Source organism: Trichomycterus rosablanca, chromosome 6, assembly GCF_030014385.1.
Source record: "Trichomycterus rosablanca isolate fTriRos1 chromosome 6, fTriRos1.hap1, whole genome shotgun sequence".
Taxonomy (NCBI): domain Eukaryota; kingdom Metazoa; phylum Chordata; class Actinopteri; order Siluriformes; family Trichomycteridae; genus Trichomycterus; species Trichomycterus rosablanca.
Window position 1 is genome coordinate 29,566,399 of NC_085993.1, and position 138,845 is coordinate 29,705,243.

The 138,845-nt window shown below is 39.5% G+C and overlaps 5 protein-coding genes and 1 long non-coding RNA gene across 7 annotated transcripts; 1 reads left to right on the forward strand and 5 right to left on the reverse strand.

Annotated features, from left to right (window-relative positions):
• The first annotated feature begins 201 nt into the window (after positions 1-201).
• On the forward strand, positions 202-21,935 carry st6gal2b (ST6 beta-galactosamide alpha-2,6-sialyltranferase 2b). The gene is made up of 5 exons (XM_062996806.1): positions 202-781; positions 12,757-12,854; positions 20,007-20,108; positions 20,398-20,572; positions 21,203-21,935. Exons 1-5 carry the CDS (start codon positions 202-204, stop codon positions 21,442-21,444), a joined length of 1,197 nt encoding a protein of 398 aa, XP_062852876.1. The 3' UTR covers positions 21,445-21,935.
• On the reverse strand, positions 5,052-6,472 carry LOC134317019 (uncharacterized). The gene is made up of 3 exons (XR_010013160.1): positions 6,236-6,472; positions 5,497-5,630; positions 5,052-5,337 (listed from the first exon to the last, which is right to left on the reverse strand). It is a non-coding gene; the product is annotated as an uncharacterized LOC134317019 (long non-coding RNA).
• A 1,603-nt stretch (positions 21,936-23,538) lies between the features above and the next one.
• Positions 23,539-28,356, reverse strand: ecrg4b (ECRG4 augurin precursor b). Its single transcript, XM_062996807.1, has 4 exons — positions 28,287-28,356; positions 26,683-26,730; positions 26,384-26,541; positions 23,539-23,688 (listed from the first exon to the last, which is right to left on the reverse strand). The coding sequence occupies exons 1-4, from the start codon at positions 28,354-28,356 to the stop codon at positions 23,539-23,541; spliced, it is 426 nt and encodes a 141-aa protein (XP_062852877.1).
• Positions 28,357-34,572: 6,216 nt separating this feature from the next.
• otos2 (otospiralin 2) lies at positions 34,573-38,366 on the reverse strand. The gene is made up of 4 exons (XM_062996808.1): positions 38,324-38,366; positions 38,084-38,199; positions 36,598-36,615; positions 34,573-34,914 (listed from the first exon to the last, which is right to left on the reverse strand). The coding sequence occupies exons 2-4, from the start codon at positions 38,139-38,141 to the stop codon at positions 34,730-34,732; spliced, it is 261 nt and encodes an 86-aa protein (XP_062852878.1). The 5' UTR covers positions 38,142-38,199; positions 38,324-38,366; the 3' UTR covers positions 34,573-34,729.
• Positions 38,367-41,584: 3,218 nt separating this feature from the next.
• Positions 41,585-112,146, reverse strand: nck2b (NCK adaptor protein 2b). Of its 2 annotated transcripts, none has more exons than XM_062996810.1 (4): positions 111,995-112,146; positions 51,970-52,211; positions 44,699-45,387; positions 41,585-42,598 (listed from the first exon to the last, which is right to left on the reverse strand). In XM_062996810.1, exons 2-4 carry the CDS (start codon positions 52,193-52,195, stop codon positions 42,404-42,406), a joined length of 1,110 nt encoding a protein of 369 aa, XP_062852880.1. In that variant the 5' UTR covers positions 52,196-52,211; positions 111,995-112,146; the 3' UTR covers positions 41,585-42,403. The 2 variants fall into 2 exon arrangements, with proteins under 2 accessions (XP_062852880.1, XP_062852881.1); XM_062996811.1 differs by lacking the exon at positions 111,995-112,146 and adding an exon at positions 69,728-69,780.
• Positions 112,147-114,656: 2,510 nt separating this feature from the next.
• On the reverse strand, positions 114,657-118,779 carry dph3 (diphthamide biosynthesis 3). The gene is made up of 3 exons (XM_062996812.1): positions 118,627-118,779; positions 116,760-116,834; positions 114,657-114,934 (listed from the first exon to the last, which is right to left on the reverse strand). Exons 1-3 carry the CDS (start codon positions 118,732-118,734, stop codon positions 114,860-114,862), a joined length of 258 nt encoding a protein of 85 aa, XP_062852882.1. The 5' UTR covers positions 118,735-118,779; the 3' UTR covers positions 114,657-114,859.
• Positions 118,780-138,845: the final 20,066 nt, after the last annotated feature.

Genomic DNA, 138,845 nt, shown 5'->3' on the forward strand with positions numbered 1-138,845 from the left:
GACAAAGCATGAAATATCTCAGGTTCATCCTGTCTGCAATCAAATAAAAGTCAAAGTAAATTTAAGGATTTATTTGTATTTTCCATACTGTCCCAACTTTTTCTGATTTGGGGTTGTAAATGAGCATGTAACTAATATTTGCCTTTTTGTCTCTTTTAGAACTGACCAATCTATGAGATGTGCCGAGTGCAGTGTGGCATCATGGAACACCAACGACAGCATAAGCTGTTTCTAGTTGTTACAATAGTCTCTTTGCTATCATTTATTATTCTCTGTCAGAGCCAGTACTTAAATCTGGAGCTTGCCCTACCTTTCAAATTTACTACCTCCGTCCAGAAGAACAACAGGTTTATCCTATCCTCAAGAGTGAAGACCAGAGCTGAACATTTGTTAATGCTGAAGACATTAATTCAAAACCGTTTTATTGGGACTAGAGAGCAGAAACTTCTTTATGGACTATGGATGGGCGATGCTTTTTCAGACATGCTAGATGTAGAGCTGCAGAATTCCAAAAAGAGTTATATTGAGAGCAATCTTTACAGTGTGAACCTCACAGGGCAACAACAGAAAGATAGATCTAAAAGGAATATCCTATGTCAACTGAAGGAAGAGGCACTGCTTAGGACATTAACAGGGACTGAAAAACCCTTTGACAGTCTGAAATGGTACAAACATGTGCCTCGTCAACCCCTGGAACGGCTCCCCAATGTTCCCTACAACACATGTGCTGTGGTTTCCTCTGCTGGCTCCATTCTTAATTCCTTACTAGGAGAAGAAATTGGTGAGTCGTGGCACTTGGGAAATTAATGTTTGCTTAAATAGATTATAAAAAAATGATTGCTTAGATAGATTATTCATACATCAAAAATATAGCATTTTTGCCACTCAGGTGGCGCAGCAGTAAAAACACACGCTGTTCACCAGAGCTGGGATCTCGAATACATCTTATCGAAAACTGTTCTGCCTGCCGGCTGAGGCTGAGTGGCCAACGAGTGAACAACGATTGGCCTGTTGTTCAGATGGGGGGGATTAAGCCGGATGGGGACTCTCTCTCAGACTAGTGCGTTGGAGAAAAAGGGGACAAAGGGGAAAAATTTATATACACACACACACACACACACACACACACATATATATATATATATATATACGTATATATGTGTGTGTGTGTGTGAGAGAGAGAGTACAGAGCAGTGAGAGAGAGAGGTCATGCTTAAAATGAGCTCCTGAACTATTTCAGTTTTTTGTGTTTAAAATGAGCTAAACTTTTGCAAAAAATTTAACAAACAAATTTTTAAATTATAACAATTAGGAACTTTAAACAACAGCAAAATATAAAAAGCTAAAAAGGAAAGAAACAGAGGAACAAGAGGAACAACTGAAAAGAAAAAGTGAACTACAAGAGGAAGAAGATCATTATTCAACAAAGAGGAATAACAGGAGGAAACATCAAGTGGAATAAAACAAGGAAAAAGGACAAAACCTGAAGGAAATAACGAGGAATTAGGAGACAATTTGGATTAAATACAGAAATCTTCCTGCTTTGTGAACACTCAGGGTAAGAGAGCTTCATTGAAAATATTGATATATTGATTAAAATGGCTGGAGAAGCAGCAGTAGTAAAGCCACGCTCTTTTGATTACTCTAAAAAGTTTACCACCAAGATGGACAAACAGGAATACAAACTGAAAATTATGAAAGAAAACCCAGAAACCCTGTTTAAGGACTGAGAGCTAATTAATAGAGAGAACATCTCATATCTAACCTTCTACACTGAGGACAAGAAAACCTGACATCCAACGATCTGCTTCTACTTTAAAAACATCACCAAAAATGGCTTTGGTAAAGGACAGCAGATTCACATCTATGAAAACGATGAAGAACTTTTAATTGTTAACATCTACCATACTGGATCTGTGGTAATAAAAGGCAGTGAGGGGGCTCTGAAGAAATTTGAAGAGGTTTTTCCAGCTCTCAAAAATTTGTGCCATATGGACACACAGGCACCTCCCCCCTCCGCCAAAATACATAACAATAGGACCAGTACAAAGCCAGGTGTGAAGATCCCTTCCACATCTAACAGTGGGAATCACACCACAGACAGAGGAACAGAGCTAGGTGTGAAGTCCTGTACAACTCCACCACCAAGCCCACACCTCCAAACCACCATCACCCAGATCAAAGACTGTGGCTTTGTTAGAAGTGGAGATAACAGAGTTAAAAGAACAGTTTCTCAGCCACACAATCAACAATAACACATCAGAACCTCTCAGAGAACAAATTGGACAACTGGAAAGGACATTACAGGAACTGAGAAGGGACACCCAAAATTTAATAAAGGAGAGAGAAACACTACAGGCTGAACTGGTACACTACAGAGAGAACATGGAGAAAGAACATTCAATCCTCAAAACAGAACTAACAAAACTCATACCGGAGATGCACAAACGTGACAAGATCATTGACACGTTAACAACAAAGATACAAACATCTCCTGCACTTTTGGACATCACTTCTGGAAACCATGTACACACAACAACATGCGCCACCCAGCTGACCCCTGGACCACCATCACCCACCTCCTCAGAACAACCCACCCCTGGGCCCTCAGAACAACCCACACCAGACGGCACCACACAGGAAACACTCTGCACCACACAGCTGGATGATCAACCACAGCAAAGTGACCAACCAGCTGTGTCCCACACAGACACTGAGATCGCCATTCTCATAGACTCCAGTGGCAAATGTTTAAACCTGGATAAACTATTTCCGGGACAAAAAACATCCAAAATCTGGTGTCCAAGGACAAGTGATGTTCACAAACTTCTCCAAGATAATACCCTGGGTGAGCCCAGGTGTATAATAATCCATACGGGCACAAACGACCTGAGGGCAGAACAAGAGAGAGTCGGAGCGATGGTGTGCAGAGCTGCAAAGAGGACTGCTGAGACTTTCCCAAATGCTAAAATTATAATATCTACTCTCCTACCACGACGAGACTTTCACCCAGACACCATACAGAGAGTAAACATGGACATTACCAGAGGATGTGCCTACATCCCAAATATTCACATCGCCCACCACACCAACATCTCGCTCCATCACCTGTACGACCACGTACACCTGAATAAGTACAGCATCAGAGAATTCGCAAGAACTCTGAAAACTGCAGCACAGGGAATAAACAGATCCACACACACACCAGGACAGCGACCACATCAGAGCCACAGCACACCCATCAGGAGACCACCGACACACCCGCTTTCAACTGGACCTACACAGCACTCCAGACCAGGACCAGGCAGAACAGCACCCCGATGCCCTCCAATGCTGCCAACCCCACCGAACCACCCAACCAGACCAGGACCAGGTAAACCAGCACTCAGACGCCCTCCAGTTCCGCCAACACCAATAAACCACCAACAACAGAGAACTTCAACAAAAACCCCACGACGCCTCACCCACACCTCAGAAACGCAGCGAAGCTACGCTGAGGCTCTCAGAGGACCAGCGCAACACAACGACATGGGTGAGATCAGACAATTATTACAGTACATCTGCAATAAACTAAACTAAAGTAAAACACTGGACAGAATAAAAACTATTTTGGAAAAAAAAAATGTATGCACACATGTACAATTGTCTAATATGAGAGGCCGTGTAGGCCATAATTCTAAGATGAATTCTCTCACACACACTATCATACTCTCTCACACACACTATCATACTCTCTCACACACACCATCATACTCTCTCACACACACCATCATACTCTCTCACACACTATCATACTCTCTCACACACACCATCATACTCTCTCACACACACCATCATACTCTCTCACACACACTATCATACTCTCTCACACACACCATCATACTCTCTCACACACACCATCATACTCTCTCACACACACTATCATACTCTCTCACACACACCATCATACTCTCTCTCACACACACCATCATACTCTCTCACACACACCATCATACTCTCTCACACACCATCAAGGTGTTAAAAGGAGGCCAGGAAGGAGGACAGGAAGTCAGATTGGCTTACAGCTGTAAGAACAGAGCCTGCACATAAATTGGTCTACAAAAAACATTTAAATCTGGCAGCAGACCTTTTAACAATGACTACACTTTTGTTGAGCTTTGTTGAACTAGCCATGATATTTCTACTTTCTACCTTTTTTACAAGGTCACTTTGGTTTGTGGAAATAAATGGTAATGAGGAGGACATGTTTTACTATTTTTGTCCATCACAATGAGATGCATTTAGAACATTGAAAGGAAAACTGACAGCATGGGACATACCAGCATGATTCTGGAAATATTATTTTGTGAGCTTAATGGATAAACACGGACAACTTTTTACTTTCTTTTAATTAGCCCGCAGTTAGAAGGAGGTGACAGTCAATGAAGTTTGGGTGCACTGGAGGCACATTATGCATGTTTTTGTTCCCTAAAAAATTTATAGGAAAACTCAAGATCAGTAGAAATTAGACATAGGGATATATTTTCTCCAAGATTACCTCCAACAATCAGAACTGGTCATCCTACATAAACAAATTACCTTCGGTTTGTCTCTTGAAATTCGTTGCTAAAGAATAGCTGTATGCTTTGGAATCATCAGGAGGAAATTATACAGGCACAAATAGCAACTTCAAATTGGTTAACTGACGTGTGTGTGTGTGTGAGAGAGAGAGCATACAGCAATGTCTGCGACTTTGGCTGACATTGTTAATAAGATTCTTCAAATCACCCCAAATGCAGATGAAAGGTACGTGCTAGGAGGACAACAGTCTTGCAACATCAGAAAACAGCGCTGGCATGCGCTGCAGGTGCTGGACCCAAATGGACATGCCTTCCATCACGGGTGTGCAACTGGCCAAAGAATTTACAATGTTCAAATTCCAAATTAGTTATGGTTATTAGAGTTATTTGTGATAGTAATTAAAACGTCATAATGTATTTCTGATAAATGAAACAATGCAGTAATGTTAAAAAAAAAAAAAAAAAAAAAAAAAAAAACGAGGACACCCCATATAATATTTAGATATTTATTATCAAGTTATGGACAGGTCAGGAAATCACTATTATACTGGTTAACAAAGATCTTGTCCCAAGCAAACAAATGTTTCTTATTTATTGTTGCATGCAGAAACCAAATATTTCAGAACAGTCTCAACAGCAAATAATCTGTCACTCAGGTGGATTAAGGTATCCTTAGTCCTTGTAGTCATACAATGACTGGTGTGGTACTTCTGTGGTCACTAGATGCTGTTGTCGTGTCAACCTCCACACCACTGTCCTCTAAATCTGTGGTGACAAACTAAAAACAAACAAAACAAACACACACACACAATGCATTTAGAAAATGTTGGGGGTTAGCCTATTGCCAAACCATGAAATCTAAATGCTACAAATTACTTATTATTATTAATAATATGCAATATAAACATACTGCTTACATTATTTTTAAATAACTTACCGTAAATGTGTCATTGTCTAATGTACACTGCCTTTGATGTAAATGTATTGTCAATCATGAAGCCATTTAGTTTCTGGCCCTCGTGCAACTTTGGTGAAACCAGTTTGTTTCCTCATGCCATCAAAAGTTCAATACTGAAATCACAAAAATTGAATTTAGTTTCAAAACCAGTCTATAGCAATTCACCCAATACAATCAAATATTTAGAGAACAGTTACTCAAGAGAGCTTGGTCTCAATCTATAATGAATTACATTTTCTGTAATAAAAGAAAGATAACAAACTTTAATAGTACAAGTGACTAAGTTAGAATGAGCACTGAGACAGATTTTGAAATGTTAGACTGTAAGTCTGTAGCTTTCCATGTGCAGCAGCTTGTTTATGATTGTGTATACAAAATGAATCTATATTTTATTTTACTTATTAAGACCTACATAGGGAAGAGTCCAAAAGTTCCATGTAATTCGACTCGAATGTAGTGACACATTAATGTGGAGCAACTATAGCCATTAAAACGATAAAGTAATTTTATTTATTGTTCTTTAAGAAAGCTTCCAAAACAAAGTTTCTTATAAATTTGCTTTATGAGAACTCACTTACTTAGTTTGGCATTACTAGAACGTTTAAAACGTGTAATTTGCAGACGGTCCCTTACAAAGACGAATATTTATTAAATATCCCAATCTAAACCCGACTCTATCAGAAGCTAAATGAAGAGGTGAATGATGTAGTGAACTCACCTGTCCCCTGACTCTGGAGCCTCTGCTCTCTGTGGTTGAGGCTGATATGGAGCTCGCAGCACTCGGCTGATGGTTCGGATATAAAGCTTCACCGCATCTCTTCCTCCGTGGCCGCGTTTAGACTCCTGTCGGGCTGTCGGGTTTAAATCCACATTTCTGACATGGATGTGGCAGCGGTGGAAAAGTTTAAAATGTTAACAGGCCGATGCTCCATTGATTCTCTCTCGGTCCACTATCCTCTCCTATCAGTAATAATGAGGAAGGCGGGACATGTCTGTGAAATCCCGCGTCTTCCACCAATCAGGTACTGAGAATGTAATATTACTTCCGTTTCAATCAAACTCGTTTCCGTATCAATCAAACTCTCTCACACACACTATCATACTCTCACACACACACCATCAAACTCTCTCACACATACAACTATTCTTATTCACATGCACTATCATTCTGTCTTACATTCACTATCATTCTGTTCCATAAACATGATTATTTGCATTCACATACACTATTTATTACGCTTACATATAATAATATTCTCTTACACATACAGTAGATCTTTGTTTTACATAGCTATAGTTATATGTGCAAGAGAGAATAGTGCTGTGTGTATGAGAGTATAATAGTAAATAAAAGAAAGTGTGATTATAGTTGTAAGAGGGTATAGTAGTATATGTGAAAGAGTATAGTAAACCATGTATGAGAGTATGATGGTGTGTGTGTGAGAGTATGATGGTGTGTGTGAGAGAGTATGATGGTGTGTGTGTGAGAGTATGATGGTGTGTGTGTGAGAGTATGATGGTGTGTGTGAGAGAGTATGATGGTGTGTGTGTGAGAGTATGATGGTGTGTGTGTGAGAGTATGATGGTGTGTGTGAGAGAGTATGATGGTGTGTGTGTGTGTGTGAGAGAGTATGATGGTGTGTGTGTGAGAGTATGATGGTGTGTGTGAGAGAGTATGATGGTGTGTGTGTGAGAGTATGATGGTGTGTGTGTGAGAGTATGATGGTGTGTGTGAGAGAGTATGATGGTGTGTGTGAGAGAATTCAACTTAGAATTATGGCCTACACGGCCTCTCATAGTCTAAATGTGTATGTATATATATATATATATATATATATATATATATATATATATATATATATATTTATATATATATGTATGTATGTGTGTATGTATGGATGTATATGTGTATGTATATGTACAGTATATACAGTATATATATATATATATATATATATATATATATATATATATATATATATATATATATATATATATATAAAAACATGTATATATACTGTATATATATATATATATATATATTTGTATATATGTATATATATATATATATATATATATATATATATATATATATATAAAGATAAAAATACGTATATATGTATAAAAATACACAAATGCACAAAAATATCTGACATATATTTGCAAAGTTTATCTCATTTTAAACACTATACACTGCAATCTGCACAATGTCACTTACTGTTGCTAATTGGAACATCCAAGGCCTGAGCTCCTCAGCCTTCGGATTAAAAAGCGTACACACTGACTTCCACACACACATTAAAAACCTTGACATCATCATCCTACAGGAAACATGGTGCAAGGCCGACACGGTCACTCACTGTCCCCGTGATTACAGAGAAATCATACTACCCTCCCAAAAACTTAGCACAGTGCGCCAAGGCAGAGACTCAGGAGGTCTCATAATCTGGTACAAATCACACCTACACACGGTAATAAACACCATGAAAATTGGAAAATACCACATTTGGCTGAAAATAAACAAAACTATACTATCATCACAGAGGGATCTGTTTCTCTGTGCCATTTATATTCCTCCGTCAGAGTCTCCATACTACTCTGAAGACATGTTCTCAGAGCTGGAGAGAGAGACCTGCTATTTCCAAGCCCAGGGAAACGTGCTCGTCTGTGGAGACCTGAACGCCAGAACAGGAACCCAACCTGATATTATAAATGAACAGGGAAACAAATTCATCAATAACAACCAAATTCTTAATACCAATTCGAACCTAAACCACAGAAACAATTATGATCATGTTATTAACAAAAATGGTAAAGACCTCCTGCAGCTCTGTCGAAGTTTAGGTCTGTACATCGTCAACGGTAGAACTCGAGGGGACTCATTAGGAAGGTTCACGTTCTGCTCACCTCTTGGTAATAGTACAGTAGACTATGCAATAACAGATTTAGACCCTTTCTCTCTCAGTGCATTTACTGTTAAACCTCTAACCCCTCTGTCTGATCACAGCCAAATTACTGTGTTCATCAAAAAGACAGAAACTAACCCCACCACACACACACGGCCCAGTAAGCTGTACAGCATCTTCAGATCCTACAGATGGGTCGAGAACAGCGCAGAAGAGTTCCAGAAAGCAATTAGCAGCACAGAAATCCAAATTAGCTTAGATAACTTTCTGGACACTACGTACATTCACAGTAAAGAAGGAGTAAATCAGGCAGTTAAAAATATTAATCAGATCTTTAAAAATACAGCAAATAAAGCTCAATTAAAAATTAAATCTAAATCAAAACCTAAATCTACAAAAGATGACAGCTGGTTCGACAAAGACTGTCAAATCCTAAGAACAGAACTCCGTAAAATATCAAACCAAAAACACAGAGACCCAAACAACAGTAACACACGACTTCTTTACTGTGAAACTCTCAAACAATATAAACGTACACTCAGAACCAAAAAAGCTCAGTACACCCAAAAACAACTAACAATTATTGAACAATCAATCAACACACATCAATTCTGGGACAATTGGAACAAATTAAAACATAGAGAACAGGAAGAATTGGCCATTCAGGATGGGGATATCTGGACAACCCATTTCCAATCACTCTTTAAAAATGTAGAATTAGATTCAAATCCTGAACAAAATCAAATTATTAGTAAGTTAGAGGAACTGGAACGAGCTGTTAAAAACCACCAGAATCTTCTAGACTCTCTCGTTACTGAGCAGGAACTTAAAGACAACATTAAAAAACTAAAATCAAAGAAATCATCAGGACCTGATGGGATCCTGAATGAAATGATCAAACACAGCAGCTCCAAATTTCACCTGGCAATGTTAAAAGTCTTTAACCTGGTTCTGAGCGTCGGTTCCTTCCCTGAAATCTGGAATCAAGGTCTCATAACACCGATCCACAAAAGTGGAGATAAATTCGACCCTAATAATTACCGGGGCATCTGTGTGAACAGTAACCTGGGGAAGTTATTCTGTAGTATAATTAACTCACGATAATTACACTTCCTTACCGAACACAACGTCCTGAGTAAAAGTCAGATTGGTTTTCTACCAAATTACCGCACTACCGATCATATTTACACCCTACACACCCTGATCGAAAAATATGTAGTTCAAAATAACTCTAAAATATTTGCATGTTTTATTGATTTAAAAAAAGCTTTTGATTCCATTTGGCATGAAGGATTGTTTTATAAAATGTTAGAGAGCGGTGTAGGGGGTAAAACATACGATCTTATTAAATCCATGTACACAGAAAACCAGTGTGGAATAAGAATCGGCAGTAAGAGAACACATCTCATCTCTCAGGAGCGTGGAGTGAGACAGGGCTGCTGTTTAAGTCCAACTCTATTTAACATCTATATTAATGAATTGGCCTCCATGTTAGAGCACTCAGCCACGCCCGGTCTCACTCTACACGACTCTGAGATTAAACTCCTGCTGTATGCAGATGATCTGGTCCTGCTATCTCCCAGCGCTCAGGGTCTTCAGCACAAACTGGACCTGCTGCAGCAGTACTGTCAGACCTGGGCCCTGACCGTCAACCTCAAAAAGACTAAAATTATGACCTTCCAGAAAAGAGCCAGACCTCAGGGAACAAAACACACATATAAATTAGGACATCATGAAATTGAACACACTAAAGATTATACTTACCTCGGACTAAACATCAGCTCCACAGGAAACTTTAACCCGGCAGTAAATGAACTGAGAGAAAAAGCTCGCAGGGCCTTCTATGCCATAAAACGTCAAACATTCGTAGAAATTCCGATTAGAATTTGGCTTAAAATTTTTGAATCAATAATTGAACCGATTGCTCTATATGGCAGTGAAGTTTGGGGTTCGCTTACACACCATCAATTCCGTAATTGGGACAAACATCCATTAGAGACCCTGCACACAGAGTTCTGTAAAAGCATCCTAAAGGTGCATAGACACACAATGAACAATGCGTGCAGGGCAGAATTAGGCAGATTTCCTCTAATTATAAACATACAGAGAAGAGCAATCAACTTCTGGAACCATCTAAATGAGAGCGACCCCCAATCTTATCATTATAAAGCCCTGAAACACCAAGAGCTGAGCAAACATACCAGTCCCCTCATCCAACTGGTCCTAAGTCACTGCACCCATACACCACTAACACACACCAATACACTACTAACACACACCACTAACACACACAGACACACCACTAACACACACAGATACACCACTAACACACACCCACACACCACTAACACACACAGACACTCTAATAACACACACAGATACACCACTAACACACACCGATACACCACTAACACACACAGACACTGTAATAACACACGCCGACACACCACTAACACACACTAACACAATAAAGACTCAGGAACAGGATAAATCTGTAAACCCAATTAGAATAAACCAAATTACACAAAAACTCAGAACTAAATATCTGAATTATTGGGAAACTGAAACTAAATCTCAAAGTAAAATGCAGTGTTATTTGGCCCTAAACAGACACTACAGTGCAGCAGATTATCTGAGCACAGTATCCGACCCTAAATTAAGAAACACCCTGACGAGGTACAGACTGAGCACACACAACCTGGCCGTGGAGACGGGGCGACACACCCGGTCCTGGCTGCCCCAGGAGGAGAGGTTGTGTCAGCACTGCACTCTCAGTACAGTAGAGACGGAGCTACACTTCCTCACCCGGTGTACCAAGTACCACCACATCCGCTCCCAATTCTTCCCTAAATTCAACAACATCATCCCCAACTTCACCTCCCTCCCAGACCCCGACAAACTGCCCCACCTACTGGGGGAGCACAGAGAGAGCTGCACACTAGCAGCACTCTATACTCACACCTGCCACCAGGTGAGGGACAGTGGGTGACCATGTCTCATACACACATACACACACACATGCACACACACACACAAATTGATCGTTTTTCTACCTCATTAATGTAAATATTATAATTTTTATTGTTATTATTTTGCACTGTTTTTATTAATATTTTATTCTATTTTATAATATTTTTGCACATGTAACTGTTCTGTATATTTTTGTTCTCTCTTATTTTTATTTTTATATTTCCCTGTAACTTGCTTTGGCAATACAAATGTCCTTATTTGTCATGCCAATAAAGCTTCTTTTGAGTTTGAGTTTGAGTGTGTGTTAAATATGTTTCTGTTTTTTCTGTTGTTAAGTTTAGTTAAGTTTACTAAAACTCAACTGTGGATCTCATACAGTTTCTAGGACATTTATTTTGTTTTGCCTGTTCCATAGTGTATAAATGCATAAAACACTATAAAAAATAATAATAAATATAATACTAGAAATAATTACAAAGATTTTAGTAATGGCTTTTTGTAACTGCTGTTCCAATGTTCTTCAGACAGTTTTTGAAGTTAATGTGTTAAAATTATGGGCAAGCATTGGGACCTTAGCGACTTTGACAAGGACCAAATGGTAGGTCTTGTTGCCTACTAAAAGTGGTCTGGTTAACTGGTAAATGGGTCATAGAAACATAATAGAAGGGTATTTGATGCATGAGAGGAGTGAAGTCTAGCCTGTTCAGGTTGATAACCACATTTTTTTGGGATGGCCCAGTGTCTACACCATTTTTTCTGGGGAAGAGTATGCACCAGAATGCATTATGGAAAAAAGGCAAACCTGTAAAGGCAGTGTGATCCTGGGAAAGTACATCTCATCATGGCAATTGTATTCCATAATGGTAGTGGCCTAATGTTCTGAGAGTTGGTTTGAGAGTTGACTTGGCCTTTAACGTCCCTGAATCTTAGTCTAATTTAACATCTGTGGACAAACGAGTTTAATCCATGGAAGTCCCGAATTGCAACTTGCTGCTAAAATGTTGGTGCCAAATACCACAGGACACCTTCAGATCAGGCCATACCTCGATGAGTCAGAACTGTTTTGGTGCATAATAGGGTTAAACAGGCAGTTTTTATGTCGTGGCCAATCAGTGTATATTACCCATTTCAAGAATTAATTGCTCCTCCAAAATTAATTGGAAAATTAATTATTGTTTTTGTAGTAGTGTTTTAATATAACCACTTGGAAGGTATTTTAAGCATTTTCTGCATTATCTGCCTGCTCTCACAGGATCTGAGTTGGGTCCAAGTAAGTTGTAAGTCAAATTAGATAATCTATTAAAACATCCTAATACTGATTTAAAATCTAATCAATTGTTTTTCATTATTGTCTTATCAACAGATTCCCACGATGCAGTGCTTCGCTTTAATGCAGCTCCGACTGTAGGTTATGAAAAGGACGTGGGAAGCAAGACCGCCTTCCGCCTTATTAACTCACAAGTAGGCCTCAGTTGATCTCACACACAAACACACATACACACAACGTAACACATACAGGGGTTGGACAAAATAACTGAAACACCTGGTTTTAGACCACAATAATTTATTAGTATGGTGTAGGGCCTCCTTTTGCGGCCAATACAGCGTCAATTCGTCTTGGAAATGACATATACGAGTCCTGCACAGTGGTCAGAGGGATTTTAAGCCATTCTTCTTGCAGGATAGTGGCCAGGTCACTACGTGATGCTGGTGGAGGAAAACGTTTCCTGACTCGCTTCTCCAAAACACCCCAAAGTGGCTCAATAATATTTAGATCTGGTGACTGTGCAGGCCATGGGAGATGTTCAACTTCACTTTCATGTTCATCAAACCAATCTTTCACCAGTCTTGCTGTGAGTATTGGTGCATTGTCATCCTGATACACGGCACCGCCATTGGATGCACATGGTCCTCCAGAATGGTTCGGTAGTCCTTGGCAGTGACGCGCCCATCTAGCACAAGTATTGGGCCAAGGGAATGCCATGATATGGCAGCCCAAACCATCACTGATCCACCCCCATGCTTCACTCTGGGCATGCAACAGTCTGGGTGGTACGCTTCTTTGGGGCTTCTCCACACCGTAACTCTACCGGATGTGGGGAAAACAGTAAAGGTGGACTCATCGGAGAACAATACATGTTTCACATTGTCCACAGCCCAAGATTTGCGCTCCTTGCACCATTGAAACCGACGTTTGGCATTGGCACGAGTGACCAAAGGTTTGGCTATAGCAGCCCGGCCGTGTATATTGACCCTGTGGAGCTCCCGACGGACAGTTCTGGTGGAAACAGGAGAGTCGAGGTGCACATTTAATTCTGCCGTGATTTGGGCAGCCGTGGTTTTATGTTTTTTGGATACAATCCGGGTTAGCACCCGAACATCCCTTTCAGACAGCTTCCTCTTGCGTCCACACTTAATCCTGTTGGATGTGGTTTGTCCTTCTTGGTGGTTTGCTGACATTACCCTGGATACCGTGGCTCTTGATACATCACAAAGACTTGCTGTCTTGGTCACAGATGCGCCAGCAAGACGTGCACCAACAATTTGTCCTCTTTTGAACTCTGGTATGTCACCCATAATGTTGTGTGCATTGCAATATTTTGAGCAAAACTGTGCTCTTACCCTGCTAATTGAACCTTCACACTCTGCTCTTACTGGTGCAATGTGCAATTAATGAAGATTGGCCACCAGACTGGTCCAATTTAGCCATGAAACCTCCCACACTAAAATGACAGGTGTTTCAGTTATATTGTCCAACCCCTGTATATACTGTTATATATACGTATATGTGTAGGGCAGCTGTAGCCTAGTGGTTAAGGTACTGGTCCAGTAACCAGAAGGTTGCCGGTTCAAGCCCCACCACTGCCAGGTTTCCACTGTTGGGCCCTTGAGCAAGGCCCTTAACCCTCAATTGCTTAGACAGTATACTGTCACAGTCGTTTTGGATAAAAGTGTCTGCTAAATGCTGAAAATATATATATACAACAACAATTCCAATGAAGTTGGGACGTTGTGTAAAACAGAATACGATTTTTTGCAAATCCTTTTCAACCCATATTCAATTGTATACACTACAAAGACAAGTTATTTAATGTTAAAACAGATAAACTTTATTGTTTTTTTGCAAATATTTACTCATTTTGAATTTGATGCCTGCAACACGTTCCAAAGAAGTTGGGACAGGGACAACAAAAGACTGGGAAAGTTGAGGAATGCTCAAAAAACACCTGTTTGGAACATTCCACAGATGAACAGGTTAATTGGAAACAGGTAAATGTCATGATTGGGTATAAAGGGAGCATCTCCGAAAGGCTCAGTCGTTCACAAGCAAGGTTCACCACTTTGTGAACAACTGCGTGAGCAAATAGTCCAACAGTTTAAGAACAACGTTTCTCAACGTGCAATTGCAAGGAATTTAGGGATTTTATCATCTACACTCCATAATATCATCAAAAGATTCAGAGAACCTGGAGAAATCTGTGCAAGTAAGCGGTAAGGCCGAAAACCAACATTGAATGCCTGTGACCTTCGATCCCTCAGGCGGCACTGCATTAAAAACCGACATCATTCTGTAACGGAAATTACCATATGGGCTCAGGAACACTTCAGAAAACCATTGTCAGTGAACACAGTTCGTCGCTCCATCTACAAGTGCAAGTTAAAACTCTACCATGCAAAGCGAAAGCCATATATCAACAACACCCAGAAACGCCGCCGGCTTCTCTGGGCCCGAGCTCATCTGAGATGGACTGATGCAAAGTGGAAAAGTGTCCTGTAGTCTGACGAGTCCACATTTCAAATAGTTTTTGGAAATCATGGACGTCGTGTCCTCCGGGCCAAAGAGGAAAAGGACTGTCCGGGTTGTTATCAGCACTATCCGGGTTGTTATCTGTGAAGGCACCATTAATGCTGAAAGGTACATACAGGTTTTGGAGCAACATATGCTGCCATCCAAGCAACGTCTTTTTCAGGGACGTCCCTGCTTATTTCAGCAAGACAATGCCAAGCCACATTCTGCACGTGTTACAACAGCGTGGCTTCGTAGTAAAAGAGTGCGGGTACTAGACTGGCCTGTCTGCAGTCCAGACCTGTCTTCCATTGAAAATGTGTGGCGCATTATGAAGCGCAAAATACAACAACGGAGACCCTGGACTGTTGAGCAACTTAAGTTGTACATCAAGCAAGAATGGGAAAGAATTCCACCTACAAAGCTTCAACAATTAGTGTCCTCAATTCCCAAATGCTTATTGAGTGTTGTTAAAAGGAAAGGTGATGTAACACAGTGGTAAACATGCCCCTGTCCCAACTTCTTTGGAATGTGTTGCAGGCAGCAAATTCAAAATGAGTGAATATTTGCAAAACACAATAAAGTTTATCCGTTTGAACATTAAATATCTTGTCTTTGTAGTGTATTCAATTGAATATGGATTGAAAAGGATTTGCAAATCATCGTATTCTGTTTTTATTTATGTTTTACACAATGTCCAAACTTCATTGGAATTGGGGTTGTATATATGTGTGTGTATATATTGTTTGTTTATTAGGATTTTAACGTCATGTTTTACACTTTTGGTTACATTCATGACAGGAACGGTTACTTATTACACAAGATCATCAGTTCACACAAGGTTAAATTGGAACACAGTCCTGGACAATTTAGTATCTCCAATTTACCTCACTTACATGTCTTTGGACTGTGGGAGGAAACCGGAGCACCCGGAGTAAACCCACGCAGACACGGGGAGAACATGCAAACTCAGAAAGGACCCGGACCGCCACACCTGGGGATCGAACCCAGGACCTTGTTGCTGTGAGGTGACAGTGCTACCCACTTATATACACACTGCCTGGCCAAAAAAAAGGTCACACACTCTAATATTTCGTTGGAGCGCCTTTAGCTTTGATTACGGCACGCAGTCGCTGTGGCATCGTTTCCACAAGCTTCTGCAATGTCACAAAATTTATTTCTGTCCAGAGTTACATTAATTTTCCCCAAGATCTTGTAGTGATGATGGGAGATTTAGACCATTGTGCAAAGTCTTCTCCAGCACATCCCAAAGATCCTCAATGGGATTCAGGTCTGGACACTGTGGTGGCCAATCCATGTGTGAAAATGATGTCTCATGCTCCCTGAACCACTCTTTCACAATTTGAGCCCGATGAATCCTGGCAGTGTCATCTTGGAATATGCCCGTGCCATCAGGGAAGAAAAAATCCATTGATGGAATAACCTGATCATCAGTATATGTTGCCAGCTGAAACATAATCACCTATGCAGTAATTATCCAATGGGAGGCTCTTACCTATTTGCTTAGTTAAATCCAGGTGGTGACTTTTTTTGGCCAGGCAGTGTATATACAGTGTATCACAAAAGTGAGTACACCCCTCACATTTCTGCAGATATTTAAGTATATCTTTTCATGGGACAACACTGACAAAATGACACTTTGACACAATGAAAAGTAGTCTGTGTGCAGCTTATATAACAGTGTAAATTTATTCTTCCCTCAAAATAACTCAATATACAGCCATTAATGTCTAAACCACCGGCAACAAAAGTGAGTACACCCCTAAGAGACTACACCCCTAAATGTCCAAATTGAGCACTGCTTGTCATTTTCCCTCCAAAATGTCATGTGATTTGTTAGTGTTACTAGGTCTCAGGTGTGCATAGGGAGCAGGTGTGTTCAATTTAGTAGTACAGCTCTCACACTCTCTCATACTGGTCACTGAAAGTTCCAACATGGCACCTCATGGCAAAGAACTCTCTGAGGATCTTAAAAGACGAATTGTTGCGCTACATGAAGATGGCCAAGGCTACAAGAAGATGCCAACACCCTGAAACTGAGCTGCAGCACAGTGGCCAAGATCATCCAGCGTTTTAAAAGAGCAGGGTCCACTCAGAACAGACCTCGCGTCGGTCGTCCAAAGAAGCTGAGTGCCCGTGCTCAGCGTCACATCCAACTGCTGTCTTTGAAAGATAGGCGCAGGAGTGCTGTCAGCATTGCTGCAGAGATTGAAAAGGTGGGGGGTCAGCCTGTCAGTGCTCAGACCATACGCCGCACACTACATCAAATTGGTCTGCATGGCTGTCACCCCAGAAGGAAGCCTCTTCTGAAGTCTCTACACAAGAAAGCCTGCAAACAGTTTGCTGAAGACATGTCAACAAAGGACATGGATTACTGGAACCATGTCCTATGGTCTGATGAGACCAAGATTAATTTGTTTGGTTCAGATGGTCTCGAGCATGTGTGGCGGCAATCAGGTGAGGAGTACAAAGATAAGTGTGTCATGCCTACAGTCAAGCATGGTGGTGGGAATGCCATGGTCTGGGGCTGCATGAGTGCAGCAGGTGTTGGGGAGTTACATTTCATTGAGGGACACATGAACTCCAATATGTACTGTGAAATACTGAAGCAGAGCATGATCCCCTCCCTCCGGAAACTGGGTCGCAGGGCAGTGTTCCAGCATGATAATGACCCCAAACACACCTCTAAGACGACCACTGCTTTATTGAAGAGGCTGAGGGTAAAGGTGATGGACTGGCCAAGCATGTCTCCAGACCTAAACCCAATAGAACATCTTTGGGGCATCCTCAAGCGGAAGGTGGAGGAGCGCAAAGTCTCGAATATCCGCCAGCTCCGTGATGTCGTCATGGAGGAGTGGAAAAGCATTCCAGTGGCAACCTGTGAAGCTCTGGTAAACTCCATGCCCAGGAGAGTTAAGGCAGTTCTGGGAAATAATGGTGGCCACACAAAATATTGACACTTCAGGAACTTTCACTAAGGGGTGTACTCACTTTTGTTGCCGGTGGTTTAGACATTAATGGCTGTATATTGAGTTATTTTGAGGGAAGAATAAATTTACACTGTTATATAAGCTGCACACAGACTACTTTTCATTGTGTCAAAGTGTCATTTTGTCAGTGTTGTCCCATGAAAAGATATACTTAAATATCTGCAGAAATGTGAGGGGTGTACTCACTTTTGTGATACACTGTATATATCAAGTTGTCCAAAGAGGGGAACTGTTAGGTATAAATATCAAGGTGTCAGGGCAGTTGTAGCCTAGTGGTTAAGGTACTGGACTAGTAATCAAAAGGTTGCTGGTTCAAGCCTCACCTCTGCCATGTTGCAGCTGTTGGGCCCTTGAGCAAGGCCCTTAACCCTCAATTGCTTAGATTGTATACTGTCACAACTGTAAGTCGCTTTGGATGAAAGCATCTGCTAAATGCCGAAAATGTAAATCTAAAGGTGTCCATAAACCTCCTCTGACCTCTGACCTCTGTGTTACAACAGAGGTGCTCACTTTAGTAATAGTGTGAATTAGGGATGTCCCGATCACGTTTTTTTTTTCCCGGTACGATCCCGATTATTAATTTTGATCCCGATCCGATACCGAGTCTCAGACCGATACTTGTATTTTCTAGATATTGTCTAGATAAGAACTGGATAATGCTGTTCACACAATTCACACAAAATGCTGCATCCAAGCTATTGGCTTAATGTTTTGTATTTTTACAAAATCAATCAAAATGAGTGAGATAATTACAGTTTTACTTTAAACTTTACATTCGAAGAAAAAAAATCTGTTTAATGCAGTGATACACTAAAAATGAACAGAAATCTGTGTAGCAGCTTAACTTGAATATAAGAAAAAAAGTTACTTAAAAGCATTACAGTAAAACCTGAATACCAAAATAAAATGGAAAGGCTCTTTTGTTATGAAGGAAAGCCAGTTTTTAAAGTGCTTGTATTTTGACTGTGGTTTGATGGACGTTTCTATGCGAAGTGAGTGTGTTTTGACCCTTTGGGGCTTCCATAGTGCATGGAATAGCGTGCTTGACTCTAGCTGTCTGCTATTCGGTACCGTAACAGAAGAAGTTAATAACGTGTTTTTCTCCCGACAATATGTGAATATACTGTGTATTTATTTCTTTATTAAACGAGTGCATCACTATGTTGTTTTGTAAACCGGAGATCCTTGACTCACACACCATATAAATGGTAAAATTCTACAGTAATGAATGCAGCTCTGCTCCTACCGCCTCGTGAAACGCTCGCATTGCAGACATTACACGTCGCTGCTGGACTTGTTTCACTTTCCAATTTAAAGTATTTCCACACAGCGGACATGCTGATGTAAAACAAAAGATCGGGATTACGATCGGGTTTAGTAAAGCCGATTCCGATCAGTTAAAAAGTAAAAAAGATCTTTGAGATCGGATCGGGACATCCCTAGTGTGAATGTTAAACAACCCCAACACCTCTAACCATTAATTTGGTTCTGCTTGTAAATAATTATCTTTGGTTGCAGCAACTAAGCTTGGACATAGGCTCACATTCTCACATACACATGTTATGTCCTCTATATAAACTCAATCTTCCCTGTAATAAACTGGAAGCTTACTCTGAGTTTCTGTTTTACTAAGTTTCTTTCCATGCGCTCTCAGCTTTTGCAGGATTCTTTCTCTTAGACTCATAGTCGCAAATGATGCTGGAGTAAAGGATCAAAGCACCAAGATTTCTTGATGTTCTAACACATACTTTCTCTTTATCTGAGGATAGAAGCAAACAAGTTTAAATATAATTGTTATTTTTCCTCTATAAACAGATACTGGCTCAGCCAGAGTTTAATTTCACCCTCAGTCCTCTCTATAAAAATGTTACACTGGTGGCGTGGGACCCCGCCCCATATTCAGGCAACCTGGAAAAGGTGAGTCTGACTTTTTTCCTTTAGTTTATTGTCAGCTTCATTTGCAGACTCATAATGTATGATTATGAAAATACTTACAATACTAAAAGAAATACAAGAAGGATAGATGAAAGGATACAATGAAGAAAGAAAAGAAATGAAAGCAGTCAAGCAAGGAAAAAAAAGGGGCTGGAATGGGATGTCCAACAAGTTCACGGTTGTGTGTCCTCATAATTGCCATACTGTGCATTACAACTAGTCAGTTTAAATGTGCCCAAATTAATAAAAAGTTATTTTGGGTTTTCCACAGTGGTATAAAAAGCCAGACTTTGACCTGTTTGGACCATACGTTAAACATAGAAAGCACTTTCCAGCCCAGCCGTTCTACATCCTGCACCCAGATTTTCTCTGGAACCTGTGGAAGATTATTCAAAGCAACACAGAGGAGAACATTCAACCCAACCCACCATCGTCAGGGTTTACAGGTCATATTAATATAATCTATACAAAAATAGAAACAAACAGGCTGCTCCAACAAGACTTATGTACAACCCCAAATCAGAAACAGTTGGGACAGCATGGACAATGCAAATAATAAAAAAAAACACTTCTTACATTTACTTTGACTTTGATTTGATTGCAGACAGGATGAACCTGAGATATTTCATGTTTTGTCTGCTCAACTTCATTTCATTTATTAATTAACATCCATTCCTTCATTTCAGGCCTGCAACACATTCCAAATAAAGTTGGGACAGTAAAGCATTTACCACTTTGTTGCCATTCTTTTTCACCACACTTAAAAGACGTTTTGGCACAGAGGATACCAAGTGATTTATTGTGACCATTGGGGACAGGTCAGGACTGCAGGCAGGCCAGTCCAGTACCAAAGGAATGGCAGCATGTCATTACTGTCCCACCTTTTCTGATATGTGTTGCAGGCCTGAAATGCAGGAATGGATGTTTATTAATAAATGAAATGAAGTTGAGCAGAACAAAACATGAAATATCTCAGGTTCATCCTGTCTGCAATCAAATAAAAGTCAAAGTAAATGTAAGAAACTTTTTTATGTATGTTTTATGTATTTTATTCACAGTGTTTTGTGTTGTTTTAGGTATCATACTGATGATGAGCCTTTGCCATCACGTTCACGCCTACGAGTTCATTCCATCTCACAGACATGCAAATCTGTGCCATTATTTTGAAAAAACAAGGAACCTGGGCTGCACATTTGGACAATACCACCCACTGCTTTATGAGAAGCTTTTGATTAGGAGGATAACCAATTCCTCTGTAGAAGATCTTGCAACAAAGGGCAGGGTCAGCCTGTCAGGGTTTAGCCAGATCACCTGCTAGGTTAAAACTTCAGACTTACAGCAACAGTTTGGTAATCTTGGGACACTGGGTCAAGAACAGATGAGCTAGCAAATATCTATTGATAGATAGATACATGGATACAGAGCTAAGGATAGCAGATCAGAATGCTACATGGTAAATGATATCCATTTTACTATTATTATTTAACAATTGCTTTATTTATAGAGGGTGGAAGTGGGCTTCTAAGTAGAATAGTGCTCCTGAATACAGTGCAATCAGTTGAGGGTTAAGGGCCTTGCTGATAAGGAGCCTTAATCAGCAACCTTCTGATTATTAGTCCAGTACCCAAACCACTATGTTATTACTGCTCTATAAGCTAAACCTTTCTGCCGGTCCTTTACTGTCATATGGAAATGTCTATTCTGATTCTGTTATTATATAGCAATTTGCTTTTGCCAGCATATGAGCAGTTCTACTTGTTTTCTTGCTTTTCCAAATTTTGCCCTGACTTTAACAATTCCCCCTAAATGCTTTTACTGAAATACATTTCAGATATTTTTATTATGACAGAACTTTTAAATTCAACCAGTAAAGCAAGCAATAAAATCTTGAATGATTTTAAAAGCATTCATATTCAGTTAACCATGCCACAGTTTTTTTTTTTGATCTACATTTAATTATATAGTGCACTGCTTTTTGTAAATTGATAGTTTCTGTTGTATGTATGTAAAAATGTAAAAAAAAATGCTGTATGTAAAAATCTAACTTTTAAGGGAAGTAAATTTATTTCAAGAAAACATAATTATTTGCACTTAATACTTTTAAAACATGGAAGATGTTTGATTTTGTGTTCAATAAACCATGTTATGTTGATCTGAACTTATGTTTTGGCTGATGACCCATTATCAGTTTCACAGAGCCTCCATCATATTTAACAGTGGTTCTTCAGGTTCTTTTCAGTTTAGTCATTCTCTTTTACGTTTACATTTTCGACATTTAGCAGATGCTTTTATCCAAAGCTATACAGTCTAAGCAACTGAGGGTTAAGGGCCTTGCTCAAGAGCCCAACAGCAGCAACCTGGCAGTTATGGGGCTTGAACCAGCGACTTTCTGGTTTCTAGTCCAGTACCTTAAATGCTAAACCACAACATCCCTCTTTTTCTGAAAAAACCCACATTGAATGTTTGTTGCCAAAAAATAGACCACATATGACTACAGAACATGGCTTTAGGCACTTCTCAGGCACTTGTGTTTGTGGTTAAATGACAAAAGATGCTTTTTCTTGGCAAACCTTTAAAAATACGTTGTCATGAAGGTGTCATCTTACTGTAGTTTTGATGACCCCAAAATGCAACAGTAATCCTCCTTTATTTTTTATTATTGCCTTAACTGGTTCTTGTCTCGTAAATCAATTCACTGAGGTCAACACAATTTCCCCTAGTTTATTGTGTGTTGTCTTGTCTTTCCCATGATGAAAAACAACTACGGGAATTTTACCTCAGTGTCACCTCATACATACCACAGTAAAACAGGAAGTCATAGACATTCAATTTAACTATGTAAAAAAAATCCAGTTGCTTATTGTTACTAAGAATTTCTAGGGGTTCCAAATAATTTGAATGAAAACAAAATAATATAAATATTAACTTAAGTTAATTTATTTTACTTAAATAAACTAGTTAATTTAATTTACTTATTAGTTTTTTTTTAGTTTGGATTTTCTCTTTTTTATATTATGATTAAGCTAATTAACAAAAAGGTAAATTTCTTATAAGCTCTTTTACTCCCTACCAAGGGAGCCAATGATTATGGAGGCACTTGTATTATTTTATTATATATTCTAATACTTGAACATGCTTGGACAATGCTTGAACAGAAATCTTTATTCATAATTTTTAGATTGAGAGTGTTTGTGTGTGTTCAGGTACACAGCTGTTGTTAATTCCATGTACAAAAGATTTAGAGACTTATTTATAGGACACCAGGGAAGTAAAATGATTTTATTTGTTTGTTCAATAACCTGAGAGGGGGAGGTAAATATCCAGCTAATATACATGGTCATTTACCACAGAAGAAAATACAAGTTTATTTGCCATATCTATTATCCACTCATTCAACAATCTGAATACTAACTTAATAGTAATCATAATTGACATTGGCACCATGTCTGAAAGCTGTGGCATCCCGCGATCCCATTGCAGCATTCTCGTCATAATGATGCTGCTGACCCTGATCGTTTGCTCTTGCATGGTCCATCCAGTAAGCAAGGTCTGTCTCAAGCCTCTGCATGTACAAAGTACAAGAAGATACAGGAGAACATGTGGTTAACTGGCTACAGTGAGGCATTTATTTTGTTATCCAAAGAATGATTTAAAAAAACCTTGACTATGCTAATGAAATGTACAGATGGCCTGAAAACAGGGGTGGCCTGAAAACTGCAGTAAAACATGCTAGCCCACCAGTGATGACATTTTGAACTTTTGAGTTCACCTTCCATTTCATCCAGCTGGGCGCCTATACAGACAATAATTGGCTTGTCCAGAGGATTATGACCTCAATCATGACCTCTGCTGGCTGTCTGTGCACAATACAGATTTAGGACAGTGGTAGACTAGAGGGTAGAGTTTTGGGCAATTCATCGAAAGGTTGAGAGTTCGAATCCTGGCTCTGCCATGCATACACTGTTGGGCCCTTGAGCGAGGCCTTTAACCCTCTTGTCTACAATGGCTAACCTGCTCTCTGACGCCAGCTTCCAAATGAGCTGATATATGCGAAAGAAAAGAATTTTGTTGTACTGTACACTTTTAAATGTATATGTACTTACACCGATCAGCCATAACATTAAAACCACCTCCTTGTTTTTCACTCACTGTCCATTTTATCAGCTCCACCTACCATATAGAATCATTTTGTAGTTAGCCCCCTTCATGCTGTTCTTTAATGGTCAGGACTCTCACAGGACCACTACAGAGAAGGTATTATTTGGGTGCAATAGATGCAATAGATGAGTGATTGTCTCTGACTTTACATCTACAAGGTGGACCAACTAGGTAGGAGTGTCTAATAGAGTGGACAGTGAGTGGACACAGTATTTAAAAACTCCAGCAGCACTGCTGTATCTAATCCACTCATACCAGCACAACACACACTAACGCACCACCACCATGTCATTGTCACTGCAGTGCTGTGAATCATACACCATCTAAATAATACTTACTCTGTGGTGGTCCTGTGGGGGTCCTGACCATCGAAGAACATGGTGGAAGGAGGGTAAAAAAAAGTATGTAGAGAAACAGATGGACTACAGTAAGTGGAGCTGATAAAATGGACAGTGATTGTAGAAACAAGGAGGTGGTTTTAATGTTATGGTTGATCAGTGTATATATGTATATGTACTTATATATGTACAGGGGTTGGACAAAATAACTGAAACACCTGTCATTTTAGTGTGGGAGGATTCATGGCTAAATTGGACCAGTCTGGTGGCCAATCTTCATTAATTGCACATTGCACCAGTAAGAGCAGAGTGTGAAGGTTCAATTAGCAGGGTTAGCACAGTTTTGCTCAAAATATTGCAATGCACACAACATTATGGGTGACATACCAGAGTTCAAAAGAGGACAAATTGTTGGTGCACGGCTTGCTGGCGCATCTGTGACCAAGACAGCAAGTCTTTGTGATGTATCAAGAGCCACGGTATCCAGGGTAATGTCAGCATACCACCAAGAAGGACAAACCACATCCAACAGGATTAAGTGTGGACGCAAGAGGAAGCTGTCTGAAAGGGATGTTCGGGTGCTAACCCGGATTGTATCCAAAAAACATAAAACCACGGCTGCCCAAATCACGGCAGAATTAAATGTGCACCTCAACTCTCCTGTTTCCACCAGAACTGTCCGTCGGGAGCTCCACAGGGTCAATATACACGGCCGGGCTGCTATAGCCAAACCTTTGGTCACTCGTGCCAATGCCAAACGTCGGTTTCAATGGTGCAAGGAGCGCAAATCTTGGGCTGTGGACAATGTGAAACATGTATTGTTCTCCGATGAGTCCACCTTTACTGTTTTCCCCACATCCGGGAGAGTTACGGTGTGGAGAAGCCCCAAAGAAGCGTACCACCCAGACTGTTGCATGCCCAGAGTGAAGCATGGGGGGTGGATCAGTGATGGTTTGGGCTGCCATATCATGGCATTCCCTTGGCCCAATACTTGTGCTAGATGGGCGCGTCACTGCCAAGGACTACCGAACCATTCTGGAGGACCATGTGCATCCAATGGCGGTGCCGTGTATCAGGATGACAATGCACCAATACACACAGCAAGACTGGTGAAACATTGGTTTGATGAACATGAAAGTGAAGTTGAACATCTCCCATGGCCTGCACAGTCACCAGATCTAAATATTATTGAGCCACTTTGGGGTGTTTTGGAGAAGCGAGTCAGGAAACTTTTTCCTCCACCAGCATCACGTAGTGACCTGGCCACTATCCTGCAAGAAGAATGGCTGAAGAAGCGTCATTTCCAAGACGAATTGACGCTGTATTGGCCGCAAAAGGAGGCCCTACACCATACTAATAAATTATTGTGGTCTAAAACCAGGTGTTTCAGTTATTTTGTCCAACCCCTGTATATGTATAAATGACAAAGATGTTCTATTCTGTGAAAAGAAGCGTTTGACCACTGCACGTGTCAGAGTGGGCAACCAAAGTGGAGGTTTGCAGCAGTAGAGGTAAAATACAGTCAGGTAATTTGATAAGATTAGATTAGGACAAGGACAGGATAAGGACAGCTCTTTTTTATCCATAGAAAATCCTTTGGTCCATTGTAATAAATACAGAAACAAACATGAATGCACTTGACTTTATATAAGAATCTCAATATAAGAAGTTTAATAAACACGTCAAAGTTGCTCACAAATTGTTTAGCCATTTATTTATACTTATGCTATTAATACGTAAAGCACAGTGCATTTGACTCACTGCCTCATCATAGCCCATATGCATGAACTGCTGGATCCACTGCTGCACATCTGGACGACTGCGGTCCCACAGGTTCCTCCTGGGCCTCTGGGGAGCTGAGAGAAATTCCTTTGCTTTCATCTGAGAGAGCATCAGCTCGGCTGCGGGCTTGCTCTCAACTGCTGCTGTTGGGGGGAGGAGGGGTCGTGTGTACATCAGCATTACAACTGCGAGCTCGTAATTCAGGCCATTACATAACAGACATGAGTGTTTGTATGCATACAAGTGGCTGGATTAATTAAAATCAATAAATAACCTACCATCTCTTTTCTTGAGTATCTTGCTCAGTGTGCTTTCACCAGATCCTCCTAAAACTCGCAAAAACAATAAATTACTTTTTACATAGTACTCTCACTCACATTTACTGTACCGATTAGGCATAACATTATTACCACCTTCCTAATATTGTGTTGATCCCCTTTTTTTTTTAACTGTCGAGGCATGAAGTCTGACACCTTTCTATCAGAACCAGCATTAACTTCTTCAGCAATTTGAGCTACAGTAGCTCAACTGTTGGATCGGACCACACGGGCCAGCTTTTACTCCCCACGTGCATCAATGAGCCTTGGCCACCCATGACCCTGTCATAGGTTTACCACTGTTCCTTTCTTGGACCACTTTTGATAGATACTGACCACTGCAGACAGGGAACACCCCACAGGAGCTGCAGTTTTGGAGATGCTCTGACCCAGTCATCTAGCCATCACAATTTTGCCCTTGTCAAACTCGCTCAAATCCCATTGCCCATTTTTCCTGCTTCTAACACATCAACTTTGAGGATAAAATGTTCACTTGCAGCCTAATATATCCCACCCACTAACAGGTGCCGTGATGAAGAGATAATCAGTGTTATTCACTTCACCTCTCAGTGGTCATAATGTCATACCTCATCGGTGTATATTCAATCATGTCTGTGTCTCTGAACTGAGCAACAGCACAGCAGAGGTTTGAATCTGGATCAGCAGTAGTGGGCTAGCTTAATATACTGCTGAGCCACTCAAGCACCTACAATACTTTTTGTCTTAAAAGTAAATGAATGGTGGAATATACAGTAGATATTACATTTTATACCATAGCTAGAATAGCCCAGGATTACAAAAAACTGACTTTTCAGTACAGAGGGTGTTGTTTTGAACCTATATGATTTACCACTATTGTTAAAATATGCATACAATTGTTAAAATGTGCACAAGCTTTAGTAAGAGTTAAGTAAACTGATATTTTAGCATCAAACAACAGAATACCTATGTAGCCGAGAGTATGTGGACACATGGCCATGAGTTTACAGGACATTCCTTTTCCAACACCCACTTCCACCTCTTCCTTTACCCCACTGCATCTAGAAAAGCTTCCAACATTCTGGGAAAGCTTTTCATTCTTGATAATTCTAGACGTTTCCTAATGATTAGCGGGACATTGAAAGCATACAATTTGTTTATTAATGTATTTGCAGTATACAAGTGTGACTAAAAGGCCTAAAGTCAATAATTAGCGGTTAACTGTGACTGTATACTTCTGGCCATATCGTGTACCATAATTCTTTAATCATTTATATGATCCTGAATTATTGCAACTGGCATGAAAAACATTGTGCAGCCAGAGGTTTAACACAGAAGTCTGCAAAACAAAATGACCTATACAATATGACCTGTGTTTGTATGCTCACCCAATATTTGGGGTGGAGGGGGTATAGACATTGAAAGAAACCAGTATTTAAATGCTCTACTCAGCCTGACAACCTCGGATGTGCACATTATATTCCAGTAGGTTTTTGTACAACATTCTGGTATTTAGTTTTGTTTTTGAACAATAGAAAATAGCCTTACCAAGAAATGATTTAAGAAAAGCAGACTTATGGACTTACCTGAGGGGTGGCAGAGGATAAGAAAGATGGTAAAGAGTAGAGCATGTATACAGAGGCCGTAGAACTTCATGGCTATTTGTCTTTAAGCTTAGCTGTAACTGTGAAAGATGAAGTGGACTAGGCTAATTTGATAAAAGTCTAGCCCTCAGGATGACATTCCTGCTAAAAACCTGCCAGTGCCTGTAAAGGAATGCTACTGAAATGTAAATCTCTGTAGCCCCTCAACCTAGATTGTGATAACATACAAGTAAAACAGTATAGATATTTTCAATCTATAGTTAATGATTATATTACATTACAATTATATATTTCAACTGCCCCACTGATAAGCAAATCTGATGAGTCTAAATCATGAGTCTATTAATTTGTCTGTGAGTCTATGACTTGAGTCTTGTCACTTTTTACAGCCTGAAATCAAACCCTAATAAAAATATCTTAAAAAAGTAAAACAAAAATGTTCTTACTGATCAACTTGACTCTCATTTGTAACTGTAAGCACATTTAGTATTTGATTTGATACCTGCTACAGTTGGGCACTTTTTCAGAAGAGCTTATATTTTGCCACCCAGCCATACAGTCCAATGTAAAGCTTGTAAAACAGATAAACCAATCCCAGCCATAAATACTTGTACTCCCTTCTGATTTGCCATTGGCCTCCTGGCTCGATCATCCAGGCTAAGACGGTGGACTAATCTAAGGCTAAGTGTGAATGGTGCCATACTCTTTCCTAATTTTAGAAATGCTCAGAGTTAATCAGATGAATAGTTAAAGACTTTGTATTATTTAGTGCTTTTTTGTTACACAGCTTTTTCCACAGATTTCCAATGTTTTACTGACCAACCAATTGTATTTTGTAAATGAATAAACAAATTTAGATGCTACAAGACTGCTCAACAGTCCGTATTGTCTGATTCCTTTGTCCTAATGTGCCATAAATGCTTAACAGGAGACAGATTTGGAATGCAGGCAGGTCAGGCAAGCAAAACCACTCTGTGTCTATGTTGTTCTAGTGGGTGTGGACTGAGGCCTATCATTATATTGCTGAAATAACCATGGACTTCCCATGAAAAAAGATATACATATATATACACCAATCAGCCATATCATTAAAACCACCTCCTTGTTTCTACACTCACTGTCCATTTTATCAGCTCCATTTTCCATACAGAAGCACTTTGTAGTTATACAATTACTGACTGTAGTCCATATGTTACTCTACCTACCTTTTTAGCCTGCTTTCACCCTGTTCTTCAATGGTCAGGACCACCACAGAGCAGGTATTATTCAGGTGGTGGATCATTCTCAGCACTGCAGTGACAATGACGTGGTGGTGGTGTGTTAGTGTGTTGTGCTGGTATGAGTGGATCAGACACAGCAGCGCTGCTGGAGTTTTTAAATACCGTGTCCACTCACTGTCCACTCTATTAGACACTCCTACCTAGTTGGTCCACCTTGTAGATGTAAAGTTAGAGACGATCGCTCATCTATTGCTGCTGTCTGAGTTGGTCATCTTCTAGACCAGGGGTGCACAACATACGGCCCGCGGGCCAGACACGGCCCAGCAAAACTCTCGATCCGGCCCGCCAAATGAAGTACTGATGCATTTTTAAATAAATGATGCTGTCACTTTAAATTCACCGGGTAATTCCATGAAATTGCGACTGAAAAGTAAATTATGTAAATACAAGTTACTTCAGCGGTACCATGTGTTTGTCCAAACCGAGTACGAGTAAAAAAAGAAAAGTGGATCGGGAGCATATGAAATTTAACCCTGCACAAGCTAAGCAAACCCCTTCTAATGCACAACATGGGTCAAAAATGAACCATATTCATCCATTCAAGAATATTTTCATATGCACGTTTGTCAGTTATTCATGTATTTGCTGTCTTAGCTAATAAAAGCTATCTATACTAGAATATGTAAACAGCTAGCAAGCAAATAGTATTGGACATATTCAAGATTCAAGAGCCTAATCTTTGGTTGTCTTTTAAAAGATCAGTAAATATGTTTTTGACTACAAACATTTACAAATGTCAGTAGTTTCTGTCAAATTCCATAGTAAATACATAAGGGTCATTTTTGACCCATGTTGTGCATTAGAAGGGTAGTGATACAAAAATGCTTTTTATTAAAAAAGCAAAAATTTAAAACTGAAATAAGGATTTGTGATGATCAAAAACAAGTTCATTGAAAAATTCATGGAAGCTTGAATGACGAAATTAATTAATTGCAAAGATATAGAAAATAAAAACTCAGTTGGGTCACTTTTGACCCATGTTGTGCATCAAAGGGTTAAACGGGCCATGGGCTGCGTCCGGAATCGCATACTTCCATACTTAATAGTACGCGAAATGAGGACGCGAGAGCGGTTAGTATGTCCGAATACATAGTATACACAAAGAGGTACGCGAGAAGTACCCGGATGACCTACTTATTGGGCAGCCATGTTTGAGTATGCAAGCGATGCACACTTGTGGTCCGTTAATGTATCCCATAATGCAACTGGAGCATAATAAGAAACAAGAAAGATAGCGGTCCTCTGTTTACAAGTGTAAGTAAGATAAATAAAATAAAACATTTTAAAGACGAATTAATAACAAAAACATGATAAATATCCAAAAATTTGGCAAGTGGGGTTTGTAATGAGTCTGTAACCATGGTGATATTACGTCATCACGTCCCACGTCATCACTTGGCGTTGGAAAGATGGCGGATGTAGTGCGTAGCAGTGTTGTGTGCATACTGCATACTTCTGTACTGGAAGTATGTACTTTTTTACCGGCAGGGTAGTGCATACTTCCTCCAATCTAGTACATACTCTCTAAGTATGCGATTCCGGACGCAGCTATGGTGTTTTCTCATGTCTGGTGTGCTTGCGACCACATTAATCAGTTGGTGTCAGAAAGACACTGCAGTATCTCCCACTGACCAAGACATTTCTTATAAGTACCTGATTTATGTAACTGTCATTTAGGGCTGGGCGATTTTCACGATTAATTCGGGTTAATTCGCGTGAACGTTTTCACACGATGTTAGAAATGTGACAATCGCGATTGTTCACATACTTTATATTTTAATTAAAATACCAACATGCCACGAGGCAGACACTGATCAGACGCTCGTGGAATATAAATCAGGGAAAGTTTAATATCAAAAGGGCAAAAACAGTGTACAAAATCAGGCAGAGTCCAAAACCAGAGGATAAACAGACAGGCAGCAAACGGAAGACAACAAGGATCATACACGGTAATGGTTAGATTCAGAAATAAGGAGCGCAAACACGATTGGCAAAACTTTACAACGAGACTCAAACAGAAGAGTTTTATAAGATGCGAATGGAACCAAACACAGCTGAACTGAATCAAAACTCCGGAGACGGTGAGCGCGATTAGGATTGGCTGACCTGGGACATGTGATAGTCACGTGAGAATCCGGGGGAGCATGGGAATTGTAGTTTATATTGGTAGAAGCAGAACTTGCCACCTCCATCCACCCCCCAGTCACAAGAGGACAAAACCAAAGCTGAGCTGAGTGATTACTTGATGTCCCCTGGTGTAGATACTGGTACAGACTCGTTTATATGGTGGAAACAGTACACAGGCTCGTGTTCCTTTTAAAAAACCTGTAAAGAACTATTTGTGGTTTTGCACTTTTCTTATGCTGCACATTATTTAAAGTGAGTTGTTTGTGAGCTATTTATATAAAGAATATAGCTAATTAAGATTAAGTTTAATAAAGATTAAATTATTGTTAATTATTGTTATATTGTTATTGTTATAAAGTTTGAGTTCCTTGAAAGGATAATTATAGGTGGTGCTGTTACTATTTTGCACTTCTGCAGTCTTTTAAATAGAAAAATTTCAATTGCATTATACAAAAACAAAATAAATCATAATCGAGAATCGATAATGCATCTGAAAATAATCAAGATTTTTTTTTTTTTTTTTTTTTTTTGCAATATCACCCAGCCTTAACTGTATTACAAATGTATGTGGACAGGTCTGTAAAAATTTAATTTGTGGCTCTCTGGTTTAGGTGTTTATGTGAAATCGGCCCTTGGTAAAAAGAAGTTGTGCACCCCTATTCTAGACCTTCATCAGTGGTCACAGGACGCTGCCCATGGGGCGCTGTTGGCTGGACATTTTTGGTTGGTGGACTATGCTCAGTCCAGCAGTGACAGTGAGGTGTTTAAAAACTCCAGCAGTGATTCACTTATACCAGCACAACACACACTAACACACCACCCTCATGTCAGTGTTACTGCAGTGCTGAGAATGATCCACCACCTAAATAACACCTGCTCTGTAGTGGTCCTGTGGGGGTCCTGACCATTGAAGAACAGGGTGAAAGCAGGCTAAAAAAGTATGCAGACTAACATATGGACTACAGTCAGAAATTGTAGAACTACAAAGTGCTTCTATATGGTAAGTGGAGCTGATAAAATGGACAGTGCGTGTAGAAACAAGGAGGTGGTTTTAATTTTATGTTATACAGTGGTGTTCAAAAAAATAGCAGTGATTTTAAAAAAGTGAATAAAGCACAAAATCATTATAATAACTTTTATTTCCATAAATGCAAACGCACTGAAAATACTAGACTTTCAATTCTAAATCAAAACATTAACAACATTTAGCCAGTTTATGTTCATCCTTTACAGAAAGTTAAGAAAAATGAATATTAGGCTGTTCAAAAAAATAGCAGTGCCAGCATTTTTCTTTAAAAACTCAAAAAATGTATCTATAACATAAAAAATGTTTGAGGTTTCACTTTACTTTAAATTACTGAACTAATATTTAGTGGTATAACAATTGTTTCTGAGATCTGTTGCATGGTGTCGACCAACTTCTGGCACCTCTGAACAGGTATTCCAGTCCAGGGTGATTAGACTACATTCCACAGTTCTTCTGCAGTTTTTGGGTTTTGCCTCAAAGAAACGCGTTTCAGATATCAGAACTCTATGGGATTGAAGTCAGGGGATTGGGCTGGTCACTCTTATTACCTCAATTTTGGTAAAGAAGGGACATTTCTTCTTCGACATAGGGCAACATGATCTCCTCAAGTATTCTGATATATTTAAACTGATCCATGATCCCTCGTATGTGATAAATAGACCACGGTATGAAAAACATCCCCATATCATCATTTAGTGCCACCATGCTTTACTGTCTTCACAGTGAACTTTGGCTTGAATTCAGTGCTCAGGGGTCGTCTGACATACTGTCTACGGCCACTAGACCCAAAAAGAACAATTTTGCTCTTACCAGTCCACAAAATGTTGAGCCATTTCTCTTTGGACCAGTCAATGTGTTCCTTTAACCCATCAATTTTAATCCATTCAGGACACGTCTTTTTCTTAACAACGGAACTTTGCAAGGAGTTCTCACTTAATCATCTTCTGTACTCTTACTGGTAACTTCATTGGCTGAGCCTTTGCCATTTTGGCTAATCTTCAATCCAAACGAACAGTAGTTCCTCGCTTCCTTTCTTTCAGGTTTTGGTTTTCACTTCAAGGCATTTGACATCATTTTAGCTGAGCAGCCAATAATTCGCTGCACTTCTCTGTATGTTTTTCCCTCTACAATCAACGTTTTAATCAAAGTACGCTGTTCATCAGAACAATGTCTGGAACAACCTATTTTACCCAGTATTTCAGAAGGAAATGCACTATGACCAACCTGTGCAACATTTGCCACCCTCCTACCTTAAATAAGGGCCAAAATTGACACCCGTTCTTCTGCAGAATGAATGACTTCACCAACTGAACTCCTCACTGCTATTATTTTGAACAAGCCCCTTTCAATCAATGCTTTGATTACTCAGAATGAGTGGGATGCATGTCCTAATTGTTGGGTTTGTTTTGTTTTTAATACTCTACTACACTTTCAAGTAAATTTTTTGCTATGTAGAAATATCACTTCTACTAAAAACAGTGATTTAATGTTGGACTGCTAATTTTTTTGAACACCACTGTATATACATCAAGCGCTGCCAAGTCAATTCCGAACAAAGATCTTTTCTGTCTGCTGTTTTATCTTCTATTAGGGTCTTTCATGGCAGAAAGGTCTTAGCAGAGGTGCCAGAGTAAACCTTCCACCTACATTTGGCAGCCGCAATATAGGACAACGTTAGAGGCAGATAATTACAAAGATGACACTGACATTTATTTTGCTGAGCAGAGGAAGGCAATGGTAAACCATGTCTTTACCACAAAAACAAAATTAATAGAAAAACATCTATAATCAAGTGCAAAAACAAAAGCAATGAGCACATGTTTATTGACAGCATTTATTATAAGATAAACAATGAAGCTTTCACAATACATTTTCATTTTCATCCATGTTTACCAGCAAACATCTTCAAACAGTGAGATCATATTTATACAATACTAGCTAGTATGACTTAAACCTTGATCAGTACTCTGAACGTCAATGTGGCCACGTCTTTATTCTTCAGGATCAGCGTGATCATAGCCCAAATGACTAGCTGAGGGAAAATGAGCCCAGAAGGTACGGGCCAGCTCATCAATCTTTTCGTATCCAGCATGTTTACGTAGCTCCTCAACCCAGCCAAAAAAGTCTGAGGAGGTCAGCGCCCAGTTAGGCATGTCCCGCTTCTCCCTTGATTCAGCTGTAAACCAACCAGAGTGTAAAAAACATGTAAGGAAGCAAATAAAAGACTTTGGAAAATGAGAATGAACATGATGGCATGCACTGATTATTTTTTACAATTGCATAACCTTTATGATAATACAATATAATAGATATAATACAATAATACAATAAATAGAGAGTGAAACTTAACACCCCCCCCCCCCCCCCCCCCCCTCCAATCGGCACAGGATGAAACGGGTAGTCATTAATGCTAGTTGAGAAATGCTGAATTCTTTATATCACAAGAGCTGCAATTATCTTTTATTTATTGTACATGGTAAGGCCAAAAGTATGTGGACACCTGACTTTGAGTTTGTTGGACATTCCATTCTAAAGCCATGGGCATTTTTATGAAGATGTCCCTTTACTCTTTTTTTTACAGCTAAGGTGTGTCTGTGAGAATTTCTGCCTGTTATTAAAAAAAAACACAGATGTTACTCGAGAAGGCCAGGCTTAAAATTACTCATCCCAACGTTATAAAATGGGGTTCAATAAGGGATTAGTTTGGCCACTGGAGTTCCTCCACACCTACAATAAATGGATTGTCCACATCCATTTAGACAGAATGCCAGTCCATCACAGGTCATCTTACATTTACAGATCTATTTACACACTCATTCACACTTAGGGGCAATTTAGGCCACAGAGAACTAGGTGCTTGGGGAGTGTACCTGAGAACCCCAGTGACGACATGATGTTTGTGTGGTGGACCATTCTCAGCGCTACAACAGAACTAACATTGTAATAACATGGAAGTGTGTGCTGTTACAGTAGTGTTGTTGGAATTTTTAAACACTTTAGAACGTCTTGGCCTCTTTATTAGGAACACCTACCCTGTTAATGTACTGTATATTATAGGTGTATACTAGTTAGATACTAGAGCTATTTTCTTTAAGTGTCTTCTATCAGTGGACACTTTCTGATCACATGATGCTTTTGGCTTTATATTTTTGGCTGAAGTACTTACCCCTGCCCAGCATCATCACTGAGGTGTTTAAAATCCCAATATTAACTGCTATACCTGCTACACTCAGAACACATGCTACTATGTTACTACCATATTAGTGTCATTAAAGCACTGATAATGATCCACCACCCAAATAACATTTGTGACAGAGCAAGGTGGGCTTCAGTCAGCAACTGTATACCCACAAAGTTCATCTGTATGGCAGGTGTAGCTTAACAAAATAATCAACATAGGTGTACCCAATTATGCACTTAGTGAGTGTATGTGATTAATTGGAGACTTAATAATGCATGTGTATTTTTAAACACGCCAGCGTGGTAGCACAGCCCCTGGAATTTTGGGACCTGGGATTGACCCACATCTGGTCACTGTCTGTGTTCTCTGGTACCTCACAGTCATGTATTATAAAACAAACAAAGCTTTCACAAAAAGACTACCCCATAGTGTGAGTGAGTGAGTCAGTGGATATGTGTGTTGCCCCACAATTGACTGCCACCTGTCCAGAGTGGCGCACCACCCACCACGACCCTGCCCAAGATGAAGTGGTTATTAAAAATGAATGAATAAATATTACATAATATGTGGTTTATTGTGAACAGTTATGTCTGCATACTTTAAAGCATTTAAACTAATTGTCCAAGGTATTTTATTATATGTATTACACTGGTAAATTATATGAACATTGCTACTCACCTTGGCTCTCTTCTGCAGCTAAAAAGACATAAAAAGAGAAAATAAAAAAAAACTGATTACAACTGTGACTGCGAAGCACGGTATGGCTCCCAAATTCACTACTGCAAAACCTACATAACATCACAATCTTCTATGAGGGATCTTCAAAAAGTTTCTGCACCTTTATAATTTTGTTGAAATCGGTGAGGGTGGGAGGAGTAGTAATTGGTCATGTCTGAGAGACAGAGAGAGCTTATAGTCCGGATTTCCACCTTTTTTGGCCGCTCAGAGCTTTAGGGGAAGAAGATTTTCATGCGATTGATGATGATGTGAAAGCAGCAGTGCATCAGTGGCTACGCGCTCAACCAAAAACCAAAGGGTTATGGCTCCCAAATTCACTACTGCAAAACCTACATAACATCACAATCTTCTACGAGGTATCTTCAAAAAGTTTCTGCACTTTTATATTTTGGTTGGAAACAGTGAGGGCGGGAGGAGCAGTAATTAGTAAGGTATGAGAAACTGAGAGAGAGCCTATAGTCCGGATTTAGTGCCATCTAATTTCCACTTTTTTGGACCGCTCAAAGAAGCTTTAAGGGGAAAAAGATTCTCATGTGATGATGATATGAAAGCAGCGGTGCATCAGTGGCTACGTGCTCAACCAAAAATGCTCAGCCATTTTTTGCTGATACCATTAAAAAGTTGGTACGACGCTGGGAAAAATGCATTGGAAGGTAATTATGTAGAAAAGTGAATTCGTTTTGAAATTCCAAATAATTAGAGTTAAAAAAAAGTGTGGAAACTTTTTGAAGAACCCTCGTATAATAAGTCTTTCAAATTGCAGATAAAACTCTACCTTTTCACACAGTCCTATCCTTTATATGTATGTTCTAACTAATGTAGTGTCCATGAGGTTGGGAAATTCCCTATTTAAATTAAATATATTATTATTATTATTACAGTATTATTAGTATTATTACAATCCAAGCTCAAACAGTAAGAGAATTAGGAATGAAGGATAAAATAATAAATAGTAATAATAATAACAATAATAATAATAATGAAACTCATGGAATGGATTTATTTGTCATATATGGATATAGAGGTAAACACTACAACGTTTGTTCTGCATATCCCAGCTTGTTTGGAAGCTGTAGTCAGAGCACAGGGTCAGTCACTGTCAAGTGCCCCTGGAGCCGAAAGTGTTAAGGGCCTTGCTCAAGGGCCCAACAGAGGCTGCACAGCACAGCCAAGCACCAAACCCACAACCTTCTATTCAAAAGACCAAAGCTCTACTCCACCACTGTCCCTAACAAGTTAACAAACAAATAAGATCAAGACAATGGAGGAAAGGGTTGGTGAGAATTTTTTGACATTGTTTCCTATTGGTGACAGACAAATGAGCCGCACCAGAATGAAGCAGTTAGTAAAAATTAAGGAACAAATTATATAAATGTTTTTTTTAGTCACTGCAGGTGAAGCTGTGAGTTATTTACAAGTTTCTTACCTGTCAGACAGAGAAGTCCAATTACAATCACAAACAGGAGAAGTGAAAGACGAGGCATGGTCACTTTGAAAACGATAAGTAGCTTTTGGGTTTCCTTTACTTTGACGTATTTTGATCTGCATTAAAGAAAATAAACCATAAACACCTGGCAACCTACAGAAGTACTAATCAATGAAAGCTTAAAATAAATGTATATTAAGGCATTTATGATCATATATATGAAGCATTAGTTTATTTTACCTGCAGAGCCTTAACTCACTCTTGCTGCTGTTGGAGATCTGCCCTTCACACTGAGACCCTGTAGAAGACCAGAGCGAGGGCTGGAATGCTCAGTTTGCATTTCACATGACCTCTCTGTATGTTCTACCTCCATAGTTCCAGGATATACAATCTAGGTACTGTTTGTTGGATTCTCTCACACATCAGTGTTCGATCTGCCTCAAAGAACTCTTTGTAAAATCTGACATTATACAGTCCAGATCGGAGTCCTGAGAAAGCAGGCAGGACCTTCTTGCTGTGAGGCGACAGTGCTACCAACTGAACCACCGTGCCACCCTGATCTCATTCTACAACCATGGGTATTAATATAGTCACCCAGACACCTTTGCAGCAACAGGCTCCACTCTCCTGAAAAGGCTTTTCACAAGATTTTAGAGTGTGTCTGTGGAAATTCTTGCCCATTCAGTCAAAAGAACGTTTGTGAGGTTGTCCATTAATTTTGGACATGAAGGCCTGGTTTGCAATCCACATTCAGTTACCCCAAATACGTTTACTGGGACTGAAGTTAAGGCTGTGCAGGTACTACACATTAATTACTTATTACTTATGGGCAACAGTCAAAAACGTCCCCAAACTGTTGCTACAAATTTGAAAGCATATCATTTTATACACTTGTTAGTAATGAGTGTGGCTAACACACCTAAATTTAATAAAAAGAAGGGTTGTCCACACTACTTTGGTCATATACAAAGTTTCATAATTCAGACTGCCTGATTTTTAGCACACTTTGTGTTATGGACTGATTTTGAATGCATGTAATTGCCTTGTATTGCCTTGAATCGCACGTATTACTTAATCTACACTTACTTATTCATAATAATAAACTGAAAACGTGTTTTAGTTCAAATGAATTTACAAAAGTATTCGGTCATCTTGCTGTAGCACTCCAAACTGCGGTCGGGTGCATCCTATTTGCTGATCATTTTCTTTCTTTCTCTCTCCTGTGCCCCCCACTGACATTTTTAGCACGCACGCATTGGAGACTCAATAGAGAGTTGGATCACGTTAGGAGACACGCCAAGCTTTCCAGATCATCCATTGCTAATGCAATACCCCAACCAGACAGCAGAGGCCGCTATTATACTGCAGTACAGTGGTACCTTGAAACTCGAGTCGATTGGTTCTGGGAGTAGCGATGAGTTTAAAAAGCGTGGAGTTTCAATGTATTTTTTCCTATAAGGATGTATGGGAAACCTGTTAATGCGTTCCATGGTTCCGTGGGGCTGCATATATTTTAAGCTAATGTAAAATAATGGGGGTGGCACACTTAAACTGATCAGCCATAACAAAAAAACCACCTATTTGTTTCTACATTCATTGCCCATTTTATCAGCTCCACTTACCATATAGAAGCACTTTGTAGTTCTACAATTACTGACTGTTTCTCACAGGACCACTACAGAGTAGGTATTATTTGCGTGGTGGATCATTCTCAGCACTGCAGAGACACTGACATGGTGGTGGTGTGTTAGTGTGTGTTGTGCTGGTAAGAGTGGATAAGACACAGCAATACTGCTGGAGTTTTTAAAAACCTCACTGTCACTGCTGGACTAAGAATAGTCCACCACCCTAAAAAATTTCCAGTCAACAGCACCCTGTGGGCAGCATCCTGTGACCACTGATTAAGGTCTAGAAGATGACCAACTCAAACAGCAGCAATAGATGAGTGATCGTCTCTGACTTTACATCTACAAGGTGGACCAACTAGGTATGAGTTTCTAATAGAGTGGACAGTGAGTGGACACAGTATTTAAAAACTCCAGCAGCTCTGCTGTGTCTGATCCACTTATACCAGCACAACACACACTAGCACACCACCACTATGTCACTGCAGTGCTGAAAATGATCCTCCACCTAAATAATACCTGCTCTGTGGTGGTTCTGTGGGGGTCCTGACCATTGAAGAACAGGGTAAAAGTACGCAAAAAAAAAAGTATATAGAGAAACAGATGGACTACAGTATGAGTGCTTCTATATGGTATGTGGAGCTGATAATATGGACAGTGAGTGTAAAAACAAGGTGGTTTTAATGTTATGGCTGATCAGTGCATACACTGACAGTAACACATTTTGTGAACTGAAAACAGTTAAAAATCAATCAAAAATACAATAAAAGCTGCACTTTACTTTTACCTCTTCATTGTTTCCTTCTTAATCATGGAGATGCTTGATCTTCGAATACTGTATTCCTTAGCGAGTTCAGTAAGTGCTCATTTACATGAGCGCTTTTGCGCTGGCTGTGTCTTAAAACAACAAGCTTGTGTGTTAAAACAACGATTGAGGAATTTCATTAGTGAAGAGAACTTATGAGCAGTAATAATCAAGAGAGGTTTCGTGTTCCTTTGTCGTTCTTTTAGTACATTAAGTCACATTAAGCTTTAATGATAAGCGTTTTAGACTCACTCGGAAAAACTGATCCTTATAATTTCTCAGCACCCTGAGCCATAACACAAGTTTAGAAGTGAAGCAGGATGAAAATTCAGCTAAACACAGATACATGTGGACGCTTTCAGAGTGAATCTGATGGTTATTCCACACAGAGATTCGTCTCATATTCGCACTTTGATGTCAAGCCAAGTGCTGAACAAAGCAGCCCTCGCACACACACACACATTGTTTATGCATTTTCTCCCCTATTTCTCCCCTTTAGCGTGTCCAATTGCCTGATTGCGTCATGCTTCCTCTCCACCAATGCCGATCCCCACTCTGATTCAGGAGAACGAGCTAACCCACGCCCCCTCCGACACGTGGGCAGCATGCCATATGCATATCATCACCTACACTTTGACGAATGCAGTGCAGCTCAGCACTGTGTACGGAGAGACACACCCTGACAGCACTCTTTTCTCATCTCTGTGCAGGCGCCATCAATCAGCCAGCAGTGAGAGAGACCCTATCCGGCTTAATCCCACCCATATCTGAACAAAAGGCAGATCGTTGTTCATGTGGCCGCTCAGCCTAGCTGGCAGGCAGAGCTGAGATTCGATACGATGTATTCGAGATCCCAGCTCTGGTTCCAGCGTGTGTTTTTACCGCTGTTCCCTTAATTTTTTTGAGCTGTGTATTTTCTACAATTAATTTAATACACTTGTTAGCTATGGTTGTGGCTACTAGCTCACTAATTGATCATTCATTTTACCTTTTAGATTTTAACCAAGATCCATCAGCCAGCGATGAGGCATTTTGCTATTATGCAAAACGTTTATTTTAACAAAAGATATTTCAACTCCCAACACAATGATCACCGGTACAGTGCTTAGTAAATTCCTCATATACATACCTGACACACTGGTTTAAATAGACATAGCGCTGAAAAGTAAATTTAAATAAAAATGTGCTAACACTTAGACAAATACTTTTAAAAGGCGGTAAAAATAAAAGGTACAGTATGTGGACGTAAACAGAATAAGCTCGCATATCTAGTTTATCAGTGTCCATAATAATCTGGATAGTAGTGATCGTGGGTTATATCTGCGTTGATGTACTTGAGCGTGGCACATTTGGTTGAGCATCTGACATTCACCTCATAAACAGCCTCCCGTGTGCTTGTCCATGTGTGCATCCAGCAGAGAGCAGCCAGTACCTGTGCATCACCAGTTTGTTTCTGTTTGGAAACACAGGGCGTCCCACCACTACACCTGTGCCACACAGGTGGGGAACCAAGGCTCAGATATATTCAGATTGTACCGTCAAATTGCATTGCAATACTTAAAAAAATGAAATTAAAATTCTGCAATGTCTCTCTGATAAAATCTGTCTAGATCAAGTAAGCACAAGCTCCTTTCTCTCATCTAAATAAAAATATTCATATTCCCATACAGTACAGAGAGAACAAACACAAGAACAGAAAAGAACAACAAATCTAAAAAAAAAAGTAAAACTGTCGCTATCCGTCTGCTTTGTACTGGCACTCTGCTGTTGGCATGCCGCTACTGGTGAGAAACCACCAGGCAAGAAACGGAAAAAAAACAAAAAAAAAACAAAGGCTTGGCTCAGTATGAGGTCTGTTTGGGTTCTAAAGGCAGATTTTTGGCTGAAAAGTCACTGGAGGGGTTTGACCAGGTAGAGCCTGTCTCCGTGCTCGCTGGTGAAGATGGGTGCTTTCTTGTAGTGCTCGACGAGCTCGTCCATAGTGTTGAAGCGCCGCTGTCCGATGCAGTAGACGCCCTCACAGGACTGCACCTTGAAGTGCTTGTTCTTTCCTGATGCCTTTAGGGAGATTGAAAAATCGCTCGGCTGAAAATAGAAAAGAACACGAGATGCAGTTGAGTAGCTGAACAACCAAAAATATATAATGTAAACATTTAATTTTTTAGTTAATAAATAAATTATATCTAAAATATACTATGTTGTCAAAAGTACATGGATATGTAGCCTAGCGGTACTGAACTAGTAATCAGAAGATCACCGGTTTAAGTCTCACCACTGCTGTTAGGCACTTTAGCAAGTCCCTTTACTTTCAATTGCTAAGACTGTACACTATCAATAATCACTAATCTATAAATCGCTTTGGATTGAGGCGTCTGCTAAATGCCGAAAACATAATTCTAAAACATCTGACCAGTAGCGTGTCTGACAAACCACTGGGAGCACTTTTCTGCAGAGCCTTCATTCTTATTGGAAAGCATTTCAAAAATATTTTGGAGTGGGTCTGTGAAGAATTTGTTACAATTCAATAAAAAGAACCTTTGAGATGCAATTGACTCGCAGCTGACATAACATGCAATTAACTTGCCAAACTATCCTGAGAGTGTTAATCTGAGTTAAGGTCAGGGCTCTGTGCAGGACACTAGTTCCTCAATACCAAACTTTATGGACCTCGCTTTGTGCACAGAGGCATGGTCATATGCCATATCGGGCACAGTCATATTGATTATTTTATATAATAATTATACATATGTAGGCAATCAGTGTGCAAAATGTACAAAAGTTTGGGACGCTTGATAGAAAGCAATGAATGAGAATGTGTGATTTTTTTTAAATTTTTTTTTTATTCTCTTGAACCTTTAACTGACCAAAAAAAAGTTCAAAAGATCTTCAATGTTGTGGCTGACAATTATATTTTGCAACAATGAAAACATGAATGCAATGCCTGCAACAATCTAAAGTTGGGACAGGGGAAAATAAGAGTAACAGTTGAATACTCAAGATTTGAAATTATTTACTGTTTTGAAACATTCCACAATAATCAGGTGAATTACTAACAGTTGAGGGTGTCATGATTGGGTATGGAATTAGCAGCCACCTGAAGCTCATTCTTTGCAGTTTGGCACAAAGTGAAGAGCCATGACCCACCTTTGCTTGCAACGAATTAGAACATTAGAACATTTCTCGACGCAAATAATTCATAATAATTTAGGTATTTTACCATATACAGTACATAATATTGTAAAAAAAAATGTACATGATGTTCGAGCCCTCAGACGACACTGCTGAAAAACAATCGCGCTGCTGTGATAAACATAGTCACTTAGCCCATGAGAAAACTATTGTTACTCAACACAGTTCTTCAATGCAACAATTTCTTTTGGGATGAATAAAGTATCTATCTAACTATCTATGAGGGTTCTTCAAAAGTTTACTCTAATGACATCACTTTTCTACATAGTCACCTTCTGATGCATTTTTCCCAGCGTCTTTTTAGCAAAAAATACTGTTTCAGAGTGTAGCCACTGATGCATCACTGCTTTCACATCATCATCACATGAAAATCTTCTTCCCCTTAAAGCTTCTTTGAGCAGTCCAAAAAGGTGGAAATCAGGTCACGCTAAATCCGGACTATAAGCTCTCTCTCAATTATTACTCCTCCCGCCCTCACCGTTTCCAACAAAAATATAAAAGTGCGGAAACTTTTTTAAGATCCCTTGTATCTATCTAAAAATGCAACATAAATCTATATTACGCAAAGCAGAATTCATCAATCAATTTAATGCAAAAACAAAGCCAAGTTCTTTAAGCCTGACCTCTTCTCTGTTGACTGGAAACATGCTATGATTAGATTAGTGTACATTACAGCTTGTTTTAGACAAAGACAGACATTGGTACCATTGACGCAGTGGTGTATATGGGGATTTTAGAGAGTCATGTGCTGCTATTAAAGCAACATCTTCTCCTAGGAATACGATTAAAGTAGTCAGTAAAAAATCTTTTCTTTATATCTTTGTCAGTTCTATTAAGGTTCAGCAAATCAGATTCTTGATTTTTTTTTTCTCATTTTACAAAATGTCTCAACTTTGTAAATACAAACCTGATTGGTTGAATGCTTGCTAACCTTTACTGTACATGTAGGTTAAAAAAATTACACATGGTGCCCTCCACCAACCCACATTTACTCACAGAGGACTCGCTGTCTCGCACCAGGAAGTCTCCCTCAGCCCCTCTCTCGTTTAGTGCACCTTCAGCCTGGTGTCGTGTCACGCTGCCATAGTACCATTCCCTTCCAGCAAACATGCCTGTATGGGCGGGGCCGGTGTGCTGTAATGTATACATGCCAGCAGTGGCTCCGCTCTCTCGTGCTGCACCATCATTCAGCAGAGTCACATAGTTTTTCGGCACGAGGCCCACTTGACCTCGACTGTTCTTACACTTCCACCATTCGGGATCGTTCTCGGGCTTTTCAATCACATCCATGATTTCTCCTTTATCGAAATTCAGCTCCTCCTCTGTGGCCGAACTGAACGGGTAGAGTGTCTGTACCTTGTGCAGTGCCCGTGGGCACTGACCCTCACCGATACCAGCCTCATCTTCCTCCTCCTCATAATCTTCCTCCTCCTGAACGTAGTTGGAGGGGAACCAGCCGACACGACCGTCGTTGCAGCGCCCCCGCCACCAGCCGTCGCTGCACTTCTCCAGCACCACCAAGCGCGCACCCTTGGCCAGGCTCAGCTCATCGTCACGCTCTGCCGTGTACGCAAACTTGGCGACCGCGGCCACGTGGAGTTCGTAGATACGTTCGGCACCTGCACCCACACCGTTCGACGAGCACTCTGCATCGCTGCTCGGCTTTCTCTTCGTCTTTCCCAGACCTGCAACGTTAACAAGCACTTCGATTAAAAATACTGCACACCTTTACACAGGTTAGATTTCACAATTTTCTATATCTCTATATTTCTATTTAAACCTCCCTACAATGACAAATATTTTGCTATTCAGGTTTATTTCTTTAGTTTGCACTGGAACAACACAAGCAAAAGCTGAGAACAAAAAAATCTAACCTGTGTCATTTCACTCTTCAGATTGGCACCCTTAACTTACTGACTTCTTTAACCTCTTTTTTGTGTTTGTCATCAATCTTAGCATGCTTTAAGACACACCTAGGCATTGTACGGCCTGCAAACCACACCCGGCCCTTTGGCTGTCCCCAACTGGCCTGCATGAGGTCAGTGACAATTATTAGTTTTTATTTATTTTATTTACGTGTGCGCGAGTGTATCCAGCTTCACCGTAATGTGTTGACAAACAGAACTGGGTGCGATTAATAAAGACAGTCGAGTTTTAACAAGACATGAACTTCAAAGTCTTTACTGAAGTCAGATGTAAAGCTGATTAAGGATCACAATTTAAATCTAGGGTTCAAATCGCCATTACAGTACTAAACAGAGAAATACAAGAACTTGAAAGATTCAGAGCATCACGTCTGAAGCTTTAATAGCTAAATTGCAAAAGCAACAAGGTACTTTTTTATTAAGTTTTACACATACAGAACCAGAGCAGTCAAGACCAGCTTTGTGATATCCAAAAAGAATATCCAACAATAACTGAAAGGACTGAAAAACAGCAAATTAGGTAATTAGACTCCAAACTAAATAGCAATAGCACTTTATGTAAAGTTAATTTAAAAACCAGCTTCTTTAGTTCACATCTTTTCGTGAAAGTTGATTAAATAGTGAAATAACAATGTTTTACTCTGCCTGCTTCTCATTTTCATTGCCTGATAGTAACATCTACTCTTAACAGCAACAGCTTATCAGAACTGTGCAATCTACTACTTTTTATAAAGTGATACAAATAATATTGAGCAGAATTAAGTTCCTATAGTCCGGCCTTCCACAACATTCCTAGTGTCTTATGTGGCCCCTTGGTTGATTGATTGATTAGTTTTTAGCGCCGTACCGACACACTGGGGTCATTTATACAGCGATACTCAAGTTGCTTCTTCACTTTGTGTCATTTAAAACGAATTATTAAAGATGTTTTAGATTTAAATATGTTTAAAAATTAATTATTTTCCCTGGTGCTGTAGATTTAAGCACATTTCGTGTCTTGTTTTTAAATTAAAAAACCTTAGTCTTTCTGAGTGTTTTGCAGTCTATCAGTATGTGTTTGATTGTTAGTCTCTCTTTACACATCGATGGCAGGTTGGAGCATCTTCCCTAGTGAGGAGATGTGGCCCCTTGGAATATTGAATTGCTCACCTCTGCTTTAAGAGGACCACCATAGTATCTGTTCCCAAGATACCTGATGTCTTCAGCCTAAATGAATTCTGCCCAGTCACACTGCCAACTAGTCACTCGAAGGGCAGTTGTAGCCTAGCGGTTAGAGTACTGGACTAGTAAGCAGAAAGTTGCTGGTTCAAACCCCACTACTGCCAGGTTGCCACTGTTGGGCTCTTGAGTAACACCCTTAACCCTCAATTGCTTAGAAAGTACAGTATACTGTCACAGTACTGTAAGTCGCTTTGGATAAAAGCATCTGCTAAATGCTGAAAATGTAAATGTAAATGAAGCACATCATTCAGCACTGCCATCCACCATGGACCTTTGCCAATCTGCACCAACCACTCTATAGACGATGTAACTGCACTGACTATATACAGTCTTCTCATCCATTTGTACAATAAGTACACTTCATCTTTATATCAATAATTACCAAGTACAATTCTTGACAAAGCATTGACTATTGACTAAGCATTGTGATATGGGTTTAAACACCTGTCTGTGCAACTGAATACTGCACTTCCTATTCAACAAGTGGTAAAAAAATGCCTTTATTTGTCATATATACAAATACACGAGTACAGTACAACAAAATTCTTTTTCCACATATCCCAGCTTGTTTGGAAGGTGGGGTCAGAGCGCAGGGTCAGCTATTGCAGACTTGCTCAACGGCTCAACAGTGGCTGCACTGCAGAGCCTGGATTGGAACCAACAATCTTTTAATTTATAGTTCTACCCACTAGGCTGCCACTGCACCTAAAATGCTCTCTATGCTGAGTTTGAACACACTTGGCCCTCTTTTGTACTCTCTGTGCAAAACACAGCTTCACCTTGCTGATAGCACGACTATTCAGGGTCTTATCTCTTTAAAGCCTGAAGAGAGAAGATCAAAGTAACTTCACTCTTAACAAAGGGGAGCATGGCCTACAGGAAGCTACATGATAAAGAGCATTCTTCTGTGCACATCAATGGAGCTGCAGTGGAAAAAATAAGTACCTTCAAGTTTCGCAATGTACGCAGCACTGACACTCTCACCAAGTCTGGACTATGCTATCCTCACAAACTTTTACGGCTGAACCATAAAGAGCAGCAGTGACTGGCTGTGTCACTGTATGGTACGGCAGTTGTTTGCACATGGTTGCAGGTCAGAAAAGAACTAGGAGGAAAGAGTGTTTCCTAGTTATGTAGGGCATTTAACAATCACAGTGCCTGAGGAAGACTCACAGAAACATTTCACTTTGGACATCCAGGACATAGAGCACACAAGCCTTTCACCAAGCTGCCATCAAGCTGAGGACAGCACAAGAGATTACAATCAGACTGAACCAGTGTGAAGAGATACTAAATTGCCTCTGGTTCACTACTGGTTGCACAAATCAACACCATTTGCACATCACCTTAAAATGCTGCTACTACATTTGCAATGCATATATACAGACCCATTCCAAAAAATTAGAATATCATGGAAAAGTTGATTTATTTCCATAATTTCATTCCAAGAGTTAAACTTTCATAGATTATAGATTCAGGGCCCACAATTTAAACGATTTCAAGTATTTATTTGTTTATTTTTACATAATTTGGGCTTCCAGCTCATAAAACCCACGAAAACAGGATTTCAAAAAATTAGAATACTGTGGAGAAATCAGCCCAAACTACTTCTCAGTTTTTGCAGAAAAAAAAGAAATTAGGATCACATCAAATCAATCAAAATATGGTACTTTCAAAACGATATGTCAATCTTCAATACTTGGTTGGAAATCCCTTTGCTTTAATCACTGCCTCGATGCGACGTGGCATTGAGGCAATCAGCCTGTGGCATTGTCTGGGAGTTATGGAAGCCCAGATTTCCTTGATGCTTGCTGTCAGCTCTTCTTTGTTGTTGGGTCTGGTGTCCCTCATTTTCCTCTTGAGAATACCCCATAGATTCTCAATGGGGTTTAGGTCCAGCGAGTTGGCTGGCCAGTCAAGCACTGTGATGGCATGGGCATCAAACCAGGCAACCATTCCACTCTTTCTGGATCTGTGCCAGATTCTTAAATCTTCTCTTTTTGATAATCCGCTGAAGCCCACGGTCATCTCTTTTGCTGGTGCATCTTCCCCTGCCACATTTTGTCCTTCCACTAGCCTTTCCATTGATATGCTTGGACACAGCACTCTGTGAACAGCCAGCCTCCTTAGCTATGAACTTTTGTGGCTTACCCATCCTATGGAGGGTATCAATGATGGTCTTCTGGCCAGTTGTTAGGTCTGCAGTCTTCCCCATATTGAACCGAACTGAGACAATTAAACCAAACTGAAGCAATTTAATGACACCTAAGGAAACCTGTGCAGGTGCTTTGAGTTTAGTAGGTGATTAGTGTGTCACACTCAGTTTAAAACATTCATGCCCTGCAAAATTTGGGCTGATTTCTCCATAGTATTCTAATTTTTTGAAATCCTGTTTTCGTGGGTTTTATGAGCTGGAAGCCCAAATTATGTAAAAATAAACAAATAAATACTTGAAATCATTTAAATTGTGGGCCCTGAATCTAGAATCTATGAAAGTTTAACTCTTGGAATGGAATTATGGAAATAAATAAACTTTTCCATGATATTCAAATTTTTTGGAATGGGTCTGTAGTGTATAAAAAGTGCATTTATTAAATAAATACAAAATCTGCCTTAAAGCAAGACACAATATGAGAAAACCTATGTGGACACCTCACCATTAACTTGTTGCACATCCCATTCCAAAACCAATGGCTTCAATATAGAGCTGTTGTGTCTATAAAGAATTACTTTATGGTTTATAAATCTGATAAACCATGTTACCGCAGTCCCTGACAGCTTGGCTCTCTTTGTCTTTATATGCCCCCATTACATACTTAATAGGGTTAATCCAGTAACTGTCGAGGAAAGTCTAGAATAATCAACAATCCTTAATCTTTTCTGGCCTTTTCAAATAGTTGTAGGAAAGCTTTAAAACTGATTGGCTCATTATACCGCTGCAGTATAAATTCTTCTACACAAAGATCCAAACCAAATAGTGTAGCATGTCACGTCTCTGAACATTAAAAGTGGTACCTCTCCTTTTTCATGGTGTAAATGATTCTGTGCACATGCCCAATTCCAAATTACAGAATAGGCAAAATACCCTCAGACTTGAATATTCCCTCCACCATGCTTTACTGTTATTTTTGATATTTTTGACCTTTAATAGGATAAAGGGTGGTAAAACAGACAATGAATAAATGAATAAATGAAGATGACAGGCCAACTACAGATATATCTAACAAATTACAGGAATAAACCACACTGTACAGCAAAAACTAGCTCATTTCTAGATTTTTAAATCACATATTTAATACAATACATCCAATTTACATCACAACTTGCATTATTGTTTCATATATAAAAAAGAAAATGGGAAGATCTGCTGTTTCTTAGATGCCGTGGCTTTGCTTTCTCCCTGCTAACAAAACTCTATTAACTAAGATCTGACCTTGAAGCTTGAACCCATCAAAATCCCAAAAGGTCAGGGGAAAAAAATCAGAACGCTATTATTTTTAATGTGAGGCTTGAATCTAGGACACTGTAGTTAATCCCTAGTTTTTATCCAGTTTTGGAATACCCAAACCCACTCTATTATTCTGCATGAAGAGTTTCTCGTTAAGCTTAATGACATGGTCGATCAGTTGGGCATTTAAAGTTGAGTGATTAAACAGCCCAGAAAGTCATTTGGCTTTACAACTAAACTCTCAATTAGTTCAGCCTCCCACACACCCTTGATCTAAAAGGTTCAAGGCCAGTACCATCACACTTCAAAGAAACGTTACTTGGAAATACTTGGCAAGAAATGTTGGAGCGATTTATCAAAATGGTATTAAATAATAGCAAACTGGCTAAATATTTCTAGTTACTATGCAGCAGGATCACCACAAAACCAAAGTGTGGAGACTATGATACTAGCCAGGACATCATGACACAATAAAATGTACCATGACCAAAAGTAAGTGGACAGACCATCTAATTATTATGTCACACTGCTAATAATTGCCCTTCTTGTGCACAAAGTGAGATCTATAAAAAAAATGGTTGGTCAAGTTTAGTTTAGAGTCCTGATTTGCAAACTCAATAACCGCCACCAAAAGTATGTGGAAATCTGACCACAAGCTTATTAAACATCCGATTCCAAATCTATATGTAGTACTACGCAGCTATAATGGCTTCTAGCTTTCTGGGAAGGTTCTACACAAGACTTTGAAGTGTGTTTATGGGACTTTGCCTATTCGAATGAAAGAGTATTTGTAAGGTCAGGAACTTTTGTTGGATAAGAAGGCCTGGCTCACAATCAATTCATCCCAAAGCCGTTTAGCAGGGTTGAGGTCAGGGCTTTGGGTAGGCCACTGGAGTTCTTCAACACAAAGCTTAATAATCCATGTTTTAATGTTTTAAATGCTTCCTCTCTACTGATGCTGATCCCCACCCTGAGTGAGAGGAGCACGTCCCCATCTTTTCACCTGCAAGAGGTGGGTTCATCTGTGAATCAGCTTTGTATACGGAGAGCCACACCCTGATCAACAAATTCTCCCTCATCTCCCTCGTGTAGGTGCCATCAATCAGCCAGCAGAGGTCGTAATTGCATCAATTATAAGGTCCCTATCCAGCTCCCACTCTGTATAAACAACAGCCAATCGTTGTTCATGTAGCCACCCAGCCCAGCCTGATGGCAGAGCTGAGTTTCAAACTGACGAGTTGTCAGCTCTGGTGTGCTAGCATGTGACAAACATTCAAATGGGGTGCACATACTTTTGGCAATATAAAACATGCTTGTTTTGTGTCCTATTATTTATGTAAAACAAATAAATGTATACAACTGAGGTAAAGTAGCGATACTGTGCTCTGTGTGACCTCGGCCCTGGTAGGTGAAAAGAAACAATTAGCTGCACGCATGTCAGACGGACCGTGTGACAGCCTCGCCCCCCTCAATCAGGGGTAGGGCTGGCGTAAGTGACAAGAGAGAGATGAGTTTAAATTGGCGATGACTAGATTAGGGTGCAAAAAAGGGAAAAAAACACGATGATTGGGAAGTTGTGACATCACAAGTAAATCTGAAACTAAACAGTAAAACCATAATGTGAGAGGAACTGACGAATGCATCCCTTTAAGAAAAAAATTTAAGTTGCTTACCTAGAGTATCTTTGAGGTTTTTTACCAGAGAGCCCTTTTTCAGACTGTTCTTGCGCTCAACATAGTTTGAGGGAACGTAGCCTGTCTGGTTGGCTGCATTACGAACCCGCCACCATGTTTTCGAGTCATCCAGGAGCCAAAGGCGCTCGTTCTTGCGGATGTCAAGTTCCTGGTCCTGCTGTGCCGAGTAGTCCCACTTGGCGATCACAATCACCTCCTCTGACATCTTTCATGGAGTCAGTCTGAAATGAAAACAGTTGATCAGAAATGACCTTTTAAGCTTGATTCAGATGGGATTAAATTTATATACGAGTGCTACAACAAGTCAAGATCATCATTTGTGATTTAAGGGGCCCCACAGTGGCAAGTGCATTGTGAGACTTGACCATCTGACCAGTGACCATCTGAAAATTGTACACTGATAAGCCAAAACATTATGACCACCTTCTGAAAATGTGCATGACAATGCCTATGACATGCTTAAGTGCACTTAGCTTATGAAGCAAATATCTATCTATCTATCTATCTATCTATCTATCTATCTATCTATCTATCTATCTATCTATCAACACCATGTTTACTCTTGTGAGTTACATTCACGGCAGGAAAGGTTTAGCTTATGAAGCAAGACAACAATCCAAATCGCAAGAGCAAGTCCACATTTGCATAGCTCAAAAGAAAATGATATAAGGTTTTTGGGGTAATGATGTGGTTACATGAAATATGCAGTTTGTGCTAAAATGCCTTGCATTAAGGTTTAATTATTTATTTATTTGGATTTTAACGTCATGTTTTACACACTTTGGTTACATTCATGACAGGACATGTAATTACTGGTTACACAAGATTCATCAATTCAAGTTTAAAGTCAAACACAGTCATGGACAATTTTGTATCTCCAATTCACCTCAATTGCATGTCTTTGGACTGTGGGAGGAAACCGCAGCTCCTGCAGGAAACCCCCCGCAGGGAAAACATGCAAACTCCACACAGAAAGGATCCGAACCCTCCACCTGGGAATTAAACCCAGGAACGTCTTGCTGTAAAGTGACAGTGCTACCCAGCGAGCCACTGTGCCGCCTACGGCAGAGTTAAAGCAAATCTGAAAAGAGTGGACCAAAATAATTCCATAGCTATCATGTAAATAACTGATTTCAGGTCAGTTGTTGCTACTAATGCCTAGTTCACACTACACGGTTTTTGCCCTGATTTTCGCTCACTAACTAATTTGCCGGCTCGAAGGCAACTCGGCGTTTGCTCGGCGATCAAAACTCGGCTCTCGATCGCTACTCAACAACTTGATCTGAGCGGCTCGCCGCCTGAAAAGAGATATATAGCATAATACAGTTTATATCAGTGTACATTGGTACACACACGTTTTACAGTATTACTGACCTTATCGTTCTTGACAAAACATAATACCAACACTGCATTGCAAAAATTGCTCGCTACTTGTTGACGTGCATTTTAAAACGTGGAATCATTAAACCCCTCGTCACTTTTGTTTTCGTGACAAAACGCAGTTTGGGAGACCAGACAGACTCATCTGCGATTCCTCCTGATGGTAGATCGTGTAGTGTGAAACCCCCTATCACCCATCAGTCATGTGTAAAAACCACAATGACTGAAAAGACTCCCGAGAGCAGGAGATCCAGTTGTGTAGTGTGAACTGTACAGCAATCTGAACAACTTGGCATAAAGTTAGTTAGTATGATTTTGGTTTAGTAAGGTTTGGGGAGGGGGGTGCAATAGGGACAGTGGTAGGATAGTGGGTAGAGCTTTGGGCTATCAATCGAAAGGTTGTGCGTTAGAATCCTGGCTCTGCCATGCAGCTACAGACTGAACTGTTAATCCTCTTGGCTCCAGGGGTGCCGTACAATGGCTGACCCTGCGCTCTGACCCCAGCTTCCCAACAAGCTGGGATTTGCGGAAAATTAATGTCATTGTTCCGTAAAGATGTATATGTACATATGACAAATGAAGGCATTCTACATATCTATCAATCCATATATCTATCCATAACTGTTTATCTAAAATTGTTTCACATGGGTGATGTTCCATGACCTTTTTCCATCTATATATTATCATTTAAGATCATGTTGTCCTTGTAGAGTGCCAAATATCCGAATATATGAGGTAACAAGCAGCAGATGCCCTTGACAAGAGCAGGCTGAAGGAGATGAGCTACAGTGTTCTGTGGAGCAGAGTCAGTCCTCTTCCTGCCTCAGGGATCCTCATCCTCACTGATGCCCAATCGCACTGACAGCAGCCATACACACGCCAATCACTGCAGAGCAGCGGATACAGCAGGCACCGCAGGCTCTCCCGGGAGAACACTGTGCCAACAATGATACTGCACACAAATCAAAGCCATTTTGCAACCTGACTACACCATCACCCATCATCCCTCTCTTTCTGTTCCAGCACAACAGAAGAAACAAAAAGTTAACTCTAGTCTCATAGGGCCAGGCTAACAATATATGGCCAAAAGTTTTGCTTAAAAGACGTAATAAATAAAATTATATGCTTCCCACTTTTGTGGCAAGAGATTGGTGTGAGTTTTGTGGCCTGTACAGAACCCTGACCTAAACTCCACTGAGCACTGTTTAAATGATTTAGAATGTCAATTACAATCTAGGCCATTTTGTTTAATATCACTGTCTGCCCAAATTCATTTAGATAATCTCCCTCACACTAAAGCCCTTCCAGAAGAGTGAAGGATGTTATAGCCACACAGAGGGGTGAACTCCATATGAACTCCATATGTTTTTGGAAAAGGATGTCTGACAAGCTCATACTTATGTGTTCATACACATCAATCAGCCATAACATTAAAACCAACTCCTGGTTTCTACACACACTGTCTATTTTATCAGCTCCTTTTACCATATAGAAGCACTTTGTAGTTCTACAATTACTGACTGTAGTCCATCTATTTCTCTACATAACTTTTTAGCCTGCTTTCACCCTGTTTTTCAATGGTCAGGACCCCCACAGAGCAGGTATTATTTAGGTGGTGGATCATTCTCAGCACTGCAGTGTCGCTGACATGGTGGTGGTGTGTTAGTGAGTGTTGTGCTGGTATGAGTGGATCAGACACAGCAGCGCTGCTGGAGTTTTTACATACCGTGTCCACTCACTGTCCACTCTATTAGACACTCCTACCTAGTTGGTCCACCTTGTAGATGTAAAGTCAGAGACGATCGCTCATCTATTGCTGCTGTTTGAGTTGGTCATCTTCTAGACCATGTCAGTGTCACTGCAGTGCTGAGAATGATCCACCACCTAAACAATACCTGCTCTGTGGTGGTCCTGTGGGGGTCCTGACCATTGAAGAACAGGGTGAAAGCAAACTAAAAAAGTATGTAGAGAAACAGATAGACTACATTCAGTAATTGTAGAACTACAAAGTGCTTCTATATGGTAAGTGGAGCTGATCAAATGGACAGTGAGTGTTGAAACAAGGAGGTGGTTTTAATGTTATGGCTTATCGGTGTATATGCTTCCCACTTTTGTGGCAAGAGATTGGTGTGGTGAGTTTAGTGGCCTGTACAGAACCCTGACCTAAACTCCACTGAGCACTGTTTAGTAAGGTGTTCATAGTATGGTGTTCATATACATCTGAGCATTAAGTGTATATTGTAGTTATGTTATAACGTCACAATCAGAATCAGAATCAGAATCAGCTTTATTCGCCAAGTATGTTTACACACACAAGGAATTTGTTTCCGGCTGTTGTTAGCTCTCTACAATTTACAACAATACAATATACAGACAAGACTATGTAGACAATGTACAATTTTACATGTTCAGCAGAATTTGCATATGTACAGAAAATATAAAAATAGTGTAAGATAAATAGTTGAGTAAGGTAAGATGCAGTTACGGTATTATACAGCATGTATAAAGTGCAGTGTGGCATGTAAACAACAGTAAACAGTAGTTCAGTTTTTGTTATTAATGAGTTTGATGGCATTTGGAAAGAAACTGTTACAGTGTCTGTTTGATTTAGTGTTCAGGGCTCTGTAGCGCCTGCCAGAGGGTAGGAGGTTAAAGAGTTCGTGTCCAGGGTGTGCAGAGTCTGTGATAATTTTTTCTGCCCGGTTTCTGGTCCTTGTTGTGTATAAGTCCTGGAGGGTAGGCAAAGGAGCACCGATGATTTTTGCTGCTCTATCCACCACTCTTTGCAATCTGCATCTGTCCTGTTTTGTGGCTGAACCGAACCACACTGTGATGGATGTGCACAGGACAGATTCAATGACTGCGGTGTAGATCCTAGCATTAGTTCCATAAGCATAAGTAAAGTTAACAACAGAGTAAAGTTGGAACTTCGGCTTAATATTAAAAAAGACGCTTAGGTGGTGCAGCGGTAAAAACACACGCTGGAACCAGAGCTGGGATCTCGAATACATCGTATTGAGTCTCAGCTCTGCCTGCCGGCTGGGCTGTGCAGCCGCATGAACAGCTATTGGCCTGTTGTTTAGATAGCGGTGGGATATTAAAAAGCCGGATAGGGACTCACTCATAACTAATGCAATTACGGCCTCTGCTGGCTGATTGATGGCGCCTGCACAGAGATGGGAAAAGAGTGCTGTCAGGGTGTGTCTCTCCGTACACAGTGCTGATCCACATTGCACTCATCAAAATGTACAGGTAGGTGACAAGATGCATACGGCTGCTGCCCACGTGTCAAAAATCTTTACCAGCGATGGAGAGGGAGTCAAAATGTGGACAGCTTTTACCTACTTGGATCAATATATAACAGCAAAGGAAACAGCATTCAGAACAAGATTAAAGGAGCTGGAACAGATTTTCAGATGTAACAATCTGTCTCTCTAAACAAAGATCAGAATTGTCCAGACTATGCTTCTCTCTGTGGTTCTTTATGGATTACCTGTGTAATATGTAATTTGCTGTGAAATTTAAAACGTAAGGTTTGTGTTTAGCGATTTAACATTTTTCATTTGTGTAGCGTTTAAGTGCCTCACGTTTACTTTTTGGTTCATTTGCCCCATGAGGCGGTCCTAGCAACCCTACGGCAATTCAGTTAGCAATCGGTTAGTCAAAATGTCCAAGATGTTGAAGTGTAAAGCAGCTAAAAACACCACTTGGGTAACTGAGTTTGAAAAACTCCCAACCAATTCAGTAGGTCAAAACACTACCGAGAACATAAAGCCTTGTACTGTTGCTGGATGTTCTAGGTTTACATTCAACCATCAAGAGGCTATGCTGTGTACTGAAGCTTCCATTTATGCTTTCATTTAATGTACGAATGTAACTTAATGACTGACATGAAATGTGGCACCTTTCTTTAAAAATCTGTGATTTTTAAAAAGTAGTGTCTGTAAAATTAAGCACATTTTCCCATGAATTTAGTAGGGCCCTAATTATGGATGTAAAAGCTGGACAGTGGAAAAAGCAGGACACAAAGAATATCCATGCGTTTGAACTTTGGTGCTGGCAAAGAATTTTAAGAGTAAATTAGACGGCAAAGTAGACAAATAAATAAATAACATATGCTTAACAAATTATAGTTGCCGCTCAGGGTCGCAGTGGTAAAAACACACACTGTTCACCAGAGCTGAGATCTCGAATACATCGAATCGAATCTCGGCTCTGCCTGCCGGCTGAGGCTGAGCGGCCACATGAACAACGATTGGCCTGTTGTTCAGATAGGGGCGGGATTAAGCCAGATGGGGACTCTCTCTCAGACTAGTGCGATTACGACCTCTGCTGGCTGGTTGGTGGCGCCTGCACGGAGATGGGAAAGGAGTGCGGTAGAGGGTGTGGCTCTCCCTACACAGCGTTGTACTGCACCGCACTGCACTCGTCAAGTGTAGGTGATAAGATGTTCGATTGCTGTGTACGTGTCGGAGGGGACGTGGAGCAGCCTCGTCCTCCCCAATCAGGAGCAGGGACCAGCAGTAGTGAGAGGATGATTGACGGGCAGAAATTGGATGCGCTAAAGTGGGGAAAAAAGGGGGGGGGATTATAGTTGATAGAGGAAGAGGACGACCAGCAACATGGTCGATGAAAACAATTAGAGAAACAATGAACGAGTCATTGCGAAGCTTGAGGACCCAAACAGTAGGCAAGATATTCTGGAGAAACACTATCTATATGGTCGCCAGGAGTCAGAATCGAATTGGTGGCTCTTAATAATAATCTGTAAAGCCACACTGGCAAACCCACTAACAAAATCGAAGCTGATGGCTTCCCACTTCTAACTGCATCTTTTCTAGCATTAAAGATCTGACTGCAGTTAAGATAAACCTGTCCTTCCAGCAGTGCTAAGTGACCAGTTTATAACGGCTGTCTGAGGAAAAGCATAGTAGACAGCACTGAGTAATGTCCTCCCAAATGAGCATTCAAGAATCAATTTAGACAACTGCTTCCATTAGAGAATTGTACAACGTGAAATTACCCCGAACCTTTCTTCTAACAGAGTTCATTAGGGCTGATGTAGATCTGTCAGACTAAAATGTTGCCTATTTATAAAGGAGCTACTACTCCTTGTCCGTGCATAAAAACTGCATTGCAACAACAGCTACATATACATATAAAAAAGACACTACATTTTAGGAGTTTTTCTAAACTCTGATTGCCCGATGTAGGCACAAAATGATGATGAGAGTATAAGCCAGTATGTTACCAGTAAAAGTCCTAAATAAACCAAAACAAGTCCCTGAGAATCAGAGGTTCTCAAACTGTGAACCCTGTCAGGCATTAACAAGATTTAGATTCAGGTCAGATTTAGATTTAGGTTAACGCAGGTACGATGTTTTGGAGACAAAGTTAGGGAGGAGAGATTGAGATGGTTTGGGCATGTGCAAAGAAGGGATGAGAGTTATATCAGGAGAAGGATGAGGTTTATTGTTGCGGTGAGAGAGGAAATGCAGGCGGTTTGGATGACAAAGGAGGATGTTTAGGACAGGGCAAGATAGAGACAAACAATCTGCTGTGGCAGCTGAAAGAAGAAGATTAATCAAAATCAGTAACAACTGAACATGTAATTTCCAAACTTCCGTACGCCTACAACAAATGTAACACTGTGTAATAAATGAAAGGTTATGTATAACAGAACAAAAGCTAGAGTTTAAACAAATAAAAAAAGATGATATCCACAATGCTAAACAGACATGTTTCTATTAGTAAAATAATAAGTGTGCTATTGTGCGAGTTCTATCTGCCCTGTATGCATGCCATTTATGACTGTGGTAAATCATAACGCAAATACACAGCACCAAGCTATGCTTTAGAGCACCTACTGAAGCTGAACTTACTAGATATGCTGCAAAACATTCACCAAAATTCACCTCTTTGCCACTATGTTTTTACTGCTTGCCGCTGTGTTTAGATTCAATATACACAGAAACATTTGAGCACCTAAATGCCAGTATGTGTCCACTCCCCTGATAAACATGTCAACGCAGCCAAAAATCGTTTCCATCAAATTCAACAGTATAAAAGAAAGATGACAATGTTGCAGCACATAAATAATAGAAGAGTCAGCAAAGGGTGGCTAATATGCATGGGTTTTTAAATGCCAGTACAGTCACGACCAGTCTGATTCCTACATTCCTGTTTCGTCTGTCTGACTCAACCCTGCAGTGCACACGAGGCCTATGGGAACCATCTGCAGCTTTATCCCTTCAGGCAGATGTCCTGGTTCAGACCACAGTCACCCGCAATCATGCTTACAGCTGGAAAACATGATCGGGTCGAGGACACAAGAGAGCAATTCAGCTTCTGCAAACAAGGATCCCACGGTATCTGTCCAGCTTTTCACTCTGGGTTCATTATGAAAAATACATATTTTGATAGGCTAAAGAATTCATAAACCAAAATAGGGAGTGGTAGCCCAGCAGTTAAAGTACACAACTAGTCATTCTGCAGATCGCTGTTTAAAGCCGCTACTGCTGGAAAACTGAGAAAGGCTTTTAACCTCCAATTGCTTGGACTATATTTGGTTACAGTTGTACGTTACTTAGAGAATAAAGTGGCGGCCAAATGTAGTAAATGTACAAATGTAAAGTGTAGAACAAAGTTAAAACAAAGAAAACTGTAACTCACTGATAGTTGACTGTATATTGGTGGAAAAAACAAGTTATGGTTATAAATATACAGGGGTTGGACAAAATAACTGAAACACCTGTCATTTTAGTGTGGGAGGTTTCATGGCTAAATTGGACCAGTCTGGTGGCCAATCTTCATTAATTGCACATTGCACCAGTAAGAGCAGAGTGTGAAGGTTCAATTAGCAGAGTAAGAGCACAGTTTTGCTCAAAATATTGCAATGCACACAACATTATGGGTGACATACCAGAGTTCAAAAGAGGACAAATTGTTGGTGCACGTCTTGCTGGCGCATCTGTGACCAAGACAGCAAGTCTTTGTGATGTATCAAGAGCCACGGTATCCAGGGTAATGTCAGCATACCACCAAGAAGGACAAACAACATCCAACAGGATTAACTGTGGACGCAAGAGGAAGCTGTCTAAAAGGGATGTTCGGGTGCTAACCCGGATTGTATCCAAAAAACATAAAACCACGGCTGCCCAAATCACGGCAGAATTAAATGTGCACCTCAACTCTCCTGTTTCCACCAGAACTGTCCGTCGGGAGCTCCACAGGGTCAATATACACGGCCGGGCTGCTATAGTCAAACCTTTGGTCACTCGTGCCGATGCCAAACGTCGGTTTCAATGGTGCAAGGAGCGCAAATCTTGGGCTGTGGACAATGTGAAACATGTATTGTTCTCTGATGAGTCCACCTTTACTGTTTTCCCCACATCCGGGAGAGTTACGGTGTGGAGAAGCCCCAAACAAGCGTACCACCCAGACTGTTGCATGCCCAGAGTGAAGCATGGGGGTGGATCAGTGATGGTTTGGGCTGCCATATCATGGCATTCCCTTGGCCCAATACTTGTGCTAGATGGGCGCGTCACTGCCAAGGACTACCGAACCATTCTGGAGGACCATGTGCATCCAATGGCGGTGCCGTGTATCAGGATGACAATGCACCAATACACACAGCAAGACTGGTGAAAGATTGGTTTGATGAACATGAAAGTGAAGTTGAACATCTCCCATGGCCTGCACAGTCACCAGATCTAAATATTATTGAGCCACTTTGGGGTGTTTTGGAGAAGCGAGTCAGGAAACGTTTTCCTCCACCAGCATCACGTAGTGACCTGGCCACTATCCTGCAAGAAGAATGGCTTAAAATCCCTCTGACCACTGTGCAGGACTTGTATATGTCATTTCCAAGACGAATTGACGCTGTATTGGCCGCAAAAGGAGGCCCTACACCATACTAATAAATTATTGTGGTCTAAAACCAGGTGTTTCAGTTATTTTGTCCAACCCCTGTATATATATATATATACAACCCCTGGCAAAAATTATGGAATCACCACTCTTGGAAGATGTTCTTTCAATTGTTTAATTTTGTAGAAAAAAAATAAATCACAGACATGCCACAAAACTATCATTTCTCAAACTGTCAACCCTCTGGCATTAAGAAACAATAAAAAAAGAAACAAATATAATAGTTGTGGTCAGTCACAATTGCTTTTTTTAGATCAAGTAGAGGAAAAAAATATGGAATCACTCAAATCTGAGGAAAAAATTATGGAATCATTAGAAAACACTGCACCATTACTACTTTGTTGCACCACCTCTGGCTTTTATAATGGTTTAAACTCTCTGAGGCATGGAGTTAACTAATGACAAACAGTATTTTTCATCAATCTGCCTTCAACTGTCTCTTATTGCTGTTGCCAGATCAGCTTTGCAGGTTGGAACCTTGTCATTGACCATTTTCTTCAATTTCCACCAGAGATTTTCAAATGGATTGAGATCCGGACTATTTGCAGGCCATGCCATTGACATTATATGTTTTCTTGAAGGAAAGTTTTCATGTCCTTTGCCCTATGGCAAGATGCATTATCATCTTGAAAAATGAAGTCATCATCACCAAACATCCTTTCAACTGATGGAATAAGAAAAGCGTCCAAAATTTCAATGTGGACTTTGGCATTTATTGAAGACCATCTCCCCTGTGCCTTTACCCGACATGCAGGCCCATATCATCAACAACTGTGGAAATTAACATGTTTTCTTTAGGCAGTTATCTTCATAAATTTCATTGGACAGACACCAAACAAAAGTTCCAGCATCATCACCTTGCCCAATGCAGATTCGCGATTCATCACTGAAGATCACTTTTATCCAGTCACCCACAGTCCACGATTGCTTTTCTTTAGCCTACTTTAACCTTGTTCTTTTCTTTTTAGGTGTTAATGATGGCTTTTGTTTGGCTTTTCTGTATGTAAATCCCATTTCTTTTAGGTGATTTCTTACAGTTCAGTCAGACATTGACTCCACTTTCCGGCCACTTGTTTCTCGTTTGTTTTGTTGTGCATTTTCTGTTTTCAAGACATATTGCTTTAAGTTTTCTATCTTGATGCTTTGATGTGTTACTTGGTCTACCAGTATGCTTCCCTTTTACAACCTTCCCATTTTGTTTGTACTTGGTCCAGATTTTAAACACAGCTTACTGGGAACAACCAACATCTTTTGCGACATTCCACAATGATTTATCTTCTTGAAGGAGTTTTATAATCCTCTCATTTGTTTCAACTGACATATCTTGTGTTGGAACCATGATTCATGACAATCTGCTTTGTGCAACAGCTCTCCGAGGTGTAAGCACTCTTTTTAAACTGAAGAATAATTAGCAAATCTAATCTGCTGCAGATGTTTTGTTTTTAAACTGCAAATTACAGAGTGATTCCATAATTTTTTCCTCAGATTTCAGTGATTCCATATTTTTTTCCTCTACTTGATCTAAAAAAAGCAATTGTGACTGACCACAACTATTATATTTGTTTCTTTTTTTATTGTTTCTTAATGCCAGAGGGTTGACAGTTTGAGAAATGATAGTTTTGTGGCATGTCTGTGATTTATTTTTTTTCTACAAAATTAAACAATTGAAAGAACATCTTCCAAGAGTGGTGATTCCATAATTTTTGCCAGGGGTTGTATATATATATATACAGGGGTTGGACAAAATAACTGAAACACCTGGTTTTAGACCACAATAATTTATTAGTATGGTGTAGGGCCTCCTTTTGCGGCCAATACAGCGTCAATTCGTCTTGGAAATGACATATACAAGTCCTGCACAGTGGTCAGAGGGATTTTAAGCCATTCTTCTTGCAGGATAGTGGCCAGGTCACTACGTGATGCTGGTGGAGGAAAACGTTTCCTGACTCGCTTCTCCAAAACACCCCAAAGTGGCTCAATAATATTTAGATCTGGTGACTGTGCAGGCCATGGGAGATGTTCAACTTCACTTTCATGTTCATCAAACCAATCTTTCACCAGTCTTGCTGTGTGTATTGGTGCATTGTCATCCTGATACACGGCACCGCCATTGGATGCACATGGTCCTCCAGAATGGTTCGGTAGTCCTTGGCAGTGACGCGCCCATCTAGCACAAGTATTGGGCCAAGGGAATGCCATGATATGGCAGCCCAAACCATCACTGATCCACCCCCATGCTTCACTCTGGGCATGCAACAGTCTGGGTGGTACGCTTCTTTGGGGCTTCTCCACACCGTAACTCTCCCGGATGTGGGGAAAACAGTAAAGGTGGACTCATCAGAGAACAATACATGTTTCACATTGTCCACAGCCCAAGATTTGCGCTCCTTGCACCATTGAAACCGACGTTTGGCATTGGCACGAGTGACCAAAGGTTTGGCTATAGCAGCCCGGCTGTGTATATTGACCCTGTGGAGCTCCCGACGGACAGTTCTGGTGGAAACAGGAGAGTCGAGGTGCACATTTAATTCTGCCGTGATTTGCGCAGCCGTGGTTTTATGTTTTTTGGATACAATCCGGGTTAGCACCCGAACATCCCTTTCAGATAGCTTCCTCTTGCGTCCACAGTTAATCCTGTTGGATGTGGTTTGTCCTTCTTGGTGGTATGCTGACATTACCCTGGATACCGTGGCTCTTGATACATCACAAAGACTTGCTGTCTTGGTCACAGATGCGCCAGCAAGACGTGCACCAACAATTTGTCCTCTTTTGAACTCTGGTATGTCACCCATAATGTTGTGTGCATTGCAATATTTTGAGCAAAACTGTGCTCTTACCCTGCTAATTGAACCTTCACACTCTGCTCTTACTGGTGCAATGTGCAATTAATGAAGATTGGCCACCAGACTGGTCCAATTTAGCCATGAAACCTCCCACACTAAAATGACAGGTGTTTCAGTTATTTTGTCCAACCCCTGTATATATATATTAGGGCTGTCGTTAATCACGTTAATTAACGCGATTAACGCGTTAAAATTTTAATCGCGATTAAAAAAATTTATCAAGACTAACATTTTTAACCTAACTATTTTTATTTGGCTGTTTGTGCCACATACATGTGTGTCTCTGTGGTAATTAACTGTGTTTCAGATGAATTAGGATGTAAAGCGCATGAACTGTCCGATGATAAACCACTTTTAGCGGTTTTCACTTTTTTTACGTGTTGATGAAAAGATGAATGAAACCATGCAAGCTTTGTAATGAGTATTTCCATTGGCTGCTAGAGCTGTCCATCAAAACCGTGTAGCTCCGCCTCCTCCCCCTCCGGTAAAAAGTGAAACTCTGTGTGATGTTTCATCTCTACAGTTTATTCAGCTTATTCTATCTCATAGTTATAAACATGATTTATATTTGTGATGTTTGTAGTTTTCTAAAAACACATTCGTATCTGATATTTATATGGACTAAGCGTTTACATGGACTGTTTTAATTAACACTTTTTTTTATAGCTACAGTCAATTACTTACAGATAATGTCTGCTAACTTGACTGTTTCAGGTATTTATAGATGTTTAAATGGTAATTTAGAACAGTATTTCCCAGTATTCTTTCTGCACAAACACAGTATTAAAGGGTTTTTCTTAATAGATCTATGAAATAATCATATCTGTGTTTTGATGCTTTATTGATGCCTTATATTAGATCAAAACATTATGGTTGGTGCACCTGTTTTCAGTGTCAGGGTCATGAACAGGAAAAGATCCTCACTTTTGTCAGATAATGTGCATTCTACAATGAATTTAGATTTAATAATTTTATCATATTTTATGAATGTTTTATTGGTAAACACGTTCTTGCAATAACAATGTGCATAACTGTTCAAATTTTGCTTAATTATTAGTTTGCGATTAATTGAGATGAATACATATATATTAGGGCTGTCACACGATTAAAAATGCTAATCGAGATTAATCGAGATTAATTTTGTTCTTTAATCGCGATTAATCTCGATTAAAATTTTTAATCGTGTGACAGCCCTAATACTATATATATATATATATTGATATTTTGTTGCATATGTGTGCAACCCACCCATGGCTGAAAACAGTTATAAGTGTTGACATGGGATTAATAATTAAATTGTTTTAGAAGCCTTTGTGTAGAGTAAGATGTGTTGGAGTGATGTAGCGAATAGCACATTTTGTGTTCTAGTTGTAATGATCGTTCTGCTTTTAATTACACGTGTTGCTCCTAATGACCTCTGTGTTCATTCTCACTGGTTCGTTAGGTGGAAAGGATCTGCCATATATCTGATCTTGCTTCTTTTTCCACACCCTTGTAATTCACACACGAGCTATTTTCTCTAATAAAAGGGCTAATCTCCTACAGTAAGAGAGTGTAATGTGTGTGTTTTTGCTAAATTATATAAAACAAGTAATATGCTTCCGTCAGTGTTAGCTTTGTTGCAACATTTCATAGCATTCCATCTATTCCATGCACTAAGTATTGTGATTGGCTAGAATGTTATTTCTTTTACATTATTTTGTTCAAGGAAACTTTGGCGAAGTATCTAAAGACGGAGAAGTTATTTTTAGAGCTGTAGAGAAGGAGCAGAGTGATGTACTCTTGGGGATGGGTCTGAATCTTGACTGACAGAATAAACATAAACAAGGCGTTCTGATTCTGATTTCATGTGTGTGTGTGTGTGTGTGTGTATGTTTGGAGTTGGGTTCTGAAAACTTGTTCTCAGTTTTCAGTTCACAGTCTGTCAGATTAAACCATGTGACTCGAGCCACTTGTGCCCCAGTTGCTGGGAAAGGCTTGACCTGAAGGCACAGAGAAGTGAGAGCAGGAACGATGGAATGAGAATGAGAATGAGAATGAGAGAGAGAGAGAGAGAGAGAGAGAGAGAGAGAGAGAGAGAGAGAGAGAGAGAGAGAGAGAGAGAGAAAGAGAGAATACACCAGAGAGAATGTAGTAGAGTGCAGAAGAGCTCAGGGAGCAAGAGATGTGAGACCAATACACAGGAAGTCCAAGACATGACCCCTGTAACCCTCTGTCAGAGAAAAAAAAGGACGTGTGAAGAAACAAGTCACTACCAACATCTGGACTTTGTCAAAGATTTAAATCTTAAATACATTATTTGGCCAAAAATTTGTGGACACCAAACCATATGCTTGTCTTATTTCAAAATTAGACTTTAATATCTAAAACACTGTGACGAGTCTGAATATAATATATTTTTTACATTAACAAAATATAAAAAAATAATATAAAAGTTGAATGGCATGGGGGGGGGTTCATGAAGTGAAGCGTGGCTCTCAGTATGCAATAACGCTCTGTGTGGGAACATAATACTGGCAGGTGATAAGAAATACCCACAGATTGGACCCATGGTGGAATGGGTGCGTGGAGATCCAACTTTTTTTTAATGCATTTTTTCCCTTTTTCTCCCGATTTTCAGCGTGTCCAATTTTTACCCAATTGCATTACGCTTCCTCTCTACTGGTGCTGACCCCCGCCCCTGATTGAGGAGAGCGAACTGACACACGTCCCCTCCGACACGTGTGCAGTAGCCGACTGCATTTTTTCACCTGCACGAGGCGAGTTTATATGCGAATCAGCCCTGTGCACGGAGAGCCACACCCTGATCGCATTATTCCTCGACTCTGTGCAGACACCATCAATCAGCCAGCAGAGGTCCTAATTGCATCAGTTATGAGGTCCCTATCCGGCTCCCTACCCTGTATAAACAACAACCAAACGTTGTTCATATAGCCGCATCATATAGATGTATTCAAAATTCCAGCTCTGGTGTGCTAGTGTATTTTACCGTTGCGCCACCTGAGCAGCAGAGGTCCGACTTTTGAACTTGATCAGATCAGAGGTTGTGCAAACAGCAGCAGGTTCATGATCGGGAATAGGAAATAACTAGATCATAAGGAGGTTAGGTTGAGAAACTCTACAAGAGTCGCTATAAAAATGACAGTCATTGTAAAGTAAAAGGCCGATTGCAGCCTGCTATGGGGTTTGCTATGATGTGCTTCTAAGTAGCAAGGACAGGGAGATTGCTAAGGGAACATGTTGCCAAATAGTGCAAGGCAATTTTGAACCTTTCAACATGTCAATAACCCAAAGCATACAGCCAAAACAAGTCTCTGAATGTCTATGAGTGGTTCACCATAACAATCTGAACATGAAGAATGGGATAAACTGGAATGCTTGGGTGGCACAGCAGTAAAACATGCTGCTGAGATCTCGAGCTCTGGAGTTTCAATCTCAGCTTTACTATCAGCCAGTTGGGTTCCTACACAGACACATGATTGGGCGTGTGTCTGTAAAGGAGGGATACTGTCTAAAACAGGATTCCTTGATAATTGCAACCTCTGCTGACCAATCTAGGCAATATACTTGCATATGTACTACTATGGCGCTTGGACAGAGAGCAGCTGATCACAGATGTTATACTCATACTCGGCTCTCCTTAATTGGTGACAAGAGAGAGATAAGTTCCAACTAGCCAGTACTAAATTGGGAAAAATTGGAAAAAATTAATGGGTTAAGCGGCCCAAATCCAGGTGTGTGAACGTGGTACAGACATATTCACGAAGACAGAACAGCTTAGCCATTGGGAGGTGCACTTGTCAGAGTGCTCTCAGTGCTGGTCCCAGGCCTAGATAAAAATAAAGGGTTGTGTCAAGAAGGGCATCCAGCATATAAACTAACCTAAGTCTGGTATGCAGCCACACCAATCTACTGTGCCGACCCCTAAATACGAGAGCAGCTAAAAGAAAAATCAAACAGTATGAATTCTGAGTGTATTCTATGTGTAGCCAATGATGAGTAAAGCGAAATAATACAAATGTGATTAACAACAGGTACTTCATTAGCTTTTAATTACAACAGTGCTAATTACACTACATTCTGCCAGTTTGATCTAGCCAAGCACACAGACACTCACACAGCATGCTAAACCACATCACAAACCACACACCACCCTCACAAATATCTATCCTACACACTATCCTACTGTGGTGCAAAAATTCTAGGTCACAATATGAAATCTGTGTATCGTTATATCTGTGTTTCCTTCTGCTGACAGACATTGATTTAAAACTCGGGCACATCCTTAGTGTAAAAATACAAGATAGATCATTACTGTCAGCAAGATCTCTATCTTTAATACACTCACGCTTAGAACTATCACACACACACACACACACACACACACACACACACACACACACACACACACACACACACACACACACACACACCAATGATAACATACTTGTGTGGAATGCAAGGCAGGCTGGCACTTGTCTGTAAAGATAAACTTCATTACACATATTGTCGACTATGAAAAGGCATTTCGGAAAAAAAAAATCCAAGAACATAATTTGACTTCTGGACAAATACTTAGAACAACTGAACATGTTTAGCATTTTGAGCATTCATTTTCCAGTGTTCTGCTCCTACTGGGCTTTCACACCCTGTAAAAAATCCCATCTTACCTTTGTATCTGCATACATGCATAGTCAGACACTCAGTAAATAACTTCAAATAAAAAATGTAAAGACTGTCCACAGACATGCACCAAAGTGCAGCTTTCATGGACAACTATAACATCCGTGACTCTCCTACATGTTTTGCATTTAAATAAATGTCTCAGATGGAGATTGGTGGACGAGTGATGATGTTATCCATGCAAAAGGCATAAATTGCAGGTGCCAACAGCTAATGACAGTATAGTGTCTCTGCACGTCCGCACAGTCTCTGCAATTGTCTCTTGATTTCAGAATGTGTACCCTTAAACTTGGCATTTACCTAAAACTGGACGTGTTCAGCTTTTTTTTTTAATGAATTTATTTCAAATTAACAATGAACAGTCACTTTGTTCAGTGCTTGGCTTGGGCAGTGCAGTAAAACATCATTAAAGTGCGTGGAATAACCATCAATTCCAGTCTGAAAGCATCCACATGTATATGCGTTTAGCTGGATTTTCCTCCTGTTTCACTTTAAAACTTGTGTTATAGCACTGGGTTCTGAGAAATTCTGAGAATCAGCTTTTCAGAGAGTCTAAAACACTTATCGTTTAAACAAAAAGCTTAATGTGACAATGTATTAAAAGAACGACATAGGGCAACCAGGTGGCGCAGCGGGATATTCCACTAGTGCACCAGCGCCGAAATTCAGAACTCCTTGATTCGAAACTTGACGTTGCCACCGGCCAGCTGGGCGCCATGTAGCGGGCATAATTGGCAGTGCCTGCCGGGAGGAATGACCAGAATATGTGGGTGGGGTCTTCAAACGCTGTGTAAGGATTCTGATTGGCGGATAGAGGCGCATGTGCAGAGTGCATGGATGAAAAAGGGTTTCATTAAGGGCTGCATGCAGGTTGGAGGAGGCGTGAGCAGCAATATACCCACCTCGACTGCAAAAAATCGGGGATCCCCAGCAGTGGAAGACAAATTGACTATGCTAAAAATGGAAAGAAAATGGGATTTTTAATAATAATAAAAAAGAACGACACAGAAACATTAAACCTCCACTAATGAAATTCCTCACTCGTTGTTTTAGTACAATAAGTCACGTTAAGCTTTGTGCACCGCCACACTCCATAGAAAATAACGGCACAGCCAGTGCAAAAGCGATTGTGCCGCTTCTCATGTGAATGCGCCCTTACTGAACAGAATACGGTATTCCAAGATCAAGCATCTCTACGATTAAGATAGTTTGTTTGTTTGTTAGGATTTTAACGTCATGTTTTACACTTTGGTTACATTCATGACAGGACAGGTGATTACTGGTTACACAAGATTCATCAGTTCACAAGTTTTAATGTCAAACAGTCATGGACAATTTTGTATCTCCAATTCACCTCACTTGCATGTCTTTGGACTGTGGGAGGAAACCCATGCAGACACGGGGAAAACTTGCAAACTCCACACAGAAAGGACCTGGACCGCCCCACCTGGGGATCAAACTCAGGACCTTCTTGCTGTGCTTGTATTTTTTATAGATTTTTAACTGTTTTCAATTGTATTTCAGTGTTTATTATATTATATTTGTGTTATCTTCAGTGTATAAGTGTCAAAAACAACCCCATTATTTTACATTAGCCTAAAATATATGCAGTTTTACGGAACCATGAAACACATTAACAGGTTTCTCACACATCCTTATTTGAAAAATACCTTGAAACTCAACACCTTTTAAACTCATCGCCACTCCCAGAACCAATTAAGTTTTAAGGTACCACTGTATATGTACTATTATGGCAAGACAAACATTTCTATTGTCAATGTAATTTTGAAAACAGAAAATATACAAGCCGTGAAATAGGTTCTGTCTTGGGTATTCTGCATTTTTGTTACAAGTATTATTACTGACCTTGTGAGATTTTGCATCCGTTTACTAGAGCTGTGTAATCCAAATTAGTTATTGTACACCAGGGACCAAACATTCACTTCCTCAAAAGAACATGCTGTTCGCTCTCACACACGGTCTGAACCACAAATCCCAGAAGCCACAGCAGAAGTATCAAACCAGATTTAAGTTTTCCTGTGGCTACAGATCGTGAGGTACACACTATTGCTTTGCTGCTGCTAATTCTGATAATCTGATAACATAAAGGAACACTTTTGGTTCTATTAGGAGTGGTCTTCAGAATAATAATGCCCACATTCACAGGGCATGAGGGTATTAACCCAGTTAATGCAACTGAACACCAATAAGAGATTTTCAAATGTTAGACTTCTCCACCATAATTAAAACACTAAGGCAAGAACTTTTGGTGTCCCATTGATCCAAAACATCTGGGCCAAGTTGTTCTAAAGCTGTTGTGGGTGCTTGTGGGGGATCAACATTGCATGATGGTGTTTTTCCTTTGATTTGTCACCAGTCTAAACCTAAATCATTCAGGCCATGCTGAAAACAATGCTGTTCTTAAATACACAATGAGTGATTGTAATTATCTTAGCAATAGGTGTGGTTAAACACCAGCAACCATTAATCAGGAGAGGTGTCCACAAACAGATTGATTATGTAGATTGATATTGTTAATTATTTAATTTAATTCATTAATGAATTGATTGATTTACCTTTAGAAATCTACCTATCACAGAGGATCACATGGATGTATTTTTGGGGGACCACCTAGAGGGTGCACGCATGAACATATGGCAAATTTCTTCCAGACAATAACTAAAGGTAGATTAATACAAATGGTTTGTATAGACCTTGTATTATCTTTAGGCTAATTATTTATGAATCATTTAATTATTAAGACATTTTATAACATTTATAATCACTTTATCAATTATTTTTAAAAGCTGCCAATCATATTGATATTTTCTCAAGCTCACTTCCCTCCATCCACATCTTTACACTAAACAGCTAGCATCTTTAGCAAAAAACACAATCTGCAGGCGCTCAGGTGATACAGCAGTAAAATTTGCTAGCACCACAGAGCACCACATCTCAGTTCAAATCGCAGCTCTGCTACCGGCAGGCTGGGAGCCCACATGAACAATGATTGGCTCGTCCATCAGGGTTGGACGACAGAGGGAATTACTCATAGCTAATGCAATCCCGATCTCTGCTGGCTGATTTATGGCGCCTACACAGAGAAAAAGGATAATGGAGATCAGTATGTGACTCTCTGTACGCAAGACTGAGCCCCATATGAACTCGCCTCGTGCAGGTGAAACTGCACACGTGTCGGAGGGGGCGTGTGTTAGTCCCGGCTCTCCTCAGTCAGGAGTGGAGATTAGCATCAATAGTGAGGTAGCAAAATGTAATCGGGTAATTGGACATGAAAAAATAAAAAAATTTAAAAAACACGCACAAAAAAGAAAGTAAAACAAATAAAGCAGTAGAAGGTAAAAGTAAATGTGTAAGCTGCTTTTTCAAAACAGAGAAAACCTACTTAAACAGAAGCAGTTCTTAAACAGAAAATAAATAGACACAGTATAGGTAATATTTAGGCATGTCAATGATTAATCGACTGCATTTCTATTCTAGTCTTTACGTACAATGTTTATGTCCATTTTACTGTTTTATAAAAGCATGAAGACTTGTTAATATAAAACGCTGTGATGGGTTTTATATTTTAATAAGACGGTACGAGCTTGTCATTTATCGGTTAACCATCAACTAATGACGGTCTGTTATAAATTTAAAAAAAAAAAGGCAAACATTTCATCCCTAAAAATATTACAGTTTTGCGGTGGATTACCTTCTTGTAACCTATAGAAAGGAAGAAATGTGAATCTTGATGCTCTGCATTAAGCATTCTAGTCACACACAGCTGTCAGCCAAATCAATTTCCATTTGCCTTTAACAGCAACCTACTCTTTTCCCTTTTGTTTACAGATATAAATAACACAGTCTCCTCTACGCCTCTGTTAGCTTCTCTCTCGCCTATCGTTGAAGAAATGTGTCCTATAAAAGCAGGGCTGCAACAAATAAGCAATAAAATTTCAGTCAGTTCCTCTACATGTGAAGCTGGAACCTTTATTGTTTGAAGATGTGCTGTGCCTCTAAATAAGAGCTTACACCACACGGTTGAAGATGAAACAAGGCTAATTCTCCTCTACTGATCTCTTACAGATACACTTCAGACTAAATGAGTCTGTTAGCTTCAAAAGTTTCTCCAGCACATACTTACACTTTCAATTTTAAATGGTCCTGTCTGGGTTTTTTTTAACTTTACTGCTTATCCTACAATTTCACTGTCTGAACATGCAAAACAGAAAGACTAAAGGAACTGCCTGGCCTGAGTACCTGACCTCACATACCACGTTTGAATATTCCACAATAAGCAGGTGAACTGGTGATGGGTCATGGCTCACCACTTTGCACCATGGCTCACCACTTTGCACCAAATTTTGTAAGAGAATTGGCAATCAGTTCAAAAAGAACATCTCTCAATGCAACATTACAAATAATTTAGATCCTTCACCATCTACCATACATAATATTGTAAAAAGAAAAAAGAAGGAATTGTAGAGCACGTGTCAAACTCAAGGCCTGTGGGCCAAATCCGGCCCGCCACGTCATTTTATGTGGCCTGCGAAAGCTTAAAAGACGTATGATTGTCTTAAAATACACTGTAAAATCGTACATAAAATGCATCTCCCACAATGCATGCCGATTTTGTGACCCGCAAAGTGACCGCATCCCGCTACTAGATGGCAGTGTTTCCACATCAGCTTTACCTGAGGCAGATTTTCAACAAGGGATGTTACAAGTAATCCCAAAATGTACAGAAGAGAAAACTGAAGCAGAAGGAAGGTAATTTAATGAAAGATGGGAAAGTGAATACAAGTTTGTGCTTCAAGAAGAAAAGTCTCTTGTTTTATGAGGTCGTGTCTGTGGTAAAGGAGTACAATATAAATGTAGATATACATTATAAATATACAGTATAACATAGTATGACATCAAACACAGAATTTAGCCTCCAAGAATAACAACAAATTGTCCAAAACCTAAAAGTCAGACTGCGATCACAGCAGGATACGTTACAATTGGCCCTTTGAGGGCCACCATAATGTAGATGTGGCACTTAAAATGAGTTTGACACCCCTGATGTAGAGCAAAGCCACTTTATATTATATATATCAATCAGGATTGAATATCTGTGATGTTCAAACCCTCACACTATACTGCATGAGAAACTTTTATAATACAGTACTGTGATAAAACTATTGCCACTTAACAAGGTACTCAGCTGCACCACAAAATGTAACCTCAAAATTTATTATGGAAACAAAAAGTCATTAATAAATGTTATGCAGAAATGCATTTTCTGAGTTTTCTGGGCCTGATCTCATCTCAGATGGACCCAAAACAGAGGAAATGTGTGCTGTGGTCAGATGAGTCCACGTTTCAACTTGTTTTGGGATAAAGGTAAGTCAAGTTTTCCATGCAAAGTTGATAAAGACCATCCAGACTGTTATCATCGAAATGTGCAACAGCCAACATTTGTCATGATATGGGGGGAGCATCAGCGAAGACAGCATGGTTGAAGTTCTTATCTGTGAAGGTATTGATGCAGATATTGGGATTTTAGAGAGACACATGCTGCCATCAAGACAATGTCTATTCAGGGGAAATATACACCGATCAGCCATAACATTAAAACCGCCTCCTTGTTCCTACACTCACTGTCCATTTTATCAGCTCCACTTACCATATAGAAGCACTTTGTACTTCTACAATTACTGACTGTAGTCCATCTGTTTCTCTGCATGCTTTGTTATCCCCATTTCATGCTGTTCTTCAATGATCAGGACTCTCCCAGGACCACTACAGAGTAGATATTATTAGGGTGGTGGATGATTCTCAGCACTGCAGTGACACTGACATGGTGGTGGTGGTGTGTTAGTGTGTGTTGTGCTGGTATGAGTGGATAAGACACAGCAGTGCTGATGGAGTTTTTAAACACCTCACTGTCACTGCTGGACTGAGAATAGTCCACCAACCAAAAATATCCAGCCAACAGCGCCCTGTGAGTCCTATGACCACTGATGAACGTCTAGAAGATGACCAACTCAAACAGCAGCAATAGATGAGTGATCGTCTCTGACTTTACATCTACAAGGTGGACCAACTGGGTAGGAGTGTCTAATAGAGTGGACAGTGAGTGGACACAGTATTTAAAAACTCCAGCAGCACTGCTGTGTCTGATCCACTCATACCAGCACAACACACACTAACATACCACCACCATGTCAGTGTCAGTGCAGTGCTGAGGATGATCCACCACCTAAATAATACCTGCTCTGTGGTGGTCCTGTGGGGGTCCTGGCCATTGAAGAACAGTGTAAAAGCAGGCTAAAAAAAAAGCATGCAGAGAAACAGATGGACTACAGTCAGTAATTGTAGAACCACAAAGTGCTTGTATATGGTAAATGGAGCAGATAAAATGAACAGTGAGTGTAGAAACAACGAGGTGGTTTTAATGTTATGGCTGATCAGTGTATATAGTGATTTAAGCAAGACAATGCCAAGCATTATTCTGCACACACTGCAACAGCGTGGCTTAGTAGACAGAATGCATGTGCTTGACAGGCCTTCCTGGCACATCATGTACAGGAGAATCAGACAACGGTAACCATGGACAGTTGAGTAACTGAGGTCTTGTAGCAAGCAAGAATGGGCAAAAATTCCACTTGCAAAACTACAACAATTAGTGCCCTCAGTTCCCAAATAGCTAAAAAGTGTGCTTAAAATGAGAGATGTTTTGAGTATGTTGCAAACATCAAATTCTAAATGTTTATACTTACAATTAAGATGGTCAGTAAATCTTTACTTTGTACTTTTGAGAATGAACAAATAAATTGCATGTTATAAAATGTCCCAATGTTTCTAGAAATATGGTTTGTATATCAACAAATATTGAGTTTTGTATTATTCAGAGAGGTTAAGCCATGCTGCAAGTTTACGTTGACGTCAAGGCACTGGACTTTTAGTTAAAATTAGGGCTGGGCGGTATATCCAAAAATATCGATATATTCGATCTTTTTACACGATGTTGAAAATGACCATATCGTTATATAGAGTATGCCAAGGATACACAGGTTACCATGCTCTCTTTCGCGCATGAGTGGATGGCCGCATGCACGCACACACATACACCACATGGGCCCACCATTATCAGTGTGCGCCGCTATATTAATTTTTCCCACGTTCATTAAGCTCATTCAGGTCTACCTCATTCATAACTAATAAGTCCGGCAACTATGGAGAAAACAAAATAAAAAAAGACAGCACATGGTTCAGTTGTCTAGAAATGGTTCGGCTTCCATAGGGATGATGCACAACAGAGTTTCTGGAAATATTCTGGAAACATAAAAGAAAAATAAAGAAAAACATTTTCAAATAAATGGATTACATCCCTAATGGAACAACACGCAGATCTCAATTACAATAAGAGAAGCTCAGGTAAGCAGCGGTTATGATTTTATGCTGCTGTGTGATTGATCTGGGTCGTCGTGCTGCTGTTTACCGTGCGCTTTCATTTTGCGACGATAGTAAAGCATTATCAAATACTGAACTTTTTCGGGATTTTTTTGATACTCATTTATTTGAAATAAAATGGCAGAAAAAGCAGAAACGTAATTGTGCGTTTCTGCTGGTTTGTTATAATAAAACAAAATATAAACACTCAGAATACAGGCAGTGGTCTGTCATTGCACTTTGTTAAATTTACATTAAATCGTATCGTATATCGCCACTTCTCAAAAGCATATCGAGATATACATTTTTTAGTCATATCGCTCAGCCCTAGTTAAAGTACCTAAAATTAAAAACTAATCTAAAAGGAATCTAATCTTATCAAACAGCTAAATGGTTCAAATCTAGTATTGCCCAAGTGTTTAAAATTCTTCATGTTATTGATGTAGAACCCTGATATCACCATAGGGATGATGCGCAACCGAGTTTTGTGCAGTAAATATTCTGGAAATATTCTGGAAACATAAAAGAAAAATAAAGAAAAACATTTTCAAATAAATGGATTACATCCCTAATGGAACAACACGCAGATCTCAATTACAATAAGAGAAGCTCAGGTAAGCAGCGGTTATGATTTTATGCTGCTGTGTGATTGATCTGGGTCGTCGTGCTGCTGTTTACCGTGCGCTTTCATTTTGCGACGATAGTAAAGCATTATCAAATACTGAACTTTTTTGGGATTTTTTTGATACTCATTTATTTGAAATAAAATGGCAGAAAAAGCAGAAACGTAATTGTGAGTTTCTGCTGGTTTGTTATAATAAAACAAAATATAAACACTCAGAATACAGGCAGTGGTCTGTCATTGCACTTTGTTAAATTTACATTAAATCGTATCGTATATCGCCACTTCTCAAAAGCATATCGAGATATACATTTTTTAGTCATATCGCTCAGCCCTAGTTAAAGTACCTAAAATTAAAAACTAATCTAAAAGGAATCTAATCTTATCAAACAGCTAAATGGTTCAAATCTAGTATTGCCCAAGTGTTTAAAATTCTTCATGTTATTGATGTAGAACCCTGATATCACCATAGGGATGATGCGCAACCGAGTTTTGTGCAGTAAATATTCTGGAAATATTCTGGAAACATAAAAGAAAAATAAAGGAAAACATTTTCAAATAAATGGATTACATCCCTAATGGAACAACACACAGATCTCAATTACAATAAGAGAAGCTCAGGTAAGCAGCGGTTATGATTTTATGCTGCTGTGTGATTGATCTGAGTCGTCGTGCTGCTGTTTACCGTGCGCTTTCATTTTGCGATGATAGTAAAGCATTATCAAATATTGAACTTTTTCGGGATTTTTTTTATACTCATTTATTTGAAGTAAAATGGACAGCAGAAATGTAATTGTGAGTTTCTGCTGGTTTGTTATAATAACACGTCTGTCATTGAACTTTGTGAAGTTTACATTAAATCGTATCGTATATCGCCACTTCTCAAAAGCATATAGAGATATGTGTTTTTTAGTCATATCGCCCAAACCTAGTTAAAGTACCTAAAATTAAAAATTTATCTAAAAGGAATCTAATCTTATCAAACAGCTAAATGGTTCAAATCTAGTATTGCCCAAGTGTTTAAAATTATTTATATGTTATTAATGTAGAACCCTGATATCACTTTAAAAGTGCCAAATTTCAGAGCACACAAAAACACATCATACAGGAAGAAGGTTTCAGCTGTGGAAAATAAATCTGTCAAGACTTACTCATGTTAGAAACTTTATCTTCCCAGGTAGACTATAAAGCCCTGAAGCAATCAAGTGCAAGTAAGCGTTCATAACACATCCGATGTAGACGTGTTCACAACACATCCGTTAACTGTGCTTGTATGCAAATGGGAAAAAGAACAAGCAATCAGAAAGTTGTTCCAGCGTACAGAAGTGAATCATGGGCGCTGGCCTGAAAAAAATTGTTAAAAAAGACCTAAGAAGCAGTAATGGAATGGCACTATACAGTGCCTTGCAAAAGTATTCAGCCCCCTTGAACTTTTCAACCTTTTGCCACATTTCAGGCTTTAAACATAAAGATATGAAATTGTAATTTTTTGTGAAGAATCAATAACAAGTGCGACACAATTGTGAAGTGGAACGAAATTTATTGGATATTTTAAACTTTTTTTAGAAATAAAAACCTGAAAAGTGGGGCGTGCAATATTATTCAGCCCCTTTACTTTCAGTGCAGCAAACTCACTCCAGAAGTTCAGTGAGGATCTCTGAATGATCCAATGTTGACCTAAATGACTGATGGTGATAAATAGAATCCACCTGTGTGTAATCAAGTCTCCGTATAAATGCACCTGCTCTGTGATAGTCTCAGAGTTCTGTTTAAAGCGCAGAGAGCATCATGAAGACCAAGAAACACACCAGGCAGGTCCGAGATACTGTTGTGGAGAAGTTTAAAGCCGGATTTGGATACAAAAAGATTTCCCAAGCTTTAAACATCTCAAGGAGCACTGTGCAAGCGATCATATTGAAATGAAGGGAGTATCAGACCACTGCAAATCTACCAAGACCCGGCCGTCCCTCTAAACTTTCAGCTCAAACAAGGAGAAGACTGATCAGGGATGCAGCCAAGAGGCCCATGATCACTCTGAATGAACTGCAGAGATCTACAGCTGAGGTGGGAGACTCTGTCCATAGGACAACAATCAGTCGTACACTGCACAAATCTGGCCTTTATGGAAGAGTGGCAAGAAGAAAGCCATTTCTCAAAGATATCTATAAAAAGTCACCTGGGAGACACACCAAGCATGTGGAAGAAGGTGCTCTGGTCAGATGAAACCAAAATCGAACTTTTTGGCCACAACGCAAAACGTTATGTTTGGCATAAAAGCAACACAGCTCATCACCCTGAACACACCATCCCCACTGTCAAACATGGTGGTGGCAGCATCATGGTTTGGGCCTGCTTTTCTTCAGCAGGGACAGGGAAGATGGTTAAAATGGATGGGAAGATGGATGGAGCCAAATACAGGACCATTCTGGAAGAAAACCTGTTGCAGTCTGCAAAAGACCTGAGACTGGGACGGAGATTTATCTTCCAACAAGACAATGAACCAAAACATAAAGCAAAATCTACAATGGAATGGTTCACAAATAAACTTATCCAGGTGTTAAAATGGCCAAGTCAAAGTCCAGACCTGAATCCCATCGAGAATCTGTGGAAAGAGCTGAAAACTGCTGTTCACAAACGCTCTCCATCCAACCTCACTGAGCTCGAGCTGTTTTGCAAGGAAGAATGGGCAAAAATTTCTGTCTCTCGATGTGCAAAACTAATAGAGACATACCCCAAGCGACTTGCAGCTGTAATCGCAGCAAAAGGTGGCGCTAGAAAGTATTAACGCAAGGGGGCTGAATAATATTGCACGCCCCACTTTTCAGTTTTTTATTTCTAAAAAAAGTTTAAAATATCCAATAAATTTCGTTCCACTTCACGATTGTGTCCCACTTGTTGTTGATTCTTCACAAAAAATTACAATTTCATATCGTTATGTTTGAAGCCTGAAATGTGGCAAAAGGTTGAAAAGTTCAAGGGGGCTGAATACTTTTGCAAGGCACTGTATATACACTGCATGGATTCCTAAACTACAGTATTAATCAAACTTTGTTTTTGTTAAACAATTTAAATTTAGTGCATATATCCACTTCCTCCTCATAACTCACAAACACAAATGACCATTGCTGCCAAGAACCATTGCTGCCAAGTACTAAAAATTTGTTCAGACAAAATAGCTGATAGCAGGGTTTGTGGTTGCTAATAGATTGAAAAATATTTCACACTGTCTGTACACCAGTGGGTGTGAGACACCACAGTGTTGGGCTTAGTACTAATCCTCAATTTACCTAGAAGAGTGATTCTAAAACCTTGCTGTGAGCTGCGCAACTTTGTAACATCTAGTTGTCAGGTAGCTATGCCAATTTTGCCATTTTTAACCAATAATGGATGATCATTGGTTGAAGGTTAACTGATAACCACCAAACATTAGTAATATACAGTCATGTGAAAAAGTTAGGACACCCCATGAAAACCTTTGTCTTTTTGAACATATTTAAACATATGAACATTTGAGCTTCATTTGAACAGTACTGAGAGATGGAGCTTATATAACTAAACCAATTACTTTTAAACACAAACTGTAAAATGTAATGAACAAAAATGAAAATTTAATGTGAGGAAAAAGTTAGGACACCCCCACATTTATGACTACTTAAAATGTCTAAAATTAGAATCCGGTGCACCACATCAGCTGCAATGATTAGACCATCGCTAGAGAACATTGGAGTTTTATTTAAACCTCAGACAATAGCTCGGTTTGCTCTTGATTGCTGAAGTGAGTGTTATCACCATGGTGAGATCTAAAGAGCTCTCTGAGGCCTTCAGAAAGAAAGTTGTAGATGCATATGAGTTTGAGAAGGGATTTAAAACAATTTCAAAACAATTAGAAATCAGCCATTCTACTGTCCAGAAAATCATTTACAAGTGGAGAACATTTAAAACAACTGCCAACATGGTCAGGTCAGGAAGTCCTAGCTAGTTCAGCCCAAGAGCAGACCGCAAGATGGGTAAAGAAGTCTCCAATAATCCTACAATGTCATCACAGGACCTACAGGTAGCTCTTGCCATCAGGTACATGCATCTACCATCAGAAAGAGACTGCACAAGTTTGATTTTCATGGGAGGTGTACAAGGAGGAAACCTCAGGGCAAGACTAAAGTTTACCAGAGAACACCTAGACAAAGACCAGGACTTCTGGAACAGTGTGCTTTGGGCAGATGAATCCAAAGTTAAATTATTTGGGCACAGTAACAGAAGACATGTCTGGTGCAAACCAAACACAGGATTTGAGCACAAGAACCTCATACCAACTGTAAAGCATGGAGGTGGAAATGTCATGGTTTGGGGCTGATTTGCAGCAGCAGGGCCTGGCAAGTTCTTTATTATAGAATCCACGATACATTCTTCACTGTATCAGAGGGTGCTTGAGGAAAATGTAAGACCATCTGTCCAAAAACTGAAGCTGAAGCGGAGGTGGACCATGCAGCATGACAACGACTCAAAACATTCCAGTACATCCACCAAGGAATGACTCAAAAGAAAGAAATGGAGAATTCTGGAATGGCCAAGTCAAAGCCCGGATCTTAATTCTACTGAGATACTGTGAGGTGATTTGAAACAGGCTGTGCATGCAAGAAACCCCTCAAACCTCACACAGCTGAAGAAATTATGCATGGAGGAGAGGAAAAAACTTCCTCCCAGTCGATGTAAGAGACTGGTAGATGGTTATAGGAAAATTGAGGTCTAATTGAGGTTATTTCAGCCAAAGGGGAAAATACCAGCTATTAGAACATCGGGTGTCCTAACTTTTTCCTCACAATCAATTCCCGTTTTTGTTCATTACATTTTACAACTTGTGTTTAAAAGTAATTTTTTCTGTTTTATTTGTTCAAATGATATAAGCTCCATTTCTCAGTACTGTTCATATAAAGATCAAATGTTCATATGTTTTAATATTTTCCAAAAGACAAAGGTTCTAATGGGGTGTCCTAACTTTTTCACATGACTGTAGATAAAGATAAATCATATGCTTTCAATTTTGTGATAACAGTGTGGAGAGGTGCGAGGTCCACGTAGACATGGTTGGAAGAATTTCAGTGGCGTACACAGAGCCCTGACATTACCAAATTCGCCTGCTGCTCTCACCACGCCACACCAAACAGGTTGGTCAAAACCGCCATGCCCCCTCTGGCAAGCGCAAAGTAGCTGGCCACATCTTTTTACAAGTAGAGGCACGCCATGCACCATGCTGATAATGCTGATGCCCCAAGCAGCCAACAGAGGTTGTAATTCCACAGTCGCAATTAAACACTAATCAACCATTCCCCCAACTTAAACAACCAATTGTGCCCGTGTGGATGCCTGACAAGGTTAATAGCATCTCCTAGGAGAGAGCTCAAGATCTCGATAAAGTTTCTCCCTTTTTGTAACTTAAACAGTGTCTATTCTTTCTGTCAAAAAACAAACATTTAGGAGGTCAGCCACTGATGCTGGAGAAGACCTGGCTTAAATTATCTATTTTAATTCCTCCCAAAGGTGTGAGCATGAGGTCAGGGCTCTGTGCATGCCACTGAAATCCTTTAAACCACGTCTACATGGACCTCACACCTCTCCATACTGTTATTACAAATTTAGAACACCTCCTTGTTTTTACACACACTGTCCATTTTATCAGCTCCACTTACCATATAGAAACACTTTGTAGTTCTACAATTACTGACTGTAGTCCATCTGTTTCTCTGCATGCTTTGTTAGCCCCTTTTCATGCTGTTCTTCAATGGTCAGGACCCCCACATGACCACTACAGAGCAGGTATTGTTTGGGTGGTGGATCATTCTCAGCACTGCAGTGACACTGACATGGTGGTGGTGTGTTAGTGTGTGTTGTGCTGGTATGAGTGGATCAGACACAGCAATGCTGATGGAGTTTTTGAACACCTCACCGTCACTGCTGGACTGAGAATAGTCCACCAACCAAGCTGTGGGCAGCGTCCTGTGACCACTGATGAAGGTCTAGAAGATGACCAACTCAAACAGCAGCAATAGATGAGCGATCGTCACTGACTTTACATCTGCAAGGTGGACCAACTAGGTAGGAGTGTCTAATAGAGTGGACAGTGAGTGGACACGGTATTTAAAAACTACAGCAGCACTGCTGTGTCTAATCCACACATACCAGCACAACACACACTAACACACCACCATGTGTTTTATTGATATAGGTGTTTGGCAGGTTTCACAAGTTGGGGAGTTTCTCCTTTTATCAGGTGTTGCTTCTATATGGTAAGCTGATGAAATGGACAGTGAGTGTAAAAACAAGGAGGTGGTTTTAATGTTATGGCTGATCAGTGTATTATATTATCTTATATTAAAACTAGATAATTAGGAGGTGTCCACATACTTTTCGCCATACTGTTTAAGTAAGAAACTGCATTACAAGAGGTAACAGGCAAAAAAAATTAATTGCTTCAGGAAATTGATTTTTTGAAATTAGACACAAGAAAGTATGGCACAGACAGCATTTTTATTTGGTTCTGTGAAGGGTTGAAGAGTTTTGCTCGATTGAATGACAGCTCGCTTCAAAATGTCAGAGTCCAGACTAATTGCTGACCTTTTTCTTCAAATAATAAACACAGTGAGAAACCCTCAGATGGTAATAAGGTGCAGAACGGGGGGTACATTAAAGAACAGACAACAACAACACAGATTTACTCTCAGAGAGAAAGTGCCACAAAGCAGGTGAGTGGAGTCCATGAAATATTAATGACTGAGCCGAAACCTGGACGAGCTTAAACAGATGCGAAAGCACAAAGTGAAAATCCAATTTGCACCATGGACACCAACCACCAACCGCACAAACATCCAAAAAAATGAATAAATTAGATACCAGATACACTATAGGGCCTAAAGAATGTGGACACTAGGGTTGGGCGGTATGCCGGTATTACGGTATACCGCGGTATTTAAAAATGGTGACGGTATTTTTAAAAAATGTGAAGCGCCAAATTTCTGCTTCGGGTTTACCTTAAAAACGGAGACTTTAGGACATTCGCGCATCCACAGTAAGGGAGGGGTGGGAGGGGTAGGCGGTTGGTGATAACACAAAAACTAGTACGGAGAAACGGAAGTATTTTCAAACGTAAATAAATGATTATTGATGATTATTGAACTTGTATAAACTTGCACATGTGTTTTTATTTGCAAAATCGAGCTTGTGAGTTGACATGCTTGCGCACTGTGCTATCCCATCCCATTGGTTTGAAAGGCAAAATGCTAACTGTTAGCTTAGTATAAGACAGCCCTGATATTAATATCAATGATGAACGATCATGAACATTTTGCTACCTTGCCTTAAATGTAGGCATAATTCAAACAACACTTCAATGAGAAAAAAGATTTATTTTAAAAGGAAACTACAGGAAAGAGACAGACTGGTTGCATTGCATTAAGTTTCATAAAAATCCTCTCTTGTGCAGAGATGTGTTTGTTTCTGCTTTAAAACATACACGCCATGAACCAATCAGATTTAACAAAATTAAACGAGTTTTTTCTCAATTATTTGTCATAATACTACTAGCGCTCTCTTTACCTCTGTGTGTGTGTGTGTCGCTCGCTCCCCGTGATAACTGCGCAGTTCTAATCGGCTGTATTTCACCGACTCCGCTTCGCATCAGTAGACGGAATTAATCAGTCATTATAAAATAAAAATATATGTAGAGAGCTCCCTAGCTTTTCGAACACACCCTATATAACAGCCTCCAGAGGCGCGACTCGGGTTCCTTTAGTTCATTTCAAAGAGCTGTTCAATAGAATCGGATCGTTCGCGAATGACCCATCACTAACAGACAGACACGTCCCCTCCCCCTACGCGCCTACGCGGTAATACCGTATACCGTGGTATTTTTTTAAGACGGTATGACGGTATGAAAATCGGCAATATCGCCCAACCCTAGTGGACACCCCTCCTAATTAGTGTCGGTGCTGCCACACTTACTATTAATGGTGTATAAAATATAGTAAGGAAATGATATGCTTCCAAAATGAATTTTTGAGCATGTCCTCAACCCTATTACATACATTTGGAATTAATTAGAATGTTGATTTTAAGCCAAAGCTTCTAGTCTAACATCATTCCAAAATCGTGTGGAAAGACTCCCAAGTGCCCAAAAATAAACAATCTGCCAGGAAAGAAATCAGAATTGGCTTCAACAATTCACACTTGGTGAATGTCCAATGTTATTATTAATTATTCATTATTATTATTATTAGCATTTTCCCTATTTTCCTCCAAAACCTCTTTAGCAATTACCTCGCAATCACCGGCAGCATCTTTTTACCAACCAGATATCAGCACTGGGTGTCTTGACCAGACAGGGTAGGTTACAATTATATAGTGGCAGTGAAGCCCAGTTGACCCCCCCTACTAACTGTGCTTCTTTGGACACCCGGCCAGATCCATAGAACCACCTGAGATTTGAATTAATCTTGTGTGGTAGGCTAGCACATTAGGTGGCTGTGCCACCTGAGAGCACTGGATCAGCTCTGTTATTCCTGGGTAACCCCAACATGTGACTAGGCAAGTACAAAGGAGGACTTACTTGATGGTTAATCAAGCTGGTAAATTTGTTTTGTCCACTTCTTTAAAAATCCGGCACTGAACAATAACTGAGCATGCAATGTTGGATGCTTCACTACTCTGCTGGGTCTAGATTAGAAAGTCACAAGCTGTGATGGACTAAGGGCATGTTTGAAAACAAACACTTTAATAGACCAGACAGTCACATTATTATGAACTAAAATTCTTAAGTTGGCAGTGCCCTTTTTCAAAATGTATTCTGAGCCAAGGCATTGCAGTACAAATTTGTGAAAGCATTCGTCCCACCCTCCAGAGTTACAAGCATGAGCGCCGGTTTTGCCCTAATCCATTCATTTCCCTGCAGAACCTTGCAACTTTTTATCTATCTATCCATCTACATATTACAAATCTGTATAAATATTTACAATATATAATGTATACAAAACTGGGGAGTCTAGTTCTCAGAATTACTAGGCGCAATGCAGTAATGCAGCCATGGCAGTCCTCTCCTCATACACGTCTGTATGTAAACACCTAAATGGCCAATAGCAATGAACTATGAATCCCATCAATAGTGGGCTAACATAATTTATCGCTGGGCCACCTGAGTGCCTATATAAATTGCTTTACATTAAGTATTGAGTGGCTCTCTCAGTCTCCAGATTTAAATCCTAATAAAAATCTTTGGTTGCAGCACAAAAGCCAGCAAGCCTCAAAAAGAATGGGTGAAGATTCCAAAAAAAAAGTCAGAAGCTTGTTAGCACCTACTGAAACTCACTTATTAGAAGTTATCAAGGTAAAATAATGTTCCACCAAGTACTGAGGCTGGTGGTTTAATAATACAGCACATGGACATTTATCGAGAGAACAATATGTTTTAAATCATCAGTTTAAACTTAAAATGATATCAACTTATGTCCTCAAAATACCTTTAATGTAACAATAAATATTATTTCTCTGTTTGCTAAGACTTATTGCTGTATATTTCCATTCTGTATGCACATTACTATAATTATTTCCATTATTTTGGTCATGATTGCTTTACTTTACCGTTATTGTTTTTTCATCCACAGTATTATTAGACCTTAATTAAGCATCATGCAAAGTGAAAATGTGGGGCTTCACCTGGCGCCCTCTGCATGTGTGTGTAATTTTTTACAAAAACGATATGAATAATCTGAATCATGTCCCAGTATGAAATTTAATGATGCGTTTTATATTTTAATGAGTCATTATATGTTTAAGTCAGCTAGCAGCTTTTCACTAATGACAATCATTAATCAGTTTAAAGAAACTGGCAAACTTTGCATCCCTACTTACGATGCAGTTTACTCTGCATAGTTAACCCGATCACTTCTGGCGGCAAACTCCCCAAAATGGCCAACAACCGGTCAAGACTGCAGTTGTTGTTTTTTTGCTTGAGTGTGAATGTACCCATAGGCCCCTTTATACTTGCTTTGTTTTATGCTTTGTTATCTGGACTGTATCCTGATCAGATTTAAATAAATGCATGCAGATATCTGATTGCTCTATCACACATTCAATGCAAATAAACTTATTATACTGGACAACCAGTGTCTTGTGTGGTTCCTCGTTTCCAGTTCTATGCAAAAGGCGGCTGGCACATCAAAAACTGTCAGTTTGCATAACGCTTTTCATTTCCTTAATCTCAGAAGAAGCCAGTTCAACCCACGTTAACTTAATGTGTTATAACGTTACAGACTGTAAAAATTTTGGTTACCAAATGAGTCATTGTTCCATTAACACTGTCGGTAAAAATGTCATTTAAATTCATTTCTAACAGCTCACTTTTTTACAAAAATAATGTGAGGTTACTGAATTCAAGTGTGATATTGTGCGAGGGATCTTCAAAAAGTTTCCACACTTATATTTTTGTTGGAAACGGTGAGAACAGTTGGAGTAGTAAGAAGTAATTGGTCGTGTCTGAGAGACTGAGAGAGAGCTTATAGTCCGGATTTAGCGCCATCTGATTTCCACCTTTATGGACCGCTCAAAGAAGCTTTAAGGGGAAGAAGATTTTCATGTTATGATGATGATGTGAAAGCAGAGGGGCAGCAGTGGCTATGTGCTCAACCGAAAACCTTTTTTGCTGATGGTATTAAAAAGTTGGTACCACGCTGGGAAAAAATTAATCGGAAGGTGACTATGTAGTAAAGTGATGTCATTTGTTTTTGAAATTCTTAATAAATAGAGTGAAAATTATTTGAAGAACCCTCATATTAGGATGCCACCATTGCAACAAGTCAGTTTATGAAATTTACTGTCACCTTACTATTGATCTTTTAACAGAATGGGCACAGATTTCTACATGTACACTTACATTTTTGTGGAATGTCTTCACACAAAATACTGCATTTGATTGAGAAGTGGGGAAAAAGAATTGATAAGAAAATGTATTGCTAAAATAAGCAATAATTGAAGCTCTAAAACTAGAATATTATATGGGGCTACTTTCTCATTATAATAAGTGCTTCTATAATAACTTCTGTTTTTAATATCCAAATAAAAAAAAACTCATAAATGATAGTATAGTCAGTCTCACTGAGTGCCATCAAGTCCATTCTAGCTCCACAGGACCACATGGACCGTGTTTTTTAGAGTATCCTGTCTACTGTTGGGGTATTTCTTTTTTGTAGCTCTGAATTCTCTTTTCTCGCTTGTCAGCCTTAGCAACTAGGCATCCAGTAGGCTTTGACCTAGCCGTGGCATACATGCATCCTCAAGTCTTCCTTATAAATACGCTGAATGCCCTCCGACCTGAGGGTCCAGTCTTCTGGCACTATAACAACAGTCATTCTGTTTTTCCTATCCGTTTGGTTGTCTTGGTACAGAACAAAAGTGGATGTCATTGCCCTTGACACCACTAAGATCCTCTGCCTCCAACATTGTCCTTTATTGCCACTGCCCATTACACACTATGTGGCCAAAAAGGACACCTGCCACCTGACCATGAGCTTGTTGAACATCCCATTTAAAAAAATGATATTAAATAGAGTTAAATACAGCGCCCAGGTGATGCAGCAGGATATTCCGCTAGCACACCAGCGCAGAGATTCTGAACTCCTCGGTTCGAAACTCGCCGTTGACACCAGTTGTCTGGGCGCCATCTAGCGGGCATAAAAAATAAATAAATAGAGTTACATCTATTTAATCAGTTGTAGTAATGCAATGTGGACAGGTACTGGACTAGTAATCAAAAGGTCACTGGTTCAAGCCTCACCACTGCCAGGTTGCTGCTGTTGGGCCCTTGAGCAAGGCCCTTAACCCTTAATTGCTCAGATTGTATACTGTCACAGTACTGTAAGTCGCTTTGGATAAAAGCGTCTGCTAAAATGTGTGCTCGCTTTACTTGGTTAAGAGCAGTACACTGAGTTTGTGGGGACAGTTGTGGCCTAGTGGTTAAGGTACTGGACTAGTAATTAGGGGTGGGTTTATAAAATCGATTTTTCGATTCGAATCGATCTTTATTTGAACGATCCGATATCGATTCACATAAACGCGAGATCGATCTTTTAAATACGCCCCTTTTTACGGTGCACACGGAAATCTGTTACCCCCTTTAATTTTGCGTGACCAGCCAGTGTTTTTTCATGCAACGAGATCTGACCTGCACATCAGTTTAGCATGGCAGAAGCTCAAGTTATGACCACTACACAACTTTTTGCACTGATTTTCGTTCGGCGATGGGTCGGTGCTGGATTCGGGAGGAACTCGGTGTTCGCTCTGCAATCAAAACTCGGCTCTCAATCAATGTGAGAAACAGCGAGGGGAAACAGAGTGGAGAGGTTGTAAACAGGTGGAGCGCAATATACAGTAGTTTCTATCAGAATACATCAGCACACGCGAGTTTTACAGTATTTCTGACCTGATCGTTCTCTACAAAACAAAATATTTATTAACCTCCAACTCACTATAGAACAAGCCATGCTGCTCGTGTTGCCAAATCCACTCAGATTAATTTATTTCATCAGCGCACAAACTTTGATCTCTCGCTACTTGTTGATGTGCATGTTTGGACGTGGTATCATTAAACCTTTCATCACTTCTCACGTGTGTTTTCGTGACAAAACGTAGTTTTGGAGACCAGAGAAGCTCGCCTGTGATTCCCCCTGGTGATAGAGGGTGTAGTGTAAAACCCCCCATCGCCGATCAGTCGTGTAGTGTGAACATTACAGCGACCAGGTGTAAATCAGAGTGTCGTGTAGTGTAAACTTGGCATAAGCTGTTCAACAGCCAGGTGTATGTTTACATTACATTTACAATGTTGTAGCATGTCAGACATAAAATAATAATAAAAAATGAATGTTACTGTTTTCTGTTTTGGATTAATTATTTATGTAAACAAAATACACAAATATTTTTAATAATGAGTGTTCTTTGTACAATTATCACATTCGTTCTCTGAACATCAAAACCTGTTAATGTAACTCAAATATGCCTAAATGTGTTGAATCGAAATTGAATCGAAAATCAAATCGAAAATCAAAGATCGAATCGAATCGGGACCTTGTGAATCGGAATCGAATCGATCCAGGAAATTAGTGGCGATACCCAGCCCTACTAGTAATCCAAAGGTTGCTTGTTCAAGCCCCACCACTGCCAGGTTGCCACTGTTGGGCCATTGAGCAAGGCCCTTAACCCTCAATTGCTTAGCCAATATACTGTCACTGTACTGTAAGTCACTTTGGATAAAAGCGTCTGCTAAATGCTGAAAATGTAAATGTAATCATTTCAGCTACAACAACAGTAACTCATTCAGTCAAAAGAGAAATTGTTTGTCTGGTCACTGAAATTGGTCAAGAAAGCCCCAATTGATGTTCCAGTTTATTCCAAAGCTGTTGGTTGGGCTGAGGTCAGGGCTCTGTGTAGGTCACTAGAGTTTCTTTAAACCAAGCTTTTCGTCACGTCTTTTTAGTTCTCACTTTGTGCACGAGGGCACTGTAATGATGGAACAAAATAGGGCCTTCCCTAAACTGTTGCTGCAAGGTTGGAAGCACAGAATTTCCTTTATATAACTGACTTATTACACAGTAGCAACTGTTGTGGCTGAAACACATACATTTCAAAATTAGAGTTGAGATCCCAATACTTTTGTGTATACAGTGCAGGTGGTAGATTTAGTCTGGCATCCTAACTAAGATCTTTCTGCCATGGGAGACACTGATGTGAGATAAAACTTCCCTGACATCAAGCCTGCCTTCATCTGCATATTTGATTTACCAGATGCCCTTCCTGACTCAAACCTTCCATTTGTCCAGGTTCGAGAGTGACACAAAGTGTGCACTGATGAATGCCCCCCAAATGTCTAGGTTCAGATAATGCCATGGATCTTCTGTATCTGTCAGCTCAGCCTGGGATTCTCCACAGCTGGTCCTCCATATTTCATGTGCAAGTCATCCATATTTCATATTTGTTATTTACTGGATTATACACACCCCACACCACTGAATAAATCTAGAAGATAGGTTGGTACGCCTTTTGCAATTGTCAGGAGAGGAGAACCAGCCTCAAAATCCCCCCACTTATTCAGTGATGTGAGTCATGCATACAAATGCAGTTTAAACTCAAGAAAATACCTAAGCAATTTGATTAAATGGCTCTAAATGAGTATCGGTTGCACATACACCTGCTTCATGATACGTAAATAAGCCCTGTCCAGATTACTGTTTGGTTATTTCATGCCTCATTAGAATAATGTGCTTCTGCATCCACCACTGCCTGGAATAAGGTTTCAACTGTGCATCTCTGCTTCTTCGTTCATAATCTGCTCTTTAAAGCACATCCTAGTAATTACTAACTGCTGGTTTATTCATTGACATTATTCAAACAGCACCAGTCAAGTTGAGGCATCCACCCACCCTCGTTCACACACACTTACTGGCCAACCACAGTGAAGGAAAAGCTCTAACCAGCAAAATCATTAATATTTTTTATTTATGCATTTTCTCCCCTTTTCTCGTAATGCTTCCTCTCCACCAATGCCGATCCCTGCTCTGATTGAGGAGAACGAAGCTAACTCACGCCCCCTCCGACACGTGGGCAGCATGCCGTATGCATCTTATCACCTACACTTTGACGAGTGCAGTGCAGCTCAACACTGTGTACGGAGAGACACACCCGGACAGCACTCTTTTCTCATCTCAGTGCAGGCGCCATCAATCAGCCAGCAGAGGTCGTAATTGCATTAGTTATGAGATGAAAGAGAGACCCTATCCGGCTTAAACCCACCCATATCTGAACAAGAGGCCAATCGTTGTTCATGTGGCCGCTCAGCCTAGTCGGCAGGCAGAGCTGAGATTTGATACGATGTATTCGAGATCCCAGCTCTGGTTACAGCGTGTGTTTTTACCCCTGCGCCACCTGAGCGGCCAAAATCAATGGTTAACTGGTAAATCAAAACCAACAAAGACACCTGCTGATGGTTGATTTCAATTGAGAGCGCAGCTACAGTCTGTACAGAGTCAGAGTGCCGATTTGAAGCACACCCGACCCAATCCCAGTGCTCAAGTGCCAACTCTGTTTACATACACGTTCATACTAATTTGAACACAAGAACAATGATATTTTATGCACTCATATCATTTAAATAATGAAAGACAAAACTATGACGTACTGAAATCACAATTAGTAGATGTTTTGTGTCGGTATATAGTGTGACTGCATGTTCAACTATTCACTCCATGTATTTTTAGAAAAAAATTTGGATATTTTATATCAGGGGTGGGGAATTAAATTTTCCAAAGAGCCACATAAGAAACAGGGACTGTTGTGGAGAGCCGGACCAATAGGGTGAACTTAATTCTGCCCAATATTAATTTTTATCTCTTTAAAAAAAGCAGTAAATTGTACACTTCTGATCATCTGTTACTGTTTAGATGTTACAATCAGAAAATGAGAAGCAGGAAGAGTAAAAACATCAACATTAATTTACTATTTAATCAACAATTTCTCAAAAACAAACGTGAACAAAATGTGCAAGTCTTTAAACTTTATACGAAGTTCTTTTGCTATTTAGTTTGGAGTCTAATTACCTCATTACCTGTTTTTCAGTCCTTTGTTATTGTTGGATATTCTTTTTAAAATCACAAAGCTGGTCCTGAAATGCTTCATTTCTGGATGTGTTAAACAAAAAAGTCCTTGTTGCTTTTGCAGTTTATATAGCGAAGCCTCAGGTGTGACGCTGTTTAGTACCGTAACAGCAATTTAAACCCTTAATTCTGATCCTTAAACAGCATTACATCTGACTTCAGTAAATAAATACTTAGAAGTTCATGTCTTGTTAAAAACTCGACAGTCTCTATCAATCACAATCGGTTCTGTTCGCCGACACATTGCGGTGAAGCTGGATACACTCGCACACACGTAAATTGAAACTTACAGAAATTTAAGGACATCATCAAAAAAAAAACAATCCTGTTGTATTGCATGTATGTTGTTAATTTATTTACGTCTGGTTTTTAATTGCCACTGACCTCATGCGGGCCGGCTGGGGATGGCCGTACAATGCCCAGGTCTGTTTTATATCATGCTCTAGTATAAATATTAATCTCTCCTTATCATCTTATAATAACTAGACAAATGTTGTCAGGAAGAGCTTTAATATACTCACTGCATCTTTATTCATTATGATCAGCATGTTTAGTTAGCACTTGTAAAGAACTGTTTCTTAGTGACTGTATAAAAACTTACGTTCATCTTACTGTTCTACATTAATTCCACATGTTCTGTAGTACACTGTTTATTAATCAATAAACCATGAAGACTTGCTGACATGAAGCTTAGTGGTGTGTTTAGATGGGCTGCTAGCTAACTTTGGATGTCTGTCTGAAAAAATAAATAAATAAATAAATAAACCTGCGGCTTTACAACCTGGTATTTATTTAGGACTTGGCATGTATTAGTTCATACTTGCTTTACACAAGCTACAATAACTGGGATTTGCTTGTACTTGCAAAGTAATGACTTGTTGACACATGATAGTTTGAGAGGACTGGTTTTCTACCTTGGTACTACAACATGGGTTCCAGCTCTCTGATAATTTCCTTTAAGTATTTGCATTGTAATACATCTTACCATGCTTTTTTGCATATCTATAAAATAAAGTTAGCCTACCTTAAAACTTTAACAATTCAACAGTTTGTTACTGCCATTCTCCCACCATGTGATGCATTTGAAGGGGACATGCACTACTAAACAAAGTTAGCATGGAAAAGATGAACTTGCACTCTAAAATGAATCCAGGTTTAACAGCCAGTGAGACTAGATTAAGATAAATAAATTATTTCATTTTATTTTATTGTATTTAAAGCTTGGAGTTATAAATGGATATAATAGTTAACTATTAGCTTTCATTAGCTGACTTCACGGAAAATAAAAAAAGCCAAACCAAAAATCAATGCAAGGGGGGTCATTTTGCACCAATGGATGCACCAATTAATTTTATAAAGTGTAAAAAAAAAAACAGGGACAGAGGGTAGAGCTGTGGGTTACCAACTGGATGGTTGCGGATTTAAATCCCAGTTCTGCCATGCAGCCACTGTTGGGCCCCTAAGCAAGGCTCTTAAATTCTCTTGGCTCCAGGGGCATGATACAAATGACAGACCCTGCGCTTTGACCACAGGTTCCAAAAAAGCTTGGATATAAAGGTAAACAATTTCACTGTACTCTACACTGATCAGCCATAACATTAAAACCACCTCCTTGTTTAAACACTCGCTGTTCATTTTATCAGCTCCACTTACCATATAGGAGCACTTTGTAGTTCTACAATTACTGACTGTAGTACATCTGTTGTCCATCTGGGTGGTGGATCATTCTCAGCACTGCAGTGACAATGACATGGTGGTGGTGTGTTAGTGTGCGTTGTGCTGGTATGAGTGGATCAGACACAGAAGTGTCGTATCCACACATACCAGCACAACAGCACAACACCACAACACACACTAACACACCACCACTATGTCCGTGTCACTGCAGTGCTGAGAATGATCCACCATCCAAATAATACCTGCTCTGTAGTGGTCCTGCGAGAGTCCTGACCATTGAAGAACAGCAAGAAAGGGGGCTAACAAAGCATGTAGTGAAACAGATGGACTAGTCAGTAATAGAACTACAAAGTGCTTCTATATGGTAAGTGGAGCTGATAAAATGGACAGTGAGTGTAGACACAAGGAGGTGGTTTTAATGTTATGGCTGATCGGTGTATACGTGTACAGTATATATGACAAATAAAGGCATTCCATCTGCTGTAGATTATCCTTATATCACAAACTACAAAGACACAACAAGCAATTCCATGACTGGTAAAAGCAAACCTATCTTATCATTTCACAGGTCATTAGCTGCCATGCGGTCTCACAAAGCCATGCTACTCATTTAAAGTTGAATGAAACAGTTCAGGGTTTTTGTAAACCAGCGAGAATCAGTAATAATTTCTCTCTGCCTGTGTCTGGCTTTTGCCTACATCATATAAACAAGTCATCTCATTGGCGGCGCTTTGAAAAGGTCAGCAGCAAATTCATAATGAATGAAAATGTCTTGTTCTGCCAACACGAGTGTCTATTTCTAACATGTTACTCTGGGTTCTGATTCTTTAAAAGTTTAAATAATTTATGTTCATTATACTTTGTTATTACTATCATTAAAAAACAGGTTTAAGGCCGCTCAGGTGGCGCAGCGGTAAAAAAGACACGCTGCAACCTGTTATCGAATCCAGCTCTGCTTCACCGGTTCGAAGCTGAGTGGCTGTATGAGCAACGATTGGCCGGTTGCTCAGTTGAAGGGTGGGACAAAGAACCGGATGTGGGTCTCTCTCTGTCAGAATGCGATTACGACCTGTGCCGGCTGATTCGAGGCGCCTGCACAAGAGATGAGGAAGAGTGCCCTTAGGGTGTGTCTCTCCGCATGCAACGCTAGGTGGCGCCACACTCATAAATGTGTGGGTGCATCTGGCTGCTGCTCATGTTTCGGAGGGGATATGGGTTAGCTTCGATCTTCTCGGTCAGGGCAGGGTTCGGCATAGACAGAGAGGAAGCACGATGCAAATTGAACAATTGGATGTGCTACAGGGGGAGAAAAAGGGGGGGGGGGGGGGGGGAAACAGGTTTAAAATTACAGTCCATACTAGGACTCAAGATTCATATTCAAGAGCTGCCACCAATTTACTGTTACTGATTACAAACAAAAAAGTCATCATCCTCAACTCAGTTCCCAGACGACAAAATACAATTTATTTCAAGCTTGTTAAAAGTTTAACACTAATGGCTTTTGAACTGAATGAGGATCTAAATGCAGCGTTTGGTTTAGTTGAACAGGTCTGAGTTTGCCCCCCTTTTAGCTGTTGCTATTTTAGAAAGCATCGTTCTTTTTCCTGGCATTGATGAAGCACTTTTCTCTGATTAAATATTGAGATGCTACATTTTCTCCAGACAGTTAATAAAATATGCATCATCCACACATGCTGCATGGCTAATCACTCTGCCCTCTGCTAATGGATCTGCATGGTCTCTGGATTTCTGTGAAATGAAAATATAGAAAACACTTGGTAAGACTATAAACAGCCATAGTAGTCCAGAACAATGCAATATCATCTCAGGAGCACAAATATTCCTTCACATTTCCAGTTTAGAGTTCCCTACACGGCAAGTCAGGTTCCACCGGGAAAGAGTGGACGCAAGTGCACAGTGCTATCGGCTACGCGTCTATACAGACGTGATTAATCATGTCTGTGATGGAGGGGTGATGGAAGTCCTGCAATGGATCAGTGCCCTGTCCAGAGTATTTCAGCCTTGTGCCCAGTGTTTACCTGCTGTAAACATGTCCAGGATAAACAATTAATGAAAACAGAAAATTTTACTCTATGTGTTTTATATTTTGATGTGGAATTTTTTGATATTTTGATGTGGAACTTGATGTGGAATTTGATGTGGATATTTTGATGTGGAACCTTGTCTGTTAATCATGGTGGTTGGCTATAGGTAGGGCCCTACTAAAGTCACAGGAAAATGTGCTTAGGTTCGAGGTCCCTTTGGGGATTCCATTATCAGTGGAAAAGTGTGCTTCTCTACACGTGTGATCATCTCTCTTTATTCCGTGCTGCATCTCAAATGAACAAGCCAGTAAAGTATTATGCTCCTGACAATTTGTCTATGTACATTTTATTTATTTTTTTTATAAACTCAGCAAACTTTTTTTTTTTTTCAAATTTTCCCCACTTTGCCCCCCAATTTTTCTCCCCTAATCTAGTTGTGTCCAATTACCCTGAATTCGTCCTCTATACTGATTTGACCCTCTGACTGAGGACGCCTCTCAACTGACATACGCCCCCTCCGGCACGTACAGTAAGTACAGACTGCATTTTTCACCTGCACGAGTCGAGTTCATACACTGATGGGCACTGTGTACGGAGGGACACACCCCCATCAGCATTATTTCTCAGCCCTGTGCAGGCGCCATCAGTCAGCCAGCAGGGGCCGCAGTTGCACCAGTTATGAGGACCTATGATCCGACTTTTTTACCCTCTAACCCTGAACAACAGCCAATTGTTGTTCATGCTGCCGCCCAGCCCAGTCGGAAAGGTAGAGCTGAGATTCGATACGATGTATTCGAAACCCCAACTCTGGTGCGCTAGCGTACTTTACCGCTGCGCCACCTGAGCGGCCCAGCAAACTTTAAAGACATTCGGTTACACAGGGACCGCCTTATAGTGCAAAATAACCAGTGACATGATTTTTACACTGTGAATTATGTACGGCCTTAGTTATAGGTTAAAAGAAATTGGCCAAATTTGAAACACTTATCATAATAATCATAAAAAATTTGCACTCTTGTGATTCAGAAGAACATGTTCCATAGTGGAGGACTTAAGCTATATCACTCTCCTCTACCCAACACTGCCTTTATTGTCATATATACATATACAGGTGTACAGTATAATGGAATTCTTTGTCCCCATATCCCAGCTTGTTTTGGAAGCTGGGGTCAGAGCACAGGATCAGCGCCCCTGGAACCAAAATGGTTAAGGGCCTTGCTCAAGGGGCCAACAGTGGCTGCATGGCAGAGTTGGGATTCGAACTCTCAATCTTTCAATTGATAGCCCAAAGCTCTACCCACTAGGCTACCACTGTCTCATTGTTTTGATAGCAAAATGACACAGGTGTAAAAGCGTAGTGACAGACCTGTACCCATGGTGTTGTGTCAGTAAACAGAGCTGTACATACTGGATACTAGGGGTGGGCGATATAATATCGTTCACGATAATACCGGTATAGTTGTAAATTCGATATGGTTTTTGCCATATCGCGATATTGTTAGCAAACGCGCGTCACTCGCTCTCAAGCACGTAACAATGAAATAATGGACAGGGAGTAGTACATGCAAAAATACTGTAATGACAAAAGGTGGCAACACATCAAATTTATTTCAGCACCTAAAGCAAAAGCACCCGCGTGAGTACGAGGAGTGTCAGTCACTGCGTGAGTCTGAGAATGATGTGAGGCCAAAACTGTGTCAGTGAACAAACATAGAATACACAGGTTTAGGGCTGCAACGATTAGTCGACGTAATCGATAACGTCGACTATAAAAATGTGTCAACGTGGAATTTCATTGTCAACGCGTCGTTATTATTGCAACGCACTAAAGGAACTGCAGGGGGTGCAGCATCGCTTCCATGGTGCAGCGGGGAGTTTATGAAGACAGAGAGGCAAAGATAAAGAGACTGAAACTTTCTAAAGTATTTCAGCCAAAATAACCCAAAGAAACGAGCTGGACGCAGACACTACAAAGCAGAGTTGTGCTTTCACGCTAGCACTACGGTGAAACGCCTTGCAGCCATGATGACTAGCGTTATTCCGGTAAGTTTTTACACCGCTTTGTGCTTTAACCAACGTAGTTAATGTTAATGTTTGTTAATGCTAGAGTACTTGTCGGAAAACTATCTAAGAGTTCGCTATTTTTCAGGTTTGTTTGCTAGCTAACTCATTAAGCGCAATAGTTAATCAGTCATTTATAAGTAACGTTATATAACTTAACATTATAGCCTAACGTTACCCTGTCTCGTCTTCCATATTTTTTGCTCTCGTTAATGAGAGCATTCATTCTAAATAACAAGCCTCCTCCACTTAATGATAGCTAGTTAGCTCAGCAGATAATTCAGTTAAGATATTTAACCTGTTATGGTTTAGTTGGCATAGCCAGTACACTATTTGTAATAAACTATGATACATAGCCTTCAGCTTTCTCTTTTGCTCTTTCTATTAATAGCACTAAGCAATGAAGTGTGGATGACTTTGACCAGAGAAGAGGTTCATGCACCCCTCAGATGGCTGAGGTCCTCACAGACAGCATTCACATGTTTCTCAACCACATGTTATACAGGTCCTTCTCAAAAAATTAGCATATTGTGATAAAGTTCATTATTTTCCATAATGTAATGATAAAAATTAAACTTTCATATATTTTAGATTCATTGCACACCAACTGAAATATTTCAGGTCTTTTATTGTTTTAATACTGATGATTTTGGCATACAGCTCATGAAAACCCAAAATTCCTATCTCAAAAAATTAGCATATCATGAAAAGGTTCTCTAAACGAGCTATTAACCTAATCATCTGAATCAACGAATTAACTCTAAACACCTGCAAAAGATTCCTGAGGCTTTTAAAAACTCCCAGCCTGGTTCATTACTCAAAACTGCAATCATGGGTAAGACTGCCGACCTGACTGCTGTCCAGAAGGCCATCATTGACACCCTCAAGCAAGAGGGTAAGACACAGAAAGAAATTTCTGAACGAATAGGCTGTTCCCAGAGTGCTGTATCAAGGCACCTCAGTGGGAAGTCTGTGGGAAGGAAAAAGTGTGGCAGAAAACGCTGCACAACGAGAAGAGGTGACCGGACCCTGAGGAAGATTGTGGAGAAGGGCCGATTCCAGACCTTGGGGGACCTGCGGAAGCAGTGGACTGAGTCTGGAGTAGAAACATCCAGAGCCACCGTGCACAGGCGTGTGCAGGAAATGGGCTACAGGTGCCGCATTCCCCAGGTCAAGCCACTTTTGAACCAGAAACAGCGGCAGAAGCGCCTGACCTGGGCTACAGAGAAGCAGCACTGGACTGTTGCTCAGTGGTCCAAAGTACTGTTTTCGGAAATCAAGGTGTTAGAGTCTGGAGGAAGACTGGGGAGAAGGAAATGCCAAAATGCCTGAAGTCCAGTGTCAAGTACCCACAGTCAGTGATGGTCTGGGGTGCCATGTCAGCTGCTGGTGTTGGTCCACTGTGTTTTATCAAGGGCAGGGTCAATGCAGCTAGCTATCAGGAGATTTTGGAGCACTTCATGCTTCCATCTGCTGAAAAGCTTTATGGAGATGAAGATTTCATTTTTCAGCACGACCTGGCACCTGCTCACAGTGCCAAAACCACTGGTGAATGGTTTACTGACCATGGTATTACTGTGCTCAATTGGCCTGCCAACTCTCCTGACCTGAACCCCATAGAGAATCTGTGGGATATTGTGAAGAGAAAGTTGAGAGACACAAGACCCAACACTCTGGATGAGCTTAAGGCCGCTATCGAAGCATCCTGGGCCTCCATAACACCTCAGCAGTGCCACAGGCTGATTGCCTCCATGCCACGCCGCATTGAAGCAGTCATTTCTGCAAAAGGATTCCCGACCAAGTATTGAGTGCATAACTGAACATAATTATTTGAAGGTTGACTTTTTTTGTATTAAAAACACTTTTCTTTTATTGGTCGGATGAAATATGCTAATTTTTTGAGATAGGAATTTTGGGTTTTCATGAGCTGTATGCCAAAATCATCAGTATTAAAACAATAAAAGACCTGAAATATTTCAGTTGGTGTGCAATGAATCTAAAATATATGAAAGTTTAATTTTTATCATTACATTATGGAAAATAATGAACTTTATCACAATATGCTAATTTTTTGAGAAGGACCTGTATATGTTTTTGACTTCCAGAGTGATAACTTCTGAAACATAACAGCTTCTAATGCTGTCCAAAGCTTTCTTATTTAATATAATTTTTTTATTGTGATTGTGTATTAATGTTTCAAATATATTTAATTAAACTATTAAGCTTAAGTTTCAAATTCATGTTTCATGGGTCATTATTTTAATTTGATATTGGAACTTAAATAACATAACAGAGTTTTTTTTGTTAAGGCAGAGATGGAGGGTATGACATAAATAGTCGTTGACTAGTCGACTAATCAGGAAAAAAAAAAAATCGTCAGATTAGTCGACTACTAAAATAATCGTTAGTTGCAGCCCTACACAGGTTACCATCTGAGAATGTTTAAAACAGAAAAGCGCTAAACGGAACGCTTTCCTTCGCGTATGAGTATAGAAACGGAATCACTCAGTCAATGAGTCAGAAACCACTCTTTTCAGATGAATTATTCATTGGAATCGAATCAGAAAACTGTGCTCTTATCTATGTTAAAGATTCATTCGTTTTGCTCACTCTGTGGGCAACACAACTCCGGTTCAAAAGAGTCAGATGTATAAACCAATCAGAGCTTCGAATTCAGATTCTGGGCGGAATTTCAAGCTCTCTTTTCATTGGTTGCTGTATAATTGACAGATATTCATTTTGCAATGATAGCAAAGCATGATCAAATATTAATCTGGATTTTTTCGATGCTCATTTATTTGAAGTAAAATGGACAGTATAAATGTGATTGTGAGATTCTGCTGGTTTGTTTAATATTAATATTGTCAATATCAGAATCAGAATCAGATTTATTGGCCAAGTATGTGGATACACACAAGGAATTTGTTTCCGGCTGATGGTATCTCTCTAGTAATAATACAGTGTACAAGCAATGTATATATATGAATACAAATATGAATACAAATATGAATACAAATATGAATACAAATACAGCCTGTAATAATACAAAATATAAACACTGTAACTCTGTCAGAATGTATCAGTGTTTTGTGTTTTTAATATAACTTATAAACATTATAAGGTAAAATATGGGTAGTGGCCTGCCATTGTACTTTAAGTTTACATTATATCGTATCGAATCGTATACTATAGCCACTTCTCAAAAGCATATGGAGATATGAGTTTTTTTAGCCATATTGCCCAGCCCTACAGGAAGTGATGCTTGATTTAATGTACATTTAGTAACATTTGTACCTTAGATTAGTCTGTTTTTAAAATAAAAAAAGTGTTCTTATATATCGCTAGTGAATATCGTTATCGCAAAAATATCCCAAAATATCGTGATATTATTTAAAGGCCATATCGCCCACCCCTACTGGATACTGATATGAATCCAGCTTCTAAAGCTAATACTGAACTTGATCCAGACACTTAGATAACCAGAAAGGGTTTGTCCATTTAAAAAGCAAAACAATTACAGAGGAATTAGGAAAAATGCAAATGATACAGATAAGTACATCCAGCACTGTACAGTTTGCATAAAAATACAGTGCAGCAATCCATGCAAATGTTCTAAGTAATGCTATCGTATTGTCCTTTGTATGTCCTTAGCTGTGACTACAGTTAATAGGAATGTCTTTGTGGATGAATCCTCTGTTATCTCTACTCTATAGCACTCTTGCTGCAGGGAAAAGTCCCTTCTGACCTTTTGTTTATGTATTTGCTCTTCGATTTACAAAATGAATAATTTAATTAAGGCACACACTCAAATGAGATCAGCACCACCACCTTTAAATATGTGCATGCCAATGCCTATTTCATAATAAACGTCACTAATGTTGTAAATGTTGGGCTGATGGTAGTTCCTTCTAGTATACATGTTGAATGTAGCAGATATGGTCAACATAAAGACCTGAGTGACTTTAACATAAAGCCACATCGTTATAACCTGATTGGGGTGAAGTTTCTGAAACAGCAACAAAAGCTCACAGGCAGCTGTAGTGAGTGTCCACTGCCAGTAGGCCAAAAGAGGACAAGCCACAAACCACTGATAGGTTGTTGGGCAGCCAAGACTAACTGATGCCAGAAGGCATGAAGACTATGGTGTCTGGTATGGACCAACACAGCTACTGTGGCTCAAATTGCAAATCATTTTAATACTGGTGATGAGGTGAATGTGTCACAACACATCATTGAGTATCAAGTGCATTAAGCCCTTCTGTGTATGAGGTTGAAGTGCCCATGGTAACTCCTGTCCAGCGGTGCAGCATTGAAAGCAGCTGCAATTGGCATGCAGGCATTGCACCTGGACATCCGTGCAATGGAAAAAGATCGTCTGGACCAACAAATGATGCTTTTTATAAATCATGTTTATGGCCGGGCACGTGTGTACCAGTCGAAGACACGTCACCATGATGAAGTATAGAATGCTCCAGCTCACAACATAAAAAAGTTTAATGACCTGCTGGTAATGTCCTGGTGCCAGATGCCACAGAACTACTTCAGAAGTCTTGAATGCAAGTCCATGTCTCAGGGCCGTTTTTGACAACACATAGGAGGGTGGTCCTAATGTTCTGGTTTATCAGTGTAAGTGGGGAATTACACAGAATGTACTTAACACTATTAGTAAAATCACTGAGGCTCTAAACAGCCATTAAACTGAGTGCTACTATATTTGGAAAGCTGCTTCTTTAAAAGCATTTCCCCACTTAAAACCCAGGACATCAGCATACTAATACCTGAAAAGTCTTGTCCTTTTTGGACAGTTTTGACTAGGGATGCATCGATACAATTTTTTCCCAACCGAGTACAAGTACAAGTACATGTATTTTTGTACTTGCCGATACCGATACCGATACCAATACCTATTTAGAATACCGTTTTTTTTTTTAAACAAAAACACACGTGAGAAGTGACGAGAAGTTTAATGATACCATGTCCAAAAATGCACGTCAACAAGTAGCGAGTGATCAAAGTGTTTGTGCGCTGACGTGATGAAATCAAGGAGGAAAAATGAATGAATCTGAGTGGATTTGGCAACACGAATAGCATGGATTGTTCTGTAGTGAGTTGCAGGTTAATAAATATTTTTGCAATGTTGGTGTTTTGTTGTTATGTTTTGTAGAGAACGATCAGGTCAGAAATACTGTAAAACGTGTGTGTGTGTGTGTGTGTGCCGGTGTATTCTGATATAAACTATATTATCCCCCTGTCCCACCTGTTTACACTCCTCTCCTGCGTTTCCCCTCACACCGTATCCTGCGTTCTCATTGGCTGTTCGACATGTCACTCATTCCCAGTCGCACATCTGAGATCAGATATCTGACGTGCTAGAAAACTCGAGCGCTCGGTGAGCCGGTCGGATCTAGTTGTTGGATAGTTCACACTTAGCGATCGAGAGCTGAGTTTTGATCGCCGAGCGAACGCCGAGTTGCTCCCGAGCCGGCAAATCTAGCGGCGACCAGTCGCCGAGCGAAAATCAGGGCAAAAATCGTGTAGTGTGAACTACGCATAACGCAGCAACGTGCACTAGGCACACGGTATCAGATGTTTAGTATCGGAGCCTCGTTTGCGAGTACGAGTACAAGTTAATGAACACGGTATCGGGCAAATACCCGATACCAGTATCGGTACTCATGCATCTCTAGTTTTGACCATATGACCATATGTAGTCTGCTTCTACTACTGTGCTATTTATCTGACCAACAAAAAGACCAATATCATCTTTCTTTTTTTTTAAAAGCCATTTCTGGTATTGGGATTTGTGCAAGTATATGGCAACTTTGACCTAGTCAGTCAAACCTTTGTGTTGTCTTAAGGGTCAAATCTGACCCGATACTGTTAACCAATCTTTATTCCACAGTGGATCATTCTGGTCCACAAACCTAATTTGGCACAGTTTTATGCTGGATGGCCTTCCTAACCCAACCCTGCTTGGCGCAATTCCTAATGGCTAGGCTGCCCCACCTTCCCATCAGGCATAGTCAAACATGTCTGTGTAGATGCCCAATGGTATATGTCAAGAGAACTAGATGTTTTCCATTTAAACTCTAAATTATGTCAAATTATGTTCTAAAATGTACATTATTGGGACAATAAATATTCTTTCATTGTATATTTTTATTTAATTATATACACGTCACTATAATACCCACTGTTTGCTGTATATTGCTACTGGGGCTTTAACCTCCTTCAGGATCAATAAAGTATCTATCTATTCATCCATCCATTCATCCATCCATCCATCTATCTATCCATCTTATATTGCCAAAAGTATTCACTCACCCATCCAAATCATTGAATTCAAGTGTTCCAATCACTTCCATGGCCACAGGTGTATAAAACCAAGCATCTAGGCATGCGCTCCAGTGTGGTATCGTGATAGGATGCCACCTGTGCAACAAGTCCAGTCGCGAAATGTCCTCGCTACTAAATATTCCACAGTCGACCGTCAGTGGTATTATAATAAAGTGGAAGCGATTGAGAACGACAGCAACTCAGCCACGAAGTGGTAGGCCACGTAAAATGACAGAGTGTCAGCGGATGCTGAGGTGAATAGTGCACAGAGGTCACCAACTTTCTGCAGAGTCAATCACTACAGATCAGCTCAAGAACAGTGTGTAGAGAGCTTCATGGAATGGGATTCCATGGCCGAGCAGCTGCATCCAAGCCTTACATCACCAAGCGCAATGTAACATGTCGGATATAGTGGTGTAAAGCACGCTGCCACTGGACTCTAGAGCAGTGGAGACGTGTTTTCTGGAGTGACGAATCACGCTTCTCCATCTGGTAATCCGATGGATGAGTCTGGGTTTGGCGGTTGCCAGGAGAACGGTACTTGTCTGACTGCATTGTGCCAAGTGTAAAGTTTGGGGAGATGGGGGGGGGTCGGGCTTGGCCCCTTAGTTCCAGTGAAAGGAACTCTTAATGCTTCAGCATACCAAGAGATTTTGGACAATTTCATCCTCCCAACTTTGTGGGAACAGTTTGGGGATGGCCCCTTCCTGTTCCAACATGTGGCACACCAGTGCACAAAGCAAGGTCCATAAAGATATGGATGAGTGAGTCTGGTGTGGAAGAACTTGACTGGCCTGCACAGAGTCCTGACCTCAACCCAATAGAACACCTTTGGGATGAATTAGAGCGGAGACTGTGAGCCAGGCCTTCTCGTCCAACATCAGTGTCTGACCTCACAAATGCGCTTCTGGAAGAATGGTCAAAAATTCCCATAAACACACTCCTAAACCTTGTGGAAAGCCTTCCCAGAAGAGTTGAAGCTGTTATAAGGGTGGGCCGACATCATAATAAACCCTATGGATTAAGAATGGGACGTCACTCAAGTTCATATGCGTGTGCAGACGAGCGAATACTTTTGGCAATATAGTGTATCTATCTAAACCTTTTAAGGGGATTTCCATTTGCAACTGTACATTCTTAAATGCTTGTCTGCTCACCATGGTTATAAAGAGATTTAAATCCTGTCGGCTTGAACCAGTCTGACCATTTTCTAGTCAGTTCCGGCATTCAGCACAGCCGCTTACTGGATGAATTTGTCTTGTCCAAATTCCAAATCCAAGAATAGCAGCTTTAACATACTCAAACCAGCTCATCTGTCACATATTGTGAACATAGTTCTTGACATGTGTCTGCATGATTGTAATGCATTGTGTTGCAGCTCATGTATCCTGATAAAAATCCAGTTAGTGTATAATGTGTTTTTACAATGGTGTCTAATAAAAGACCTCTACACATTTATCTTCCTACAGCAGTAAGGAACATTCTAAATCGGACATGACGCTCATCCACTGCATTTTATGTGCTGAAGGACTGCTGTTTATTTGTCCAGTGCATTTATGCATCATTTATTCAGTCTAAACAAAGAAGAACCCAGCCAAACTGCAGTGCCTTTAAAGCAGCTTACAGTATGTTGCATTATGAATTGCACCCTGACAGATCCTGCACATTAAATCGATTCTGCTTCGCTAAAAGCTCTAGCGTTTAACTACTTAATTATATAGGTTTCTAGCCAAGACCTTCTGACCGATTGCAAGGTTTGTCCCAGATTTCTGGAGAAACACTGGCTATAAGGCAGGAATACCCAGGACAGAATGGAGAACCAATGCAAAGCTTCGACTACCTCCTGCTACCCAAGCCAAAGCCAATCATATCTATGTAGATGCCCCACTGGCTACTAGTCCCACTTTCACCAAGTCTTAGAGATGTTGGGCTAGCTTAATGAGATGAATGAATGAGAGCATTCATTCTAAATAATAAGCGTTCTCCACTTAATAGTAGCTAGTTAGCTCAGCAGATAATTCAGTTAAGATATTTAACCTGTTATGGTTTAGTTGGCATAGCCAGTACACTATTTGTAATAAACTATGATACATAGCCTTCAGTTTGTGATAATTAATACAGCTTTCTCTTTTGCTCTTTCTATTAATAGCACTAAGCAATGAAGTGTGGATGACTTTGACCAGAGAAGAGGTTCATGCACCCCTCAGATGGCTGAGGTCCTCACAGACAGCATTCACATGTTTCTCAACCACATGTTATATATGTTTTTGATTTCCAGAATGATAACTTCTGAAACATAACAGCTTCTAATGCTGTCCAAAGCTTTCTTATTTAATTGATTTTTTTTATTGTGATTGTGTATTAATGTTTCAAATATATTTGATTTAACTATTAAGCTTAAGTTTCAAATTCATGTTTCATGGGTCATTATTTTAATTTGATATTGGAACTTAAATAACATAACAGAGTTTTGTTATGTTAAGGCAGAGATGGAGGGTATGACATAAATAGTCGTTGACTAGTCGACTAATCGAAAAAAACAATCGTCAGATTAGTCGACTACTAAAATAATCGTTATTTGCAGCCCTAGTTGCTGAACATCATACACTCACTGTCTCACACCTTGAGGCAATTTAAAGATGCCAATCCACCTTTAGAATTTTTGTTCAGAGGGAGAAGAACCTGCGCAAACAAGGAAAGAACACGACAAAGACCTGACAGACAGTGGCCAGAGGGAAAGGTTCGAACCGATGTTCCCAGGACTGTAGTGATGTGTGGCATCCGCACTACCTGCTGCAGCATTGTATTATTCGGTCATCGTTAATACACCTGCTTAAGACTCTGTGGTTACAGGGTCTAGACCAAACTTCTGAGTGCGAAAAAAGATTAAACCTTGGACAAGGTGCCAATCACATGGCTTCACAACTGTTTATTTACTCACGAGCAACTAATGACAGCTGAAAATTGCAATCCACCTTCTGCCTGTTTTTAGAAGTTACCAGGACCCTAATCCTATGTAGTCCAACCACACTATCTGCTGCTCTAACATGATCTATGAATCCTGATTACACAAGGCTAGAAGACACATAGGGCAGGGCAGCAATAGCAATACATTACACACTTACCAGCATGGTCACAAAATTTTGGGTAATCCGAAGTAGTCAATCCACCTTCTGCATTTTTCTTATAGGCAAGTGTCAAACCAAAGCGCGCGCGCGCGCACACACACACACACACACACACACACACACACACACACACACACACACATGAGAAGAGCAAGCCAAACTCCACACAGGCAGTGGCCAAAGGCAAGGTTTGAACCCAGCTAACCAAAACCTTGGCACAATGTGCTAACAACCACTTTCTCCTGGTAAAAAATGGGTCTGGCACCATCCAAAAACTCTGGGCACAAGGGCAGAATAGACCATAAACAGGGCAACATTCACATTCTTCTGCTTTTTTTACACTTGGAGCCGAAAACACATCTTCTGCATGTTTTTGCAAGGCAAGAAAAAACCAAAGTCTCTAGACGATGCACACAAAAATGGAAAGGAAATACCAAACTCTGCACAGACATTGGCCAGAGGCAAATTTTAAACCCAGGTCCTCAGAACCTTGGAGCTGAGTGATAACCAAACTAGCCCTTTAGCTTTTATTCATTTATCAACTATTTATATTTATTAGCTGCTTGTCCTTATCAAACTTCTGGTGGGTCCTGGGACAGGATACTCCTTGGACAGGTTTCCAATCACAGTCTATGTCAGCGTTTTTTAAACCCTGGATCGTGACCCTTGGTTGGGTTGCCAGCCAAAAAGGGTCACAGAGAAAAATATTAACAGACACAAACACAAAATGAACTTGTACACAAACATCCCTTGTGGAGGCTTTACGTTACATCCTGTAAACCACAGTGGGACCAGATTGCCACTATTTTTATTAATTAAGTATATTTCGTTTTGTGTTTTGTTTTGATGCAATGTTTGTGTTGCCAGGGTCATGGTAAAAATCATGGTTTGTTTGATGGTTTATTAGGATTTTAACGTCATGTTTTACACTTGTGGTTACATTCATGACAGGAACGTAGTTACTCATTACACAAGATTCATCAATTCACAAGGTTATATCGAACACAGTCATGGACAATTTAGTGTCTCCAATTCACCTCACTTGCATGTCTTTGGACTGTGGGAGGAAAACAGAGCACCCGGAGTAAACCCACGCAGACACGAGGAGAACATGCAAACTCCACACAGAAAGGACCCGGACCGCCCCACCTGGGGATCGAACCCAGGACCTTCTTTCTGTGAGGCGACAGTGCTACCCACTTAGCCACTGTGCCGCCCCAAAAATGGAAAGAAAATACCAAACTCTGCACAGACATTGGCCAGAGGCAAATTTTAAACCCAGGTCCTCAGGACCTTGGAGCTGAGTAGTAACCAAACTAGCCTTTTAGCTTTCAATTATATATTAATTATTCATATTTAGTAGCTGCTTGTCCTTATCAAAGTCCTGGTGGGTCCTGAGCCTTCCTGGAATCTGTGGGCACAAGACAGGATACACCTTGGACAGGTTTCCAATCAAAGCATATATAAGGGTTTTTCAAACTTTGGGTCGTAAAGCTTGGGTGGGTCACAAGCCAAAAATTTGTCACAGAGAAAAATATGAATATGAAAAATGAATATTAATAGACACAAACACAAAATAAACTTGTACACAAACACACCTTGTAGAGGCTTTACGTTACATCTTGTAAACCACAGTGGGACTAGATTCGTTTTGTGTTTGTTTTGATGCATTGTTTGTGTTGCCCGGGTTGTGGTAAAAATCATAGACAAAATGTGGGTTGCTTGAGAAAAGGTTTGAAAAATCCTGGTGTATATGATGCCCACCCATCCACTTATTCACACCTTTTGCCTATTTTTGAGCAGTCAGAGGTCAACAGTGAAGTTTAAAGGATCTTTCCAGATTTTTTATTCAACACAGAGTTCATTTACCTCACACAATTGCTCTATTCTAAACAAGATCACGTTGGGTCCAGAGCCTACCTGGAAACTCTGGGCATAAGAGTGTGTGTTTGTTTGTTTATTAGGATTTTAACGTCATGTTTTACACTTGTGGTTACCTTCATGACAGAACAGGTAGTTACTCATTACACAAGATTCATCACTTTTTAAGGTTATATCGAACACAGTCATGGACAATTTAGTGTCTCCAATTCACCTCACTTGCATGTCTTTGGACTGTGGGAGGAAAACGGAGCACCCGGAGGAAACCCACGCAGACACGAGGAGAACATGCAAACTCCACACAGAAAGGACCCGGACCGCCTCACCTGGGGATCGAACCCAGGACCTTCTTGCTGTGAGGCGACAGTGCTACCCACTTAGCCAGTGTGCCGCCCACATAAGAGTTTAATATACCCTGCTTAGGTGATCTTACCCACACCTAAGAACAATCTGTTGGCAGTTGTAGCCTAGTGGTGAAGGTACTTGGCCAGTAATCAGAAGGTTGCCGGTTCAAGCCTCACCACTGCCAGGTTGCCACTGTTGGGCCCTTGAGCAAGGCCCTTAACCCTCAATTGCTTAGACTGTATTCTATCACAGTACTGTAAATCGCTTTGTATAAAAGCGTCTGCTAAATGCTGAAAATGTAAATTTAAATTTGTCCTTTTATCTCCCATTTCCAATTTACCATACCACTCAATTATCTATTCAAACCCACCTTCTGCATGTTTTTAAATTTCCTAGTACTCAATATATCATTCATTCATCTTCAGTAACCATTTTGATCAAGGTTGACATCGTGATCAGTAGTTTCCTCAGTCTTAATTTAGGATGGCTTATCCAAGTTCTGTATGGAAAACCTCTACAGACATTGAAGGAACATAAATCACCCCCAAAACCAGACATCAGGGGTAAGATCTGAATGCTGAATATATTCTGTTAAATTCATTTTATTGAATAGCAAATATATTTCATGTTACTTTTTTTTTTTATTAAAAAGACACTGACACCTGACACTGGTAACCACAATAAAGTGTATCATATGGTAATGTATCGTGATACCGATTCCATTCAATTATATCGCACAGCCTTAGTGTGGATGATATACATCGCATTATTTGGGTCAAAAGGTTTTTTTTTCCATTTCCATTTTTAATAAAGCAGTGTGTAGAAGATGCACTGAACCGTCTGTGATTTATCGGCATTGGAACCCGCCACCATTTATCAACTATTTATATTTAGTAGCTGCTTGTCCTTATCAAACTTCTGGTGGGTCCTGGGACAGGATACTCCTTGGACAGGTTTCCAATCACAGTCTATGTCAGGGTTTTTTAAACCCTGGATCGTGACCCTTGGTTGGGTCGCCAGCCAAAAAGGGTCACAGAGAAAAATATTAACAGACACAAACACAAAATGAACTTGTACACAAACATCCCTTGTGGAGGCTTTACGTTACATCCTGTAAACCACAGTGGGACCAGATTGCCACTATTTTTATTAATTAAGTATATTTCGTTTTGTGTTTTGTTGTGATGCAATGTTTGTGTTGCCAGGGTCATGGTAAAAATCATGGTTTGTTTGATGGTTTATTAGGATTTTAACGTCATGTTTTACACTTTTGGTTACATTCACGACAGGAACGTAGTTACTCATTACACAAGATTCATCAGTTCACAAGGTTATATCGAACACAGTCATGGACAATTTAGTGTCTCCAATTCACCTCACTTGCATGTCTTTGGACTGTGGGAGGAAAACGGAGCAAATATATTTCATGTTACTTTTTTTTTTATTAAAAAGACACTGACACCTGACACTGGTAACCACAATAAAGTGTATCATATGGTAATGTATCGTGATACCGATTCCATTCAATTATATCGCACAGCCTTAGTGTGGATGATATACATCGCATTATTTGGGTCGAAAGGTTTTTTTTTCCATTTCCATTTTTAATAAAGCAGTGTGTAGAAGATGCACTGAACCGTCTGTGATTTATCGGCATTGAAACCCGCCACCATGAAGCTGAGCTCCCTATCTGTCTATTGTACTATTGTAGCTCCTGACATTAGCTACCGTTCAGCGTGCTAGACAAAGCCTTAATCTCTCATCTAATATAAATACATACAGAAATCAATGCAGCATTCCTTCTCTCGTTTTTACTCTCGTTTGCATAGAGCTTTTGGAAATGGCAAAGGAAAGCAGCGCTAGTTGTTCCATAACCCTAATGCATCTTCCATAAAACAGCACACATGTAGCAGTGTTCACACCGCAATACAACTTTAACTGCCGTCGGTCTTACCGTACTGCTCGCTCTCCAGCGGGTCCCGCACAGAATATGTCCGGCTTTTCAGTTCGTCCTGCTCACCTACCGCGTCTCAGCACGCAAAAGTTAATATTAAAAACCACGCTGGGTGTGTTTTTCCCGGCTGCCAGGCCTCGGGAACTCCGGGTTTTGTCCTCTATCCCCAGTTTCAGCTGCTCCTACTCTTGCTGCTTCGGTGTAGCCTAGGAATGAAAGTCGATCACAAAAAGAGTCGACTCTCTGATTCCGTATTGAGTATTGAATCAACTATGGAGTCGATTCCACAAAGTACAGCGCTTATGGCTCAATTAGCTTAAATAAATTGCAAGCTATAGGGAATGAGCAAAAGTATTAAACCTACTTGTGTTTTTGTTTTTGTCATTTATTACACTTCAAATGTACACACACGTTGTCTTTTGACTTTGCACGTATACATAGGCCTATACACAAAAACATGTATTTGCTATAGGCAATATCTGACCTGGAAAACAGGTTTAACCATGAACTCTCATACCGTCTGTTGTATGTTCACATTGTGTGCATAGGGGCTTCCTTTGGGTAATCATTTTTTATCGCACAAAAATATGCATATAATTGAACTAAATACAGTACTGTACAATACACATTTATAAATATAGAGAAGATTTTGAACTTGCATTCAATTTCATTGTTTTTCATTGTCTATTTGGAAGATCCATTTGCACCCAAACATCAATATCCTGGCTGGTTAATATCACAATTTTCAATCAGCACAATTTCCCTTACTCATGCCATCTTTTCTGTGAACTACTCTCTCAACAGTATAGTAAAATGAGTGAGAGAAAATGTATTTTCAGTCAGTACACTCTAACCCAAGTCCACAACCTTTTTAATGTGGAAATGTGTGCTCATTCAGTCAAAAGAGCATTTGTGAGGTTAGGCACTTGTGATGAATGAGACAGCCTGGTTTGCAACTGTTTGCAACAATTCTACTCATACCAAAGATTATTAGTTGGGTTGAGGTCAAGGCACCAATGGAGACATGGAACAAGACTTCCCAGAACTGTGGTCACAAAGTTAAAATTATGATGTATTTTATAATTAATTTTATACACCTGTTAACAATGAGTGTGACAGAAACATCCAAACTTCAGATACATTGGCCATACAGTGCATGATCTTCTTGACTTGAGCTAGTGGTAAATGCAAGCAGACATTACTACTACATCTGGTATGTTAGACTATTTTCACTATTTAGTGATGTTTAAGGTCTTGTTGTCCTGTACATACCAAGCTGTTTATTATGTACACCTATCCAGTAAGTACATCAATTAATTTTCTTTATGATACACTTACAAATGCAATAAAAAAGTTGAAAAACATTTAACACTGTTTTACATCACCTTTCCTATTAATTACATATTAAAAGTTTGGGAACTGAGTTTGCAAGTGAAATGTTTGCCCATTTTTGCTTGATATGAGACATCAAATGCACAACAGTCCTGGTTGACGTTTTGAACACCAAGCAGGCCAGTCAAGCACATGCATTTTGTGACTACGAACCCATGCTAATAAGACCTGGAGTTGTCCTGCTGAAATAACCATGGACTTCCTAGAAAAAAATGCTGCCTTGTTGGCAGCACATCTCTCTAAAATCCTACTATATGCCTTCATATCAGTGGTACCTTCAGACATATGCAAGTCACTTATGCACCTCCATAGCATAACAGATTTTGGCTTTCGCACCTTTTGCTACTGTCTGGATTGTCCTTTCTAACTTTGGCACTTTTTTCTGACTGACAGCACATTGTCTTTCAGGTAATCTGAGATGAGCTTAAGCCCAGAGAACTTGTTTCTGCATAGAATTGACATATGGCTTTTTCTTTGTGTAAAATAATTTCAGGATGCAATTTTGATACAGCGGCAGACTGCATTAAGTAATGATAGTTTCCAGAAGTACTCCTGGGCACATGTGGCTATATTTATCAAAGTGGCATGATGGTTTCTCATATCAATACCACCTCAGAGCTTGAAGGACACACACACACACACACACATATTAAACAGTGGTTTCTGACCTTGCCAGACCAAGATTTCATGGGCACCCTAAATATATTTTTACAGTGCTTCTCTTGAATATGGTGAGCCACAACACATCTTTGGGTATGAAAGGAGGATCCACCAAACCCAGTACAAAGGGTTCGATGCAATGCGTGTTGTGACACATTGACTTTATTATCAGTATTAAAATGGTCTGTAATATGAGCCACAGCAGCTCTTCTGTTGGTCTGTACCAACCACCAAAGCCTTCATGTCCACTGGCATCCACAAGACCAACACACTGTCATCGGTTTGTTGCTTGTCCTTACTTGGATCACTAATAGACTTCCCAATCAGATTAACATTTTAATTTTATATTTTGTTTTATTTAAAAGGCCATATTTCATCAGATTGGTTTGGACATTTCCACCAGTTCTAAAAACAGTTTACGGTTCTAATATAGTGCTTTGGTAGTTCTTATCCATTAGATAAATGAAAGTCTTTACTCCTTAAACCGGATTTAATTTGTATATCCTATCAAGCTTTGCCTGAAATCCACAGGCAGCGAGTTAATCCCCCCCCCGCCCCCCCCACCCCATGATACACCAGCTCCCTCTACTGTATAATCACCACCAGGAAATACCGTTAAAATCCTTTATATTCTGCATTAACAACAAAATAAATACATTTAAAACATTATCAGAACTAAAAGTAAAAGTCCATGTGCAAAACGCTGCTACTGCTTGCTGTGTCTACGACAACAGGAGGTTCTGTGGTTATTTTTGTAGCACCAGAAGGTACCAGGTCCATTTTCAGGCTATTAACGAATTTAGCTGCTGTTAGTCATCTCTGAGCCACCTCCAGCTTAGTTTCTGTTGCAGTCGGGGCTTCAATAACTTCCCCACACATAAACTGCTCCTGCAAATACAAGATCATCTGATTAAAACATTTCTAACAGCACCAGATAAAGCTTTAGACTGATGTCTGAAAGGGAACCACCATATTTGGCTATTAATATTAGGAATGGTGTAAAAAAAAGTATATTTAATATAATTGTAGTATTAAGTATTAATTTATATAGTTGTATAGTATAATTAAAGCATTCGTGAGGTACAAGCTAGATATCATTTGCTGTAGGCTTATCTTGAATTTCCTAATGGCAAACTAGTAACAGTCTAGCAAAATACACAGAGATTTTGTTCCACATTTGATCTCCCAATCTAGTCATTTCCAGTTACCAATTGTGTATCCGCTTTTGCTTGTATAATCCCCGATCTGGACAAATGAGAACCAGATCACCAGACACCCACCAACTCCAGTCCTGAAGATCGCATATTGGAGCAACAACAGAAAGAGACCCTGTCTGACCTTACCTCCCTCAATGTTTTTAAATCTGTCAGTTGTTTCTGATGGACAGTGATCTTGTTTTTTTACAGACTTGATGTTTATAACACCATAAATACAAATATGTTCTCTGTCTGTGGTTATTTAGGAAAAAATTAAAAAATTAATTCACTGTTCAATCTCTGTGGGCACCAACAACCTGTGTGGCATAAACAAAGCAGCAAGACTTCTTACAGTTTAGTCACCAACACTGGTCCTCTTGTTCTGCCTTTGTTCTGTTTTGCATTTTCTATTTTCTTTATATATATACAGTATATATATATATATATATATATATATATATATATATATATATATATATATATATATATATATATATATATATATATATATATATAAAAAATTTCTTCATGCATTTTCTCCCCTTTTTCTCCATTTTGTTTAGCGCGTCCAGTTGCTCTGATTGAGGAGAGCAAAGCTAACCCAAGCCCACTCCGACACGTGGGCAGCATGCTGTATAAATCTTATCACCTACACTTTGACGAGTGCAGTGCAGCTCAGCATTGTGTATGAAGAGACACACCCTGAGAGCACTCTTTTCTCATCTCTGTGCAGGCGCCATCAATCAGCCAGCAGAGGTCGTAATTGGACCAGTCATGAGAGAGAGAGACCCCATCCGGCTTAATCCCACCCATATCTGAACAACAGGCCAATCGTTGTTCATGTGGAAGCTCAGCCTAGCCGGCAGGCAGAGCCGAGATTCGATACGATGTATTCTATTTACAATGCAGTTTTCCAGCTTTTCTTGGTCTCCCATATGTATTATTTTTTATAATTTTCCCATTTTGATTGAACTTACACCATTTTGTAACTACCGGCATCTTTTACCACACCATGTTGGATTTTCTTTTCAAAGAAGTTTTATAATCATCTCTACTGTTTCAGCTGAATGCTCTCTTCTTGGAGCCATGTTTTCCTTCAATCAGCCCATCAGTTCAACAGCTAGTTAAGGTCTGTAAGCACTCACTCTTAACTGCAGGCTGATTTACATTCTCACACTGGTTTTGGTATTTATTTTAGAAATGCAAATTTTTTTTTTTTCATTTTACAAGGGCTTTATTTTTTATTCTTAAAAATACGCCATTAAATATATATTTGTTTATCTTTCGCAATTCCAGAAGGTTGAGCCATTAAATAAATTATTAAAATAATTTAGGTAAGCAAAAATATTGAGCATGTAGTGTTTTATGTCTTATTATCTGTTTGTTTCTATTTATTCATAATACCCCAGATACAAATAGTACCTTATATTTTAAGCTCATGTCATGTAGGTCAAATACTTTAAATTAATAAAATGAGACACACAGTGCATCAGGGTAGTGTGGAATGATCTACTTGCCTTATCATAAATAACTTTGACAATCAGAGAACAGCTGGGACAGGTAGCAACCTCTTCTCCATTTTCCAAATCCTCCTGCAAATGAATAAATACTGCATCAACACAGTTATACCTTATATCAGTGGTTCTCAACCGGGAGGTCACAGCTTACTAGGGGGCCTCGGTGAGCTTAGATGGGGGTCCCACTGCATTTGATTAAGAACAGTAAAAAATAATCACTCCTGACGTGATGGGAAAATCCGTAGGCTATTAGCACATGGGCGATCTCTTGTGATGTCATATAAATCTACTTTAAACTACCTATAGCCTACGCAGGCTTTTTGAGAATGCATTAATATTTGATTTGCCCACCTCAAAAGTGCAACGGTCAACAAATGGTTTCTACAAATGATTCTTTTTTTTTTTTTTCTTTGCATTTTTCCCAATTTTCCTCCCAATCTTCCTCCCAATCTAGTTGTACTGCATTATGCTTCGACTCTACTGATGCTGATCTACACTGCTGATTGAGGAGAGCGAGACTGACACATGCCCCTTCCTACACGTGTGCAGTAGCCAACTGTATCTTTTCACCTGCACAAGAAGAGTTCATATACGTATCGAGTCTCAGCTCTGCCTTGCCGGCTAAGGCTGAGCAACCACATGAACAACGATTGGTCTGTTGTTCAGATGGGCGGGACTAAGCCGGATAGGGGTCTCTCTCCGTCAGACTGGTGCAATTACGACCTCTGCTGGCTGATTAGAGGCGCCTACACAGAGATGAGGAAAGAGTGCTCTTAGGGTGTGTCTCTCTGTACACAACGCTAGGTGGCACAACACTCATCAATGTGTGGGTGATAAGATGCATACGGCTTACTGCCCACGTGTCGGAAGGGGGCGTGGGTTAGCTTTGATCTTCTCGGTCAGAGCAGGGATCAGCATAGGTGGAGAGGAAGCATGATGCAATTGGGAAATTGGACGCACTTAAGGGGGAGAAAAAGGGGAGAAAATGCATTTAAAATAAAAAGTCAGCTCTAGTGTGCTGGCGTGTTTTACCGCTGCGCCACCTAAGCGGCCCTACAAATGATTCTGATTCAGTTGTAGATGTAAATCCTGCTGAAGCAGAACCAGGTGAGGAAGCTTCTACCACCAGTCCACCAGAAGTAAACACACCACATCAACCAAAATTAGAAAATACCAAGATATATACCTTCATCATGGATTTATCAAAATTCACATGAACAAGAGGGGGAAAATATTTGCTGAAGCCACAAGAACAATAGTATAACCCGTGTCAAGGGGGTCCTAAAATTTTTATTTATTTATTTACTTTTTAACACAGGAGGGTCCAAGAAAAAAAAAAAAGAACTTTCACCTTACATAACACCTGTAACTACATATATGCTATCATATAACTAGATACTGAAAAGTAGTGTGGTATAAACAAGGACTTCACTAAATAAAATGTTTTGTTTTGTCTGCTACCTGGCCACAACCCCACTGAACTCATTTTTCATTACTCACAAATGGACAAGTTCTCACAATCACACTCCAAAATCTTGTGGAATGCCTTCCCAAAGAGTGAACTCTGGTATAGCCACAAAAAGACAGCAAACTCTATATTAATGTCCATGTTTTTGACTGGAATGTCTATCTGGTCAGATGTTCACTTACTTGTTTAATTACTGTTTCTGTACTTTGTATAAGGTCTTAAAAGAACAACATGTAAGTTAGATTAGTATTTTCAAACACACGCCATTAAAAGTTATACTTACACTAAATTAACAGTTTGACATATTCTGTGTTTACTGAATACTGAATATATTTGGAGATGACATTGACTATTAAGCCATGAAGACGTTTTAACTATAATTCTTAATCCTTTACTTACCTTTGTGATCGCGAATCTGTCTCCACACGGACAGGGAAAATAATATGTTTCTGTTTCTTCGTCGTACTCAAAGTCTTCGATTTCAACCTCGTCGTGAAAAACCGACATTCTAAATCCTGTTTCACTACCACATTCAGCACTTCTATACACACACGTTTTCTGCACGAAATGTCGCAGAGAGATGACGTTTTGTTCCACTGCAAAATCATTAAGGTATTTCTTTACTAGATGGCGCTGTTGCTCTGTGTCTTAACTGACTTCACCTTTCAAAAATACTGAACGTACTGTGTTTTGGTTGCCCTACAGAATGTAGGGAGAATCCCCATGTGCATGTGTGTGGGTGAAGGAGCGAGTGAGTAAATAAAAGAAGTGATTAAGTGAGTGAGTGAATAAAGGAGTGAGTGAGTGAATAAAGAAGTGATTAAGTGAGTGAGTTAATAAAGGAGTGAGTGAGTGAATAAAGGAGTAAGTGAGTGAATAAAGAAGTGATTAAGTGAGTGAGTGAATAAACGAGAGAGTGAGTAAGTGAGGGAATAAAGAAGTGATTAAGTGAGTGAGTGAATAAAGGAGTAAGTGAGTAAGTGAGTGAATAAAGAAGTGATTAAGTGAGTGAGTGAATAAAGGAGAGAGTGAGTAAGTGAGGGAATAAAGAAGTGATTAAGTGAGTGAGTGAATAAAGGAGTAAGTGAGTAAGTGAGTGAATAAAGAAGTGATTAGGTGAGTGAATAAATGAGTGAGTGAGTAAGTGAGTGAATAAAGAAGTGATTAAGTGAGTGAGTGAATAAAGGAGTGAGTGAGTGAATAAAGAAGTGATTAAGTGAGTGAGTGAATAAAGGAGTGAGTGAGTAAGTGAGGGAATAAAGAAGTGATTAAGTGAGTGAGTGAATAAAGGAGTAAGTGAGTAAGTGAGTGAATAAAGAAGTGATTAAGTGAGTGAGTGAATAAAGGAGAGAGTGAGTAAGTGAGGGAATAAAGAAGTGATTAAGTGAGTGAGTGAATAAAGGAGTAAGTGAGTAAGTGAGTGAATAAAGAAGTGATTAGGTGAGTGAATAAATGAGTGAGTGAGTAAGTGAGTGAATAAAGAAGTGATTAAGTGAGTGAGTAAATAAAGGAGAGAGTGAGTAAGTGAGTGAATAAAGAAGTGATTAAGTGAGTGAGTGAATAAAGGAGTAAGTGAGTAAGTGAGTGAATAAAGAAGTGATTAAGTGAGTGAGTGAATAAAGGAGTGAGTAAGTGAGTGAATAAAGAAGTGATTAAGTGAGTGAGTGAATAAAGGAGAGAGTGAGTGAATAAAGGAGTAAGTGAGTGAATAAAGGAGAGAGTGAGTGAATAAAGGAGTAAGTGAGTAAGTGAGTGAATAAAGAAGTGATTAAGTGAGTGAGTGAATAAAGGAGAGAGTGAGTGAATAAAGGAGAGAGTGAGTTAATAAAGGAGTAAGTGAGTGAAAAAGAAGTGATTAAGTGAGTGAGTGAATAAAGGAGTGAGTGAGTAAGTGAGGGAATAAAGAAGTGATTAAGTGAGTGAGTGAGAAGGTGAGTAAATAAAAAAGTGATTAAGTGAGTGAGTGAGTGAATAAAGGAGTAAGTGAGTGAATAAAGGAGTGATTAAGTGAGTGAGTGAATAAAGGAGTAAGTGAGTAAGTGAGTGAATAAAGAAGTGATTGAGTGAGTGAATAAAGGAGTGAGTAAGTGTGGGAATAAAGAAGTGATTAAGTGAGTGAATAAAGGAGTGAGTGAGTAAGTGAGGGAATAAAGAAGTGATTGAGTGAGTGAATAAAAAGGTGATCAAGTGAGTGAGTGAATAAAGGAGTGAGTGAGAAGGTGAGTAAATAAAAAAGTGATTGAGTGAGTGAATAAAGGAGTAAGTGAGTGAATAAAGGAGAGAGTGAGTGAATAAAGAAGTGATTGAGTGAGTGAATAAAGGAGTAAGTGAGTGAATAAAGAAGTGATTAAGTGAGTGAATAAATGAGTGAGTGAGTAAGTGAGGGAATAAAGAAGTGATTAAGTGAGTGAATAAATGAGTGAGTGAGTAAGTGAGGGAATAAAGAAGTGATAAAGTGAGTGAGTGAATAAAGGAGTGAGTAAGTGAGTGAATAAAGAAGTCATTAAGTGAGTGAGTGAATAAATGAGTGAGTGAGTAAGTGAGGGAATAAAGAAGTGATTAAGTGAGTGAGTGAATAAAGGAGTAAGTGAGTAAGTGAGTGAATAAAGAAGTGATTAAGTGAGTGAGTGAATGAATGAGTGAGTGAGTAAGTGAGGGAATAAAGAAGTGATTAAGTGAGTGAGTGAATAAATGAGTGAGTGAGTAAGTGAGGGAATAAAGAAGTGATTAAGTGAGTGAGTGAATAAAGGAGTGAGTGAGTAAGTGTTGAGTTGTTTAGTAGTTCACACATAGCGATTGAGAGCCGAGTTTCGATCGCCGAGCAAACAAGTTGCTCCGGAGCCGGCAAATCTAGCGCCGACCAGTCGCCGAGCGAAAATCAGGGTAAAAATCGTGTAGTGTGAACTAGGCATAATTTTACATCTGACTGGAGTTAAATATTTATTAAACGATGTAGTATGGATTTAAAGGAGTTACTTTTGTATAAGGTAGGGTTGCTGGAAGAGACTAGGTGGGGGCTCATTCAGGATCTGAACCCGGGACCTCAGGTGTGTCTTTAAAACTGTGATAGTTGTTCCATAAACCTTTACACAGCTTTAATGTATACTTGGTTAGAAATAAAAGTACATTTTAGAGTGACCTGTAGATTTATTCATTAGCCAATTTATAATAATAATAAGTTTTATTTATACAGCGCCTTTCACAGTCTCAAGGTGGCTTTAATGTATACTTGGTTAGAAATAAAAGTACATTTTAGAGTGACCTGTAGATTTATTCATTAGCCAATTTATAATAATAATAAGTTTTATTTATACAGCGCCTTTCACAGTCTCAAGGTGGCTTTACAGGAGAGAGGGAACAAAAATACTTTTCAAAAAGAAAGGTCTTTAGCAGGGACTTAAAAGAAGAGATAGACGAGCAATCTCGCAGGGATTGAGGCAGAGAGTTCCAGAGCTTAGGAGCAACAGCACTGTAAGATCTGACACCCATTGAGAACAGTTTAGTCAGAGGCGTAAAGAGAAACCTACCACTGAAGGACCTTAAGGAGCGAGAGGGAATGAGGGGGTGTAAGAGCTCTCAGAGATAAGCTGAGGCCAGAGAGCTTTAAAAGCAAAAAGCAGAATTTTGAATTTGTGCGTGATGTGATCCAAAGCCAGTGCAGTTCAGTTAGAATGGGGGTGATGTGGGCAGATTTTTTGCTCTGGGTAAGAACTCTCGCAGCCATGTTTTGAATGTATTGCAGCTTGTTGATGATTTTAGTAGGAAGACCAACATATAGAGAATTACAATAAATGAAGGCATTAACCAGCATCGGTAATGAAGAGTACGAGTCGCAGCCGTGCGATGTTGCGGAGATGGAAAAATGCAGATTTGGTTAAGGAACTGATGTGAGATTTAAAGGAGAGATGGAAGTCAAACATAACTCCGAGGTTTCTAATGGTAGGTGAAGGCGTTCTCAGGGCGTTGTCAATGTCAATGACAAAATTAGGCATTTTCTTGATGAGATTCTTTAACTCAACTAACAAGAGTCCTTTTTTTCCATATTAAGTTTTAGGAAATTGCTGTTCAGCCAGGATTTCAGTTCTGTGATGCAGGCCACAAGAGAAAGTGGTGTGTAATTACATTTACATTTACATTTTCAGCATTTAGCAGACGCTTTTATCCAAAGCGACTTACACAACGAGCAATTGAGGGTTAAGGGCCTTGCTCAGGGACCCAACAGTGGCAACTTGGTGGTGGCGGGGCTTGAACCGGCAACCTTCTGTTTACTAGTCCAATACCTTAACCACTGAACTATCACTGTCCTACTCACTGCATACTTGGCACTAATGTACAGTATATCTGGATGGATGTCGTCAGCATAACAGTGAAAGCCAAGGTTGTCACGGCGAATGATTTGACCTAAGGGGAAAAGATAGATAAGAAAGAAAAGGGGGTCAAGAACAAATCCTTGGGGAACACCTTTGGGATATGGGCACGTTGGGTCAGTCGGATCAGTCGGCACAAAGCTGGCAAATGAGACGTCAGAAGCCTGGACTTTGACAAAGGGGGGAAGGGGGTTACATCAGGAAAGCTTTAATTTATCTTTGTCATATTGTTCTATAGACTGAAGACAAATATGTGTTCTTGAAGCATCTGAATATAAATTAACATTTACCTAAAACTCTCTTAATGCATTTTTTGTTTTTGTTAAATACATACTGGCAGCACGGTGGTCCTGGGTTTGATTCCCAGGTGGGGCAATCCGGGTCCTTTCTGTGTGGAGCTCCGGTTTCCTCCCACACTTCAAAGACATGTAAGTGAGGTGAATTGGAGATACAAAATTGTCCATGACTGTGTTTGACATTTAACATTGTGAACTGATTAATCTTGTGTAACAAGTAACTATCGTTTCTGTCATGAATGTAACCAAAGTGCGTAAAACATGACGTTAAAATCCTAATAAATAAATAAATAAATACACAATCATTTCTTCTCCTTCCCAACAGTTACAGTGCCTTGAAAGTATTCATACCCCTTGAACTTTTCCACATTTTTTCACGTAACACCCACAAATTTAAATGTATTTTATTGGGATTTTACGTGATAGACCAACACAAAGTAGCAAGTAATTGTGAAGTGAAAAGAAAATGATACATGGTTTTCTACATTTTTAATAAATAAAAATCTGAAAAGTGTGGCGTGTATTTGTATTCAGCCCCCTGTACTTTGATACCCCTAAATAAAATCCATTGTGACCATTTGCCTTCAGAAGTCACCTAATTGATAAACAGAGTCCACCCGTGTGTAATTTATTCTCAGTATAACTACAGCTCTTCTGTGAAGGCCTCAGAGGTTTGTTTAGAGAACATAAGTGATCAAACAGCATCATGAAAACCAAGGAACACACCAGACAGGTCAGGGATAAAGTTGTGGAGAAGTGTAAAGCAGGGTTAGGTTATAACAAATATCCCAAGCTATGAACATCTCACGGAGCATTGTTCAATCAATCATCCAAAAATGGAAGGTGTATGGCACAACTGCAAACCTACCAAGACATGGCCGTCCACCTAAACTGAAAGCCCAGGTAAGGAGAGCACTAAGCACTGAGCCACAAGAAGTCCCGTTTGCAGTTTGCCACAAGCCATATAGGGGACACAGCAAACATGTGGAAGAAGGTGCTCTGGTCAGATGAGACCAAAGTTGAACTTTTTGGCCTAAATGCAAAATGCTATGTGTGGCGGAAAACTAACACCGCACATCACCCTGAAAACACCATCCCCACCGTGAAACATGGTGGTGGCAGCATCATGCTGTATGGATGTTTTTCTTTAGCAGGGTCAGAGTTGATGGGAAGATGGATGGAGCTAAATACAGAGTGATCCTGGAGGAAAACCTGTTAGAGGCTGCAAAAGACTTGAGACTGGGGCGGAGGTTCACCTTCCAGCAGGACAACAACCCTAAACATACAGCCAGAGCTACAATGGAATGGTTTAGATCAAAGCATATTCATGTGTTAGAATGGCCCAGTCAAAGTCCAGACCTAAATACCATTGAGAATATGTGGCAAGACTTGAACATTGCTGTTCACAGATGCTCTCCATCCAATCTGACTGAGCTTGAGCTATTTTGCAAAGAAGAATGGGCAAAAATGTTAGCCTCTAGATGTGCAAAGCTGGTAGAGACATAGCTCCAAAAGACTTGCAGCTGTAATTGCAGCGAATGGTGGTCCTACAAAGTATTGACTCAGGGGGGCTGAATACAAATACACGCCACACTTTCCAGATTTTTATTTGTAAAAAATGTTGAAAACCATGTATCGTTTTCTTTTCATTTGATAATTACTTGCTACTTTGTGTTGGTCTATCACATAAAATCCATATAAAATAAATATTTAAATTTGTAACTGTAACGTGAAAAAATGTGGATAAGTGCAAGCGGTATGAATACTTTTTCAAGTAAATTTAGAGTATTTCTAGGTAAAAAAAACCTCTTCCGTAAAATTACATTAAGGAAAATTCTACATGCTTCGATGGTAAATGAAGAAATTAGGTGAAATTAGGTTTTAGAATGAAATCTAATTTTGTAATTATCTGACTGAAATACGTCTATTCCCCTTTCTGAAAACCGTCTACAGCATCGCATTTCTAAACAAATGCTTGGAAAGAAATGCTCATTATACAGTGTTTTGTTTATTATTGTTTATTAGGATTTCAATGTCATGTTTTACACTCTTGGTTACATTCATGACAGAAACGGTAGTTTATCTTCACACAAGGTTAATCAGTTCACAAGTTTATATCGAACACAGTCATGGACAATCAAGCATCTCCAATTCACCTCACTTGCATGTCTTTGGACTGTGGAAGGAAACTGGAGCACCCGGAGTAAACCCACGCAGACACGGGGAGAACATGCAAACTGCACACAGAAAGGACCCGGCCGCCCCACCTGGGGATCGAACCCAGGACCTTCTTGCTGTGAGGCGACAGTGCTACCCACTTAGTATTCACTTTACATTCACACTTTATGCTTTTTAACCTTGTACATTTAAATATGAATAAAATGTAGGTATTTTAAGTGTCAACAAAGATACAGTGCCTATGAAGAATCTTCAAAATATTCTGAAAACTAATATAAAAAAATGAAAAACTACAAGCTAACAAGGTTGGAATAGTGACCACACTGTAAAAAATGATTCAGCACATTAGTAAATTAAACGTAATATAATAAGTCAGTTCAACAAAAAAAATTAAGTTTGTTACATTTGTTCAAATGTTTGAGTTTGGGCAACTTAAAAAGACATTGTTTTAGACAAACTTAAAATTGTAAACTTTTTCAACGCATTATTTTTGCTTTAGTACAACATCATACCAATTTTGAGTTGAGCCAACTAAAATATCTGAGTTGTCTGAACGAAGCAAAGAAGAGAAGAGCGTCAGAAGCTCCGAGTACGTTCTGTCACCGCGCATGCGCACTTCTCCGAGGCCAACACAGGCCGTCACTGAGAACGCGCTGAACTTTTGGATTTTGCCCTGACCTGCCCTGAGGTAGGTATTCAGCTATTCAACATAATACAAGTTATGTTTAAAACTTAAGAAATGCATAAAGTATAAACTGACTGAATAACGAGGGGAATTACTAGCATTTTAGTTTCACGTATTTTCTCAACCAAAGATTTCAAATATTGTATGGCAGACGAGTGCGAGTTCTTTTCAAATTTTTAATTTATATAAAGGTGTACGAGTGTAAACTATTTGCAAATTTGGGCTTGTCGGTGACAATTTAACCATTTTCGGTACACAGAGAGAGCTGTTAGCTGACATGCTAGCGGGTTTTGATGCCCATTTGTTTGAATGGCCTGGGGCTAACTGTGTTAGCTTAATAAGCTAAACTTGTCTGTGGTACAGCACATTACAAAACAGTCTGTTACACTTAATTATGATGCAGTATGATTGTAAGTAAGTGGCTCATTTGATGTGATTTTCACGGCTGTGAATTAGGTAGGGCCTTATTCATGGTATTCATAGTTAGCTATAGTTGCAAACTTTTAAACATTAATATGCTTATTGTCAATTTATTGGAATTTTGCTTATATATTATATATTGCTTATTGCTTATCAACTTTAGCTGATTTACTGTGCTTGTCTTAACTGATTATTAAACGAAAGCTAAATCATCATATTTAAATTTAAATATATGATTTTAAAATTGTTTGTGTTTTTTATTGCAGATTAATATGCAATGCAATCCCAGTCCAGAAGTACTACTGAAACATTACAGATTGTGTCATTACCAAGGGTGCTCCTGGCCATTGCCGTGTTTGTATCCTGACTGTGCTTACCTGGAAAACCAGTTTGTTTATTGGTGCTAATTATACTTTTGCTGGAGTGGCACAGGTTTATGGCTTAAAATAAATGTCTGTTGTGAAAGTCAAATAAACATTTTAATAAAATTTTCTTAAATTGTCTTAAATTTCTTTCATAGCTACTTGTTAAGAGCATAACATATTCATTTACATTGTTGTCATTTTGCAGATGCTTTTACTTAAAGGGACTTACAATTGTGGCTGAATACGATGCAAGCAATTGAGGTTTAAGGGCCTTGCTCAGGGCCCCAACAGTGGCAACTTAGTGGTGGTGGGGCTTGAACCAGCATCCCACTGAATACTAGACCAGTATACCTTAACCACTGAGCTACCAACTGCCAGTTCAGATATGTAAAAAAAACTTTTGCCTGTAAAAAACATTTAGTAATTGCTTTTTTTAGTTAAAAAAACACAGTTTAGTAAACTAAAAGTAAAATGTTTAGTCAACCTTAAAAATCTAAAGGTTAAGCTGACTAAGGCAACCGGCTGCCTCACCTTTTTGAGTTTTCTCAACTTCAGGAGCCCAAGCGGTTGTGCAACTTGCTTTGCTAAGTTAGGTTGTTAGTTCACTCAAATCACTATTTAAAGTTGGACAAAATTACAATTACTATTTGATTGTATTCCGAAAAAAAATTATTTTAAGTGAACTTATAGGGAAACTAAAGAAAATAAGTACGAATGCCTGAAGTTGAGAAAACTCAAAAAAAAAGTGAGGCAGCTGGTTGCCAAAGCAGATGCTTTAATTTGTTGTTGCATAACAAAACATGGACTTTCCAAAGGTGCCTTTCATTTTCTTTAACTGAACTGTCATATAATTAATAAAAAAGGTTACATATACAGTTTTAAGTAGAACAGAAATACAATTTAATGTTAGAACAACTTAAATTGTTAAGTAGGTCCAAATTAACTAAGCTTCATAATATTCAGCATAATAGATTCAGATTAATTAAGCCTGATGGTGTTGAAATATAAATGGTGGTGTTATATTTATATATATATATATATATATATATATATTAGGGCTGTCAAACGATTAAAATTTTTAATCGCGATTAATCTCAGAATTTCATATAGTTAATCGCGATTAATCGCATTAAAAAAAATCTGTGTAAATGTTATAGAAAACAAGGATTTTTAAGTGAAATGTTACAATTAAAATGGTGAACACATTTTATGCTAAATGTACTTATGTTAAAAACTGCTGGGACAAGAGAAAACTGTAAGGGAGTTTTATTCACTCACATACTAGGCAGTAAATGTCAGATTGTAGGTTAGAATTTCTCCATCAGCAAACATTGTAGATCAGCGGTGCTTTAGGTGGGATAAGGCGTAGTTATTGTATCAGACTTGTCTGTGGTTGTATCGTGACGATGGTTTGATGGACGTTTCTACACGAAGTGAGTGTGTTTTGACCCTTTGGGGCTTCCATAGTTCATGAACTAACGTGCTCGACTCAGCTTTCCGGTATTCGGTACAGAAGAAGAAGTTAATTAAGTGTAATAAAGTGTTCTGCTCCCGACAACTTGTGAATATAGCGTGTATTTATTTCTTTATTATGCAAGTGCATCACTACCACGATCGGTTACATTATGTTAACAAACCGCAAATGAAAAACGGTGGCAAGTCCGACATTAAAACGTTTGTTCTACCAGTCAAGTGTCAACATGAACTAGAATTTGCGTTAATGGCACTAATTTTTTTAATCGCGTTAAATTGAGGTCGCGTTAATGCGTTATTATCGCGTTAACTTCGACAGCCCTAATATATATATATATATATATATATATATATATATATATATAGTGTGTGTGTGTGCAAGCCCTTTTGCTGCTTGTTAATTGTTTGCACTGTTAATAAATGCAGATATTGTATTTGATGTCTGGAAATTGATTTATTTGAGTGGTAGTTAAGTGTGCTTGTATTTTAAGTAATACAAAAGCAAAAAAATTAAGGCAATAGTTTGCATGGATCTTTCTATGTTGGGAGTACTTAAAAAAATGAGTTGGTACAACTTGAATTTGTAGTCCTTCATTTTGACTTTATTTAGTTGTATTTATTACAAAACCTGAGTAGATTCAACTTAAAAATCAACTCAAAATATTTAAGTTGACTCAACGTAGTGATTTTAGTTATACTGTGATAATTTATTTAAGTATATTTTAAGTGGCTTAGATAGGTTCCATTTACTTAATAAAACAGAAAGTTAATTCAACTTAAAAAGATCCATGCAAACACTTGCCTTAATTTTTTTAAGTAATTTCAACACCTCATTTTTTACAGTGCAGTCCATTGATTTAGTGCTTTGTAGAATGCCCTTTTGCTTTAATTACAGCCATCAGTCTGTTTAGGTATGTTCTTACCAGCTTTGCACACCTAGATTAGCAAATATTTGTCCATTTTCCTTGAAGAATTGTTCAATTTTAGTCATATTGTGTGGTGATGTCCTGCTCTTTCCTAGTCCATACACAGATGTTCTATCAGATAGACACCGATCAGGCATAACATTAAAACTACCTCCTTGTTTCTACACTTACTGTCCATTATATCAGCTCCACTTACCATATAGAAGCACTTTGTAGTTCTACAATTACTGACTGTAGTCCATCTTTTTCTCTACATACTTTTATAGCCTGCTGTTACCCTGTTCTTCAATGGTCATGACCCCCAATGGACCACTACAGAGTAGGTATTATTTGGGTGGTGGGTCATTCTCAGCACTGCAGTGACACTGACATGGCCGTGGTGTGTTAGTGGGTGTTATGCTGGTATGAGTGAATAAGACACAGCAGCTCACTGTCACTGCTGGACTGAGAATATTCCACCAACCAATAATATCCAGCCAACAGTGCCCCATGGGCAGCATCCTGTGACCACTGATGAAGGTCTAGAAGATGAACTCAAACAGCAGCAATAGATGAGCGATCGTCTCTGACTTTACATCTACAAGGTGGACCAACTAGGTAGGAGTGTGTAATAGAGTGGACAGTGAGTGGACACGGTATTTAAAAATCAGCAGTGCTGCTGTGTCTGATCCACTCATACCAGCACAACACACACTAACACACCACCACCATGTCAGTGTCCCTGCAGTGCTGAGAATCATCCACCACCACTCTGTGGTGGTCCTGTGGGGGTCCTGACCATTGAAGAACAGGGTAAATGCAGGCTAAAAAGGTATGTGGAGAAACAGATGAACTACAGTCAGTAATTGTAGAACTATAAAGTGCTTCTATGTGGTAAGTGGAGCTGATAAAATATACAGTGTAGAAACCAGGAGGTGGTTTTAATGATATGGCTGATCTGTGTATGTCAGCGCTCTGAATTGGTCACTGATGTACTTGTGTGTTAAAGAATTTGTTTGGCAGTGTGTTTAGGGTGGTTGTTGTGCTGGTAGGTGAACCCCCTATCCATCAATAGCTGTCTAGGACAGGGCCACACATTTTGCTCTAGAATTTGGATGGATTTGGCAGTTTCCATTTACCTTTTAATCTTGACCAATTGTACAGTTTTTGATGATGAGCAACCACTAAAAAAATTTTGTATCTATTTCTTACCTTGTACATTTACACGACTTTATCACTGAGCCCTTTTAAAAACATGTTTCCAAACCATTGTCAATTTCTGTGTAGCCATGCTCATACTAGCAATGAAATCCTCAAGGCACAGCTGGTTTTATTCAGGAATATTTAACACCACTACAACTTTAGGTCATTGGTCATATATACAGTACATATAGAGTACTGTATATGTATATACGTATACACTGATCAGCCATAACATTTAAACCACCTCCTTGTTTCTACACTCACTGTCCATTTTATCAGCTCCACCTAGCATAAAGGAGCACTTTGTAGTTCTACAATTACTGACTGTAGTCCATCTATTTCTCTGCATACTTTTTTAGTTTGCTTTCACCCTGTTCTTCAATGGTCAGGACAACTACAGAGCAGGTATTATTTAGGTGGTGGATCATTCTCAGCACTGCAGTGACACTGACATGGTGGTGGTGTGTTAGTGTGTGTTGTGCTGTTGTACTGTGTCCACTCACTGTCCACTCTATTAGACACTCCTACCTAGTTGGTCCACCGTGTAGATGTAAAGTCAGAGACGATCGCTTCATCAGTGGTCACAGGACGCAGCCCACAACGCGCTGTTGGCTGGATATTTTTGGTTGGTGGATTATTCTCAGTCCAGCAGTGACAGTGAGGTGTTTAAAAACTCCATCAGCATTGCTGTGTCTGATCCATTTATACCAGCACAACACACACTAACACACCACCACAATGTCAGTGTCACTGCAGTGCTGAGAATGATCCACCACCCAAATAATACCTACTGTTATTTTAACAATGTTATTTTGATATATTTTTTTATATTTGTAAGTACAAGTGAAAAGGTGTGATGTATATAATTTAGATTTAGATAAAGTAGATACATGCACTAAAAGATTATTAAAAGTATTGAATACTTGTTTTTCCTTGTCGAATCCTTGTTTTATAATGGATCTAGCCATAAAAGCTGTTTACACAGATAGAGCTTACAAGAGCAGCATCGTGACCACACACTTTTGAGCCAACAGTCAGTTGCGCAGCTGGCCTCAAATGTAATTACTGTAGGCATTCTTAAGCTCCTTCATCTGAAAACAGGTGTCTTACTGATCAGATTTAACTGAACGAATTGCTGTACTATAAGATTTTACTGTTTAGTCTTTCATGTGAGACGTTCACATAATAATAGTTGTAAAACAGATCAGAACGGACAGGCTCTGTGTTAAGTGAAAATTGTTTTCTTAAGTACCTCCAAGCCCATGTGACTATATTTATCAGCGTAGCATGATGGTTTCTTGTGTAATGTCATCTTTATGTTTGTTTGTTTATTAGGATTTTAACGTCGTGTTTTACACACTTTGGTTACATTCATGACAGAAACGGTAGTTACTCATTACACAAGATTCATCAGTTCACAAGGTATATCAAACACAGTCATGGACAATTTAGTGTCTCCAATTAACCTCACTTGCATGTCTTTGGACTGTGGGAGGAAACTGGAGCTCCCAGAGAAAACCCACGTGGACACAGGGAGAACATGCAAACTCCATGCAGAATGGACCCAGACCACCCCACCTGGGGATCAAACCCAGGACCTTCTTGCTGTGAGGTGACAGTGCTACCCACTAAGCCACCGTGTCACCCTAATGTCATCTGAGGGTTTAAAGGTTTCCAGCTTTGTCCTACTTAGAGATTTATCTGCATTTCCTGAACCATTTCACAGTATTGTGTACCATAGTTAGTGAAAATTTTTTGCAATCTTGCATTAAGAAGTGTTCTTTTGGAGCTTACTGATAATTATGTTAAGTTTGGCATAGTGGTGAGCCATGACCCACCTTTGCTTGCAAAGAGTTTTTGGTGGATCCTTTTTATACCATCATGATACCTGTTACCAATTCACCTGCTTATTGTGGAATGTTTCAAAACACTGTAACATGAATAATAAATAATGCCCATTTCAACTGTGTTGCAATAATCAAATTTAAAGTGATAATCATTATAGTTCCTTTAACTGTAAATTAAATAAATAAATTATAATTAGCAATGTATTATAATACATTATTATACATTTCTTTGTACTTTTGTCAGTTAAATGAAGGTTCAAAGGAATGAACGAATCACAGTTTCTGTTTTTTATTGCATTTTACAAAATATCCTAACTTTTCCAGAAAAGGGATTTGTACAATATTCAAACTTTAATCTGCATCAAACTGTATTACTACTTTTTTTGGTTTTTTTTTGTTTATAATCCTAAAAAAGCACCTTCATGCATAATGGTACTGCTTTTGTTGAGAAAATAAATGTTTTCTTTTTCTTTTTTTTTAAAGAAGTCAAATGCCTTTTTTACTGGTTTGGCTCGATTAATGATGCAAAGAAGTGATAACAGTCATTGCAAGAATCAAATCACACACCCACCATCACCCATACACTTAAATGTAGGGGAAATTTTTAGAAGCCAGTCTGTATACTAGCAAGAATTGGAAGAGACTAGAGTATCTAGAGGAAACCCATGCATTCACTGCATTCAATGCCCTAGGACCCTAGGACCCTAAAGCTGTGTGGCACCAACTTGTGTGTGCACACAATATGTTATGTGTCTGTGAGAATTTGTGCCCTTTTAGTCATTCTTATTTTTTTATTTTTAATATTTGTATTATACAGTAGACCCTTGATGGTGTTTTTCCAGTGTTTTCTTTATATTTTGTAAAATTCAATATTAAAATGTCCCCAAAGAAGGTGCAGATGAAGCTCAGTGGTGAGAAAATGAAAAAAAATCACTATTTGTTGTGTTGTATAATTACTCCTGCCAGTAGCTGTCACTGTGTATCAGACAGAGGGGACAGTGAGTGAGAGAGAAGAAGGAATTCGGCTCAGTAAAGTATTCTTTCTTTCGTGCAATTACACCTACAAAATACAACACTATTGAAATAAATAAGGAAATAATAGAGAAATATGAGAGTTATTGTTGTTTCTGGTATATACAGAAGGAAGAAGGAAATTTATTATGATGTATGATACAGCACACGTACTGTACTGAAATGTGATGTGTGTTTTATGTACAGTACTACTGTGTATTGTTGTTTATTATTGTTAATTACAGGAATGTCTATTCTATCATTAAGATTAAGGGAAAATATCCTTGTATTTATAACTAAAAAGACCATTTAAGACAGGGGTGCACAACTTCTTTTTACCAAGGGCCGATTTCACATAAACACCTAAACCAGAGGGCCACAAAATTACAGACCTGTCCACATAAATTTGTAATACAGTTAAGGCTGGGTGATATTGCAAAAAAAAAAAAAAAATCTCGATTATTTTCAAATGTATTATCGATTCTCAATTATGATTTATTTTGTTTTTGTATAATGCAATTGAAATTTTTTTATTTAAAAGACTGCAGAAGTGCAAAATAGTAACAGCACCACCTATAATTATCCTTTCAAGGAACTCAAACTTTATAACAATAACAATATAACAATAATTAACAATAATTTAATCTTTATTAAACTTAATCTTAATTAGCTATATTCTTTATATAAATAGCTCACAAACAACTCACTTTAAATAATGTGCAGCATAAGAAAAGTGCAAAACCACAAATAGTTCTTTACAGGTTTTTTAAAAGGAACACGAGCCTGTGTACTGTTTCCACCATATAAACGAGTCTGTACCAGTATCTACACCAGGGGACATCAAGTAATCACTCAGCTCAGCTTTGGTTTTGTCCTCTTGTGACTGGGGGGTGGATGGAGGTGGCAAGTTCTGCTTCTACCAATATGGACTACAATTCCCATGCTCCCCCGGATTCTCACATCACATGTCCCAGGTGAGCCAATCCTGATCGCGCTCACCGTCTCCGGAGTTTTGATTCAGTTCAGCTGTGTTTGGTTCCATTCGCATCTTATAAAACTCTTCTGTTTGAGTCTCGTTGTAAAGTTTTGCCAATCGTGTTTGCGCTCCTTATTTCTGAATCTAACCATTACCGTGTATGATCCTTGTTGTCTTCCGTTTGCTGCCTGTCTGTTTATCCTCTGGTTTTGGACTCTGCCTGATTTTGTACACTGTTTTTGCCCTTTTGATATTAAACTTTCCCTGATTTATATTCCGCGAGCGTCTGGTCAGTGTCTGCCTCGTGACATGTTGGTATTTTAATTAAAATATAAAGTATGTGAACAATCGCGATTGTCACATTTCTAACATCGTGTGAAAACGTTCACGCGAATTAACCGAATTAATCGTGAAAATCGCCCAGCCCTAAATGACAGTTACATAAATCAAGTACTTATAAGAAATGTCTTGGTCAGTGGGAGATACTGCAACATCTTTCTGACACCAACTGATTAATGTGGTCGCAAGCACACCAGACATGAGAAAACACCATGGCCCGTTTAACCCTTTGATGCACAACCTGGGTCAAAAGTGACCCAACTGAGTTTTTATTTTCTATATCTTTGCAATTAATTAATTTCGTCATTCAAGCTTCCATGAATTTTTCAATTAACTTGTTTTTGATCATCACAAATCCTTATTTCAGTTTTATATTTCTGCTTTTTTAATAAAAATCATTTTTGTATCACTACCCTTCTAATGCACAACAAAATGTATGTATTTACTATGGAATTTGACAGAAACTACTGACATTTGTAAGTGTTTGTAGTCAAAAACATATTTACTGATCTTTTAAAAGACAACCAAAGATTAGGCTCTTGAATCTTGAATATGTCCAATACTATTTGCTTGCTAGCTGTTTACATATTCTAGTATAGATAGCTTTTATTAGCTAAGACAGCAAATACATGAATAACTGACAAACGTGCATATGAAAATATTCTTGAATGGATGAATATGGTTCATTTTTGACCCATGTTGTGCATTAGAAGGGGTTTGCTTAGCTTGTGCAGGGTTAAATTTCATATGCTCCCGATCCACTTTTCTTTTTTTACTCGTACTCGGTTTGGACAAACACATGGTACCGCTGAAGTAACTTGTATTTACATAATTTACTTTTCAGTCGCAATTTCATGGAATTACCCGGTGAATTTAAAGTGACAGCATCATTTATTTAAAAATGCATCAGTACTTCATTTGGCGGGCCGGATCGAGAGTTTTGCTGGGCCGTGTCTGGCCCGCGGGCCGTATGTTGTGCACCCCTGATTTAAGACATTAGAAAGGTTAGGTAAGGGGGTGGTTTGGGAGGTCTGGCACGGATTAATTCTATTTACATTATTTCTTATGGGAAAAATAGGTTTAACTAACAAACATTTTGACTTAAGAACAACCCTTTGAAACCAATTAAATTCGTAAGTCAAGGGTCTACTGTAAGTAAAAATTTTACATGCCTTATTCTCCTAAAAAAATCACACGATCTTTGGCACAGCTAACAAACTTTGGGTGCAAGGCAAAATTGACTTTCTGACTTACACTAAACAAACATTTTGAGCAGCGATTCCACCTTTTGTATGTTTTTGTGAAAGGGAAGGAAACCAGAGTACCTAGATGAAATCATGAGATGGAAAAAATACTACACACCCTATAGACATTGTCAAGAAATGAGGATCAAACTCATGTCCTTATTAGTCTGTTTTTGCACTGTACCTACGTTGTCAGCTGGGCCACAATGCCACCCAACCGTACATCAGATTTCAGTAAATTCTTACACTAATTGGATGTCATATTAATATTCCAGTCAAGTCAACTTCCAACTTTGCAGCAACAGTTTAAGGAAGGCCCTTTCCTGTTCCAGCATGACTGTGACAAGGTGCACAAAGCAAGGTCTATAAAGACATGAAGAAAAGTTTGATTTAAAAAAAACTCCAGTGGTCTTCACAGAGCCCTCACCTTATACTCAATTAACAGCTTTGGAATGAATTGGAACATCAAAGTCTTGTGAGAAGCTTGATATAGCTGAAAAGATCACATTTATCATCACTGTATTTTCATACTACTTTTTAAATGGGATGTCCAGTAAGCTCATGGTCAGGTGTCCAAATACTTTTGGCTATAAAGTTATTCAATGCCTTTTCTCTAGGCGAAAGTGCAGCATGGTCTTATGATTTATTAAACGTTTGCATGAGAAAGTTAAAGCTATTCCTAATTCTTAATTTAATTCTTAATTTGTACATTTATTCAATCAGTCTTGCTTGGTAGAAGTTCTATGAATGAAAATTAGAATAGATCTAGCTGACAGATAGTGGACAAAAGTGACTCTTACAGGACAACAAAAAACACAGACAGAGATCAACCAATAAATACATTTATTTAATTTATTTAATTATAGACTCCAGTAACTAAGTAACTAAGTTTGCACATGATCTTAGACCAAAATAAATGTTTACAAGCCATGTATACAATATGGCCAAAAGTATGTGGCCACCTGACTATGAGTCATTTGTTGAATATTACATTCAAAACTTTAGACATTACTATGAAATTGTTCCCATTATTCTGGGATGGCTTTTTACAAGATTTTGTAGTATGGTTGTGGGAACTTTCTGCCCATTCACTGTTATTGTAAAAGCATGGCTTGCACTGGACATTTCAAGTGATTTGGTGTTCAGTGGAGTCATGGTCAGGGCTCTGTGCAGCCCACTGGACTTCCTCCTCTCCAAATTTAAACCATGTCAAACCATGTCTTTATGGACCTTGTATTGATCATAGGGGCACAGCCATGCTGGCCTGGTATAATATTATATTAAGCAATAAAAAAAAGAACATTTATTTATACTGACCATGTGACATTGAATTACTGTAGCTTACTGCAGTGACGTCATGTCTGGCACCAACAACTGTTTTTTTAGAAGCATTTTTAAAAATCTATTTTTCTGCTTGAGGTGCTGCTTAGACTGATTTGCTGGCTGACTGGATAATTGCTTGGATTTTTAAAATGCGAAAGCTGGGACTGCCACAGGAGCTGCTAGGACAGTTCTACACTGCGGCCATCTAATCAGTTCTGTGCACTTCTATCACAGTCTGGTTTGGTGCAGCCACAACACAACACAGGAACAGACTGCAGCGACAGGTGAAGTCAGCTGAAAAAATTATTGGTGCTCCTCTGCCCTCTCTCCAGGACTTGTATACTTCAAGAACCAAGAAACGGGCAGAGAAAATTATCACTGACTCCTCACACCCTGGACATTACTTCATTCAACCCCTCCCCTCCGGCAGGCGCTATAGATCCATCCACATTAAAACCACCAGATTCAAAAGCAGTTTCTTCCCACAGGCCATCTCCCTCCTAAATAAATAAATGACTGATAATACAGACCTAAGTGTAACAATATTCATCTGCTGCCAATTGACTACACTGTAGTACTCATCCTACATGTTGTGCACTTTACTGTTTTGTAAATATTTCAGATGCTGCTAAATTACATATCTGTATATTGCGTGTATATAATCTTATAGTTTGTATAATTTTGTGTTTTTGTGTTTAATGTTTAATGTATACATTGCTTGTACACTGTATTATTACTAGAGAGATACCATCAGCCGGAAACAAATTCCTTGTGTGCATCCACATACTTGGCCAATAAATCTGATTCTGATTCTGATTCTGAGCACAGTACAGGTGTTTCTACAACCCCAAATCAGAAAAAAGTTGGGACAGTAGGGAAAATGCAAATGAAATAAAAATGCAGTGTTCCTGACTTTTATTTGATTGCAGACAGTTTGAACCCAATATATTTCATGTTTTGTCTGCTCAACTTCATTTCCTTTGTTAATATACCTCCATTCCTGCATTTCAGGCCTGCAACACATTCCAAAAAAAGTTGGGATGGGGGCCATTTAGGGCTAGTAATGAGGTGAAAAAACAAAATAACATTGTGATTTCAAACAGGTAATGTCAACAGGTAATTGTAATCATGGTTTGGTACAAAAGCAGCATCCAGGAAAGGCTGAGTCTTTGATGAGCAAAGGTGATCAGAGGATCTCCAGTTTGTCACCAAATGCATGAGAAAATTATTGAAATGTTTAAAAACAATGTACCTCTACAGTGCATAATATCATTAAACGATTCAAGGAATCGGGAGGAATTTCAGTGCATAAAGGCTAAGGGCGCAATCTTAAGCTGAATGCCTGTGATTTTTGATCCCTCAGATGGCACTGCATCAAGAACTGCCACTCAACAATAGGCGTCAACTTCTCTGGGCTCGGAGGCATCTAGGATGGACCATCACACAGTGGAAACGTGTGTTGTGGTCAGATGAATCAGCATTCTGGGTGTTTTTTGGAAAAATGGACGCCATGTGCTCTGGACCAAAGACGAAAACGACCATCCTGACTGTTATCCTGACCTGTCCCCAATAGAGAATGTGTGGAGAATTTTGAGATGAAAAATGTGACAACGACGACCTCGTACTGGTGCACATCTTAAGACGTGTTTGCAGGAAGAATGGGACAAAAGCTGAAACACTAAATCACTTGGTATCCTCGGTGCCAAAACATCTTTTAAGTGTGATGAAAAGGAATGGCAACATTACAAAGTGGTAAATGCTTTACTGTCCCAACTTTTTTTGAATGTGTTGCAGGCCTGAAATGCAGGAATTGATTTTTAATAATAAATGAAATGAATTTGAGCAGACAAAACATGAAATATCTCAATAAAAAAGTCAAAGTAAATGTAAGAAACTATGTTTTTTATTATTTGCATTTTCCATGCTGTCCCAACTTTTTCTGATTTGGGGTTGTACTTCTACAGGCAAAAGCACTAAACACATCTT

Coding starts and splice junctions, on each gene's coding strand:
- st6gal2b (XM_062996806.1), top strand. CDS start 202: ATGGAACACCAACGACAGCATAAGCTGTTTCTAGTTGTTACAATAGTC. Junction 12,855..20,006: donor TCCGCCTTATTAACTCACAA/GTAGGCCTCAGT, acceptor CTCTATAAACAG/ATACTGGCTCAGCCAGAGTT. Junction 20,573..21,202: donor ACCATCGTCAGGGTTTACAG/GTCATATTAATA, acceptor GTGTTGTTTTAG/GTATCATACTGATGATGAGC.
- ecrg4b (XM_062996807.1), bottom strand. CDS start 28,356: ATGAAGTTCTACGGCCTCTGTATACATGCTCTACTCTTTACCATCTTT. Junction 26,731..28,286: donor TATCCTCTGCCACCCCTCAG/GTAAGTCCATAA, acceptor TGCGAGTTTTAG/GAGGATCTGGTGAAAGCACA. Junction 23,689..26,383: donor ATATGGGCTATGATGAGGCA/GTGAGTCAAATG, acceptor TTGTACATGCAG/AGGCTTGAGACAGACCTTGC.
- otos2 (XM_062996808.1), bottom strand. CDS start 38,141: ATGCCTCGTCTTTCACTTCTCCTGTTTGTGATTGTAATTGGACTTCTC.
- nck2b (XM_062996810.1), bottom strand. CDS start 52,195: ATGTCAGAGGAGGTGATTGTGATCGCCAAGTGGGACTACTCGGCACAG. Junction 45,388..51,969: donor AAACCTCAAAGATACTCTAG/GTAAGCAACTTA, acceptor TTAACGTTGCAG/GTCTGGGAAAGACGAAGAGA. Junction 42,599..44,698: donor TGCGAGACAGCGAGTCCTCT/GTGAGTAAATGT, acceptor TTCTATTTTCAG/CCGAGCGATTTTTCAATCTC.
- dph3 (XM_062996812.1), bottom strand. CDS start 118,734: ATGTCGGTTTTTCACGACGAGGTTGAAATCGAAGACTTTGAGTACGAC. Junction 116,835..118,626: donor ACAGATTCGCGATCACAAAG/GTAAGTAAAGGA, acceptor ATTCATTTGCAG/GAGGATTTGGAAAATGGAGA. Junction 114,935..116,759: donor TCAAAGTTATTTATGATAAG/GCAAGTAGATCA, acceptor TTGTATTTGCAG/GAGCAGTTTATGTGTGGGGA.